Source organism: Benincasa hispida, chromosome 8 (assembly GCF_027475165.1).
Source record: "Benincasa hispida cultivar pf3 chromosome 8, pf3_genome.v1.1, whole genome shotgun sequence".
In the NCBI taxonomy this organism is placed as follows: Eukaryota; Viridiplantae; Streptophyta; class Magnoliopsida; order Cucurbitales; family Cucurbitaceae; genus Benincasa; species Benincasa hispida.
The window spans coordinates 11,899,377-12,043,555 of NC_143485.1; the positions used below are offsets into that span (position 1 = coordinate 11,899,377).

The 144,179-nt window shown below is 36.2% G+C and overlaps 1 protein-coding gene and 1 long non-coding RNA gene across 6 annotated transcripts; both read right to left on the bottom strand.

Moving 5' to 3' along the window:
* Positions 1–17,578: 17,578 nt before the first annotated feature.
* Positions 17,579–23,084, bottom strand: LOC120083878 (uncharacterized). Its single transcript, XR_005483568.2, has 2 exons — positions 22,452–23,084; positions 17,579–18,110 (listed from the first exon to the last, which is right to left on the bottom strand). It is a non-coding gene; the product is annotated as an uncharacterized LOC120083878 (long non-coding RNA).
* Positions 23,085–51,467: 28,383 nt separating this feature from the next.
* Positions 51,468–81,671, bottom strand: LOC120083175 (S-adenosyl-L-methionine-dependent methyltransferases superfamily protein). 5 transcript variants are annotated; one of them, XM_039038796.2, is made up of 11 exons: positions 81,528–81,671; positions 81,371–81,449; positions 80,296–80,448; positions 79,780–79,875; positions 76,367–76,493; positions 75,888–75,949; positions 69,155–69,313; positions 68,921–69,065; positions 63,330–63,401; positions 60,393–60,501; positions 51,468–51,865 (listed from the first exon to the last, which is right to left on the bottom strand). In XM_039038796.2, the coding sequence occupies exons 4-11, from the start codon at positions 79,871–79,873 to the stop codon at positions 51,764–51,766; spliced, it is 870 nt and encodes a 289-aa protein (XP_038894724.1). In that variant the 5' UTR covers positions 79,874–79,875; positions 80,296–80,448; positions 81,371–81,449; positions 81,528–81,671; the 3' UTR covers positions 51,468–51,763. The 5 variants fall into 5 exon arrangements, with proteins under 5 accessions (XP_038894724.1, XP_038894728.1, XP_038894730.1 ...); XM_039038800.2 differs by lacking the exon at positions 81,371–81,449 and having other exon boundaries at positions 81,528–81,666; XM_039038802.2 differs by lacking the exons at positions 80,296–80,448; positions 81,371–81,449; positions 81,528–81,671 and adding exons at positions 54,883–54,927; positions 80,048–80,242.
* Between the last annotated feature and the right edge of the window lie 62,508 nt (positions 81,672–144,179).

Consider the following 144,179-nt stretch of genomic DNA (forward strand, 5'->3'; position numbering starts at 1 on the left):
CAAGAACGACTTTGAGATCACATCGTTTGTATTAATATATAAAGCGAGCCACATCCATAGTGTCCCCAAGATAAGGTACCTAACCCTATCTTTATACTTATAAACCATTTTGGTTATATACTCAAACTTAATCCTCTTTTATGTCTTCACATAAAGTTTCAGTATTCATGTTATAGCCATGGATTCATTAGTTTATTGGATTTAGGAATCTATAAATGCAATTTACATATTCAATAACAACTTTATTGAAAAAATCTCAATATCTTTATTGTGAATAGAATATGTTTAAAGTTTACAAATTGCGAGTTTTAGGACATATAACCAACAAACTCCCACTTGAATTAAAACTCCAGTGGGTTTAAAAATATACAAATATACAATGTTGAATATGAGAGAATAAATATTAGGGCATCTATATACCCATGAATGGTCCCACTTGCCCTAGATTTATGAAGCTCGTAGTCCTAGTTCGACTAGATAACCCTCGAACTGTTTAGCCGTGAGGGCCTTCGTAAACGGATGGGCTAAATTGTCTTCTGAGGCTATCTGTGTGAGAATCACATCTCCTCAGTGTACTATCTCACGGATGAGATGGTACTTGCGCTCTATGTGCCTTCCATGTTTATGGCTTCTTGGTTCTTTTGAGTTGGAAACTACCCCATTGTTATCACGATAGAAGGTGATTGGAAGATGCATATTTGGAACCACTTCTAAATCAGTCAAGAAGTTTCTAAGCCATACTGCTTCTTTGGCCGTTTCACATGTAGCTACATATTTCGCTTCCATGGTGGAGTTAGTAATACAACTTTGCTTTATACTCCTCCAGACTATAACTCATTCATTTAGAGTGAATATTGATCCTGAAGTAGATTTCCTGGAATCTATGTCGGTTTGAAAATCAGAATTAGTGTGTCTAGTAAGGAATAAATCCTTAGAGCCATACATGAGCATATAGTCCCTCGTTCTCTGAAGATACTTGAGGATGTTCTTAACGGCAGTCCAATAACTATATCCAGGTTTGGAGTGAAATCTATTGACTATTCTGATTGTAACGCATATGTTTGGGCGTGTACACAACACCACATGTATTAAACTCCCGACTGTTAATGCACAAGGATTTATTTTCATATCTTCAACTTCTTGAGATGTTTTAGGACACTGCTTCTTAGACAGATAAATTCCATGTCTAAAAGGTAATAAACCTCTTTTCGAATTTTTCATTTTATATCTAGACAACATCTTGTCTATATAAGATGTTTGAGATAGTGCTAGCGTTCTATTCTTGCAATTTGAACTATTTGGAATCCAAGAACATACTGTGCATATCCTAAATCTTTCATTTGAAATTGCGATGCTGGCCATCTCTTGACATCAGCAAGGAATCCTATTTCATTCCCATTGAGTATGATATCACAAATATATAGAACCAGAAAAGCTACTATTTTGTTGTTAATTTTCTTGTAAACACAAGGTTCATCAACATTCTGTTCAAAGTCATAAGATTTTATCGCAGTGTTAAAATCTTATATTCCAAGATCGAGATGCTTGTTTTAACCCATAAATGGATCTTTTGAGCTTGCAAACTTTTTGCTCTTGACCCTGCTCAATGAACCCTTCTAATTGAGACATGTAGATACTCTTTTTAAGATAGCCATTCAGAAAGCTGCTTGACATCTATTTGCCATATTTCATAATCATAAAAGGCGGTAATGGATAAAAGTATTCTAATAGACTTGATCATGGCAATAGAATAGAAGGTTTCTTCATAGTCTACCCTATCTCATTGGGTAAATCTTTTTGCCATAAGTCTAGATTTGTAGGTTTGTACCTTACCATCTTGGTCTCGTTTTCTTTTGTAGATCCACTTACAACTAATAGGTTTTACCCTATCTGGTTTATCTATAAGTTCTCAGACTGAATTAAAGTACATAGACTCCATTTGAAGGTCCATGATTTTTATTCATTGGTCTCGATCTACATCCTCCATTGCCTGTTTAAAGGTCAACGTATTCTATAAGCCATCATCGAGTATGACGACCTGAGTGTTTATTAAACCCATGTACTGATCAGGGTGTTGAACACTCCTTTCACTACGTCGAGGCATTCTTAATTCTTAAGAAGGATGTGATGGACCAGTTTCACCAATAACTCTTGTTGAAGGACCAACCTGATCAACAACTTTTGTTGACCCATCTGTAGGTTCTCTGGACATCGCATTCAATACTAGTTTACTACGAGGTTGTTGATTTCTTATATTGTCTTCCTCTAAAAAAGTAGCATTTTTCGATACAAGTAATTTATCATCTTGAGGATCATAAAACAAACCATATTTTGTTTCCTTGGGGTATACTACAAATAGGCATATTTTAGAACGTCGTTCTAATTTCTTTGGATTTTACACCAACACATGTGTTGGGCATCCCTAAATCCTGAAGTGACATAAACTACCTTTATGCACCCTTCATAATTCATATGGTATTTCTAAAACACTTTTTGATGGAACCATGTTCAAAATAAATACTTAAGTTTGTACTACATATCCCTATATCATCAAACGAACTATGTCTAAAAGGGTTTTATTTCTCCTTTTTGCTACACCATTTATTTGTGGTGTACCAGGTGCAGTAAGTTGGGATTGAATTCTATGTTCTATCAAATAGTTCTAGAATTCTAAATCCATATACTCATCACCTTGGTCTTATCGAAGTGTCTTAATCTTTCTACTTAATAAGTTCTCAACCTCTGCCTTGTACTCTTTGAGCCTTTCAAGAGTTTCAGACTTATGACGCATCAAGTAAACATATTGTGAAATCCGAACCCTACTTTTCCTATTTAAATATGTTTATTGTTGAGATTAGTAAAATGAGGGGTTTAATATTTGAGTTAATGTGGAACTGTAGGGAAATGGGTAAAGGATAAGGAAATGAAGAAGGAAAATGCTTAAGTATTGGAGATTTGGCTCTCGGGTGTTTTCAAGTTAGCCTAGCAAAAAGAAAATTTTGGCTAAGTGTTGGTCATGAAAATGGTGGGTGAGCATCGAGTTTAGGCCATGCATGAGCGAGGAAAAGATCGTGCATCGAGTATGTGTAAACGAGGAAGGGATCATGCATCGAGTTTACCATCAAGTTTACCATCGAGTAAATGCCATCGTGCATCGAGCAAAATCCCATCGAGCATCGAGTAAAATGGCATCAAGCATCGAGTATGCCATCAAGCATCGAGTTTTGCATGTGCGATCAGCTTTAGGCACCGTCTAAGAAGGCCAGCTGGGTCGATTTATTGGAGCTAGCCCACGAATTGGTTGTTGTGACAGCCTATTAAGGATGAATGGCTGGCAGGAGCACATGAGGGTTGGTAACTCCTGCAGTCACATTTCCTTCTAGGTTAATAGGGTAAACTGGGAGGGGTGTGACAATACCCATATCTCGAATAGACATCAATAAAACTGATGAAATATTCAAATCCTCCTCAAACTTTAATATTCATCGAACCATAGAGATCTGAGTTCACATGCTTTAGAGGTTATTTGGCTCTTGGAACTTTTCCTATAAAAAAATCTCTCAGTCATTTTACCTATTGGGTTTTATGTCCTAAAACCCATGGTTTGTAAACATTAGAACTTATTCTGAGAATTCGATAAAGTTGTTGTTCAATATATTGTTTTTTAGAAATCCAATAAACCTAAGTCCCTTGACTATTATATGAGTACTTGAACTTTATGTGGAGACATATAAGTGGAAGGTTCGAGTAAATAGTCAAAATGATCTATAGTATATGAATAAGGTTGGGTACCTTATTCTGGTAACACTATTGGATGTGGCCTACTTTGTAGTTGTTACAAAGAGTTGTAAAGTGCTACATACGAAGTGATCCTAATTCGTGCATATTGAGACATGAAGAGTGGGGGTGTCCTGTGTAAATGGGTTTTGTGCAAGATCGGACCACGAAACCCGTCACTCTTACTTTATAATGTTGTTTATTGTTTAAGACTGACGATTTCAAAGTGATGGCCTAGGTAACTTGACCTTAATCCTGAGCTAACTATGAACTTTTGTTTGTTCGGGATTATCCTTTGATCTGCAAACAGTGAAAGTAGACCAATTGCCTCTGCTCAATAAGTTTACCATTTTGGGGATAAGACCGGATGAATAGCTGGGAACATAGGGTGCAAGAAAAAATTCACTCCTACCTGATTAAGGTTAATAGAGAGGTTGTTCCTTTCAAGTGCTGATTCTGGGTCTTGAACAAGAGGTCTCACCCTCTCATTGGCCTGAGAGGGATTCGATTTGTAGATTGGATCACAAATCAATTGTTCATTAGGGGATCAGTGGAACTTAATTAACAATAGGTAATTTTAGGGGTAAAACAGAGATTCGACCTAGCCGTTATTACGAGCAACTTGTGAAGGGTTAACTTACTAATCATGGTTATATCGAGTGGACATAATATATCTACAGTGAGGAGAGTTCTGCTATGGACTTTAGTGGAATCACCCATTAGTTAACGAATGGGGGTTAAATCGGTCTAATGAGTTTAGCCGATTAATCTCGGATCGTTGGAGCCCATGATCTGTTGATCCGCGAGGTCTCTCTACTAGCTCGTAAATGGGTACGCTTTAGGGTAGCTTGAGAATTTAATTTGAAACGTTCAAATTAAACGAAATAAGAGAATAAATATTTAAATATGATTTAAATATATAAAGATGATTATTGTGCAAAAATTAATTTAATATTTGATATTAAATTAATTATTTTTTAAAATTGATTTATGAAATTAATTTAAGAAAATCAAATTTTAAATTAAAATGATTTAAAATTCATTTTTTCTTTAAAAAGGAAAATGAAAAAATCATTTTGCATGGCATAAAGTGGAAAAAGGTTTTTCTCCATTATCATCATCTTTATGCTCACACACAAACCATGATCTTCTCTATCTTGATTCTCCAAGCATGAGCTGCAAGCCATGCACTCCATCTCTTTGCATGTTCATCTGGATATATAAAGAAGATTGGAGTGGTTGGAGAAGGTGATGAATACAGAATTTTGAGAGAAAAATTGTGGTGAAGAAGAAGCTGTCTTCTTCAACTTGCTGCTGTGAGCTTCCCTTGTTTTTCTACATCTACAAGCTGTTCTTGAGTCCCACAACTCTTCCTAAGCTCCAAGAACATAGTAGGGAAGGCTTTGAGGTGGTTCACATTGATATCAAGTGAAGACAACAACTGAACATACAGTTTTCTTGAAGAGTTCTTTAAAGGTATGTTCTGAAAATCTATTTTTATGAATAACATGTTTTAGTTTTTGCCAAAATTAGTGAATTAGAATTCTTATGGATCATTGATACTTCCGCTACATGTTGTTTAACTCTAACATTACCCTTAAGACATGATTCACATGGAGGTAGAGTATTGTCTTCTAACTGATTTAAAAGTCCATTCTTTACTAACTCTCAATCTTATTGAGATTTATGTGTCCAAGTCTTAAGTGCCAAAGATAGATGTTAGGTGAAAATTTTTGTTTCTTATTTTGAGTTTCACCTGTTTTAAACATCTCTATATTTAAAATAGTTTTTGCTTAAGTTGGTTTTAACATATACATGTTATTTTCAAGTTTAGCAGAACATATTTGAACACCTTTTGAACTAATGAACATTTCATTGATATCAAAAGTAACTTTAAACATATGTTTTAATAAACATGATTGAAATGAAATTTATTTTCATGTCTGATACATAATATACATTTTCCAACAAAGTGTAAGCATCTCCAAAAAATAACTTTAGATCTCTCACTGCACGAGCCGAAATGACTTCACTTGTTCCCACCTTGAAAGTCATCTCGTTCTTTGTCAGCTGTCTCCAAGAACTAGTTTCTTGAAAGAAAGTGCAATATGGTTAGTAGTGCTTGAATCTAGTATCCAGATCAAATAAGAACTTTCCACTAAACATGTTTCAATTACAAGTAAATCAAATTTACCTTGGTTTACCTTTTTAGCATTCTTTCCAACAAGATATTTAGGGCAATTTCTTTTCCAATGCCTATCTTCATTGCAATGAAGACATTTTCCTTTTGCAACCTTTGTATTGCTATTCTTCGTAGGATTCTTCTTTTGCTCCTTTCCTTTCTTCTTCATTTGGATACTTTTATCCTTAGAAGGCCCAGAACTCTTATCAGAAGGTTTCGTCCCAGATGACGATCCCTTCTAGAATTTTCTTTAGGTTACAATGTTTACTTCCCTTTTATGATTCTTATTTTTCATCCGGGATTGGTAAGTTTGAAACCCATTCAAAAGAGTAGTCAAATTATATTATATTTTATTCAGCACAACATTTGTGCAAAATGTCAAGAAACTGTTTGGATGAGATTCCATGATGAAGCTGACTTGACTATTTTCGTCTATAATAAAAGTCCCCTTCTTCATACGTAAATTGTAAATGTATTTAATACCTGTTAGGATTGGTGTCCTAATTCTCCCGGAGTCTCGTTATTTTGTAAAGATAAACATTGTTCAATGAATAAAATAAGTATTATTTAATTCTGGTATTTACTCATATCCAATAAAAAAATTCCTTGGTTATCTTATGTGAACTTAAGCGTGTATATGTGATATACAAGTGGATCATGCCTTAAGTGATAACCTAAATCAATCTATAGTATAAGGATAAGGTGGGATACCTGATCCTGGTGAAACTACGGATACGGCCGAATTTGTAGAGGTTTGCAAGTGTTTTAAACTACTACAGATGGTAGATCCTGACCATTCGTGTGGAGACATGGAGTGGAGGTGTCCTATAGAAAGAGTTTGTATAAGACCTGGACCACGAGATGACTAGACTCTGTATATAACGACGTTGATACTAGAGACTTGCATCTCACCTAAATGACTATAGGTGACACGATCTCAATCCTGAGTGTTTTATGAACTCCTGCCTTTGAGGGCGGTCCTTTGATTAGTATGGGTGAGAGTGAGTAGCCAGATTGCCGACTCAACATGCCTACTTCTTCTTCTCCTTCTTCTTCTTCTTCTTCTTCTTCTTCTTCTTCTTCTTCTTCTTCTTCTTCTTCTTCTTCTTCTCCTTCTTCTTCTCCTTCTTCTCCTTCTCCTTCTCCTTCTTCTCCTTCTCCTTCTTCTTATTATTATTATTCTTCTTCTTCTTCTTATTATTATTATTATTATTATTATTATTATTATTAACTAAAAAGAAAATAGTATAATTATATTTAATCATTTCCTTATTCCACTTTATACTATTTAATTCTTTTCCTTTTCAAAAGAAAATTAATTCCTACCATTAATTTTCAAATTGAATAATTTTCACGCCAATATTTAAATTCCCGTACTTATACTTTAAGTCCAAAATTCTAAAAATTCTCTCCAACTAATGACAATTACTGAAATTCCAAATAATAGAGTTACTAAAACTACATTATTACTAAAAAAAATGTGTGGGGTATTACATTCTTCCCTCCTCAAAGAACTTTCGTCCTTGAAAGTTCATTCTTGAAAAGCTCCGGGTACTGGGCCTTCATCTCATCCTCCCGCTCCCAGGTAGCTTCCCTGAACTAGTGATTCTGCCACAGGATTTTCACAAAAACAATTTCCTGGTGGTGCAACATTTTTACCTCTTCGGCGAGGATCTCTATAGGCTTCTCCTCGTAGCTCAAGTTTTCATTCAATTGTAAGGGCTCGTAGTCAACTACATGGGACGGGTCTGTCACATACTTCCTTAGCATCGAGACATGGAAGACATTATGAACTGAACACAGTGCTGGGGGTAATGCCAGACGGTAAGGCACGGGGCCGACTCGTTCTAGGACCTCGAAAGGTCCAATGAATCTCGAACTCAACTTTCCCTTTTTACCAAACTTCAGAATACCTTTCATGGGTTCCACTTTTAAGAACACCTTCAGACCAGTCTCAAATTCCAGGTCCTTACGTTTTACATCGGCATAGCTCTTCTGTCTGCTCTGAGCTATTTGCATACAAGCTATGATCTTCTGTATTGCCTCATTTGTGGTCTGCACCAATTCAGGTCCTAACAATTTTCTCTCTCTTACCTCATCCCAACACATAGGGGACCTGCAACTCTTCCCATATAGAGTCTCAAAGGGTGACATCCCAATAGTGGACTGGTAGCTATTATTATAAGTGAACTCCATTAAGTGCAAGTGAACATCCCAACCTCCTGAAAACTCTATGGTACAGGTGCGCAACATGTCTTTCAGTATCTGTTTCAATCTCTCTGTCTGCCCATCAGTCTGAGGTTGGAAAGTTATACTGAAGTCTAATCGGGTCCCCAAAGCTGCTTGGAGACTTTTCCAGAAGTTAGACGTGAAACGGGGGTCTCTGTTCGATACGATGGACACGGCCTCTCCATGCAATCTTACCACCTCTTTCATGTATATCTGTGCCGACTTATTCACTGAAAAGGTGGGCTTTCCAGGTATGAAATGTGCTAACTTCGTAAGTCTGTCTACAACGACCCATATCACAATGAAACATTTGACTGTCTGAGGCAACTCCACGATGAAGTCCATAGACACATGCTCCCACTTCCATTCTGGTACACTCAATGGTTGTAACAAGCCTGCGGGCTTCTGCCTCGGGGCTTTCACTTGCTGGCACACTAAACACTTACTGACGAACTCTACAACCTCTCTTTTCATATCATTCCACCTGTAGTAACGTTTCAGGTCTCGATACATCTTGGTGCTGCCGAGGTGAATCGAAAATAAGGAACTATGAGCCTCTAACAACAACTCATCCTTAATATCACTAATTGCTGGCACGCACAGACGCCCTTGATAAAGGAGGCCACCTTCCGCTGAAACTGAGAATTCGCCATCCTGGCCTGACTCCACCTTACGAACTCTCTCTTCCAGATAAGGGTCGTCTCGCTGTGATCAATAATCTTCCAGATAACTGTGCTAACTGTATCGTGTCCTTTCCCACCTCCACTACAATCTCTGCCCTCTCCAGTTCCCTTCACAAGTGAGTGTGTCTGGTAATGAGGGCTGTTGAATGGGCCACCTTTTTGCTTAAAGCATCTGCCACTACATTTTCTTTTCTCGGGTGGTACAAAATTTCACAGTCATAATCCTTCACCAGCTCCAACCACCTTCTTTCCTCATGTTTAACTCTTTCTGAGTGAAAAAGTACTTCAAACTCTTGTGGTCGGTGAAAATTTGTATCTTCTCTCCATATAAGTAATGTCTCTAGATCTTGAGAGCAAAAACTACTGTTGCTAACTCCAAGTCATGCGTGGGATAATTCTATTCATGCTTCTTTAGCTGGCGTGAAACGTAAGCAACTACTCTACCCTGCTGCATCAATACGCATCCCAACCCCTTCTTGGACGCATCATTGTAAATGACAAAACCACCTGATCCGTCCGGTACTGTAAGAACTAGGGCTGAAACCAGCCTCTGTTTGAGGTCCTGAAAACTGTTTTCACATGCCTCATTCCAAACAAATTTCGCTCTCTTCTGGGTCAACTGAGTTAATAGGGCAGCTATACGAGAGAAATCCTTTACAAATCGTCTATAGTAGCCTGCTAACCCCAGGAAACTGCGCACCTCACTGACTGTGGTTGGACGAGCCCAACTTGTAACTACCTCAACCTTTGTAGGGTCCATAGAGACACCTTTCTTTCGATACTACATGCCCTAGGAAGGACACCTGCTTCAACCAAAATTCACATTTAGAAAACTTAGCATATAGCTTATTGGCCCTCAACATCTCCAAAACTTTCCGCAAATGCTCCTCATACTCGGCCTCTGTCTTGGAATAAATCAAGATGTCATCAATAGAAACAATCACGAAGGTGTCGAGGAATTCCTTGAACACCCTATTCATCAGTTCCATGAACACTGCTGGTGCATTCGTTAGACTGAACAACATCACTAAAACTCATAATGTCCATACCTCGAACGAAAAGCTGTCTTCAGTATGTCACTGTCTTTTATTTTCAGCTGGTGGTATCCTGACCGGAGATCAATCTTAGAGAATAACGTAGCTCCCTGCAACTGGTCAAACAAATCATCGATCCTGGGAAGGGGATACTTGTTCTTGACGGTCACCTTGTTTAGCTCTCTGTAATCAATACACAAGCGTAACGATCCATCCTTCTTTTTCACAAACAAAACAGGTGCACCCCATGGTGACACGCTAGGGCGTATGAAACCCTTGTCCAACAACTCCTGCAATTGAACCTTCAGTTCCTTCAACTCTAACGGGGCCATCCTGTATAGAGCCTTCAAAATAAGGGTTGTGCCTGGCTCCAATTCAATGGCAAAATCTATCTCCCGCTGCGGGGGTAGTCCGGGAAGATCTTATGAAAAAACGTCTAGAAAATCCCTCACTACTGGCTCTAAAGTCAAGGTGACTTCATTTTCTCTAGTGTCCACCACACTGGCTATAAAGCCCCAGGCTCCTTGGTCGAATAGTCTACTGGCCTTTAATACGGAAATCACTTTGGGTAGGACTATGGTCCGAACCCCTTTAAACTTAAAACTGACTTCTGTAGGAGGGTTAAAGATGTCCTGCTTACGGGAGTAATCTATGCTGGCATGATTAGTAGCTAACCAATCCATGCCCAATATAACATCAAAATCGTGCATATCTAAAATTATCTGGGTTACATCTAATGCGCGATTGGCTACCTCTACCTGACATGCTTTTGTCTTTTCTATAGCTAACATGATTTCTCTTGATGGAGTGGAAATGGACAATGCATATGGCAAAAGTTCTGAGTCTAACATGGCATGCCTCACAAATACAGCAGATATAAACGAGTGCGAAGAGCCAAAGTCAAATAAACAAGAGCATGGTGTCCCAAAATGGGAAGTGTACCTGTCACCACGGTGTCTGACTTCTCGGCCTCACGCCGAGTGGTAGAAAACACCTTGTTGCTGGCGGCTCTGGCCTCCCTGGAATGAACTTACGGGCTGGCCTTTGTGCTCAGGTGCATTCCTTCTCGGGCATCTATCTGATATATGCTTCTTCTGGCCACATCGAAAACAAATCCCAGAGCAAGCTAGACAACGTCCCCAGTGTTGCTTACCACAAGCGGTACATATCGGTCTATCCTCCTTGTCAGTCATAGCCTGGGAACCCTGTTGTCCCCACTGACGTGGAGCATTCACTGTGTTCTGGCTCCTCTTTGATTTTCAGGAGTCCTGTGCTCAGCCTTCCTTTTCTGCCCTGTGGAGGTCCTAATCTCGAGCGAACTCCTTTATTCCTCTCCTACCTGGGAGTCGGCATCAATCCTCACAACGGCTCGTAGTGCCGCAGCATACGTCTTGAGATCCAAGGCATGCACTATCCCTCGCAGTCCGCTTCTATGGCCCTGGATAAATCTTTCAGTCCTCACTGCCTCGATGGCTACTAGTTCAGGAGCAAAGCGAGACAACTTATCGAATTCTTACTCGTATTCCTCGACCGACATAACCCCCTGCCTCAAGTTCAAGAATTCTGCCTGTTTATTGTATCACGTGTTTGCCGAGAAGTACTTCTCATAAAAGCATTTCTTGAACTGCTCCCAAGTTGCAAGTTCACCACCAGTATCAATCATCTTTTCTGCTGAACGCCACCAGATTTCCGTGTTACCAGTCAGCATGAAAACTGCGCATTAAAGTTTATGCTCTTTCGGGCACCTCATAAAACAGAATATTATCTCAATAGATGACAGCCACATCTCTGCATTAATGAGGTCCCCCAACGATCCATTAAAGGGGCGAGGGTCATACTTCCGGAAATCCCTCAGATGTTTAGCCTCAAGAGACAGGCCCTGCATATCTCTGTCCTATGGTCGAGTTTGTCGTAACGGCTTGGGTGGCACCGGTTCCTCCTGAGCCTGGGTCTGGGCAAGCTATCCTGCAATCGTGCTACGGATCAGTTCCTATAGCTTTCCCATTAGAGTGGTTGCAACAACTTCACTAATTCTAGCTTCCATCGCCTTTTCATCAACTTGGGTCACGGGCAGAATTGGAGCCGCTAGAGCAGCCTGGCTATTCTCAGCTCTCTCTGCTTGCATTTCTTCTCTAACTGTCTTTCTTGTTCTAGGTTTAGCTGCCATGTCCTATCATAAATTCGTACGTTAACTAACTATTTCTGGGTCTTTCTCAGACATCATGCATTTAAAACACTACATCATTGTTCTCATATATGCATTGAAACTTTCATTAGTAGAACGTACCTGGCGATGATGAGGGATCTGTTACTGTGCTACAAGGACTATCTAGACTTACGTAGTAAGTCAGTCTACAGAATCCAAAAACATGGGCTCTAATATCAACTGTAACGACCCGATCCCCTAGGATTTAAGTTAGGCCGTTACTAAAATACATGCATGCATGGCACTTAAAACGATATTTCTTTATGTTGAAATAAATGCTAAATAGATAAGAAAGTTCAAAAGTTCTTTATTAAATGCAAACGTTAAAAACAAGAATAGAGTACCATAAATCATAAAGGTTAATAAATAAATATGAAAAAAAAAAATTTACTAACAAGTTTCAAACGTCAAAACTAACATTAAGAGAAACATGAAAAGAACTCTAAATCTCATGATGCGAAAGCTTAAAAACTAGTCCCAGTGGCTCAATCACGAATTCCCTTGTCCATCGCTGGTGCATCTCTTGAATTTCAAAATTGAATAATTTTCACGCCAACATTTAAATTCCCGCATTTATACTTGAAGTCCAAAATTCCAAAAATGCACTCCAACTAATGACAATTACTGAAATTCCAAATAATAGAGTTACTGAAATTACATTATTACTAAGAAAAATGTGCGGGGTATTACAATCGATTTAATGGGATTAAATTGGTTGGAATAAAAGATTAAATTTTTTGTAAACCTATCTATAAGGGACCTTTTGTCTAATGTAGGTTCTGGCTAGGCTAGGGTTCTTAAGTTAACGGAATGTAACACCCCTACTTGGGAACCTACCTGGAAAGGTGAATTAGATAGATTTTCAACAAGCATGCAACAATTTGGTCAAAGACTCTGTTAAAGAGTTTAATGGATGATAATCAAAAGTTGTTTAACTATCCAAGGTAAAAGTTACTCTTGGGAAAATCTAAAAGTCATTTAGTTAAAATCCTTAGTTGTGTTTTTTCTAAGTAAACTAAACCCTAGGTTATAAAATACTCAGTGGGAGGAGGAGGCATATCAGATATGTCTATGATTCCATTCACGTTTCTCCCTGTATGTTCACATCGTGAGATTCATGCTTGGCCTTAAGATGCCCTAGGATGCATCCCCTTTCGGATGGTGTTTGCAGGAGTTAGGTTATAAAATACTTGATTCAAGTGCTACCCATCATGTCAGTTCCTCTTACCAAGGATTTAGTTTCTGGCAAACGTTGCCACAGGAAGAGATGACTCTTCGAGTCAGTAATGGTGAGGTTGTTTCAACTGTTGCTGTAGGCAGGCTAAAGTTATTTATTGACAAGAAATGTTATCTGTTACTGGATAATATTTTTGTAGTTCCTCATATTAAGATGAACTTAATCTCGGTTTCTTGTCTCATTAAACAAGGCTATACCGTCTCCTTTTCTGAGAATAAAGTGTTTATTTTCAAGAATGGAATGAAGATTGGTTCTGGTTCAATGGAAAATAACTTATATGTACTAAGGCCATTAGTCATAAAAGCCTTGTTTAACACTGAAATATTCAGTACGACAACAATAGCTAAAAGACTAAAGGTTTCTCCAAAAGAAAACACCCATCTTTGGCATCTAAGGTTAGGTCACATCAACCTTAATAGGAATGAGAAGTTGGTGAAAAGTGGACTTCTAAAGAGTTTAGAAGAAAACTCCTTGCCGGTATGTGAATCATGCCTTGAAGGCAAGATGACCAAACAACCTTTTACTGGAAAAGATTACAGAACCAAGGAAGCCTTAGAGCTTGTATATTCAGACCTCTGTGGTCTGATGAATGTTAGAGCTCGAGATGGGTATGAATATTTCATCTCTTTTATAGATGATTATGCAAGGTTTGTGTATCTCTTTCTAATGCAACATAAGCATGTATATGTGATATACAGGTGGATCATGCCTTAAGTGATAACCTAAATCAATCTATAGTATAAGGATTAAGGTGGGATACCTAATCCTTGTGATACTACGGATATGACCCACTTTGTAGAGGTTTGCAAGTGTTGTAAACTACTATAGATGATAGATCCTGACCATTCGTGTGTAGACGTGGAGCGGGGTGTCCTATACAAAGAGTTTGTATAAGACCTGGACTACGAGATGACTAGACTCTGTATATAGCGCAGTTGATACTAGAGATTTGCATATCACCTAAACGACCATAGGTGACACGACCTCAATCATGAGTGTTTTGTGAACTCTTGCCTTTGAGGGCAGTTCTTTGATTAGTATGGGTGAGAGTGGCCAGATTGCAAACTCAACATCTCTACCTTTTTGGGGACTTGTCTGATCTGGGAGCTGGGAACTCAATCCACAATATGGAATTCACTTCTTTCCCGAAGCAAGGATAAGTAGAGAGATTGATCCCTTAAGGGCTGATTCCATGGCTTGAACATAGTAGCCACAGCTTTTCTTTGGAAGAGAAGACTCAGTCATAGTAGAATTATGACTTATGTTCATTAGAGGGGTCAATAGTACTTAAGGAGACAGATGTAACTATAAGGGCATAATGGTTATTGGCCCAGCTGTACTTACGAGCAATTTGTGAAGGGTTGTCGTACTATTGATTAATTAAGATGGACATATAATATATCTGTAGTGAGGAGGGTTCAACTGTCGGTCTTTAGTGGAGTGTCTGGCAGTTAACGGATGGTGGATCCCATGACTAAAGAGTTTAGTCAGTTATTCATGTACCGTTGGAGCTTCAGATCTACAAGTTTATGAGGTCTCCTTGGTAGCTTGGATTCTGTTGAGGATAAGTTCTTGGTGGTGATTTGAAATGTTCAAATTGACAAGAGGTATTTTGATTATATATGATATAATCGGTATGATGTATAAGATACATCTAGTGGAGGATTGATGTAAATGAGATTTACATTAAGTACCATGGAATAGAAAAAGAATTATGGTTTATATGTTTCATGAGATGAAATATTAAAACTATAGGTTATAAATATAGTAGGATAAGTTGGTTATTATTTATGTTCATAATAATATTAATTATTAGATAATTAATACTTTTTCTTTTTAAATAACCAGAGTAGTAGGTGGTTATTGGATCATGGTAACCGTGAGTTTAAAAGGAAAGTGGTTTTCTATTTTGAAGAGAAGTTTTTTTTACAAAAGTTTGAAAAAGTTTTGAATTTTCTCTCCGGCTAAAAAGAAACTCACGATGTTGTCAAGTAAATACAGATTTACTAAACGAAGGTTGGGCGACTAAACGATCGTGCAAATGCGAGCTAAACGATCGTGCAGTGTTTACTAAATGATCGCTGGCCCAAGGTAAACGATCATGTAAAGTCTGTACGCGACAGACAGAGCTAAACGATAGGCTAAACGATCGCATAGCTTTATCTAAACGATTGGGCATCGACCTATACGATAGGTCTCAGCCATCTCCCATTTTCCCAGTCATGTACGCAATCGTTGTTTCCTTCGTTCGTCTGCCTCATACCAAGTCCGAACAGAGTCCACCCTCTGGATTCTCACATCGAGAAAATCAAGGTCGCCTTGTTGATGATGTCAGACTCAACTCAACACCGTCAAGATTTTCTGGAGGGCGTTCGTGGTGCTGCGAAGGAGTTAGTTCGTTTTGCGGAGAAGATCATGACCGAAGAGATTGTTGAGGACGAGCGCGAAGTGTTCGTGCGGTGTTGCGATCATGTAGATCGAGCACTCGTGGTTGCTGTTGTTCGATCAGAGTGCGCATCGGAGCATGGAGACGTTTTTGCCTATGTGTGTAGAGTTTTATTCTCTGTTCCTTTGTATTTTACATGCTGTAATTTCTGTATGAATTGCATAACCGTTTGTTTGAAGTCAACTGTAAATGATTTGTTGATTCATGATTGTAATTTGGAATAGTCTTGTTCCGCTGTTCATGGAAATCTCGATTTCGATTTTCTTCAATATCATCATGTCGAACGGATGAGGATGGTTGTCCAAACATCGTCTGTAACGACTCCATGATCTCCCTAGCGATAACCATGTTTTTATGCTTCTTAGTTAACACATCAGATATGCTAGCTAAGATGTAAGCTCGGGCTTTTTCATTTGTCCTGACCCACCTGTCATATGCATCCCGAACATTTCGGTTTGCAGTATAGCTGGGAACTGGAGGACGTTTCTCCGTTAAAATGAACCTTAAATCATCTACAACTAGTATCTTATTGATTTTTATTTTTTAGTTTGAATAACCCTCACTGTTAAATTTGTCAGAAGCTAATAGTTGGATAATTGAATCTGACATGCTGAAACATAAACAAATTCTATTAGGAAATTTCATCCAAATCCAAATTTAATTTTAGCAAAAGTAATAATGTACCCAGATTTCATTATTTATTTGCAACCATACTTGAGTGAGTTAGAATATATGCTACCGATGGACAGTCAAATACTCATTCACTAAACCAAGACATTCTTGGCTAAAAACTAATTCTATAATAACTCTTAGTTCCACTAGTTATTTAGTTACCGTTTTTTGTCATGAATGTACTAACATTTAGTAACTCTTGTAAATGTGACCTTCCATTTTAAGATTTTCATAGAACGGTATCAACAATCTCCCGAATTGAAAGACAATGCTGAAAACGAAAGTAAGAAACCCTATTCATTTTTTAATTTTGAGTTGTTTTGAATCCTATGTTACAACCCTCCGAAGGGATAGTCGCTAGAAAAACAACTAGTTAATGTCGCCTAAAAACAACAGCAGATCCAATATAAGATTCCACGGATCAAACTAATGGAAGAGAACATAGAATATGTTAACATATTTCTTTCACCCACTTACTATGAACAACTTCCCCTATTCACCTTGTTATTGACCCATGTAAACACATTCCGAATGGAGCGGTCGTGTTAAAGCGACACAAGTTCGAGCATGGATCTCACAGTGTGAACTCTTAAGAACGTGAGAGCTAAAAATAATATATATTATATATAATAATCTCCCATTGAAGTGTTCTAATTGTTTGGGTATATTCATTTACTTAGGTATATGTTGGTTAAAACACCCTAAGTCTAGGTGATTATCCAAGTATAACAATTATTTTTGGATTTAACCTACGATGTCTAAGTGATAAAACTATTTTGTTACCTCATACTGCTCACACATATTCATAAATCGGGTTGATAACACTTAATAATTCGGCTATAATTCCTAGGTAGCATGTATTCTGTAAACCGTCAACTTAATACCTCCAACCTTAGATAGGATTATAGACCAGTTGAGTTTGTAACCAAGGTTTTACAAGATAACGACCTATTTTAACTATTAAAACAAGTTGTTATTCGTTAACTGTAGGTGAGCATGCATCTTATCTTTATTATAGGTTTTAAATGTCTAATTCATTTTATCACTTTATAAAACCATAGACATACTATAACATACATCAAGCATTCTATAATTTAATATAACAACTCATATTAAATACATGACATCCTAAATCACGCATACTATATATTATAACATATTATAACATACTTTCAATACATGAAACAAGTTTCTTATGGTGGGATTTTAAATCTACATGGCATACTTTATGCACATACAAGATTTAATTTAATTAAACATACATTCAAAATGCATAAATAATTAAACATACACTGAAATGGACTAGTTTTTGCAATCTAAGCCAACAAAAGCCTAAAACTACTACAAAATGACAAGTCTTGAACTACTCGAACCACCCGATCCAGACCTCCAAAGAAGAAATTTGGGCTGAACTGATCTAAAACAGGTTGAATCGGACCTCCAACACCCAAACTGGCCGAACCGGTTCTGTTGAACCGCCAATTCCTTCACGCACACACCTTCTGGGCTGGGATGAAGAACGTTGCAACCCTTCATTCCAGCATTGCAATGCCACAGGATTTTCTTTATGATTTGGGCTGGCTAAAGAACAGAGTTGCAATGCTCCAAGGGCGGCATTGCAATGCTATAAGGCAGAAACTTCACCTGTTGTGAGGATGCTTTAAATCTTCTTCAGTTACAACCTAATTACAACTCTATTGATTCTAACAAATTTACATACTCTTAATCACACATTAAGGCCCATAACAAAGAGCTAATTACAACAATTACTTCATAATTGAAGAGAAATCTAATACCTATACCATAATTTATCTACTTTAGCACCCATTTCATGTAACTCATGAAAAACACCCATCAAGCTAAAATTAACGTGAATTGGGTGCTTAAACATACTCTGATACCAATATAATGGAGTTGACACTCAACCAACGGAAGCTATTTGGATCTTAAGTACTCTAACTATATCAGTTTTAGAGGATTAGCATGCATGTTCATGATTTTTCCAGAAATTAGGGTTTATAGATAATACTTTTGTAGAATCCACTTGATTACTTCAACTCTTCAAGAAATTCTTCTTCAAACCTTGAAGTAGACTACCACAAGAGCCTTCTCTACTATTCTCATGCCTTATATTGGATGAGATCCAATTTGAGAGGATTTGGGAAGATTTTGAGAGTTGAAGAGAGAGAGAAATTTTACAAAAATTTCCTCTTCAAACTTAGGGTTGCATGCTCAAATTTTCTTTAAATAAAAATGTATTTATTCATTTCAAACATGCAAATAAGATTAATTGGGAGATTGACACTCAAATTCCTACTTAATATTAGTGGTTTAGGTGTAAAAAATGGAAAAAAGTGGAAAAATTCCACTTTCCATTTTAGATTTTTTTTAATTATTTAATTTTATGTTCTAATAAAATAAAATTTAATTTAAAAGAAATTGATTTCATAATTTGAAATTTTCAAATTCAAATTTATTTAACATACTTTATTTTAAATAAACAATTAATTAAAAATATTTAATTAATTAAATAAATAATTTAATATCAAATATTAAATTAATTAAATACCTAATCCAAAACATGAATCCTTATTCATGTAATTAATTGTTAAATCTCATTTAGATATTTTTAACACTAAAAAACCGTTTAATTCATTAATCAAACATTAATTATATCGAATATAATGATCCAAAACCCTAAACCAAATCTTAATTAAAACCTTAGAATAACGTGTTGAGAGAATTTGAACATTTCAAATTCTCTCAACACGCTATTCTAAGGTTGAGTCCTTTTACGAGCTAGTAGAGGGACCTAATGTACCTATAGATCATGAGCTCCAACGATTTGAGATTAACTGGCTAAACTCTTTTAACGGAATTAATCAATATTCGTTAACTACTGAAACACTCAACTATAACTCAATAGTTGCACTCTCCTCACTGTAGATATATTTCTGTCCACTTGATTTAACCATAATCAATAAGTCGATCATTCACAAGTTGTTCTTATTGACAGCTAGGTCAAATTACCGTTTTACTCCTATAATACATCTTGCTTCTTAAGTCTCCTTTGATCCTCTAATGAATAATTGGTTTATGGTTCTACCAATAAATCGTGTCCCTCCCAGCCATAGAGAGAACGGGGCCCCTTTGTTCAAGACCAGGAGTCAGTACTTAATGCAATAACCTATCTGCTAACCCTAAAATGGGTAAGAGTGAATTCTGTCTTGCAGGACTATGTCCCCAGCTATCTATCCGGTCTTACCCCTAAAATGGGAGGCTTATTCAGCGGCGATGTTGAACTACTCTTACCCATGTAGACTAAAGGATAATCCCGAATAAACAAAAGTTCATAGTTAGCTCAGGATTGAGATTGAGTTACCTTAGGTCATCGAATAGAAATAGTCAGTTTTAACAATAAACAGTCTTTATAAAAAAAAAGTGACTATTTCGTGGTTCGGTCTTATGCAAACATTTTTTGCATAGGATGCCTCCACTAGCATGTCTCCATATGAACAACTTTGGGATCACATCGTTTGTATCAATATACAAAGCGGACCACATCCATAGTGTCCCCATGATAAGGTACTCAACCCTATCCATATACTTATAAACCATTTTAGTTATATACTCAAACTTGATCTTCTTTTATGTCTCCACATAAAATTTAAGTATTCTTGTTATAGTCATGAGTTCGTTAGTTTATTGCATTTAGGAATCTCTAAATGCAATTTACATATTCAATAACAACTTTATTGAGAAAATCTTAATAACATCTTTATTGTGAATAGAATATGTTTAAAGTTTACAAACTGCGAGTTTTAAGACATATAACCCAATACTATGGGACGCTCTACTTTATACCCATAACTGCGCTCTTAGGAACTGTAGAATATTTATGTATCTATTGATTTTTAATCATTTCCTATAAGTCGATCATTCATAGGTTGTTCGTAACTACAACTGGGTCAAATTACTGTTCTACCCTTGTAGTTACTTCTTACTCCTTTAGTACCACTGATCCTCTAATGAACAATTTGTTTATGATCCAACCATAAATAAAATTCCTCTCGAGCCAGTGAGAGGGTGAGGCCTCATTGTTCAAGTCATGGAGTCGGCACTTAAGAGAATAACCTATCTACTTACCCTAAAGGAGGGAATGAGTGAATTCCATCTTGTGATGCTATATTCCCAGCTACCTAGTTGGTATTGTCCACAAGAAGATAGACTTATTGAGTCGATAACACACATTTTTCTGTATGAAATCTGAATTTATGTTGCTCATAGGGTCGAATACAGGGGTAGCAAGCAGCACCAGAGGACCATAAACTCAGATAGTCAGGTTCCTTTTTATAAAGAACACTGAAGGGACATTTATAATCTATGACTGTAGATGGCAACTGGTTAATAAGGTAGGCTACATATGAAAAGAAGACCACCAGTCTTAACTAAGTGTCTGTGTTTTATTTTGAGGAGATATATAAGGACATGATAATTGGATTTGAATACTATGTTCTTGAGCAAATTATATAATAGGTTTAAACTCTCTTCCACCATCACATCTCACAGTTTGAATTTTGGTATTAAGTTGCAACTCAATCAAAGACTTAAACTCTTTAGAAACTTGAACGGACTCTCATTTAGTTGTTAGGGGGTAAATCCACACATATCGACTGTAGTCATCCAAAAAGGTAATATAATATCTATATCCTTGCACAGAATAAATAAGGGACGGTCCTCATAAATTAGTATGCACCAATGCTAGAGGTTGAGTTTCATGAGAAGTAGATAAAGTAAATGGGAGCTTATAAGATTTTCCAAATTTACAAGCCTCACAAAATGATTCTTTGTCAATACCTTGAATAGAAGCTTTATATTAATGAGAACTTGACTCAAAATTCTAAAAGAAGGATGGCGAATCTTTGATGCCATACATTCTTTGTATAAGAGAAAAGCATAAACAGTCAAGGGTGTCAGGTTCTTTGCAGCATGTAGGTTCTAGGTCTTCACAGAAGTGGTTGCTTCTTATGTTGACCTTCGAACTTCTTTATTTCCAATAATTTTGTTTGAGGCTCCCAAAACTCTTAGCAACTGATATTCTCAAGGCTTCCTTCTAGTGCCACTACCATGGACTTCAGTTCCTTAACAAAATAGGACAAGACAGAGAATTCAACAAATACAGAATTATCTTTTGTAAGCTAAGAAATTTTTATTAGATTTTTTTAATGCCAGGGACACAAAGCACATTCTTTAGGGTAATAATGCCAAATATGGAATGTAGAGTAATAGTTCCTATGTGAGTAACATATAACTTAGATCCATTACCAACAACCACTTGGGTCATACCGGCATATTCTCCTCGAATATTGATTGCCTAAGTCAGAGGTAATGTGATTGGTGACACCACTATCCAAATACCAAGCTGGATTTTGAAGAGTTCCAGGATAGGTAAGAAGAGTAGCTGGTTCGGGTGAGGCAAGAGAGATGGGATTTGCAGAGGCATATTACTTCCAGCAGGTTGATTGTCCTTTTTGTTATACCAGTGATAACAAATGATAGCAGTGTGGCCAAGTTTTTCACATATTTGGCACATAGGGCGATTGTTGGAGGGATAAGGAGAGTATCTTTCTTGTCCTCTGTTGTTCCTTCCTCCACGAATAGAATGATTTGAGGTGGTAGGTTGAATTGATTGGATGAAGTCTGGTTGGGCTTAGATTTCTCAGCTTGAACAAGATTCATCGAAACAGATTGCTTATGAGTTTGAAGTCGTTCATAATGGTGTTCAAAAGACAAGAAGTTGAACTGTATCTTTCTCCAAGACAGTTCTTGACTTCTTATAACACAGACTATTGGGGTATATTTATCATCAAATTCCAACAACAACATATGAAATAAAACTTCTTATATCCACAGGGTATCCAACAAGTTGAAGATTATCAAAATAAGTTTTCATTGTAGACAAGTAGTCAGGAATTCTCATCGTACCTTTGCGAGTTTCTTGAAGCATTTTTCGATTGTGATCTTCCTGGGATCTGGATTGAACTCCAAAGTACTCCTGAATTGAATCCCACAATGGTTTAGCTTCATCATGTCTCATGACCTACGCAACGACTTCGGTGTCATTGAGTTGTAGAACCAACCAATAAGTAGCTGGTCTGCGGCAATCCATATATCATACTCTGAGTTGGGCATCAATAATCCTTTCGGTTCATCCTCACAAGGAGGAATGTCAATAGAGTGCTCAGGGTGGGATGTGCTTCCAGTGAGATGACTTTCAAGTTTGTAGCTTTTTAGAATAGGGAGCACAATATTCTACCACAGAATGAAGTTACCTCTCCCAAGCTTAATCGAGGAAACTTGGTTGAGCAAGTTGGTGAAGCTGGGATTTCCGACAGAACAAGTTCCTAATCGAACTTGATAACAAACTCCTTCATCAATATTTTTTCTTAATTCGACCTTGTTGTTGATTTCGGGAAGTCTGGGTTTTCTTTTGGTGAATCAGGTGATGAAAAATCGGTTTCGGTGTAAGCCATTTATGTAGTTCTAATACCAAGAAACAATTTTAGAGTTTTTGAAATATAAGGTTTAGAGTAGTACAACAAGATAAGATTTTCTTACAAATCACACCAATTAAGGGGAGTTACGTCACAGAGTAAGAGTGTAAAAGTAAATGATTACCTACTTTAAAGTACATACATGACAATTCAAAAGACTTTAACTAAAATAACAATTAAATAGAAATAGGCTGTTTGGGGGCCCAATATGAGATGATATAACATGGGTTTGTATATCATCTCAGTGTTTAGGGCTCATTATCCTATCTCACCGATTTGAATTGTTTGTGGGCCCATTTTTCTTCCATGTTTCGTATCTCATCGTTTTATTTTCCTTCGCGTATCGCATGTCACGTTTCATTTTCCTTCCAATTCACGCGTATCGGTAGTCCTCCGTCTCTCTCAACCATCCTCTGAAACCCTAGCTGCTTCAATCTTCTCCTCAAACTTGTCCTCAACCACGTCTCTCTCTCATGCGTATGGTATGTTATCGTTTCATTTTCCTTCATAGATTTATTGTTTTCTTCACAGATCTATTGTTTTCTCCCAGATCTGGTGTTTTCCCTTTTCCCCCTTGCTGCTTCAATCTTCTCCTCAACCATGTCCTTGTTGTTTTGACGGTCCACCTTCACCCATAACTCGTTGTATGGTTTGTTTTTGGACCTCGGTGTTGCTTCGGTCATCGATTGTTGCATGCATGGCAGGGACAGGTTGAAGAAATTGCAGCTTGGTAGGGGAGAACGTTGTCCACTTCAGGTTCATTTTATAAACCCTAAATCAGCCAATGATGAGTCTTTCTCCTCAAATTTTAATTTCATGCCTTGTTTTGATTTTTCTGCTATTAGAATTGTAGAAGATGAAATCTCGAAGAAAGAATTACTTGATCATACTCGATCATGCTTGAACATACTCGATCATACTCGATCGTTCATAATCGATCATACTCGTTCATACTTGATCGTTCATACTTGATCATACTCGACCATACTCGATCATATTTGTTCATACTCGATCATAGCAGAATTGAACTCAATGCTTTTTATTCCTCGATGAAGATATATTTATACATCATATAATAATGTAAAAAGACCATAAAGGGCATAACAGAAACTTTAATAACAGAATGGTATGACTAATATCTAACTAATCAGTTTTATATCTAATACCAACCATGTTTAATTTTCTAAACATGCAACCTATTGATGAGACTGTTCTGTTTCTTGTTTCGTTTTTAATATTGTGTCTTGTTCTGTGTCTTTCTCTTCAAATTTTTAATTTCATTTTTAATCTTGCCATATTTTGATTTTCCAGCCATGTTTGATTTTCCAACCATGTTTAATTTCAAATTTTCGTTTTCAATTTCATGCATTGTTTTGATTTTCCAACCATGTTTAATTTCAAATTTTTCTAAACATACAACCTATTGTTTCATTTTTAATATTGTTCTGTGTTGTTCTAATCTTAATGCCCTGGTGAACCTTGAATTGTGTTAGTCCTGTTTATTAATTTTTTGCATGTTTTCAATATTATTCATTATTAGTTACTTCATTTATTAAACTACTCACCTACTTTAGTAATGACTCTGATTGTTTGTTGATTTTATTAATAACTATTCTGCTTGTTTGTTGATTTTATTCCATTTGCGTATTTCCACTATCCATTCAACCACTTCATTAATCACTCAACCAATTTATTAATTGGATTTGAGTTCATTTACTCACGATTTAAATTTAATATTCTGAGGTTGGTCACACTTTTTTTTTAATATTTATTGCGACTGTTATTAATGTTCAACAACCACGCCTCTCCCTTCACTTTTCCTATATAACAACATTGGTCCTTCTCTATTTACTGCGAGCCTCCATTGTCCAAAATTTATTTTGTCAATCCAGTGAGTTGTTTAGCTTCGGTTTCTCATTCTCTACTTTCTAATGCTTGGTTTTGTTATTGTCATATTATTAAACTTCTAACTTTTGGTTGTTTGGTAAGTGGTAGGGTGCCTCATTGTGTTTTGATCCGGTAACCCGTGGACTCCATCCATATCGTACTTCATAGAAGTAATATAGGTACTTCTCTATTCGAACTAGTTCTCTTCCTACATTTCAAGTATTTCTAGATTTTTTCTAGCTTCTTTTTATTGTTTTGTTATGCAGTCAAAACTAATACGGAATATTCAATTAGTTTGAGGTTGGTGTGTTACTTTTTTTTTTTTTTTTTTTGTATTCTCCTATATTCCATGTCAGTTGTATTTTTTTGTGTTATTAATTTTGGCATGTTACTTCTACAATAGATATATTACACGAATTGTTTGGCATTTTTTGGTGTTATTAATTTTGGTATTATTAAATTTTTTAAGTTTTTTTATGAGTATTTTCATTGTCTTCATTTATTTTTAACGTTTACATGCTTCTTAATATTGAAGTTACCTAAGTTACCTTGCAAAAGTGTGAGATTTTTGTTTCTAAAAGATTAAACAATAAAAATATAGCTTAATTAATTAATAAATACAAATATATTACTTAGACTTAATAAATTTCAGTAATTAATATAATCATTTTTAATTATTTTAATATAAATTATCAACATATAAATTATGGTCAATTATCAATATTTTAATTAATTAATTTAGTAATTTATTCATGTGTAGTGATTAATATAATGTAACAACTTATGAAGACCTTTGGCCAACTAATGCAACAACTTTCTAACAATTAATATAATCATGTTTAATTGAAAAAATGTATTTATTTGTTTTAGTAATTAATCTTTGAAACGAATACTAATGAAGATTTTTGAAACAATTTATTTTAGTAATTATTGAAACAAATACTAATGCAACAACTTTCACATACCTTTGACCAACCTATGAAAAGAATACTAAAAATAAAAAAAATAAAAAGACCTTTGACCAACTTATGAAAAGAATAATAAAAATAAATAAATAGATTTTATTTAAATCATAGGTTTTTAATATAAATCATAAAAAAGACCATGCTACCTGCTACTCTTTATTTTTAAAATTTCATTTAAATGATAGATTTTTAATATAATTCAAATGTAAATTCTTACCGTTTTTTATATGGATTTAAGGATGAGATGATTAATTTATCAACCTACTAGTTAAACACTTGAATAACTGATGAAGTTGTAATGTATTTCAATTCAGACCCAATCTCTCATAAAACTATTTTTCCTTTTGTATCCTAGGGATTTAGGTTTCTATCCCAAAATATGGAAAATGAAGAAGTCTTTACAATCCTTTCAATCATCACCACGTCCCAAAGAGACAACTATTCCTAATATTGGTCCTATTACTAAATAACCATCGTAGAATAGAGAACCAACCCTCCCACATTGGACATCGAATTAGACAGCTAAACTTCTTTTGGCTTATTTAGGAGAATGACATTTAGAGTCACAAGAGCATGTGGATGGATAGACGGACTTTCATCCTCTGTAACATGCTTAGGACGACTGGTCGGCTGGCACCTACTCAATGTGTTGATGTCCAAGAGACGGTGGCAATTTTCCTCCACATTTTGGCACATAACGTTAAGAACCAAGTAGTTGGATGACAGTTCGCACAGACTGGAGAAACTGTTTCGAGGCATTTTAGGTCCGTTCTAACTACAGTACTACAACTCCATGAGTTACTGCTGAAAAAACCAGAGCCTATCACAAGCGACTGCATTGATAGAAGGTGGAAGTTGTTTGAGGTGTTACAATAATTTGAATCCCACTCCTAGTTAAATATTAGGTTCTAGATTTTTATGAAACTAGAAAATGTTTATCCCTTTGTCAATATATGATCCCATACAGAACTGTCTGGGTGTATTGGATGGCACATACATCAAGGTTAATATAAGTTCAGGTGATCGTCCCCGATATTGTACCCGGACAGGTGAGATAGCCACGAATGTGCTTGTCGTCTGTTCTCCAACTGGTGAATTATTATCTGTGCTGCTAAGGTAGGAAGGGTCTGCAGCCGATATTAGAGTGCTTAAGTATGAAATTTCTCGACCATATGGATTAAAGGTTCCCAAGGGTATAGACTTCTGTGATTGCATTGTTTGGATTCAAGAGTAAATAGTTTGCCAACAACTTATGTGTATACCATACCTAGGTTATTATTACTGTTGGGCTTGAGAAGTGAAAGATGGGTTGAATACACATACTGCACTTTGATCTTTTGGGCTTAATAAAATCCAAGCCCTATTCTGAATACAAGATACTAACTTTGATAATCACACAAAACAAAACAATGTGCTAAAAGCACAATCCGTGTGATGAGAAATCTCCACCCTACACCTTGATGGCTGAGATTAGAGAAAGGCACTTTGTAGATTGTAGAACTCTAATGTCTATTCTTTTCTTTTCTTTATTGCAGAGAAAATAGAGAGAAAAGAAAAGAGAGAACTGGAGCGAGATGCTGTCGAAAATCGCATGGACGATGAGGCTGCAATCGTCTATCCGATTAGAGGTAAAGCAGGAAGTTGTCTAGACGATAAGGGAAGGGTCATCTAGATGATAGAGGCTTTACTGAGGATCGTCTAGACGATGGGGGTCAAGACGAAGATGGTCTACACAATAGAGGTGTCGAGGTAAATAATCGATGGCTAAAAGCTACACGATCGATGGCTAAATGCTACACGATCGATGGCTCAAAGGTACACGATAGAACAAGAAGATCGAAGAAGAAGATATACACGATGGTTTACGTGGTTCGACCAAGAATAGCCTACGTCTATGGAGAAGCTGACGGGAGTTTTATTAGGGTTTGTGAGACCTTAGTCGGGATGCATAAGGAAGTCAACCTACGAGCACGGAAGAGCGTGGTACCACAGCCCCTCTCCGGCAGACGCTCATAAATTCAAGAAGATAGTGGAGAAAGGCTATTGGCGTTTTATTTGCTCCTGACCAAGACCCAGAAAGAGTTTGCTTTGTTTGGGATCATTCGTCAGCGTAGGAAGGCCCACCGAGCGAAGCTCTTTCTTTTTGCCGTGCCGTGAAGTGAAATTGTATCGTATTGAAGTTTAGAGAGGTTGGCGAATTACTACGATCTATAGGCCCCCACAATCTACTTTATCTTGTGCAATATTACAAGATCGCTACAAGATAAGTCTCAATGCTTTCTTGCACACTCTGTACAATATTTTCTCTCTTACTCTTACAATTAGTTACAAAGTGTATATAAAGGTAGCTTGAATGTAACAGATTTGTAACAACCTTGAAGTTGTTTTTACCTTTCTATAATAACAATCTCCACCTTGGAATAAACTTCAAGTTTTCTTCAGCTGCTCTGATCTGACTGTCTTCTTCTTTAACCTTTGTCTCTCAGCTTAAACCCTATAATATCAAGGCATCTCAAGGCATTCTCTAAGGTATGTAGTTTCAGAACTTCAATCTGTTCTTAAATGAAATTATATTTAACATCAATATGTTTAGTTCTGTTATGGTACTAAGGATGCTTAGATAAATGTATGGTGCTCTAATTGTCACAAATTATCTTCACTGTATTCTGTTTGATTCCGAAGTCACATAAAAGACCCTTTTCCATAGGCCTTCCTTTACTGCCTCTGAAAGAGCAATAAACTTTGTGTCACTAGTAAAAAGGGCTACTATTAATTGTAAAGTAGCCTTCCAGCTTAGGACACACCTTCCATATAGGAAGAAATACCCTGATAATGATCTTCTCTTGTCTAGATCTCCGGCATAATCTGAGTCAACATACCCAATCAGCTATGGTTCACTGTCTGAAAGCTGTTGGTACATTAGTTTAACATTAGAAGTACCCTTAAGATACCTCATTATCCACTCTGTTGCCTCCCAGTGCCTCTTACCCGGATTAGTCATATATCTACTCACCAAGCTAGTAGCATAGGCAATATCAGGTCTTGTAGACACCATTAGATATATTAAGCTTCCCACAACTTAGGAATGGGGGACTGTTGACATTATCTTCTGATGTTCAATGTCTGATTCTCTGGGTGAATTATCTGTTGAGAGTTTGAAATGGTTAGCTATAGGAATGGATACTGATTTGGCCTTTGTCATTTGATACTTCTTTAACAATTTATTGCAATACTGTGACTGATCAATGCTTAGAATACTTGTTTTTCTGTCTCTGATAATGTCAATGCCTAGTATTCTTGTTGCATTTCCCATGTCTTTCATTTCGAACTCTGAGTTGAGTAAATCTTTTACTTTATTTAACTCTTTCATAGTTGCTCCTAATAAAAGCATGTCATCCACATATAGTAACAAGTAGATAGGATGAGTGTAGGAATCTATGTTTATGTAAACACAGCTGTCATAGGAGCTTTTATAAAAGTCATTCTTCTATACAAAATCACTAAATCTTCTGTTCCAGCATCTAGGGGACTGTTTGAGGCTGTAGATAGACTTTTTAAGTAGGCATACATAGTCTTCTTTCCCTCTGACCTCATACCTTCTTAGGTTGGCTCATTTAGATAACTTCCTTTAGGAAGCCATGTAGAAAAGTTGTTTTAACATCTAGTTGCTCCAGCTCTAGGTTTTTTTGAGCCACAATATACAACAACAATCTGATAAAAGTCTGCTTGACCACTGGAGAAAAAAATCTCATTGAAATCCACACCCAACCTATATGTAAAACCCTTAGCAACCAACTAGTCTTTGATCATTAGGGAAACCCTCCTTCAATTTGTGAACCCATTTGGATGCAATTGGCTTGCATTCTTTTGGCAAAGGTGTCAACTCCCAAGTGTTGCTTCTCACTAGTGAATCAATCTCTTCATTCATTACTTCTATCCACAACTTAGCTTTAGGACAACTCACTACTTCTTCAAAGGTTAAGGGTTCTAAATCATTAGATAAATCAGAAGTATTCAAAGCTAAATAGTCTTCATACCTTGAAGGTGGCACAATGTTTCTTCTCTTCCTATCTCTAGCTAGGTTGTACCCTCTCAAATCTGGTTCTTCTTGCTCGGGATCAATAATGGCATCTTCTACTTCTTCTTCTAGATGAGGTAGTTGATAAAAAAATGATTCAGAGCTTGAAGGATCAATTTTATTATTCTTCATTTGAGGTGCTGAAACATTAGGATTAGATATCTGCATATACATTTCATCTTCTCTGAAAACAACATCTCTGCAGGTGATACATCTCTTCTCAGTAGGGTGCCACATTCTAAACCCTTTAACACCTTTTGTGAAGCCTAAAAACATACACTTCACAGCTCTGGCAGCTAATTTCCCTTTATTCTGATGAACAAAGCCAGTGCAACCAAACACCCTTAGGTTATTCAGGTTAGGAGGTTTTTGGTCTACCTTTCTTCAGGGTTAGAAGGTTAAGAGATGCATGAGGGCATCTGTTCAGTGTATAGACAATCTATGAGGCTGTTTCTGCCCAAAATGTTTCAGGAAGTATAGCATCAGACAATGGGCTTCTTACTCTCTCCATTATTGTTCTGTTCAATCTCTCTACCACCCCATTTTGTTGAGGTGTATACCTAATTGTCTTGTGTCTAGTTATATCATGTTGTCTACAAAAAACATTAAACTCCTCTGCACAGTACTCAAGCCCATTATCAGTTCTTAGACACTTAATTTGACAGTTAGACAATTTTTCAACCATGATCTTCCATTCTTTGAACTTTTTAAAAAATAAATCCTTAGATTTAAGGAAATAGATCCAACTCTTTCTAGAATAGTCATCAACAAAGGTTAAGAAATACTTGGCTCCACTTAAGGACTGAAAAGTTGAAGGGCCCCATAGATTCGAATGCACATAGTCAAGGATGGAATTGGTTGTGTACTGAGCCTTCACAAAACTATGCCTAGTAGCCTTCCCTATCATACAACGTTCACAAAAGGATAGGCCCTGATGAACTCCGTTAGGTAGAATTCCTTGGTTTTCTAAAGCTTGTAGACCTTTGGCACTAATGTGTGAGAGTCTTTTGTGCCAAAGATCTCCTTCAGTAGGTTGCTTCTGAGTCACAATAAAAGTTGAGTGAACTTTATGAACTCCTTAAACAACATACACTCCATTAATTTTCACCCCTCTAGGGATAGGCTTACTGTTCTTCAAGACTTTACAGTAACCTTCCTTGCTTCTGTATTCACAGCCAATAGAATCAAGCATGCCTAGTGAAATTAGATTTCTCTTCAGCTTAGGCACATGTCTAACATTCCTCAATAGCTTAATTGTTCCATCTTCAAGTTTTAGTGAGATTGGGCCAATCCCAACCACTGGATATGAGTTATTGTTTCCCATGCAAACAGATCCTCCATCCAACTCTCTGCAGGTACTAAACCAGTCTTTATGGGGTGTCATGTGGAAAGAACACCTTGAATCTAGAACCCAATCTAGGTTCTTATTAGCTTCTTCTTCTGCCTTACAATTAGAGGTAGCCAAAGCATCTGAATAAAAGTAAGAATCCTCACAAACTGAGGCTTCACCTGACTGATTAAGTTGGACTTTCTGTTGTGGTTGTGATTGCTTGTTTTTCTGCTCATTCTTCCACTTCAAAGTTCTGCAATCCTTGATTGTCCAAGTTTTTTGCAATATTTACATCTAACCTTGGACTTTTCTTTCCCTTCTTCAGTTGAGCTCTGTTTTTCTTTTTCCTTATTGTTCTGTTTTGATTTGCCCTTGACAAATAAGCCCTCTGCGCTAGGCTTGTCTTCCTTGTTAATTATAAGCTCCATTTCTCTGATTTTGAGAGCAGAAATAATAATGTTAGTAGTTAGGGAATCTCTCCCATATTTTAGGGAATTCTTCACATCTTTATAGGAATCCGAAAATGAGTTGAGAAGCACAAAAGCTTCATTATCTACCTTAATCTCTTCTCCTTGAGTCTTGAATTCAGTAGTTATCATCTTGAAATCATCTAGATTCTCTATCAAGGATTTAGAAACACTCATCTTGAAGGTAAAGAACCTTTTCCTTAGGAAAAGTTTGTTGGATAGACTTTTAGTCTCATATAGCTCATTCAACTTGCTCCACATCTTAAAAGTTGTCTCTTAGTCGATCACTTGCCTTAAGACACCGTCAGACAAGTTTAAAACCAGTGTTTCATGAGCAATTAGCTCCATGTTTTCTTTTTCTTCTTCTATTGCAGTGCTTGGCAGCTTGGCTGGATCCTCTAGGGCCTTATGTGCCCTTTGTTGTCCCAAGATAGCCTTGATTTTGGCTTTCCACAAACCAAAATCGCCTTTCCCATCAAATTTTTCAATGTCATACCTTGCTAATGCCATATCTGTTTTAAATTCTAACTGAAAAGCTCCAAGATTTTGCTTCTTTAGAATCTTGACTAATCTTGAAGCTTTCTTACAGGCTCTGATACCACTTGTTGGGCTTGAGAAGTGAAAGATGGGCTGAATAGACACACTGCACTTTGATCTTTTGGGCTTAATAAAACCCAGGCCCTATTTTGAATACCGAATACCACCTTTGATAATCACATAAACACAAAACAATGTGCTAAAAGCACAATCTGTGTGATGAGAAATCTCCACCCTACACCTTGATGGTTGAGATTAGAGAAAGGCACTGCTATAGATTGTAGAACTCTAATGTCTATTCTTTTCTTTTCTTTGTTGCAGAGAAAATAGAGAGAAAAGAAAAGAGAGAACCGGAGGGAGATGCTGCCGAAAATCGCCTGGACGATGAGGCTGCAATCGTCTAGCCGATTGGAGGTAAAGTAGAAAGTCGTCTAGACGATGGAAGACTTATTGAGGATCATCTAGATGATGGGGGTCAAGACAAAGACGGCCTACACGATAGAGGTGCCGAGGTAAACGATCGATGGCTCAAAGGTACACGATAGAACAAGAAGATCGGAGAAGAAGATGAACACGATGGTTTACGTGGTTCGGCCAAGGATAGCCTACATCCACGGAGAAGCTGATGGGAGTTTTATTAGGAAATATTACAAGATCGCTACAAGATAAGTCTCAATGCTTTCTTGTACACTCTGTACAATATTTTCTCTCTTACTCTTACAATTAGTTACAAAGTGTATATAAAGATAGCTTAAATGTAACGGATTTGTAACAACCTTGAAGTTGTTTTCACCTTTCTGTAATAACAATTACCTATGTGATGCTAGATATCCTAATGTCGAGGAATTCTTGGCACCATATGAGGGAGAAAGATGCCATCTTTCATAATGGTATGGTGCTAGAAATGCACCGACTAATACATGTGAATTTTTCTCCATGAAACATTCATCTACTAGAAACTGCATAGAAAGAGCATTTGGCGTACTCAAAGGTCTTTTGGTGGCACTACGTTGGAAGTCCTACCACCCAGTTAAGATCCAATGTAAAACAATAACGACATGTTGCCTGCTGCACAACCTGATAACGAAGGAGATGGACCAAACTATAATGTCTGGAACAACGGATGATGAAGATTTTACATCTAACGAGCTCGACGATGAAAATATATAATTTATTGAAACATCCGACAAATGGACCAATTTTAGGGATGAGTTAGTGACTCGGATGTTCGATGAATGGGAACAAGCGTCATGAGCACAAAGTTTCTTATTCAATTAGCTTTACTATGAATAACTTCCTCCTACTTTTAGATTATGTTATCTTTCGATTCAAACAATCTACTGTATTGAATTATCTTAATTTATGTTGTGTTAATTGGTTCATGTGAATGATGAAACATGTTCTACGCTATTCATACTCAAACTTTGTTTATCTAACTGTGCCTAATTTATTTTATTAAGTTATACGTATGTATGTAGCTAAATGGCAGGACGTGAGAAAATGAAAAAATACATTTGGACAAAGGTTGAAGATGCACGATTAGTGCAGTCATTACTGCACTTAGTAGAAATAGGTTGGCAAGCTGATAATGGAACATTCAAGCCTAGCTATCTACAACAGCTACAACGTCTACTTACCAAAAAAATTCCTAGCTATTCCATGAGGCTTTCGACAATAGAGTGCAAGGTTAGATTTTTAAAGCGACAATATTGTGCAATCATTGAGATGCTGAGTAATACATGTAGTGGATTTATTTGGAACGACAAGTTCAAATGTGTGGAAGTAGAGAAAGAGGTTTTCGATGTATTGTGTTCTTATCTTACAATGGTGAACTCTTTCTAATATAATATACGTTCCTGTTTGTAGTCCCATCCCAACGCGAAGGGTTTGAGACAAAAAATCATTCCCCCACTATAATGAGTTTTTAATCGTATTTGGGAAAGATAGGGCCACTGGTGAAGGCAGTGAAACCCCGTACGATCAAGCATTTGCAACATATGAACATTTGGAGGATATTCAGTTGGGATCACAGGTTAATGAGCAACAAGAAAGTATACCTGACATGAACATACCGACCGTTGATGGGATGGATAAGGTTTTCCCAGATACACCTATCAGTAGGCGTACTGGATCAAATAACGATAAGAGAGGAACGAAACGCAAGAGGACTCCCTTCCAATCTGAAATGTTTGACATTGTATGCACAACAATGGGTGTGTAGGAAAGTAAAATGGAGAAACTTATACAATAGTAGAAAGAGAAATATGAATTAGAACTCAAGAGGCATTAGAAGGTCATAGAATAGATCTACCAAGTTGAGGGTTTAGAGGAGGACGATCAGTTGACCCTCATAGATCTGTTGGTAAATGATATTCAGCGAATAGACGGTTTTCTAGCCATTTCACCACCATTAAGAAAAAGGTATTGCATGCATTTGTTGGACAAGACTAACTAATTACGTTCTCAGTGTTTGCAAGTTGGTTTGTTATTATTTTCTATAACTTCCCTTAGTCTCTTATTCCATAGGTATCATATATTTGTTGATTTTTTGTGACATGTACAAATGGCCCGTGGCATGTGGTTCTTAGATATGAATGCAAATATTTCTAAGCAAGTTGTAAAATGGTTATGTATAAGACCATCAAAATTATGTAAAATCTTTTGAGGAGAATGAATTTAATGAATTTTATATCCGGTCTAAATTTTTTTTATTAGTGGAATGAATTTAATGAATTTCATATCCGGTCTATTTTGTAAAACCATTTGGCTTTCTTTGATAAGAATTTGGAATGAATAATATAAAATTGAACTGTATACCATATCTTGAGATTGGAAAGAATAAAACAAAATGTAATTAATGTCTTATTTCAAATAGGATGGATACAATAATTAGATTATAAGATTTTTTTTTTTTAAAAAAAACAGTGTTCATACAGGCAAATTATTATAGAGTACAAAAATTGAATCAGATAGCACAGACATATGAACTCTGCACACCCAAACACAGACATATGGACTCAGATATAACACCTCTACACACTCAAACACAGACATATTAACTCAGATATAACAACTCTACACACCCAAACACAGACATAAGAATTCCCCAGACATCAAAACTCCTGATATCCTATATCATCTCAGCACCTCAAACAGTCCCAAAGTAACTAAATAGGATAGTCAATTAGTTATGTCTTAACATCCATGACTACAATGACATCTAAGTTTGTCACGATATAAAGTCGATGAGCAATTTTAATCTAGGTAGTTTTGAAGCCATTATTCCCATTTATGGACTCCAAAGCACTCTATCAGATTCAACATCTAATGCATTAGCTGATTCATCTCAGAGCAAAGTTTCTGGCTCCTTCAAAAGAGTACTAACATAATGGTTATTCTTTGCTTTTGACCTCTTGATAATTGCCAACCTTTTTCTCCAAAAACTATATCATATCCATTTGCTAAACTACTTGTAAATTCATGTATATGAGCTTCTCTTGACACTTATAAATCTTATGTTTATGAGATTTGCTCACTCCCATAGCAAATATTATATCTAATAGAGAAGCTAAAGTAAACAGGCTCTTGTTCCACTTATCCTATTTATTTTCTCAATATTCTCAGAATGTATTCTTTTATATATCTTTTCCATCAATAAGGATATTTCCCTTTTTAGCATCATAGGATCTAAGCAGAAGTGCCAAAACAGAGGACTTTCCAGCACCACTTGGTCCAATAAGAGCCACTCTTGTTCTTGTTTGATTTGCAAATTGATGTTTTTCAGAACAATGACTTTTGTCCTTGATGGATAGTTGAAGGCTTACACTTTCATAATCAATTCTCTGTTCAATTTTGTCTGTTCTTTTTTCACCTTTTGGTGTTTTTGGTTCTATTAGTGTTCTTCTATTGAGTGTGTGGAATGCTGGAGTTCACATGGCAATTACTTTGATGACAATTGGAATTAATGTCCATAATTTAGTGATTGAAGGTACAGTGAGGGAGTGAGGGAGAAAATCTGATATGATCTTATGGCATCTTCAAAAGATGCTTGTCTATTGTAAGCTAAAATTGTCTTGTACCACAAAGCAATGGCATTAGAAATGTTCCATATGCAAAGGGATATGCCATAAATGATTTCATACTCAATACTTTCTCTCTGCTCAAGTCTCCATTGCTTGCTTCCATAGGGAATTCAATCCATTGAGTTGAAAGTTCTTAATTTCTTGTTATGTCTTTTGGGAGTATTATTGTGTTTGGTTTTATTTTACTTTGCATTTGGTTGAGTTTTCATCTTTACGTCTGAGAAATTTTGTTATGAAGCATCTCGTTTTTAGTCTTATTATCTTACTAAATAATCTTATTGTTATCAAAGCAGTGAAAATCAACTTCAAAGATTGTTGATTCAGTTATACACAGACGATCTATAAATACACTTGTAATTTTTCTCTTACTTGTATTCTTAAGAGAGAAAAATTACAATTGATGAAAAGTAGAAAGAAACTCAACTCTGTAAAACTATAATAGCTCCCATTTTAATGATCAGCTTCTCTCTGTGGATATAGGCTATTTTTTGGGCCGAACCACATAAATCTTTGGTGTTCGTGCTTCTCATCTTCATCTTCTTTATCTTCTTGCTCAATTTCTTCAGCTCCTTCGACAATCTTGCAGCATTTCGGCGGCACCTTTCTTTGTTCTTCTCTTTCTCGATGTATTTCTGCAAGAAAGAATATTTTTGTTAGTCATCGTAATTCTTCAATTTTTGTGAGTGCTAAAGATTAATTGTGGTCGTCAACATATATGGTTAAGATTCTTCTTCACGTGGATTGTGCTTTTAGCATGTAGTATCAATTTCCAGTTGAAAAGCAGTAAGTGGTATTTGTCTCTTCGAACCAGACTTGTTTGTTTGCAAAAGCCCAAATCAATTTTCTTCGTTTTTCGTTTCTAAGCCCATCAGTGCAACATTTATCATTTTAAATGTCACAAAAATCGTTTGAAAAGCATTGTGTTGATGAGGTTATTGAAATTAATGGATTGAAAAGTGAGGGACCATGACCAGACAAGAATGAGACTTTATTTGTTGATGTAATGGATGAAAGGGGTAATCAACCCACCACAACATTAACAAAGACTAGTTGGAATTATATGAGAAATCAACTAAATGCTAATCCTGGATATGCTTATAATCACGATCAACTGAAAAATAAGTTTAACAAATTAAGATAGATTTACAAAGACTTAAAAAATAAATTGAATGGTTGGGATTCATTAGTGGGCACTATCAATCTAGAAGAAGAGCAATAGAATGAACTTTTTTAAGGCATAATTAGATTGTAAGTGCTTTTCTTTTCCATTTCTTATCATCCATTGAATTATGGTTGATGTTATATTGTTGTGCTACTTCTTATGGGTGAATAAGAGAGCTAAAAAATTTTAAAAATGGTTGTCCACATTATGTAAAGATTATGAGGAATTTTGGACATACTATTGCAGCAAGTGTAAATGCTGTCCTGAGCAAAGCCTCCTTCAGATTTTGAAGGTGAAAAATATGTTGGAAGAAATACGAACTTTGTTAGTGAAGAAAATAGTAACGAAAAAAGTGAAAAATGAGTTTGAAGGAAGAGAAACAAATATACCTCTTCAAGAGAGATGAATTTGATTCAAGACAATGACTTTGAGAATTGTGATTTTGATGACGATGATGATGTCATGTACGTCCTTTTCAATTTGTTGTGCGATTCATAATTACATTAGATTGAATGATCATCAAGATGATCAATTTATTCATTAACTTTAGCAATGAACCAATGATCATTGAAGATATACAGTGTTTGTCAATCAATTTATTGAGTAGTATAATAAGATTAGATGTGAGTTGAAATCATTTAAGATAAATGGCTCAAGAGAGATAATATAGTCGATCAAATCTGGGCAACATTTGAAGGATAGATATAATTTTGTTATTATTTTTAGCTGTGCATTGAGACTTATTTGTATTAGATGAGATGAAGTTTTGATAGTTTCTTTTTTGATGTTTTAATGCATGTCATATCATTTTTATATTATATTATTAAAAAACAAAAAAAAAAAAAAAAGAGAGAGAACGAGAAATAAGAAATAATTATGAAACAATTTTTTTTTCTTTTTTAAGAAATAGGGAACATAAATAGTTATCAAACATATTCTAATTTCTTATTCTTAAAAAAATTAGGGAACAAGAAACAGAAAATGGAAATATTATCAATCGAGCCATAATAACCCAATAAATCAGCTAGCTACATGCTTGCTACTAGTATACAATTTTACCTTACAACTCAACTCAACTCAACCCAACTCCAACTCGATTTTAACATTGGAGAGTATTGAGCAGAACACAACTCCACTCCACCTTAGTTTATTTGTATGAACTATTCACATGAGACCATTGATAATTTGTGTAAACATTTGTTGAGTTCACCCATTTAAAAGAAAATAAAACTACAAGTTCCTTCATTATGATTTATAAGCCTTATATAAATACAATTCTCTGTGTTGTATAATTATATGCCAAACATTATAGTCACCCATGGGTTGACAAAATCAATGAACTTTTTTTGACAATATAAGTTTTAATTCCATCTTCATTAATTGATACCCATGTGTTTCTTTCTAAAAGGCCCTTTTAAAAAAAAAAAAAAAAAAAAAAAAAAAAAAAACGAAGAAGAAGAAGAAAACCCAAGGAAGCTAGATATAATAACCCTTAGCATCAATCAATTTCTTTGTTCATATGATTTTATCTTGATCTTTAGGCTAAAGGGATGAACTGTATATTTGGTAATTATATGTCCATTCATATTTGAATTTAGTTTCTATTTGGTTTATAACGTTTCAAAATAAAAATAAACATCTTTCGTTTTTTAAATTTACGTTTATATTTTTAAAATTATTGGTCCTTGAATTTTAAATTTGTTTTGAACTGGTTATCTTCCAAGTAGATTGCTAGTTAATATAATTGAATAGTGATGTGCGATTAAAATATAACTAGACTTTGTTAACTTTGGATGAACTGAATTGTTTTTCTTTATTTCTGTTCAATTCTCAGGTCAATTAACAACAAATTTCAAACATAGAATCAATTAGAAACCAAAAGTGAAACCTTGGAGACAAAACATACCACTTTTAAGAATTCAAAGGTTAAATAGTAACTAAATTCAAACCTCAAACACAAAAATGATTAGCTTTCAAAATTTAGGGAACAAATAGAACTTTAAAGTTGTTTTTGAGATATGATGTTTGGAGTTCATATATATATGAAGTTCATATATTTGTAGAATTCATATATCTGTGTTTGGGATGGAGAGTTATTTTGTTTGAATTCTATGTTTGTGCTTAGGATGCATAGTTAAGTACATATGTCCACAATATCTGGTGTAATTTTTTGAAATCTAAATAATTTACTTTTTGTGATTATTATTTTTGTTCTGAAACTTTTTTATTCAATACTTTTACTTATTTTTTTTAATGAAATATGGATTTCGATTTTTTCTTTTATTTTTTAAAGTTTTTCTTTCTTTTATTTATTTTTTTGTAATGAACAACAATTAACCCATTACATTTCTTGCAAAAAGATGGTTAAATATAGAAAACCATAGAGAAATCAAAACTTTTTATTCTTAATTTTTCTCGATGTATGGAAATTGTATCAAGAACTAATCCACTTGATATGTCCTCGGTGTCAAGTGCATGTCAAGTATATTATCTTTCTTGACACGAAAATTATATCAAGAAATATTTGTCTTGACGTTTTTTCATAATCAAGTTATTACATTATACTTGACAGTCGAATACTCGACGCTTTTATAAGCGTCAAATATACCATTTACTTGACATTGGAAAAACATCACGTAATCTAATTTTTGTATTAGTGATGAATATCGTCATCTTCATCTTCTTCTCTTTCTTCTTCTTTCCGTTATTGCTTTATATTTCCCCTGTCATGATTTTTTTTTAATTGAATCTCCCTCATCATCTTAGCAGTCAATGGAATGCTACCACATTTCTTCAACAATTCCATTTTCAACTCCTCCAAATTTAGTGGATCATCAAAGACAAATCTCTATTTTCATTAATTCTTACCAGAAAATATTACAGGAAAAAAGTCTTCATTTTATGGTTTTTTTTGTTTGTTATTTGATACATACTTTTCAACTACATACATATTTTTCCAAATATTCTTAACATTTATTTGATATGTGAATTCAATTAAATAAAAATATACTTTATAATTTTCTACATAAATATTGCATTTAGCGTAGACAAAATGCTATTGTTTATATAATCAATAACCCTACAACATACTTTAAGGGTTGTTTGAAAGATAGCAATGGGTTTGTAATGTAATGCAATCCAAAATCCATGTTTGGATTGAGCGTATTTAGCCCATTTTGTAATGTTAAACTCATTCCGTTCTCATGGTTTTCAACCCAACCCTCTTTCCCACCATTTTCACACTTTATGATCCCATTTTTGTCCCACCTTCTAATATTCATGCATTCCAACACCCCTTAGATTCCCAATAATCTTGATTACATTCTAACTCTCCAAGTAGCCAACTAACAGTCATCAATCTTATAATAGTTGGAGGTGGTTGCCGAAATTGATTATTGAAGATAATTTTGTTGGAGTTTATAGTCAAAAGTAGATGTTGGAGCCTAAAGTTTGTTGCATGAAGGTGGTATTGGAGTTGGTTATCTGAGTTTTTCGTCAAAGGTGGTTTTTAGATCTTGAAATTGGTCGCTGGAGTTTGTCATCAAAGATGGTTTTTGGGGCCAGAGTTGGTGTGTACCCCGAATCCTAATTTCTCTACTTGAGTATGTTCCCTATTGAGATCAGTATGGTGGGTAGGTTTATGTGGAAACTAGTGTGGAATGGTAGAGAAAAGGGTGAAAAAATAGAAGAAAAGAGGAAATTTAGAAGTTTGACTTTTGGGGAAAAATTTAGAAATTTGGCTAAGTATAACCTTATATGATGGATGCGTTGGATGCGTTGGATGATGGATGTGTTGGAAGGGACCAATGCATTGGAAGTGTGTATTGATGCGTTGGAAGGGTTGTGGGTGATGGCATGCAGCTGAAGAAGGAAAGATGGAGGTGACGCGTTAGAAGGCACAAGGGTAGGCAAGGCATGCGTTGGAAGGTAGCCCATGCGTCGAGCGGTCGATGCGCAGCGCCCTTACCTAATGCATTGAGCGGCCAACCAAGCGCCCCTACCATGCGTCGAGCGGCCATGCCTATGCAGCGAGTGCCCTGTCAAACGGACATGCCTATACGTCAAAGCACCCTGCTGAGCATCAATGCATCGAGCACGCCTATACGGTCGAGAAATGAGCGATGGCTAACCTATGTAGCACGCCCATGTGTCGAGCGGCCAGCCTATGCAGCATGCCCATGCATTGATCAACCAGCGCCTATGCCAAGCACCATGTGCCCATGCTAAGTAAGCTGTGCGATGATACCTAGTGAGCCATACATCGAGGATAAGTGGCCATCCTATGCGTTGGTGATGGTTGGCTCTTGCGATGGCTAAGTTGGATTGCGATGGTAGTGAATTGGCTTGCTATATGTTGATTATAGGCTATGCATTGAGTATAGACTATGCGTTGAACATCCAAGAGGTGGACGCATATAAAGGATGAGATCACCTAAAAAATGTCATCAAACCATGTGTCTTCTTGAGAAGAAGCCTTAAGCTTTAAGAATTTGAGGTGGTTGCATCAGATTGGAAGCTCATGTGTTGGCTACATAGGAGAAGGACACTTAGATTGTGTTGATCAAAGAATTGTGTTGTAGATGTGAAGAGGAAACACTTGGACATGCGCCAAGTAGGTGGTATCGACTTTGGAGAAGGTTTGGACGCCTATAAATAGGGTCAGAAGACTTCATTTTCATATCACAATTCAAAATATAGTAAAAAGAGTGGGAGAGTTGAGCAAACCTTGCGTTGAGGCCAAATTCCATGCATTGATCATAGAATTTCAAAGAGGATGCATGAAACAGTGAAGCCTGGAAAGCAGCATCAACTTGGGACGAGGAGTTCTCCCAATTTACTCGTGCGTTTGGAGTGATTCAAAAGCCACCTAAAAGCTCTGGAAGTCTAGTTTTTAGGGTAGGGCTTCCGGAGAAAAATCTTGAAGGGATCAGGCTGAAAACTGAGATGAAGACAGAAGGGTCAGGTTGTCGAATAAGCTTGGGCCAGTCTTGAAGATTTTGAGATTCCGGCCAAACCATGAGGAGTTCTGAGCTCATATTTTAGGGTATGTTTATAGAAGAAAGTATCTCAAAATAAGGTTTAGAATTATGAGTAATCTAAGCTGTAAGTTGAATCTGGATTCTAGGGGTGAAAAAGGGAGCCCAAGATAGAAAAGGAACTACAAGAGTGAAAAGTTCCTAAGCGATCGAGGTGAGTGACTAAAACATTTTAATTAAAATGTTTGATTTACAATGTTTTATAGAAAGCATGTTTTAAAGAATATTATTCTCATGCCAGCTAGTTTTACAAAGTGATTTCCAAGCAAACCATGAGTTATATTTTAAACGCATGCATGTGTGGGAAGTTTGTTGAAAAGTTATTTATATGTGTTAAATATACCCAACATGCATTAGTATCTTTAAAGCTATGTTTTTATATGTGTTATACTTTACATACTTTAAAAAGTCATTTATGACTAGTTTTACTTAAAACGTGATACCAAAAGACATTTGAGAAGGTATCCGCCCAACTAGATGCTGAAGGACAATTTGAGAAGGTATCTATTGGTACTAAAGGACATTTGAGACGGTATCCTAGTAGCTCAATACTGAAGAACATTTGAGAAGGTATCTGAGCAAAGTACCTAAGGTATGACAGTACTTAGTATGGCCAGATGCACGTAGGTAGTTAGAGTCAGAGATTGAGCAAAAGGGTTCTCTCTTGACTAGCAGTTGGTGTTGGGATTGTTTTTACCCACAGTGGGGTTATTCTCAACTGAGAAACAGTTTTAATATTTTATGATTAAAACAGCTTTATATGCTTTATGCTTAGAAAATGTTTATACTGCGGTACAAGGTACTGTAGAAAGTTTATATTTCAGTTAAACTCTTTATTGAAATTTTGCATGAGAATCAATTATCTTTCTTAAGTCATTCACTGGGCTAGCAAGCTCACCCCATTTTCAAATGTTTTCCTTTCCCACCCACAGGTAGCGATCAAATCCTCAGAAGATAGCTCTGCATCTGCTCTGACACTAAAGGATAAAGACATTGTAAACCTTCGGTTTAGGTGGTTACTGTAAATATTGTACACATGTTACTGTTGTTCATATAGAGACTAGGGTTTTTGGGCTTTTGGACTTATGAATCTAGTGTTGTAATGACTCTAAACATGTTATGTTTCTGAATTAATAAATTTTTGGCCTATAGACATTCTGCTGTATATGAGTTATATTTTGGTATCAGAGTTATTCCGCAAGAGTTATTAGGCAGTAAGTGTCAGCCAAAGGGTTGATAACTGCTGCAGTCACGCCCTTTCCTAGACTAAAAGAGGGTGGTCTGGGGCGAGGTGTGACAGCTTGGTTGCCAGAGTTGGTCATCGAAGTTGATCATCGAAGATGATTATCGCCAAAGTTTGTAGCTGGAGGTGTTTGCTAGAGCCCGAAGTTGGTCGTATGAAGGTGGCATTGGAGTTGGTCACTAGAGTTTTTTCGTTGAAGCTTGTAGTTCGTCGTTGAAGTTAGGTGCGCAAAGGTAGTCTCAAAGTTGATCATTGAAGGCCATTTTTTCGAACTTTATAGTCGGAAGTGGTGAAGCCTAGAGTTTGTTGCACAAAGGTGATTGTCAGAGTTGATCATTGGAGTTTTATTTTTGAAGGTAGTTGCCGGAGCCCAAAATTGGTCATTGAAGTTGTTCGCCAGCTATGAAGCACAGACGCGGATACAGATATAAGATACGGATATGATAGGATATGATGATACTTCAATTTCTAAAAACTATGATACTGATATATTGAATATACGTTTTTTTTCCTTTAAATCTAGGATATAAGTAAATTTATCATACAAGTAATGACAATAGTACAAAATACAATACAAAAAGAAACATTTGAGATGTTGAAGTACATTAGTCAATAAAATGCAATAAACAGAGGACTCAGATTGATTAGAGAAGAAAAAGGAGATTAAAAGGAGAAGTATGAATATAAACGAAGAACTTCTTCGTTGAATTGTTGAAAATATTCAAGTTTGTTATATTTAGTGAGACTTTGTGAGGACTCAAATATGAAGATGAAGATAGATGATTCTAGGGTTTGGTCTTTTATTATTATTATTTTCTTTTAGTTTTGAACTGAGGCAGGAAGCTTTTTCAATAGGCGGCTTAGTTTTGAGTTGGAAAGATTGGATGAGTTGCACACATCTTTTTTTCTTTAACAAAAGGTTTGCGTAAGAGCAGATACGTCGAATCGCATGTCAGATATGTATCTAAGAAATATCTGGAAGTATTGAAATATGATACGTATCCGGTACCGATTCTTTGTCTCACATGAAGTATATGTGCTTCATAGGTCACCAGAGCTTGAAGGTGGTTCCCCGACTTTGGCAGCAGTAGACGCTGACAATAGCCGATGGTGGAGCAATTAGAAAATTTGGAAGAAGGGAGAGTTGAGGTGAGTTGGTTGAGTTGGTTGGTATATTTTACCAACTCAACTCCATCAACATTTAAAGTTGGTGGATCAAATATTAAATTAGTATATTTTATTAATTCAACACAAATTAGTGAGTCAAACACCCCTTTAAGTTTAAATCTATGGGATGAAGGGTAAGATATCAAGGGTTGAACTTTCTCACTTCCTATATATATATATAAATGGAAAAAAGTCAGACAAAAAAGGAGTCTTAACATCTATGAAATTATTATTATTATTTTTATTAAAAAAACTCATATTTTAAAAATATGTGGGCAACGTTAATCAAAGGTTGTTGACGACCAAATCAATGACTTCATATGGATAACAATCATTCTTTGATCTTAATATCTACATAAATAGTGTTAAATTATTGTTTTTTTTTTTTTTCTTTAGATCAGAAATATAGATTTTTTGACCTTCTATTCTAACGTTGATTTTCACTACTTTGATTTATTATTATTATTATTTCGTTTCCCACATAGGAGGATCCACCGTTGTCCAATTATTTCGGAAAATTGGTTTGGATGAAACCTGTCTAGGGATCATAAATTTGGCCCCACTTTTCAATTTGCTCGATTTTTTTACATTCTTTGATGGTGAATTTATCATTTTAATCTTTCTTCCTTTTCTTTGTAGATCTTTTTCTTTTTTTTCTCGTTTTTTCTGCCTTTCTTCTTCTTTGTTTTTCTTTTTTCTTTTCCGGTGATTTCTTTTATTTATGACACCCTTTGTTTTTTTAGTGATTTTCGTTTTTTTCTTTTCCGACGATTTATGTTTATGTCGCTCTTTTTTCTTCTTTCTTTTTCTTTTTCCAACCAGATTTCCTTCCCACCCTCTTTTCTTCAATTGCCCTCCTTTTCTGATAATTTTTTTTCTGTTTATGTCGATGTTTTCTTCTTCTTTTCGAATTAAAGATGTAAGTGAGAGCATGAAACAGAATAAGAGGAAGAAACAAGAATGAGACCAAGAAACGAGAGGAAGAAGCGAGAGTTAGAATTCAAATTATGGAAAGAAAACTCAAAGGAAAAACTACAAAATTGACGAGGAATAAGCTAAAGGAAGAAATGAGAGGAAGAAGTGAGAGGGAATGAGAGGAAGAAGTTAGAGGGAGAATTCAAAAGAAGGAAAAAATAAAGAAAAAAAAAATGAAGGAGGGCAACGTGAATTGGAAAACGAGATGAAGGAGTGAGAGGAAAGAACGAGAAATCTGGGTTACGCCTGGCCTTTACACGTTTTGGGGTTGACGGTATTTTTATACAATGGACCCCTAAATAGGGACCATCCGTACAAAGTTCCCCAATTATTTTAACCTACATTTTACTTATATAATATATATATAACAAATAATAATTTACTAAATACTTTTGTATTTGTATTTTCCAAATTACTTGAAGACTATGATTGGATGCTATGTAATTTGTAAGAGTTAATTATTTTGAATATGCATTGTTTTCTAGGTGAAAATTTTATATGTATTAAATATTAGTTCAAGTTTAGAATATAGATTGGATTATGGTACTAAGTTGTAGACTCAATCGAACCAACAAAAGGCAAATATGCAGCCCACTAAAATGACCCAACATGGGAACTTGGCACTTTATAATTGGTTGATAGCATACATTGTGGTTGACTTTTAGTAACTAACGGGACATTTGACGAACGGAATTTAGTTGAATTGAGTTGATAATTATTATTTAGGAAATTAGATTATCTGAGGAGTTAGATTATTTGTGTTTGAGGTGCTGAGTTGAGTGGAGTTGGGATATATAGTACAGTTGTTCTAAACAAAATTGATTTTGTATTGGATTTTTTTATTACTTTTTAAAAACACTCAGTTACATAATATATTTTTTTCGTTCCTAAACACCAAACATATTCCATACAAATGAAAACTTTGTACATATTTCCGTTCACAACTACTTAGCCCGCAATCATAAACACTGAAGAATCTTAAAAATTGACCAACTTTTTATAACATATTTTCCGCATACAATTTGAACACTTAATTGCATAACAACTTTATTTATATCTCAAAGATATGTCATATTTCATTACGATGAACATTTTTCTCTACTCCCTAACGTTCAATTTTTAACCCTCAATTAATTTTAACTCAACTATAAATGTTAATTAAAAAAAAAAAGCAATTCTTATATCATATTTTGTCCATTAGTTGGAGGAAATGTGCAATTAGTTTGGGCCCTACAGTAAATATAACAAACTATATTTAGATTAGAATGAAAGTAAATGCAAATAAATTAAAAACTAAATATACTACGACATACCTTTGAAGGTCTGTAATGAATTAGATCAAAGCACTAAGACTTAACGGAAGCAAAGTAGAAATGTGATTTAAAAGAAGATGTATGAAACTACATCAACGCAATTTTTAATTTATTATAAAAGAAAGGAAAGGAAAGTACCTTTTTAGCACAATCTTTCAGTGGAAGACAAGAAAGTTATAGAAAATTGCACAATCTTTTTTTTAGCAACCACCCTTCTACATACAAATATTACATTTAACGTATAAAAATACTAATATTTATATAACCAATAATCCTACAATATACTTTTGAACTGTGGTAGAACAGTTGAACATGCATAAAAATAGGATTGCCATTAAGGGTCTATTTACATCTTAAAAAAAATATGGCTATCATTAAGGGTTTATTTATATGCTCATAGAAAATATGATTATCATTAAAGGTCTCGTTAGAGGTGGCCTTCCCCGGAGTTGGTTCCCTGAGTGAATATTAGTGTTGGTTGTAAGAGGTGGTTGACACTGAAGTTGATCATCCAAGGTGATCTTCACCGGAGTTGTTGTTGGAAGTAATTGTCGGAGCCTAGAGTTGGTCGTCAAAGTTAGTCACACAAAGGTGGTAGTTGGAGTATGTCACCGAAATTGCTTGTGCAAAGGTAGTCGTTGGAGTTAGTCGCTAGAGTTATAGTCAGAGGTGGTTAGCAAAGCCCAGAGTTCATCGTTGAAGTTGGTCGTGCTGAAAGTCAGAGTATGTCACCAGAGTTGCGTTGTACCAAGGTGGCTGTCGGAATTGGCCACAAGAGTTATAGTCGGAGGTGATTGTCGAAGCTCGAAGTTGGTCATCAGAGTTGGTCGTCCGAAGGTGGTCATCGGAGTATGTTGCTGGAATGTGGTAGCAAATTGCCAACGGTTGCTGACGGGCAGAATCATTAAAAACATTGGAGAGAGGAAGAATTGGGGAAAGTTGGAGTGAGTTGATAAAATAACCAACTCAACCCCACCAACATTTAAAGTTGGTGGACTAAACATTGAGTTGATAATAAATTCCAACTTAATCCATCTCCTGTTGGGTTCCCCTAAATGTTTTTATTCGGCATATGATTTTTTTAATATTTTTATGAATATCGATTCATTTTGTAGTAATTGAACCTTCGAAGAGACACAATTAGTTGTTCAAGTCTAAAGGGCTTCGATTTGTAGGCAACGAATCTTAGGCCTGGTTGGCAGGTCTTCATTGTTTGAGAGAGGGAGAAGATGAGAAGGAACAAAGAGTGAGGGGACTTGTTGTCTACAAAGAAAAAGGAGTATTAGTGATAGACTTTTATGATCAATGACAAAATCTATCTGTGATAGAACTGATAAACTTCTATTACTAATAGCAAAATCTATCAACAATAAAAGTCTATTATTGATAGACTCGTATCCACGATAGAGTATATCACCGGTACTCTAGCACAGGTATAGAGTATTATATATTAATAATTTGCATATCAATAATAGATTTACATCAATGATAAAGTTATATCAGTAATAAAAGTCTATAAATGATAGAAGCATATAACTGATAGAAGTTAAACATGTTTCTATCACTGATAGCACTAGTAGAAGTCTATCAATGATAGAAGCATATCTTTTAAAATTCTAACATTGATCAATGATAGACGCAACATTAACAAAAGCATATCACTAAAAACAAATCAATGATATGCTTCAATTATCATTGCTAGACTTCTATATATTGATTAGAAGTTAGAAGGATCCACGATCAAGAACAAAACCACGATCGACAAGAAGAAAGATCCAAAACCCAAATCAAAATGTCAAGAAGAATAATTAAAAAAACGAGAAGGATTAAATCCAATGATGAATTGCAAGGAGAAAATCAAAATAAAAAAGATTTGAAATCAAAATCAAGAATTTCAACCAAAGAGACACACATAATCCCCTATTAGGTCATCACTGAAAAATGCAAAACTAATTCTAAAATAGACCATCTTAGAAAAACATGAAAAATATAAAAGAATTTGTTAGGTTACCATTTCTTGTGATAATATAAACATACATAATAAAAATGATAAGAAATAATTAAAAAACGCCTAATTAGTAGGAATCAAAGGTTGAGTTAATAATAGTTTTAGAATTAAAAAAGTTTAGAAGCCAACGTATACAAATAAAAAAAAAAAGGTTCGTGAATTAAAATAATGTAAAATCATATATATATATATATATATATATATATATATATAGTAGGAATAAAGATAAAATAAATAAGAAGATTAGAGAAAATTTCTATATTTGTATATATTTTAAAACATGGCTACATATCTAATTATATACTTAAGGAGGTGTTTAAGGACTCCAATTTGGATTGGATTCGGTGGCTATAATAGCAAACTCAAAGTTTGAGGGGTGTGTTAAAGAAAAGGGGAATAAGGGTTATTTTAACCTTTTGTTTTGCTAAATTAAAACTATTTACAATTTTATGGTTAAAATAAACCAATTCGTCCTCCTTCCAATGTTTCTAATGATTCCACTCACCAGTGACTAACTTCGACGATCACCTTCGAAGACCAACTTTGACAATCACTCTAAACGACCATCTCTAGTGAAGACCACCTCTAACATCCCAACCAACTTTGACAATTGCCTCTAGCGACCAACTCCAATTGTCGACTCTGACAATCACTTTGAAGACAACTCTAGAGAAGACTACCTCCGACCCCAATTTTGATGACGACCATCTATGCAACCAACTCCGACAACTAATTCATAGTACTTAATAGTCTTCTTTTATAGTAATTTGATATCAATAAAAATATTTCAAGTATAGAAATACAAACATACTTGTGTATAAAAATACTATTGATAAACGTGTAACCAAATGCATGAGTATGGTTATTTTAAGTAGATTTAAGAAGTGTCCTATGAACTTTATGTAAAACATTTTTCTGCACATATATGAAAAGAAATCTTTCATAAATAAAAAAATAAGATAAGAAATCTCCCAAGAAATCTTTAACAGTGATTTATACATTTTAATTCAATTGATATAATATGATGGGTGAACATCAATCAGTAGGAGTCGATTTTTTTGACCAAATAGCCACCGAACCGATTATGGTAGGTTTAGTAAATGTTTCAAATTGACCTCGAGCATCAAGGAGTAAAAGTCAATCGATTTTAGACGGTAAGTCAATCAGTTTGGTCAATTTTATTCCTTAAAATTTTTTTGAGAACTTTTTTTATTTTGAATATTTCTAGACCGACCCCTCATCTATCACACTTGCCCCTATAGTTATTTTAATATCGCAAGCTCTTCCTCAAAAAGTACTACCAACTTTTTGTTTAGGAATCATGTATCTAAGTTGTTGTAGCGGTGACAGCCTATATTTGATAACTCACTCCCAGTTATCGATTTTTGTGCAATATCATGAAATTAGAGGTTTATATGAAATTTTCTTACGTAATCAATTAAATGAATTTTTAGTTTAATCTCACTTATTTTGTAAGTATCCAACAATATTTATGCATCTTCCAACTTATTGCTATTGACAAATATGTTTTTATTGCTATTGACAAATATGTTACTTCAAGATATTTGTATTTGAATAATACAGGGAAAAAAAATAAAAAAAACAACTTTAAACCCATAAAGAACTCGATAAACAAATCAACCCAAACACAAACCCTAACCTTATTCCAAGAGAATTTACACCTCAAACACTTATATTTTGAATTAAGATAACTAATCTACACCTCAAATACAAATTACCTAAACCCAAATTAAATAGTCTGCATTCCAAACACAAACTATTCAATTCCATATACTATTATAACCTCACATATTATAATAATCACAAACTAATATTCTTAATGAATTTTTTTTTTAAAAAAAATACACCACAAACTATTATAACTAACTACTCGTTGAGATTACAAACTTGCTCAAGATAAAATAAAATTATTTTTCTAAAATAAAAATAAAATGTTTACACAAATGATGTAAATATTTCGAATGGTGTATCCTGTTTGCCAGAGTTAATGGTCTATATTCATCAAAATGTAGATGAGTAATACAATGGATAATATGCTTAGACAAAGTATTGACCCTTTAGGTTCAATTAAAATAACTATCTGCCCTCAAATACAACTAAGATTACACTACCAACAAATTAAATTGTAATGTACTAAATCAACCCATTCGTTACTGACTTGACTTCTGTATTCCTATTTAAAAAAAAGTACTTATGACCATATTTTTATTTTTTACTTTTCTAAATACACTAACAAAACATTAGCCAACTAGTCAAAGTATTCCCTCCTTCGAAGTTAACTGTTCGATCTCTCATCCCAATAATCATTGTAACTAAAATCAATAAATAAATAAATCTTAACCAGGAAAAAGAATAAAAACAATTCGACTATATTAACATCTATTGGACATTTTATTGGATGAAAAGATCAGACACAAGTGAAGCAACCTATTGGCTATGAAGTTATAAGTGGAAGCAAAAGCTAGCTAAGTTCTAAAGCTTCAAGCCTGAATGGATAGCAACCACTCCTCCAACAAGATTTTCGTACTCGACCTTTTGGAAGCCTGCATCGACGATCATGGAAGCAAATTTCTCCTGCAATCGCACCAAATCAACATCAATAAAGAAAACAGTTGGTAAAACTAACTAAAAGAATAGCATGAACACTAGATCCTATTGCATAAGTGAGGATAACTACTCGTTACCATTTCAATGCTCAGATAACTATATAATGATAACATATCCCATCCTTTTACCTTTTGGAAAGTTTATCGAAACAAAGAATGGAGTGCTTACATTAATTCTTCATAATTTTATCATAAAATAGTCGTGGAAATTAAGCAAATTAAATGATGTATAATCAGTTGAACAATAATCACCAGAATCTAAAGTTCTAAAGAACTCATCATCACTAAATAGGTTTTCATTCTCATTCTCTCCTTCATTGAACTTCCATTTTTATCTGTTTTAGTCATCAAAATTTATTATTATTGGTGTGGATCATGGACATAAAGGTTTAGATGGAGAAAGGAGAATTGAGTAAGGAGCGAAAATGGAGAGAGAATGAGAAAGAAGAATTATGGATGAAATCAGAGAGCTAGGGAGCTTACTTATAAAAATGGAGAAGAAAAAAAGCTATGACCATACACCCCATGGTCATGGCAAATTCTAGGCAAGTCAAATATTCAAGAATACCAAAATACTATAGAATACCAAAGAAGGAAGAAGGAACCTCTCCGGCGCAAAATGGGGAAGGGAACAATGCAATGCAAATGTGGATTAAAATAATAATAACAATAACCCTAAACGCAAGGGTCTTTGTATTTATGGTATTTTGTTTAAGTTCAGAAGGGTTTGCTTCTTGCATCTGAGAAGGAAAAGCCTGAACTTCAGGTGTGCCTTCCTAACAGCGCTTGCTTCTTTGAACCAAGATACAATGCGCTGAGAAGATATGATAAACTCTGATTACAAAGGACCCACAAAATATCTAATTGCATAATTATAATCCATCAAATAAAAACTTGTATATTGAAGTATCATTGTCTTAAAACAAAATTTCCTATCTTTCATTATTTCTATTTCTACTTTTCTTTTTTCTGTTTCTACTTTTTTTTTTTTTTTTATTTGAATAGCATATTACAAAGGGGAAGTGCAGTAAAATCGATGAACGATCCCCTGCTTAATTTTCCAACCCTAAATTTTCCTCAAACATGGTGTTGGTAAATTCAAGCTTCTTAAACACTAAGCTTAACCCAGACTGACGGCCCTGGTAGGTAGGTGGTTTTTCCTTTATAATTCTCCAAAAAGCATACATACATTAATTATCCCTCTCTTCTATTCTTGTTCTTCTGTTCTCTCATTTTCAGTCTATACAACTATCTCTCATATCAGAATGCTATCTCTCTTCCACTCACCTTTGAATAGCTCACCCATCATATCCCTTGTAATTTCTTTTTAAAAAGAAATAACCTTTAATCCAGTAAGATAACACTTACCAAATAATCACAAGGGGAAAAAAAAAAGAAAGAAAAGAGTAACCAAAGTCCAAAGATAGACATGAAATCTAGTAAGAGATCATGTATCACTCGGGTCCCTTTCCAAACCCCTAAAAACTCTATTGCTTCTCTCCCTCAAAGATCTCACAATAATGCACATCCCCCGAAAAATCACAAGAAACAATCATTCTCCCTATAAGGCACGTAGAAAAGGAACCCCTCAATCATCTCAAATGAGTGTCAAGCATCCACCAAGTGATGTGTAACTGAGACATGGTTTGAGTAAAAGTACAATCGTTTAGAACTTGGAAAGTCTATATCTTAAATCACCGATTGATCCAAAAGCTTAAGCTTATAGGTGAATGTGAATATAGTTATAATATCTAATACTCCCCCTTCACTTGTAGGATTGAAATATGTAGAAGCGCAAAACAAGTGAAAATTAATATTAATTGGGGAGGAAATAACATTGCAGGGGTTTGAACACAAGACATCTTGAACCAACCTACTCTTTTACCATCTTAAATCATTGATTGATCCAAAAGCAAGCTTATGAGTGAAGGTAAATTTAATTATAATATCTAACACTATATAACTGTGCTCGTTTCTTTTGCTCTACTATAAAATACTTAACTTCTTTACCCTTGAGCTTCCCATTGAACTTAATAAGAAATGTATGCTTTAATCCATTCCATGTAAACAAGTCTTTACTCGAATGTAAAAACTAAAAAGGTAGCTAACGATATGTATGATTGGCTAGCTGGAGAAAAGTTGGTTTTTACATTTGAAACTGGAAAAAGGAAATGCTGCTAAGCACGAGAAGTTGAATGCTAATTCTTATCATGATGGAGGAATCCATTTAAGAAGCATAACTTTAATTGTGTGGAAGGAGATCATTGAAGCATTAGGAGAAAATTGGCTGCTACATCCTAGTTTTGTTCGAATATGGTTGCTACATCCTAGTTGGTGTGTTGTAGAGAAGTGATAGAACTCCAATCACAAAAGTGTACAGTGGTAAGCGTGGGAAGTGTGAGAGTGCTGTTGATGGGACCCATGGCAAAATAGTTAGTGAGAGTAAGCTTTCTGTTAGGAGAGAGATATGTGGGAGAGAGATTCTGCGGGGAGTATTCTTTTGAGTAATTTTGTTCTTATTCTCTGAGTGAGCAAGTCAGAGGCAGGTAACTGCTCCCTAGATTTGTACCTATTGATGCATAAATAAACTGGATTCTATCAAAAAAAGCTGAGGAAAGCATTAACCACAGTTTCTTCAATTTTCCCTGAAGTAGAAATTGTTGAAAATTTGTACTCCAAAAATTCTCCGATCTCATGGGTCTCATCTGCTAATAAGGGTGTTTTTTTTAGATGACAACAACTTCCATCGAGAGTAAATGAAACAATGAAAGAATACAAGGGTGATAGCACATAAAATGTACTATCTTACACAACTTAACTCAGGTTGGTTTTGCAGTTGGTTTTCCAGTTTAATGTGTTTAATCTATGATTTTGTACATATCAAACACCGGCGAGGTAGAATTGAGCATTACGGCAAAAGTCGAGCTTAAATGGAATGGTTGAAGCTCTAGAGATGAAACTATGTCAAAAGGAGGTGAAAATTACCATGGATGCCCCTCTGCTGCAGTGCTGGACGACACCATCTATTTACTGTTATCTTGCAAAACAAACAAGCAACTTGAGGAATTGAACCTTGATTAGAAGAAAACACGTAGCTCCCAGTGAATCGACTTGGTCTGCTCTAAAACTACCTAATCGTAGAAGTTCTAGATCGGTTTTACAAATTTATTTGGTTGGTTAGAACCCTCAACGAGTTCTATCCACCAAAGAGCATACAAAAAATCCTCGCCCACAAAAGAAGGGAACCCCACTAGAGAAAGGGAACCCCACTATACAAAATGGTGCATATATAATCATTACAAAATGCCTTCGAAATCGAAACCCAAAAGGAAACATGTTATCTAACAAGGGACCCCCCCCCCAAAAAAAAAAAAATCTAACAAAGGACCAAACATTAAAAGGATTCCTTTCCAACCCTTTAAACACCCTATTATTTCGCTCCCCAACCCTCACCCACAAAAGGGAACCCCAGTAGAGAAAGGGAACCCCACTGTACAAAATGGTGCTTATATAATCATTACAAAATGCCTTCGAAATCAAAACCCAAAAGGAAACATGTTATCTAACATGGGACCAAAAAGAAAATATGAAATCTAATAAAGGACCAAACATTGAAAGGATTCCTTTCCAACCCTGTAAACACCCTATTTGTTAATCATCGTGAAACCTAGATTTGGCGATCCAACCACCCATTTGAACACCCATCTGACATCCAGATCGAGAAGTTCCCTATTTTTTTTGTGCATGACATCCAAATCCGGTGCTGCCAAGATCAAATCCGGAGCCACCCTATCCTTCAAGCTCAACGTACTACACCAGTTCTGTGACGGCTGGTCGATTTGCTCACCCATCAATATTGATCGAAAGACAACTATCACGCGGGTCTCTTGCGTGATTTTTTGTTCCATGTATGCCTAGATCAACTCGGTTTGGTTCTAATTACAACAGATTTGGTTCGGTTCATATTTGGTTTGACTTGGTCATTTTATTTAAAATCTAGTTCATTTGGTTTGGTTCACTCCTGGTTTAGTTCAAACTAGTTTGGGTTGCTTCTATTGGATTTGGTCTAAAAACTCTTTCTTTTTGGGTGGATTTCTACTATTTGTTAAATCTTCTACCATGTTACAAGAGTAAATTCATCAAATCTTGCAACTGCCAACCAATTTTCCATCTAATAATTCATGTGCTTCTTTCACTCACACAAGTCCCAAGACATTCTCGTGTAGTAATTCATCTCTGTGAATTATTGATTCAGGAGCTTCAGATCACATGACTAGTTCTTCTTCTTCTTTTAATTTGTACTTTCCATTATATTGCATGATAAAATTAGTATTGCCGATGGTAGTTTTTCTTATGTTGCAGGAAAAGGAACTAACTATTAAATTGACTGAAAATATTTCTCTTCAGCCTGTCTTACATGTTCCAAAATTAGCCTGTAATCTTTTATCCATTTCTAAACTCTCCAAAGATTCTAGTTGTCGTATTACATTCTTTGAATCTCATTGCATTTTTCAGGATTAGGATTCGGGGAGGATGATTGGGAGTGCCAAGATTAGGTCTCTACTATGATGAAGATTCTTTTAGCGATGAAATAACTCAAAGTCTTAGTAGTATCAGTTCTATTTCTATTAAAGAACAAATTATACCGTGGCTTCATAGACTGGGGCATCCCAGTTTTTCTCATCTCAAATATTTATTTCCAAATTTATTTAAGGAAATTGATTGTTCATCTTTTGATTGTGAAAGTTGCGTTTTCGCAAAAATCATCGTTCCACATATTTTCCAAAACATTACAAGGCTTCAAAATCTTTTTATTTAATTCATACCAATGTTTGAGGTCGTAAAATTACGACGCATAGTGGAAAAAGATGGTATCAGAGTAGGTTGGTTCAGGAGATCCTGTGTTCAAGCCCTTACATTGTTGTTTCCTCCCCAATCAATATTCATTTCCACTTGTTGGGTCTTCTTCATATTTCAAGCCCAAGTGAGGGGGAGTGTTAGATGATATATAATTAAATTTACCTTCACCCATCAGCTTAAACTTTTGGGTCAATCGATGATTTAAGATGGTATCATAGTAGGTTGGTTTAGGAAATCCTATGTTCAAGTCCCTGCATTGTTGTTTCCTCCCCAATCAATATTCATTTCCACTTGTTGGGTTTTCTTCATATTTCAAGCCCACAAGTGAGGGAGAGTGCTAGATGGTTTGTTACTTTTATTGATGATCATACTCATTTATCTTGGGTTTATTTAATGGAAAAAAATAAGACATTTTTACAATATGATTGAAACTCAATCTCAAATCAAAATATGTATTTTACACTCTGATAATGGAACTTGTACTTAAATGAGTTTTTTGGCGAATTTTTGAAAGACAAAGGTATTATTCATCCATCTACATGTCGGGATACTCCCCAACAAAATGGGATTGCTAAAAGAAAAAATAGGCATTTACTTGAAGTGGCATGTGCTATAATGTTTTCTATGCAAGTTCCAAAATATCTATGGGGGAGAAGCAATTCTCGCAGCTACCTACCTAATAAATAGAATGCCTAATAAGATCGTGAATTTTAAGACTCCCATCGACTGCCTTAAAAAAGAATTTCTGACATCCCGCATATATTCTGAATTACCCCTCAAAGTTTTTAAGAGTACTACTTATGTTCACATACCTGATCAATTCGTCCAAACCTGATCATTGGGTTGTTAAATGCATTTTTGTGAGTTACTCTTCAAATAAAAAAGGTTATAAATGTTTCGATCCTCCGACAAAAAACTGTTCTAGAAAGTCAACCCTATTTTCCCCAAAATTCTCTTTAGGGAAAGAAACCAAATTTGAGAGAAAAATTTTGGGATGTTTGTATTCCTTTTCCCAGTCTTAATTGTTTAGATGTTACTAGTTATATGATGTCAAGTATAGAAACTTCTCAATCAGAGGGAGAAATACTACAAAATGATCATATTGATCAAGTGCCTGAGTTTAAATTTTATACTACAAGAAAATTCAATCAAGGGAACCAAGACAAGATAGTTAGTCCTTCACAAGACCAATATGAGACCCCGACGATTGAAACTAGTAATTCTTCTTCTATTCTTACTCCTTCAACTACTCAAAGTACTTTTCCAGCAGTGTCTGATCTCAATGTTCCCATTGCCCTTAGAAAAGGTATTCGAAGTTGTACCAAACATCCTATCGCAAACTTTATGTCATATAAAAAATTGTCAAATAGTCAGATCTTTCACATCCAGGATTGATGATTTTTTTGTCCCAAAGAATATACATGAGACTTTAGACGATCCAAATTGGAAATTAACAGTTATGGAGGAGATGAATGCTGTAAAACAAAATGGAACATGGGAAATAGTAGAATTACCTAAGAATAAAAACCAGTGGGGTGTAAATGGGTGTTTATCATAAAGTGTCATGCTGATGGTAGTGATGAAAGATACAAGGCCAGACTGGTAGCTAAAGGATTCACTTAGACATATAGAATTGATTATCAAGAAACATTTGCCCCTGTTGCAAAAATTAACTCTGTTAGAGTCCTTTTGTCTCTTGCAGTTAATTTAGATTGGGCCACTTTACCAACTTGATGAGAAAAATGTTTTTCTGAATGATGAGCCTGAGGAAGAGGTCCTTATGAACCACCAAGTTCTGAGAATGAGCTTGGTTGTAGTAAAATTTGCAAATTAAAAAAATCTATGGTCTTAAACAGTCCCTAAGAGCTTGGTTTGAGCGTTTTGGAAAAGTTGTGTCCAGTTATGGATTTTTTCAAAGTCAAGCAGATCATACATTATTTTATAAACGAGAGAATAACAAAATCTCAATTTTGATTGTTTATGTAGATGATATTATTCTCATAGATGATGATGAAGCAAGCTTAGCTGATCTCAAGAAAACTGGCTTGTGAATTTCAAATTAAGGACTTGGGAACGTTGAAATATTTACTAGGAATGGAATTTGCAAGATCAATGAAGGGAATCTTTGTTAACCAAAGAAAGTATGTCACGACATACTTAAAGAAACAGGCTTACTTGATTGCAAGGTTGCAAAAACTCCTATTGAACCTAATATAAAGCTTTTAGTAGCAAAAGTAGAAGAAATAAAGGATAAGGAACGATATCAGAGACTTGTTGGTAGATTAATTCATCTGTCTCATACATGGCCTAATATTGCATTTGTTGTGAGCATGGTTAGTCAGTTTATGCATGCTCCTTGACCGACTCATTTTGAAGCTGCCTACAAAATTTTGAGATATTTGAAAGGGTCTCCTAGAAAAGGTATTCTATTCAAAAGGAATAATCACTACTAAATAAAAGTCTACACTGATGCAGATTGGGTTAGAAGTACTACAGATAAAAGATCTACCTCTAGTTATTGTTCCTTCGTTGGAGGAAAGTTTAAAGCCTTGGCTCATGGAATTTGTGAGGGCATATGGATCAAAAAGATACTTGAAGAGTTGAAGATTTCTTTAACTACGCCTATACGAATTTATTGTGACAATAAAGCTGCAATTTCTGTTGCTCATAATCCAGTTCTACACGTAAGCAGGAACAATATACATTCCTTATCTTCTTACATTAGAAAAAATTGTTGATGTGTTAACTAAAGGCCTTCCAAAGAAACAATTTGACAAATTGATTGACAAGCTAGCTATGGAAGACATCTTCAAACTAGCTTGAGAGGAAGTGTTGGAATTTCTATATTTGAATATGAATATTTATTTTTCTTTTATTGTCTTTATTCTTTCCATATTTGTAAAAGATCTCTCCTATATAAGAAGAGCTAATCTGCACATATTTAAGAAGAGAAAAAGGAGAATAATATTTCAATTCCTCCAATTTCTACAAGGACAAACTCCTCAAGAATCTCTCTAGTATCCCTCCACCGAGCTAGCAAGAACCCAAATATATGGAAGAAGTAATCCCTAATGGAACTCGCAAGCTTTCATCTCTAGAGAATATGGTCCAAATCTTCCTCCGCCTCCTAACAAAGAATATAGAAGAACAACCCAACAAATGAGAGTAAACTCCTCGCAAGCAGATCCATCGTGTTAGCGTGGTTGTATAAGACTTAACAGATAAAAAAACTCAATTCCTAGGGATTCTAATCCTCTTGAGAGAAAAGAAGACCAATTCATTGACCAGAGAAGGATCAATCAAACTGCAAAAGAAAGATTTACACGAAAATTCCTCTGAAGAATTGGCAGTCCACAAGCTCCAATCCCTTCCCAGCTCTGCTGAGAAGGGCATTGTTCAGTAACTAGGTGGCCACAACCTCAAAGAAACAGCTAAAATCTAATGGCTGAATGCAATCAATCAAAACTGTTGCTTGGAGCTAATGCCATAGACAAAAAGAAATAATCAGATCGCTAATGAAAAAGAAAAACTGGACGGATGTGATTAGTTTAGCTAGGTTCCAACGCTTTTTAGGGCGTTTCCTTCTGTTACAGTAATGCTTCTGCAATTAACACTAAAGAGGAAAGTACTATAACCTGTGAGGGAAATCGACGGATGCTTTCAACTAAGTATTGATAAGATTCCCGGTCCCCAACAACTAGCTCTCCGACGGCTGGAATGATAGAAAAGGAATAATAGTCATATCTGCACCAGAAAATGGAAATTCAAGTTAAATTTCATCGCTAGAAGAAATTAATGATGATATCGAGTGTATCATAGCTTAGGAAAATATTAGTAAAAAGCAAATAAAAGTCAAGTCAATGAATCCAGGCTACCAAGGGCTTGATTACGAGGACCATTCATTAAAAAATTTGTGATATAGAGTAACACATGGTTTTCTTATATATAAGGGCCTCTTTGGTTAGAGAATTTGAAAAAGCAATTACCTCATACTCTAACTATGGTTGGAAAGAAATCAAACAGTTTCTGAACACAAGCATAATTGAAGGTTGAATCGTTTTGAGTAACTCATTTGAAGGCATCTCTTTGGTGTTCAAAGTTCTAACCTTTTAGAATCGCCTCTTCAAGATATTAATTTGAATTTGGCTGCCTTCCTTTATTTTCCCATAATTTTCTTTTGAGGATTGCTCTTTTTCTTTTTGTTTAATTTTCCTTTTCTGATTTTTCTCCATTGGGGAGCTAGTATCTTTTGAACATTAGTCTCCTTCAATTTCTTCACTGAAAAGTGTTGTTTCTAGTTGTATGGGTTCTATCATTTTTTTTTTTTTTTTTTTTTTTTTAATTAAAGCTAGTTTGAGGTGGTATTCTATCTGATCTCTCTCTCGGCAAGCCACATCTTGTCTCCTCGACCTTAGGTTGTTTCTTCTTTTTTTTTTCTTAATGTGTTTCACCTCTTAGGAAAGAAGAAATGAGATAGATGAAACAATTCTAAAAGAACCCCATCTCGAAGATGAACATTATTAAAAACAAAAAAAAATGTTGTAGTTGCAGACAACAAAACCAGGAACAAGACAAATAAAATCTGTTTTTAAGATGTCCCAATTTCTCACTTGATCTCTCCACACTATTATTTTTTTACAACCAAATTTCTCAGAGAACTCTATTAAACTAGCCAGCCACACAATTTTACCTCTCTCCCTGAAGGGAGAACTCAAAATTATCACCTCCAGCTGAGCCATGCCATCTCTAAACCAAGCCCAACATGCAAACGACCTTAGTCAGCGATTCCAAAGAGAGCACGTAAACTAGCAATCCTGAAAAATGGCCCATGTCCTCCTCATACCTCCTATAAAGAATGCACTATTATGGGAACAAAACATAGGAAGAGTGTCTTTTAACACAACCAATGGTATTAACTCTCTCACCTAAAACCTGTCACGGAAACACCTTAACCTTCTTTGGAATTTTAACCTCCAGAGAGAAAAACACAGAGACCGCAAAGGAGGAAGAAGGGGAAGACAAAATGCGATAGAAAGAATGACAGGAGAAGCCCTAGAAGGATCGGGACCAACATTTAACACCCCTTCTCCCTAGAAACACATGGCAGTCTCAAAGGAGCAAAAGAAAATCTACCACTTCCAGTGCCTCTCAATTAGACAGAGAACGCTAGAAATGTAAAGAGATGGAGGAAGAAGTGACAAGGGAAGGCCACACAAAGGCCACAAAATGCAACCTCTTGTTTGAAAGCTGACCTCAAAAATAAAGTATACAAAAGCTCACTCCCCCACCCAATAATCCTCCAAAAAATAAACCTTCGAGCCTTCTCCATCGGTGCAAGTAACTAAGAGAATATAGTTAAAATAGAAGAGATAGCTTGCCAGAGATTTTTCCTAAGGCCTCACAGTCGGTAATTTGCACCTCACTCAAAAAGATGAGGGTCATATCTACTCATAATCACCCTAGACCATAATGTGTGCGCCACAACCACTAAGCTAGAAAAGCCTCATTAAGAAGTCTTACAGTTTAACCTCTCAATGCCTGGGCCTCCAAACACCACCTCGTTTGACCAGGTGTGCTCCACCTTAATCTACCCCCTCCCACAAAAAAACAAAAGAACATAAAGAAAAACAATCCTCGTATTATCTCAATTCTCTCTCACCCGTTCAAGAATTTTGAATAGAGACAAGTAACTAGAGATACTGCTCAACACCACATGAATAAGAGTAAGCCTCCCCCTTTCTGGAAGCAGACCTTTTTCCAGGTTGACAACATTTTCAGAATCTTTTCTACCAAATAATCCAAAACTTGACACTTCACATTTTCCCCAAGGGCAATCCAAGGTAAGAAGAAGAGAGTTGACACACCTCACAACCCACCAAGGACGACCACAAGCTTAATTGGAGGGACAACAATTTAGACTAATGATAGAGATCTTACCTTTGTTAATCTTAATGTTAGAGATCGCTTCTAACAGGGAGAAAAAGTATTAAGTTAACAAAAGTGTTTTTCTGAACCAAATAAAATAAAAAAAGCGAGTGTCATCAGCAAACTTTGATGAGGTGAACAAACTCTTTGCCCACCTTAAGCCCCTCAATCTCCCATTTCTCCACTCCCGCTGACACTAATCTACTTAGGCATGGACATCCACCACAAAAAAAGATGCAGAAATACCACCACAGATCTTCTTTCCAAAGTCCCCCAGCTAAAATCTTACCCCGCGGCCTTCCACTAACAAAAATCGAGAAGTCAACTGTCCTAATACAATTCCACATCCAAGCTCTCTGTTCAACCCAAAACCTTCCTTTTCCAAAACTTAATCCAAGGAGTTCCAGTCATTTTTCAACATCAATTTTCAAGGCCAAAATTTAACTTAAAGTTTCAAAAGGGCTCCACTAAAAAGATAATAATATAATAGAAAAACTAATGAGAAATTTAGAAAAAAAATTCTAAAAAGGTTAAAGTTCATCATCACGTAGTTAGAGTTTGTAGAACACAGAAGTTTGTAGATCACTATCATAAAAATAATAAAATATTAATTTTTCCCTGATTAAGAGTGTGTGGAAGTTACATACAATTCCTTAAATACAGGAGTTTCAACATGGCTTAGCTCGAGACAAAGAAATCTTCCTCCTCGTCTTAGAACCCTATAAACAAACACATTTAGTAAGTAAAACAGTTTTTCCAACAAAAAGTAAGAGAAGAACACAAGCATTTCTTTTAGCTAGTTCAAGAAATGAAAATTATTCATTACCAAAGGGGAGAGTATGAAGACGAGTCATCTCCACATTTCAGTTCCAAAAGATATTATTACACAGCTATTAAATATACTTGAATCAGAAAAGAGCATATGAGATGTTGAGGTGGAAGCTTTTCCTCTTTTTGTTTTAGATTGTTTGAATTGAAGTGTTTTGGAATACGTGTTCATCTTGAGTTATGTGTTCTACTGGATTGTTTTTAATTTTTCTTCAGAGTTTGTCTTCATAATGTATTCGGTTCTAGCCTTGCATTGGCAAGTTTGAAGTTTTTATTTTGTTTCCTCTCATGTACTTTGAGCTTTAGACTCTTTCATTATATCAATGAAAGACGAGTAGTCTTGTTTCCATTTTCAAAAAGAAAAAAGAGAGAGAGAGCCACTTACTACATGTCCTTATTTCTAATGCCTTGCTCGGTGATTTCTGAATTGGAGAGAATTTTACGTAATTTTTTCTGGGAAGGCCATAAAGACAGCAAGCTGAATCATTTGGTAAAATGGGAGTTAACTTCCAAATCTCTAATTGACGGAGGCCTTGGGATTGGTAATCTGAAAAACAGAAATACAGCTTTGTTGTTTAAATGGTGCAAAGTTGTTAAAAGTATTCACGGAGTTGACCCACATCTTTGGCACACATCAGGAAAACGGTGTTTAAGCTTGAGAAGTCCTTGGATCAGCATCTCAAGAACATGGAGTGAATTAGGATCTCGCTAAGTTTAAACTAGGCAATGGAAGGAATATTTTCTTTTGGACAGATTCATGGTGTACAGAATTACCATTTAATGACTGTTTTCCAAAGCTGTTCTGATTAGCTTCTGCCCCAAAAGGCAGTGTCAATGATCATTGGGACCCGGTTATTGGTTCTTGGAACCTCTCACTTCGAAGGCAACTAAAGGAAGAGGAGATTATTGAAGTGTTCAACAACTGTTAAGCAAGATTGAGGGTAGCCGAATTTCACATTTACAGGATTCCAGATTGTGGGTCTTTGGATGCTTCAGGAAGGTACACGGTTAAATCTTTGTCAAAATATTTTATTGCTTCTTCTCCAATTGATAAAGCATGTTATAAAGCTCTTTGGAAATCAGAGTCCTAAAAGAATTAATATTTTGGTGTGGATTCTTCTATATGGTTCCCTCAATTGCTCATCCACATTGCAACACAAGCTACAGAACAAACTTATTTCACCCTCAATATGTCCTCTTTGCTTAGCTAAGAGGGAAGAAATGCAACATCTGTTTTTTGATTGTTCCTTCTCAAGTAATTGTTAGTGGAAATTATTTTCTTGCTTCGGTGTGCAATGGGTTTTTGGGGAATTCAGTTAAGGACAAAATTCTTCATTTGTTGGTTGGCCCTTCTCTTGCCTATAGAGCTCAGATATTATGGGCAAATGCAGTTAAAGCTTTGATTTCTGAGATTTGGTTTGAATGTAACCAAAGAGTTTTCCATGATAAATTTATAGATTGACCTGACAGATAGGGGTCAGCCCGACTACAGCTTCTACTTGGAGTTCACAATCCAAGCATTTTGAAGATTATTCTATCCAGGATATTTGTCTTAATTGGAATGCGCTTTTATTCTCTATGTAATCAAGACAAGTATTTAGTTTGTTCGTAATCTCTGAACTATTGTATCTCGTATTGGAAATGATGAGGGTGCTATGGGGGTGTCAACATAGTTGAGATGTCCGGTGCACCTGCTGATCCTCAGTTTTCAATTTTCAGTTCCTGTTTGCTTTGGTTTGTTATTTTGTCTCATTGTAATTGAGCTATTGCTCTTTTCATTATATCAATGAAAAGTTTTGTTTCCATTTAAAAAAAAACTATTAGCAAAATATCACAGTATATCTGTGATAGACAGCGATAGACTACAATCTGTGTGTATCATGTCACAGATAGACACAGATAGTAGTCTATCGCTATCTATCGTGGTCTATCACAGATAGATTATGATATTTTGCTATTATTTGTAAATATTTTGGTTCATTTTCCTAAATTTGAAAACAACCCTATTTGAATTTAACTACTCCAGATTCATAAATTAATTAATTAATTATATAATAAACTGTAAAGAACCGATACATTAATACTATTAATTCATTAATAAATGATATTCAAATTATTTCTCTTATGGTATGTTGCATCAATTTGGTATTAGAGCATTGTGATCCAAAACACGCATTCTCTTCATTGGATTGTTACCTTAATGGATGCAGAAGCTTCCTCATCAGCAAAATCCTTGGAGAATAGAATAGCCTCGGTAGAATCGGACATTGTGGACATGAAGAATGAGATGAACAACCTTTGAGTTATGTTAGCCCAAATTATGCAACGATTGGATGTTCAAAACCTAGTGGAAGTTCAAGGACAGCAAGCTCATGGCAAACGGAAAAACAAGAATGCCTTGCAAATCAATGAAAATCTTCATGGAGCACATACGGGGGAAATGGTCTAAACTTCAATAGAACTGAAGTTGGAACCCAAGAAAGAGTTCAAGAACCTTTTAAGAACCAAGGAAAAACTAATCCCGGTGGACAAATATGGGCCGACACACATAAAACAATGGGAAAAATGGCCTACTTATGAGCAGGAACTTTATTCTCAAGTTCAGTCCCTAAAACTATGGGAACACTATCTTTTGGGTAGAGAATTTGTACTACAAATTGACCATTTTTTCTTGAAGTTTTTACATTCTCAAAAAGAGGTGAGTAGAATGCATGTTCAGTGGATTCAATTCCTCCAACGTTTTGACTTTGTCATAAAACACACACCAAGTAAGGTCAATAAAGTGACAGACGCTTTAAGCAGAAAAAGTATGCTTCTAACTCTACCTCAAGGAGAAATCCTACCTTTTGACCATTTACTTGAACTTTATACATGTGACCCGGATTTTCAAAACATTTGGCAAGCATGTTTAAATCATATTCCAAGTAAAGATTTCCATATTTTTTAAGGGTTCTTATTCAGAAAACGACACTTTATGCATTCCTCAAACCTCCCTTCGTGAATCTTTACTGAAGGAAGCACATGAAGAAGGACTTGCAGGCCATTTTTGCCGAGATAAAACATGGGCGCACTTATCTTCAAAAAAACTTTGGCCCCAACTCAAAAAAGATGTAGCTAGTTTTGTCAAAAGATGTTACATTTGTCAATCATCGAAAGGATCAAGTTCTAACCAAGGACTACATACCCTATTACCTATACCCAATAATATTTGGGAAGATTTCTATGGACTTTGTCCTTTGTTTGCCAAGAACCCAATGAGGTTATGATTCGGTCTTAGTAGTAGTAGACCGCTTTAGCAAAATAGCACATTTTTGGCTTGCAATAAGACTAATGATGTGTCTAATGTTGCAAATCCTTTTTTCAGGAAAATTGTTCAACTTTATGGAATACCTAAAAGCATAGCATCTCATGAGTCATTTCTAGTGATTTCTTTGGAAAAAAATTCGGCACAAATGTCCTAGTTAGCACAAGCCATCCGCAAACTGATGGCCAAATAGTGGTTACAAATTGGACTCTTTGTATTCTTCTAAGATGCTTAAACGGAGACGAACCACGTCAATGGGAACTTTCTTTAGCCCAAGCCGAATTTGCATTCAACAACGTGGTTAACCGTTCATCAAGGAAATGCCCCTTTGAAATTGTCTATACTCATGTACCTAGGTCAACATTAGATCTTGCTAATATTCCCATTTCTATTGATCTTGGTGTTGAGGCGAGTATAATGGCTGATCGGATTAAAGCAATTCATGATGAAGTTCAACAACACCTTGAAACAAGCAACTCAACATGCAAATCCAAGGTCGATGAACACAAACGAGCTACTGAATTCTAGATTGGAGACCTAGTGATGGTTCACTTGAAGAAAAGCAGACTTCCTACAAGTTATCATTCCAAGTTAACAAACAAGAAGAATGACCCATTTCCTAGCCTAGAACGACTTGGACAAAACACCTACAAGGTTGATCTACCTCCCACTATGAAGATCAACAATACTTCCAATGTATCTGATATATTTCCTATCAAGCTCAAGACCAATTTCAATTATCTTAGAAAAACTCACGGCGAGTTTGATTTTGGGTCGAGTAGAACTGATGTAGTATATTAGGCCTCTGTTGAACATTACTGCTGGAATCTTATTTGTAAAGGTTAGTTTTAAGTTGCAACTAGCTGCCTAGGTCATTAAACAAAATTATTGGTTTAGTCGATCACTTCTTTGTGTATAAATAGGCTTCCTTATTTCTCTCAAACTTGCAGTTGTGTTGCATCAGGGTGTTTGGGGTAAGGAGTGAAATAATGAGAAGTAAGGAGGAGAAGTAAGTAGTTGTAAACTCTTGGAGCTCACAGTGTAAGGAGTTGATAAGATAGATATAGAATTGATGTTTTTTAGTAGTGGGACCCACCAACTCCTTGGGCCAAACACACCCTCTGGGCATAAATACTTACAATCAGCCCCCTTACATCTACTTGAACAACCCCAACTCGTACAAGCTAGCTTTCATGCACAAGACAACATGATCGCTCACTTTCCCCTCCGAAGCCAAGGAAACCAAAAGGTCTACCCTCCTCATTCACTCAACTCCTAATCCTATAATGAGGTTAGAACATGCCTAAACCACCTTTCTTTTTTTTAATAAGAAGCAAGTTTTTATTGAAAGAAATGATAGAATATACAAGATTGTACAAAAATACAATCCAATAGAACAAGCACAATAGACCACATAAAGGACCTCAAATCCAAAAGAATGAAACCTAGCTCATAACTGTTACAAACAAAACTTTAGTCACAGAAGCCCACACCAAGCATCAAACCTAATCAACTCTCAAAAGTCAGAACTCTTCAGATCTTTCACCCTCAGCAAAAACTCTAGAATTCCTCTCAAGCCAACCCCCCACACAAAAGCAAAATACCAAGCCTCCTAAAGGACTTTTTTGCTTTCTCCCTGAAAGGATGAAACATCAAAATATCCTCAAACATCCCCCAACAGTCCCTACCCCATGCCATCAAGATGCCAAAAAGAATCCCTTCCAGAGATTGTCATACCTAGTGGTCTCTAGCACAATCATTCAATAAGGGCAATGTTGTTTTGTATCCAAAGACATGGTTAGCATCTCACATGGTGACATACTCCCGCACCACCCTGCTAAACACTAAAGGAATCCCTTCATGAACTGACATCATGGTGGGTCCCATCATCAAAAGGTCTATCAGTTGAGAATCAGTTGCCCCCATGGAAACCCTCAAATGGCTCAAGATCATCTAGAGGAACTCTAGAGGAGGTAAATGAAATCTCAACTTAAAGGCACCCTTATACACATTCTCTATACAAAAATTGGTCTTATTCGACATAAACAATTTTTTTTTTGCACAGAATTTAATATAAGATAATTTCATGAGAAAATATGAGTTTACCTATAAGCTTCATCTAGAACTTTTTCAATGTGAGTAACATTCCTAATTCCAAATGCAATTGTGTAACCATCCATTGAATTATCTTGAAAATGTAAAGCTTCTGCATCTCCTTCCAACCATATAAGAGATCCTTCTTCTCCCAGACCTATAAGTTCCAAACATTACGATACTATTTTCCTGACAACAAATTTCATTTAGAAAATGCAGACGGTTCCATGCTTATCATATATTTACCCCTCTCAATGGCTCTCTTTTTACCAACGTTTAACATATGTGGGTTGATATCACAAACATATATTTGAGTTTGTTCCTGCAAATCATCTTCCCGAACATCTTGCATTGCTCTACGTTTCACATCATTAATACTCTCTAGAATCCTGAAAGCAACATCACCTGCAATGTGTGAGAAATTAATAAGACATCTACTAATTGTCGCATCTTTTAAGCACAAAAGAGACAGAAGTTCACATGATGAACAAGTAGTTATTGCTTTGATATTCAAGAGAGCTTACATCTAAAGGGAACTTACATCGACAGTTTCAAATAGGTTACAAATGGAAGATAACCAAATAAATATTGCACCCGCACAAGATTCTATCAACTAAAAAATTAAGATTGTTTTTCAATAGAAACACAGAAAGATAAGATTGCTCTTTTAATAGAAAACATAGGCTTTAACAATCAGAATAAACTGATGAGAAATGAAGAAGAGAAGAGATTATATGATAAGAAAAAAAAATGAAGAATTACCTCATAGCCAAACATTACCAATATTTCTTATTTGCCATCACTTAAGGTTTACTATCACTGCACTGACAAAGCAGAATGGCTTTTTCTCTCTCTCTTTAGCAATCAAGGAGATTCAGTGCATATGCCAGTATGCCACTATATAAGTAAATAACACATTAATATAATTATCTTTCTTACTAGAAACCAAACCAATTTGTTGATGGTGCCTTATTGTTTTCCACAGATTGTACATCTTTTCAACATTTCTTTGACATTGTTCATATCTTTGAACGTGTTCTGGAGCTTAAAATTAATTTCTCTATGAGTGAGCTTCTTGGGATTCACATGATTTTAATTGGTGGTTGAACTCATTTGGTTGTAAACGGGGGTTTTGGCCAACTACTAACTTAGATTTGACATTGGGTGGGAATCCAAAATCCATTAATTTTTGGCAACCGGTGATGGAGCGGTTTCAGCACAAGCTCCATAATTGGAAATATGCTTTTATTTCTAAGGGTGGTAGGCACATGCTCATTCAAGCAACTCTTTCAAGTTTGCCCACTTATTATTTATTTTTGTTCTGGGCTCCTACATCTATTATCAAGAGTTTGGATAAGCTAGTTCGTGATTTTTTCTAGAAAGGCTCCAAGCATGCATAATGCGAATTAGGAGATTGCTCAATGTCCTCAATTAATGGGTGATATTGGTACTGATAACTTCCATTATCGTAATTCAACTCTTCTGGCTAAGTGGATTTGGCGGTTTGTAACTGAACGGAATGCCTTATGGAGAAAACTTATTCATCTGATAGTCATTGGCCTACTTCCATGTCTCGAGGTTCTTTGAAAGCTCCCTGGTGGTTTATTTGTCAGATTATTCCTTTGGTTGTTGGTCGTGCTCGCCATTGTTTTGGTGACAATTCTACCATTTCTTTTTGGACTGATTCTTGGCTAAGTTGTGGTGTTATTTCTACTGTTTTTCTTAGGCTTTTCCGTCTTGCTCTTCATCTGGAGGACATTGTGGCCAATGTATGGATTTCCTCAATTAATGCTTGGGATTTACATCTTCATCGAAACTTTAATGATTTGAAGATTATTGAATGGGCATCCTTATCACATCACTTGTCTTCTGTCAGAATTTGATATCTTGATTCCTGGTTATGGCCCCTTGACCCCTCATCGATGTTCAGAGGTAAGTCTCTTATGGCTGACTTAGTGTTGGTAGGTATGGTTGATTCACTCTTGACGGCTTTTTACTCTATTATCTGAAGGATTGTTATCCAAAGAAGATCAAAGTCTTTCTTTGAGAACTTAGTTTGGGTGTCATCAATATTGTTATGACCGTACTTGAACAAGATCTGTTCTATAGGCTGTACAACTGTGTCCTTGAGTTCTAAGGTGCCATCAATATTACTAACCGCCTTCGGCATCAAATATCTTATATGTATCTCTCACCATCTTGGTGTCTATGTGTTTTCATCATTCTAAGTCTCCAATCGAATGCCTTAAATGTATTGCCTTCTCTCCCCAATCCCCCAGCTTTCCCTCCAACCAACTCGCAGGATTCCACCATGCCTTATCAGCCTAGCCCTATTTCCACTATGCTTTCTGGAGAATTTTGATTAAAGCTAAACATGGGCCCTGCCATTATGACTTAATGACTTCTGATTTGCGCCAATCCTCCTCGAAAAGCCCTTGGAATCACATCATGAAACAGAAAGATCTCATCTATGGTAATATACATTGCAACATTAGCAATGCTATGGATTTCTCGTATGTGAAATGGGGAGGGCAGCTGTCGATCTTTTTGTCATTAGCAAGTGTAATAATGGGAGACGAGTATCCATTGAGGAACATAGGGGGTTGAAGATGGACAAGATTTAGGTGGAGTTAGGGGTAGCGGCTTGGGTTAGAGATTGTTTGGTTGTGGTGGTGTCCTCAAGCAAGCCAGGAGGCTTTTGGCGAAGAAGGAAGCTGGACAATGCAATTTTCTTCTTCGAAATTCTTACTAATGCTGGTGGGAGGTTTGCTCTAGTCTCGCTAGAGCCGATTGAAGGAAAAAGACGAAGAATCTTCATACAGGAGGGACACAATAGAAAGAGGTGGAGCTGGAAAGCTAGCGAATTAACTAAGCTCCTTCCATCATCGTCAGGAGTGGTGAATGTCAGGAAACTCTTTAAACAACTGAAAGGTCCATTGAACTTTGTTTAGGTGGTTGAAAAAGGGACAAACAGAGGTAAAGATTAAACCTCGATGCCAGAGTCGAAGAACGAAGAAGTTAATGTGAAGGCATCTCGAATCCTGTCTCAGATTGGGATTGTGAGTTTGCTTTCGATTGCTTTAAAACTATCCTAGTGGCAAGGTTACAAGCTTCGTCGAGCTAGTCCAGATCATGGAATTGGTGGAAAGAAAAGTGGGAAGGCGCCTTTCAATCAAACTGTTCAGTGAAAATCTAGTCGTTTGTGTTTGTGAAGATTAGAACGAAGCTATAAGGCTTTCGAGGGTGTTTTATCACAAGATTCTAAAATATCGGAGTTGGATTTCTGATTAGTGGCTGAAAGGCATTGGCTGGAATTTGGGGGAGGATGGGTGACTACGACGGATGTGCCTCCTCTTTTAAGAACGAAACAATTTTTTTCCAAGCTGGCTGGGTGGTGTGGAGGTTTGGGAGAGGATGAGGTGAAAGTTCAGAATGAAGATTTAGACGAGGATGCTTGTTTTCGAGCTCGAGGGAACTACAATGGTTTATTTCAGCCGTGGTTTCCATCAATTATGGTAGCTTCTCCTTTCCGGTTAGATTGAGCGTTGGCTAGCGAAGTGAGAATCTAGGTTAGAACGGTTAGGTGAACAAGCCGATTTCTTCTGGCAAAGTCAATTTGTCTATGTCATTATCTCAGAAGTAGCTACAGCAGGAAGGGTAGGGGAAGGACAGTCATAGGTCTAAATCGAGATTGAAGAAGATCGACATGGGCCTAAAAAATTCGAATTCAAATTTCTTCGTTGAAAGGGGTATTAATAGGTCAATGACGGAATATACTTTTGTCTCATTCCTAAAAAGGATATCGTGACTAGGGTGAAGGCTTTTAGACCGATTAGCTTAATTACAAGCTTGTATAAGATTATTGCAGAAATGTTGGCTAATCGCCTGAGAAGGGTGCTTCCGTCGCCAATCTCTAAAACGCAAGGTGCTTTTATAGCTGGGAGACAAATTTTGGACCAAGCTCTTGTGGCTAAGCTATAGAGGAGTATAGGCAAAAGAAGAAAGAGGGAGTGTAATTTAAGATTAACTTCGAGAAGGCTTATGATCATGTGGATTGGGACTTCCAAGACAAAGTGATGGAAAAGTAGGGCTTCGATTATAGATGGAGAATGTGGATGTGGGGATGTTTGAGAAATGTGATTTTCACTTTTCTTATAAATGGCAGTCCTAGAGGTAAAGTGGTGGCCACGAGAAACCTTAGGCAAGGTGACCCTTTATCTCCTTTCCTTTTCCTTCTTGTGGTGGATATTATGAGTAGTTTGGTGAGGAAGTGTGTTTTTTTTAATATCTGTGAGTGGCCGAGTCATGTTACATGGCCATGCGAACACGATGTTTTTTTTAATTCATGTTCTTTCTCATTTGGGTTTAGTTGTAATTTGTCCGATAGAGAGTCATTGGATGCTGCTTCTCTTCTTTCTTTGCTTAAGAATCACTCTTTTAGGCAAGGGAGAAGGGATGTGAGGGTTTCTAGACCCAATCCTTTGGAGGGGGTTTCATGTAAATCCTTTTTTCAGAGTCTTGAGGACCATTCTCCCTTAGGTGTTTTGGTCTTTTCGGTCATTTGGAGAATTAAGATTCTTAGGAAAGTGAGATTCTTTACTTGGAAAATGTTACATGGCCATGCGAACACGATGGATCGTCTCTTCAGGAAGCTCTCCTCGCTTGTTGGGCCATTTTGTTGCATCCTTTGTCGAAAGGCGGAGGAAGATCTGGATCATATTCTTTGGCGTTGTGAGTTTGCTAGCACTGTTTGAGAGAGTCTCTTCTAGGAGTTAGGCTTTTTGTTTGCTCGTCAGAGGGGAGTTATTGATATGATCAAGGAGTTCCTCCTTAATCTGCCCGAGGGGGGGGGGGGAGATGCTTTTTGTGGTTTGCGGGGGTGTGGGCGATAGTGTGGCTTTTGAGGGGGGAGCAAAATAGGACTTTTAGGGGAGTGGATAAAAACCCTAGTGAGGTTTGGTCTTTGGTTTGCTTCCATGTTTCTTTGTGGGTTTGGTTTCGAAAACCTATTGTAATTATCCTATAGGTGTTATTTTGTAAAGTTGGACTCCCTTCATGTAGGGGGTTGCTTTTATGGGCAGGGTGTTTTTGTTGTCTTTATATTCTTTCATTTTTTCTCAATGAAAGTTTTTTTTCTTATCAAAAAAAAATGGTGGCCTTTTGGCATGACTTATGGATCAGTGATGGCACCCTTAAGCAGAAATATTCCAAACTTAATCATCTTGCAAGAGATAAAAGGGGCATATGTGGTTAAGGTTTGGGATTCTAATCTTTGCTCGTGGAACATTAATTAATTTCATAAGACATGAGAATAATATTATAGAGTGAGTAGATTTCACTCACTGCATTCCCAACATTGATCTTTGGGGCAGTAGTCATTCATGGTTATGGAAGCTTGACAAAATTGATTTCTTCACCAAATCCTTATATAGAAGCATCATTCCACATGGACTATCTATTGATAAAGAATTATACAAGAAGGTTTGGAGGTGCCCTTGCCCAAAAAGTGTTAATTTCCTATTGTGGGAAATTGTTAATTCATGCCTTTTTGTCAATCCAACAATGAATCCACCTTGCACTTGTTCTTCGATTGTCCCTCAACAGGGATTTGGTTGGAAATTTTACAGCTTTAGAATGGAATATGGTTTTACCAAATGACACTCTAAGTCGGTTCAAATTATTGTTCATTGATCTTCCTTTCAAAGCTTCTAAAGAGCAATTATGGAAGTGTAGTATTTCTGCGGTATTGAAGAAGATATGGGATGAAAAAATGCTCGTATCTTTCAAGAGAAATACAGGACTACAAAAGACATCTTAGACTCTGCCATCTTTAATGCTTTTTTTGGGGGGGCAAAGATATACCAGCTTTTAAATGTTATAGTTTTTCGTTCCTCATCACTAATTGGAAACACCTTTTATATACCATATGATCGGTTCCTTTGTACACTTGGATATCTTCGGATATTTAATTTATCAATGAAATCGCCTCTTATCCCAAAAAAAAAAAAAAAATCATCATGGAAACTTTTGGTTGGTCCATGGCCGTGTCCTAATACTGTTCCAGATCTTCTTGCATCATTATTGGTGGGTCATCCTTTTGGTTGTACTAAGAAGAAAATTTGGTTGGCCCTACCATGTGCTTTCTTTTGGATCTTATAGGGTGAGAGGAATGGACGCCTTTTTTGTGACTCTTTCTCCATTTTTTACCATTTTATGGATTTAGTTTTATTTACTCTATTTTCTTGGTGCAAAATTAGGCACCCTTTTAAACATTATAACTTATCTTTCTTAGTTACCAAATGGTGATCTCTTTTGTAATCACCTAAGGTGTTTGGAGTAGAGTATTCCCTTAATTTCATTTATCAATGAAATGTTTCACTTAAAAAAATAATAAATAAATAAAAAGGAAAAAATGCCCCAAGGCAATCAAACAATGTCAACCAATTTGAGAGGGCTGGTAAACTTTCTCCTTTTTCTCTTAGAACTTTCTATATACAAAAAGCATAAAAATGTAATACTGCCCCTTTCCCTTTACATTATAAAGCCCAATACTGCACCTATTCCCACAGACAAACATTCTGTGAAACCCCTAAATCCTAACTAACATGTTGACGATGAAATACCCTTCTTTCCCCTTCTTGTGTATTATATCATAATCAGGACCTACAGAAACCATTCCCTTAAGCTTTTTACTTTTTTCACTGACCCAAATGACCACTGACCACAAGGCCCGCATATGGTAATTGGCTATCTAATCTAAGCAAGCGATCTTATACTACAGAATTTTGAAATTCCAAATTAACACAAAGTTAGTCTCAAAAACAAAGAACAGAATCTTTGCAAACGAAGTTGGTAAAATCAAATGTCTCTTCTTAATCAAAGTTAGCACATCAACATTTTCAAATTATGACAATCACGAGAATCGATATCACATTATTGAAATAAAAAATAAAAAGAATAATTCAAATAGTTTACGTACCTGTACCACCAGCCACATCAAGATGCTTCATTCCAGGAAAAGGATTTAGCTCGGAAACAAGCCTGTATCAAACAAAAATAATAAGAGAGGGACTAAGAGAGAATAAAATATGCTTTAATGAGAAAACTTGACTTTCATTGTAAAAGGTGAAAGAATACACAGGTCAAAAATACCCACAAAAAGAGCCAAACTAAGAACAGGTTCTAGTCAAGAGAATTAAGACCAACCCTAGAAACTAATGCCCAGAAAGAAACTGAGAATCTAACAATGGAGAATGGACTAAACATCACTAAAAGAACTCTCAAACCCTCAGAAGATTATGTTATTCTCTCACTCCAAAGCCACCACAAAATAGCACACACAACCGCCTTTAACATGAACGGGCAGATGAAGGATAAGATCCTCAACCCTCACGCCCTCAGAGAGAAGAAAATATGTCACATGGGTGAGAGAAGAAATTCCAGTTAAAAAAGTTGCACCTGTCTTTCCACAATCTATGCAATCCACCACTCATCAAATCATTCATCAGATCATAATTTGAAGCAACATTGCTGAAGACATTACCAACTAGTCGGCTTTTTTCCTCTTCAGGCACTTCTTTGAATCCTGGAAAAAGAACCGATGGATAATTTTCCTTCATATTTACACCATATATGAAAGAGGCTTAACAACGAGAAATGCAAGTTACTTTCAAGAGTTTAAGTTCACACCAAATTTATTTGAAGTCTAAAACAAGATTTGTCTACGATCACTTCCCAAAGTTAGTCGTTATTAATTAGATGTTAGCATAATGAGTGTGAAATCATGTTTAAGCATAAAGTAAACTTCCATTCAACAAATTTATGTCAACAAATGTCTCACATTTATTACTTTATTTTATAGTATAACTTAAAGTTCGGTATTTGAATAAAAATAAGATCTTATGCAATAAACTACTTCCACTCAACATTAGATAAAATTTTGGTATTTGAGAGTCAATAATTGATAGCAAAAATTGTTCCCCGAACAACTTTCTTCTCATTGGAAAACCACCTAGCCTACTTGGTTAACAAAGATGTTTCCAGCTCCAATTGCTTCCCCTTGGAAGATTGGGAAGAAAATGATATCAAACTTGATGAGATTTTGACATAAACCTCACCAACGCTCCCTTTCCAAAAGCAATCTCTAAGGATGTTTTCCAGCTCTTAACCATCATATTTGGGCATCTAAAGATGGAAAAGAAGTATAATGATATGGTCGAGAAAATCAAAGTTACAAGAGTTGATCTACCACCTCTACAAAGGGAGACATTCTTCCAATTGGCCAACACAACCCCACCCCAGTTGTTAGCACCTTTACCTCTTCGGCTCTTCATCAGTAACATTTAGTCTACCACTTGAGATTTTGGTAGCTCCATTTTTAGGCCATAAAAAGCATCAAACAACTTCACCATCTTATAGAAATTGCTGAGATTTCTATGATTGTTGCTGCCAAAAAAGAGGAAAAGGGAAAAAGAAAAAGAAAAAGGTTTGACCTTCTAGGATCTACATTTAGAAGAAATTTGAAAGATGATGGAGTCCATAATGGACTGACCTGAGCTATACTATATTCACCGTTGAACTTGATTTAGGGTGCAGATTTTTGGATATGGACACACACACAAAAAAAAAAAAAAAAAACGGGGGATTTCTTTACACAGTCATTACTTGAAAGCATGGATTCTCCTTAAGTTGATTGCCCACAACTATTTACAAAGACTATTTGGCAGGATAACTACCCTAAGAAGATTAAATTCTTTTTACAGGACCTGCTGGACAAGCCTTATTTTGTCTTGAACAATGTGAGGCGCCTTATTTGGTGTCCTCACCTTTTTTCCAACTGAGGTGCACACCTGCACCAAGCATCTAGACGTGCGCCCGGGAGGGCATTTAAAACACTATGCCCACCAAGCTGTCAATTCCAACAAGCATCTTCAACAAGGACTTCCCTCATGGCCTTGTCTCCAAATTGTTGTATTCTCTGCAAACAAAGGCAAGAGACTCAATGTCATTTATTCATCCATTGCCCATTTGCTCAATCTGTTTGGAACAACTTGACAATGGCTTTCAATTGGTCAGTGATCCTTCAAGGATCCTTGCATTCTCCTTAAATTTTTCTTATTGGACCACCCTTACAAATTGGAGAAGGAACTTATGTGGAAGAATCTTGTCCATGCCTTTTTAGTATATATGGAAAGAAAGAAATCATCGGACCTTTGAATCTAAGGAGACATCATACAGGAGTTTTTTTTCTGACAATGTCCTTCATAATGCCTTTTCTTTGTGTAAATTCAATTCTCTCTTCTCTTCTTATTCTACTTCCTCTGCTTTGTTCAATTGGAGATGATTATCGTAACTCCATTAGATTGGGGATCTCTTTTCCCCTCTTTTTTATAATTTCATACATCAATAAAATTATTTCTTATAGAAAAAAAAAAAGTTGATAAATTCATATCACCACAATCAAGAAGAGAAAAGGAGCCTACATAAGTCACCCTAGAGACGTTAATCAAATCTCTACGTTTCCTGTTAAAGTATTGATATAATTAAATTTACCATAACCCATTAGCTTAAGCTTGGGTCCATCGATAAGCTAACATGATACCAGGATCCTTTGTTCAAACTCCTATAATGTCATTTCTTCCCCAATTAAAATTGATTTCTATTTGTTGGACCTTCTACAATTTTCAAGCCCACATGTGAGAGGGAATGTTAAAGTGTTGATATAATTAAATTTTTCATAACCCATTAGCTTAAGCTTTTAGAATCAATCAGAGACCCATTGATAAAGGTCAAGAATGACTTTCTTGCTATGTAGCCAAGAGTCCACAAGATTCATTTGGGCCCAAAGCCTTTTATGTGAAGTACCTCAAGAAGAAATCACCAAACAACCATGTTGTATGCCGTCACAAAGTTGAGCTTGAAAATCTACCCTTTTTCCCTTATCAATCCATCAAGTGGTATCCAAAATAACCTAAAATAATGATGGAAGGAGAAGAACTACAACATAATTTTAAAATTCTTTTGAAATGTTATATTTGATTAGCTTAAAAATCTAATCCCAACTCCTAGTTTCTTTCTTGAAATTCAACTACCAAACTATTACTCCCTATATTCCATAACTTTGACCCTCATTTCCAACACTTCCAAAGGATAGTTATCACAGCATTAGACCGTAGTAACTTTTCTTTCCAAATCAATTGACACCCAACAAATAAATATTTGAGATTACCGAGAGTTTAAAAACTAAAGTTGAACACGTATTGAAAACTTTAAACAGATAAAACAAGTCATTCAGATGAAAGGGCAGTAGAAAAAGAGTTGACTTGCATCTTGACCCACTTTTTACACAACAAAACACATACCAGTTAGGCATCATACACACATTCCTCCGTGTACTATGAACCCTACCTTTTCAACTGTATTTACTCCACCCAAGTACAGTATATAAATGGAAATTCTAACCATTTTAGCAGCCCTTCCAACCAAATGGCTGCCTAAATTTTCTCATTCATAAACAAGACCACCAAAACTTGGGGAAAATGAACTTAAAGAAAATTATCCAAGCACACCAACTCGACGTTTCTTCTAAGTTCTACCCTAAAGACTCTTAACCAACTCCCTACAGCAACTCCCCCTTTGGAATTCAACTAGAATTACGATGTCGGGGTTTTCCTACAACAGGACCTCCTTAACTGCCGAAAACTTGGAAAATTGTTTTCCAAAAATAGAGGCATGGAACTCGAAGATACAACAGCAATAACAACTATTGAGATATACTATTAACATTGACAATTCAAAAAAACAAGCATAGGTAAGACTCAAATCCCCCTACCATGTTCTAATACGAGAAAGAAAGGGAGAGAGGGACCAACCAAAACTTGTAGCATGTGAATGTAATAGATTGGCAGAAGAAAACATTGGAAAAAGTTTACTTCCAATCCTTCTAGTCATTGAACGCAAAGCCATGACTGCAACAAAGAAACAAAAACATTGATTATCCTCTATCCCAAGTAACAGATAAACAATGCATTCATAAATAATGGAATGTATACATAATTTCAATTTTGAACGAATGACTGAAACAGAGACTTCATTGCAAAAAGAATTGGATAAAAATAATTGCGCCAATGCCAAATTTACCTTGTAATTGAAAATCAAAAGGAAGGGATGGAAATGGGTTGTGTATAATTAGGGCTGAAACTTAAATTTCAGAGGGAAGGATCAATGGAAACTGGAAGAGAGTAGGGATAACGGAGAAGGAGATGCGCTTGAAATGGGATCACCGTAAGCCGTTTTTCCCTACGGACCGTTCGGAAACTTTTTCTTTATTCTTTTTTTATTATACTTATTTTTAAATTACAATTTTAAAGAAATACATAAAAAATTACCTTTTTGGACGTGGATCACTTGCTGAACTGTGTCTTATACACGAGATTTCGGGAACTGTCGGTAGGCGTTGATACGGCGTGGCGGCGTATGAGCATCGGCGGTTGGAGGGTTGGGCGGCAATCTGATTTTCGGCTTATAGTGTTATTCCATGCCTAATCGATATCCCTAAATCCTTAGTAAGAGAATTACTTATCTCGAATTGAAACTAAGGTCACGTTTATCAAATTATAATAAAAATTAGTATAATCATTGTGAGATTTTATTGATAGATCAATTGTAACAAATCTGGATCGTAAATATAATAAATTTAGTTTTTTACCTCTAAGGGTCAAACGATAACGCTAATAGTAAAGACGTCAAAATTCATAATTTTTTCTCTAGAACAATAACAATAATGGTAATCGTAACGGTAACGGTAATGGTAGTGATAACGATAACGATACGACGTAATTTTGATATGCAATTGGATTGAGCACGCTCTGTTCATCAATTTGTTTGCATTTTTTTATTACATATTTGGAAGTGAGGATGCAGATCACAAGTAAATAATAACAAAATTAATCAATTGGAGTCGTTTTCTATATTATCATTGATAGATTACCTTTTTACTAAAGTAAAACGTGACCTAAATGCTAATGAAACCAAAAATCGAGCATGGAACCTAACTTTGAAATCGAATAAAACCTCAAGATTAATCCCAACCTCCAACATTCATAAAACAACTTCCATGATTTAGCCCAAGTACAATATGAAAATCACTTTGAAAGTCTTTAAATACTTATTCAAAAAGTCTTTGATCCAAATCACTCAATCTCTAATGAAATAAAATTCAAACCTGTCAAATGCGAAAATTAAGGGTTTAGAACCCGAGTTACAACAAACCAATAAGAGATTTAAGGGACTATAAGGCCCTTAACACTTATCGAAACGTCACCTAAATTTTCTTAAACCGCTATAATTTCCATCAAACTTCGAATTTATGCTCGAAACAACATGGATAAATTATTTTAAGCCAAACCATACCACCGAAAACCAATTCACATCGAAAATAACCATAGATCACCATAAACTTACTCCAATTAAAAGTTGACTAACGCCTCCAGCGACAGCAGGGCGACAACATGATCGGTAGTAGTGCACAATGACAGAAAAGCTGGGGGCGTGTGTGTGAGAACGTGAGAGAAAAAAAATGAGATGTAAAAAAAGGGAGAGAGAGATTAGAGACACCCACAAATAATAGACACCACGAGCGCTCCAAACGACCAGTGGCAAATGTCGATGGGAGGCAATGGAAGCGCGATAGGGACTGCTGTGCAAAACGGTGGTGAGTAGTGACGATGAAAGTTTGTCGAAAGGGAGAAAGTTTTATAAGAGTGAAACGCACACAAAATGTGTATTGTTTGCCTTAGATTTAGGATGTTTTTTAATATGATTTGAAGTGTTTGCTAGTGATTTTTAGGTTTTATGTTTGAGAATTAAATTATACTCAAAATGAGCTAAAAAGGATCAAATTATGCCTAAAGAAGTCAAAACTGAGCAATGAATTAAAAGGAGAGAAGAAAAGAAGGAAGAAAACATGAAGATGTGAAGATTTCTATTGTCTATCATCTTTTGTTTGTCATTAAAAGGAAAGCGTAAAGACAGAGTAATTACGTTGCCTCGTTATGCTTTAAAGCAGTAGCTATGCATCTGATGTAGCATAATTATGCTCCAACCAGGATAACATTATGCTACGGTGCTGCCTTTCCTAAAATAAAAATTTCTGCAATTTTGGAAAATTTCTCTTATTTAATCTAGAGTTTTTAGCTGGCCACTACATCGAATGTTGGAGTGTTTGAATCCTAGAGAGAGGGTTTAGAGTACAATATGGAGATTTATTGATGTCGGAAAGATCAAAGATTGTTCGAAGGTCAAATTCATCATGAAGACGTGCTTGGAAGTCAGATAACTTCTTCTTTCCCTTTTATTTATTGGATTCTTTTCTGTATTTTTGCACTCTTGATTTAGTTTTGTCTATGGGAGTCATGTTAGGCTAAATTTCTCATAGTTCTAAGGGTAGATGAATTCTTAGGTTTAAATTGTCGAACATTTTGCTTCTTGAGTGCTAATTTATATTCACGCTTTCTAGCATGACCGTTCTTAATGCTTTTAAATGTTTAATCAGCATTTGAATGATTTTATAATTTAAATCTTTCTAGAAAGAGTTTGTTTTAAATTAGATTGTGCATGTTAGACTATCGTTTGAACACACTATTGTAAGGAACATTATATCATGCTTCTTAATATGGTTTCACGGTGCTAGTTATAATTTAATTGACATGAGAAAATATTATTTACAAAAGATTCAATCCGGATAAAAGACTTCTAGATGTTTTGTTAATTATTTCAAGAGGCAAAGCATGTGTGTTCGGTAATACCTTTGATGAAATCTATTCCCTAAAATGTCTCTTAGTTGATAATTCTTCATATTCGATCATTTTTATTGCTTTCTTAGTTAGTTTCTTTATCTTACATCACAAGTTAGTCCTTAAATAAAATTAGAACGATCTTTGAATAGCTAAAAAAATATCAATCTGATTCTCAGAGTACGATACAAAGCCTTTTATGTCGTTTTACTATAACATGACCGCGTTCACTTGCACATTGCATCAGAGAGACAGATGGGTCTGCATGTTTTTTTTCCTTCCTTCGTAATCATGAGAGTCAAGAAGAAGATATTTTTGTAGGGATGACCTTCACTTAGGTGCCTCAACGATTAATGACCCACTCCTAAGAAACAAGTGAAAACTAATTAACCTTATGCTGACAACGAATTGTGCTTACTGCATTTTATATAGCATCATACTAGGGACAACTCTCCCAACCGTAATTGTCGCAACCCTAATTGTCTGGGATGGGCTATTGCATGATTTTAAATTTTTATTACGATTTTTCGATTCAGCTTCATGAGTGCCCTACCACCACGATTTTCCAATGTAGTCACATCGTGATTTTTAAAAACAATGCATTCCAATTTTGAAAAGCATCAGGGTGGAGAATCTTCGATTAGGCAGGGAATGGGGAGGGTGCGAGGAGAAAAAATTCCTTATTCGGTGGAGAATGGGGAGGGTGCGAGGAGAAAAATTTCCTTATTAGTTAAATGGGGATGGGGACAAAGATTATATTCCCCACCCCCACCTTGAATATATATATAAATAATTATATGTAATATTTTATTTGACATATATACATGCATACACACATACCTACAAACTTAAAGCCCCAATTTGTACTCTTTTTATATTATGCTTTTTGCAAAAATGTCCTTCTCTCTTTTGGATCATCTTGAAAATCTCCATTACCAATCATTTGTATATCTTGGTGCTTCTAACCATCCACTCATTTTTGCTCAATTAGCTATGTTATAGTAATACACATATAATAGTACATACAAATAATAGTGAAAACTCAATCAGGTTGATCTTTTGAGTCTGCTTCAAGACAGGATAACTAGTGACCCAATCTTGGGATAAAGGTTCTCTTGTGCCTATATTTATTTATGTTTAATTCTTATACATAGAAAATGAGACTCAATAATTTGACTACTAATTTTTTTATATATATATATATACATAATTAAGTCGAGATTGGGATATACTATTGTAAAATTTTAATTTTAATTTTTAGAAATTATGAAAAATAAACATTTAATCATATCATTGTCACATATGAATGAGAAATTTAATTATTTCCGTAAAAAAAATTCAAAGAATGATTTAAGTTAATTAATTGTTTTTTTAAAATTCAAATCGAGAATCCTTGTGGGAAAAATAAACTTGTCAACCTTAACTAAAAATTTTCATAGTGATCTTCGTGAATTCTCCAAAGGGAATCCTCGTCCCAATCCACGTGAAAATTTTTTCATAGATTAAGAATAAAATGGGTAGTTAGGACGGGGACGAGAAAGCCACCCTTGACCCCACTGCTCTACGGATATTTTTAGATAGATGCTAAAAACTACATGTTCATTGTTGACTCTAAATGTTAACTTACCTTCCTCCACATCAATCTAGGTCCTTCCAGTGACCAATAATGGTCGTCCCAAGATAATGGGGACCTCATAATCCTCCTCCATCTCTAACACTACAACATTTGTAAGAAAAATAAACTTGTCAAACTTAACTAACACATTCTCAACTATATCTCATGGATACGCTAAAGATTTGCCAACTTTCTGCAACGAAATTGTAATGTGTCTCATCTCATTGAGCCCTAGTTTCGTGTAGAGCAACAGAGACATCAAGTTAATGGAAGCACCTAAATCACTGATAGATCTAAAAAAGAACTATATTTCCTTGTTTAATTTGAGCTCGTTGTTGGATTTTATGTGTTTATTGTGTTATTTTGTAGGTACTGAGCAATCAAGAGGTAGAATTAATTATTTAGAGCTGATCGGGGTTAATTTGAAGCAAATGGGAGTTGATTTGAGCATCCGGACTTCAAAGGAGTAAAAAAGCCAAAATGTGCCTGCTTCAGCGTCACAACGCTCACCTTATACAAAGCCTCGACGCTCGTCTGATGCTGCAAGGCAGTAGCCTGATGTGCAGGAGAGCATTGCAACGTTCCGAGTTGGCAGCAATGCCCGCCTGCATTGTAATGTTTCCCTGATGCTTGTGACATTTTTTGTCGAGCGTTGCAACACTGTTTCCAGCGTTGCAATGTTGTGATGATTTCTATAAATACTTCCCTTCGCCTTTAGGTCAAAATATGCTGAATTTTGGGGGTTGAACTGATGGAGGCCAAAGTTAAACGTCATTCTTCTTCGTTTCCCTTCAGAATTTAGTGTCTTTAGGTTAGTTTTTCTTTTTGTTTTGGGTTGTAATCAATAGATTGGATGTGTATCTCGGATTTGTTTATGAAAGAAAAGGTAACTTCTATCTAATTTTTTGAGCAAGAGCCGTATGTTTAATTTCTTGAAGAATTTCTAGTTAATCTAACTGAATTATTGTGAACTCTTTGGGACGATTTGATTGAATTTTAATGGAACTTTTATAAATTAATATGACAAATTAGTTTATTGAAATTCTTGTTTGCAAAATCGTCATAGTCTATGCATATATTGATTGATTTAGTTGCGCATATTAGGATCACATTGTAAAGTCTAGACTTTTTCTAACCAAATGCATGTATACCCTGATATAATCTTTTCCAAATAAATCATGCAATAAGATATAGCTTTTTTCCAACTTGTAGTATGTCTCAACAATTGAATCCTTTCATAATGCAATTCAATTTTAACTTATATGTCACTAAGAAGGAAGAGTTGTAAATCGAATTAGGGCTAATTTGGTTTAATATCGAATTTTGCTAATTGGGCTATTAGATTTTCAAATAGGTTGAAGGGTTGACAGATTCAGTGTAATTATTTGATGCCTAATGAAAGAAATTGCATAGGAAACTCTCTCTTACTCTAGAAATTAGATAGACTCCTATTCTTGATTACATTTACCTTTTTTATTTTAATTTCACGCATATATCTATTCCACACAAAAAAAACCCCTATTTACTGCTATAGTTAGAAAATTAACTTAACGAACAAATCGCGCTTCTCTGCGGATCGACGCAGACTTACCACTGTTGCTACGTTTCAGTAGTAATAGGAGTAGTTCGCTATATACAAATTTTCTTTTGATCAAGTTTGAAGCTTATTAACGATGTAAGTTTTGGGCCTCTATCAATCACAAAAGGCTTTTTAACAATAAAAGAACCTATAATGTAGGGGATAGTAAAACTCCTTGGATCCTTTAGCTTATAAGATAGCTTCTTTTGTAGAATTGCACTGCACTCTTCTGTCAAATTTACTGTTTTATTCTTCTTAAACTTTTTTTTCCTAGATAACACCTCACGGCTAAGGTGTTTGAGGGTCACCTGCCGAGTATGGTGAAGGAAAATTTAAAGGTCCTTAAGCGGAAGCATGGGATCGAATCCAAAACCAAAATTTACAGAACATAAATTTTACAGCAAAAACATACAGATTATGCATTTAAAAGATAATTGCAACATACTTTTAAACATAGATTATAGAATAGAAAATGGTTTAAGAAACCTTACCATTGAAGATTCTATCGGTCCTAGTCGATTTGAATCACTTGGAAGGGGGCGGGATGCCTTGGAGGCACCATAGATTGCACCGTTGGCAACGGCGCTTTTGAGTGCCCCTAACCTTGAGGGGGCCGTAGATCGAATTCTGGGCTAAGGTTACCGCCCTTCGAAACTCCCTTCTGGAAAAGGTGAAGTAGATCGACCAGGTTACCGGAAATGACCAGCTCTCCAACGTGTTGCGGATCCTTCGGCCGTGAGAGGGTCTTTTGGCGGCCGTGTGAAGCTTAGCTTGCTTTAGCAGCCACGTGATGATTCGACGTTCGTGGTAGGCGTAGGAGCTGGGCGAAGCGGTAGCGAAGCTCTGGTGGTGATGCAAGTGCGTGGTGAGCGTAGTAGCCCCCTCGGGTTGCGCGCGATCGTATACTGAGGTGCTCCCCGCCGGTTGTTGGAACGACGCGAGCCGGGCCTCGATTCAGAAAGATGAAGGGCCAAAAAGTCGAAATAGGGGGTTACTAATTCCCCATCTCATTGGGGGCGGAAAACGAATCGACATCTCGATGTGAGACAGCCTTTTCAATTTTGCAGAAGCATATCCAGAAGCCGATACCAACAGCAGTAGAGAAAGACCCCCGCTAATAGAAAAGCATATCTGCCGATGATAACGAAAGCAGTACCGATAGCACCAATAGCATCCCTTCCAGTTCCCTTTACTAGTAAGGGGAGCCATCACCAGGGCCGATGATCCAACCCCATACTGAGATGCCCTTATGATGATGGGCGTGATCCATAGCCGATGTTGGCTAGAAGCAGTCTCCGTTTTCGCTATATGAAGCACCCCTTCGACGTTTCAGATCGATATTGAGTTCCATATCCTCTTACAGATATTCCAGATGTAGAGACAGATCCAAAGCCATTTGATCGAGATCAACACTAATGTGAAATACACAACCTTGACTTCGACCCTTCGCCTATCGGTGAAATAAATAGGGTTTGCTTTACTATCGCAACTAGAGAGAGAGAGGCCTAATGCTCATCAGGTCTTCAACCTTGACAAGAAAGAGCTTATAGGTGTTCAATAGTCGCGAACAGGAACCTAATAAGTCCTTGTATAGGGTGGGCCTGGGCCATAATGGAAGTATAGCGGGGCTTTAGAGGTGAATCGATAGGCGAACAAGCGTGGCTGTAAAGCGAAGTGGCTGTTTAATTTCATAGTTCATCTTGACTTGAGTGAAGCGATCGAAGTCCTTAGATGATACTTGACACAGCGGGCATAAGTAAAGAATGGAGCTCCTCTTCGAAGCGTACTTGTTCACCGCACGCCATTTTGGAGAAATCGAGACTGGGGGGAAAGAGCAACCAACTCCTAGGATATGTCTCGAATGCTTTTCTTTCGCCATCTCCAAGTATACCAACAGACATAACTGAAACAAGAAGAAGATGTAAGCAACGAAGAGGACGGATTACGCTGCTATTGCTATTTCACCGATAGGCGAACAAGCAAAGAAGGCCGTAAGGGGACGAGGTGAGCTGATAAGCGAACAGTCCGCCGGGAGGTGAGCCGCGATAGCTATGGAATAGCTGTAGGGCACGAACGATATTCAATTGATTTGAGCTCTATCGTCCCACCGGTCCAAGCCATATCAACGAAAACCGTCTGTTGTCCTTTACTTGTTTAGTGGCATCTGTCTGAGGGCATCTGAAATTGTCTGTTTCGGTATTCACTCTTGTAAACGGTCGCAAACGCTCATCTGTCTACGACCCTTCTTTCTTTTATTCATATTCAATATCCCGGTTATCTTTTTAGCGAATATCTCCCGTGCTTGGTTAATCGATTGAAGTACAGGTGCTTCAGTCAGCATGCATGACTAAGTGCTAAAGAAATAGAAGCTTTTTATGCTCAAATTACATCAGCAGGATCAACTGTAGGTATTGGAAATTGGTAAAGCATGACTGACGTCCTCAATCCGTCAATCCAATCAATACCGCTTCCCCTCTTTTATTCAAGATAGCTGCTTTTATTTTATTCAAGGGGGGGCGAATACCTTGCTTGTAAGTAACATAATTTTTTTCTTAAAAGATATGCTACTTCCCGCTCTTCTGTCTGTCATCTGTCAACAGGTATCGGTCGCATCTGGTCAATCAGTACACACGATATCTGTCTGTAACTAAATCGAGATCTTTTTCGTTATGTGACTTGAGCATTCCGTCGGTTTCCTATTCAGTGCTCTAACGGCTCTGATCTCCGCCCCATATTGGCTTCGATCTTAGTACGCGGCCGGAGGATTCCGTTGGTCCTAGCCTCAGTCTTTGACTTGAGCATTCCGTCGGTTTCCAACTCAATGCTCTAACGACTCTGATCTCTGCCCTTTATTGGCTTCAATCTTAGTACGTGGCCTAAGGATTCCATCGGTCATAGCCTCAGTCTTTTACTTGAGAATTCTGTTGGTTTCCAACTCAGTACTCTAATCTCCCCCTTATTGGCTTTGACCTTAGTACGAAGCCTGATCTTGCATATAAGGGAAAGCTTGGCAGACCGGACGGGAAAAAGGCAGACCAGATTTGACTGTGAAGTTGAGGCAGAGCCAGACAACTCGAACTTGATCTCGCGTATGAGGCAGAGCCATTAAGACCTAACTTAATATTTTGAAGAGGGAGTGAAGCATCCAAACCTGACTTCCAAGAGGAAGTGGTGAAGCCTCCAAACTTAAAAATGGAAGATCATTGATGAAGCCTCTGAACTTAAAGATGGAAGAGCATCGATGGAGCCTCTGAATTTGAAAATGGAGGAGTATCGACGAAACCTCTGAACTTGAAAATGGTGGACCAGTTTTCTCATGAGGGTTCCGAAGAAACTTGTTTCGTGGAGTTGAGCTTGAGTTGGTGTTGATGTTTATGTTGATTTGACGCGACATGGTTTGATCTTTAGTACTTGATCCTTTGATTCTCTCTCGGTTGAATGTGTACACTTGATTTATAGAAGTGAAGCGTGTGGATGTTCTTGAGCTTAGAGTCTTGGAAGAATGCTTGTATCTTCAAAGGACTTCAGTCTTCAAGTGTGGTCAAAATGCTTGTATCTTCAAAGGACTTTCGGCTTCAAGTGTCGTAAGCTTCAGGAGTTTGGACATCTTCTGATTATTGGAAGAATTCTCTTTAGGTCCTCTAGAGTGTAGAATTGTTGACCTCTCACAAATGAAGAAGACTTTTCTATTTATAAAGTTCTCAGGTAGACTTCGTGGACTTGGGCTTGGTTGGTCCATGGGTCTGACCTTTAGGCCTAATTAGTTAGACTTGGGCTTGGTTGATCGTTAAGCCTCACTTTTAGGCCCAATTAATTGGTTTTGGGCTTAATTTTCCATTTGGGTTCAATTCAGCCTATTTTTAGGCTTAGTTGGACTTTTTCACAAATAATAATATCTAATTGGACTAATTAATTTTATCCAATTCAACAATCATGACGAAAACACGTGGCATCATCGGAATTTGTCTTCAACTTCAATTTGAGATGCATGTCAACTTCTAATTAGTCTCAAATTTGATGATTTGGAATTTTGTCATTAATTTAGTGAATGACATGGTAATTTGTGATTGGTTCAAAATTTCTCATTCATCAGGAAGTTCTTCCCCTCCCTTAATTTCAAAAATTAAAAATAAAATAAATTTAATTTTAATATATATATATGTGTGTGTATATGTATATAACTATATGTTATAACATATATAATATATAACCTATGGTTTAATATTGTATCACATACAATATAACTTATAGTTTTAATTCACTCAACAAAGATATTTAATATAAATTTTATTTATATTAAATTTAATTATATGAATCCAATTCACATAATTAATATTAGAATCACATTCAAATATTTATTTCCTCTCAAATAAACTTTGAAATGTATCAAATACATTATAGTAACTATATCATATACATTTAAATTAAATTAATTATAATATAATTAATTCCCTCTATTAATTTGAACAATTCAAATTAATCCAAAATTGATTCTCATCCATTGAGATATAGAGGGGACCTTATGGACCTGTAGCTTGAAACTCCAATGGTACTTGAATAATTAATTAAACTCTTTTAACTATATTATTCAATATCCATTAACTGTAGAACACTCCACTAAAGATTGACAGATGCACTTTTTGCATTATAGATATATTTCTATGTCTATTGGATAGAATCAGTCAACAGTGTGATGACCCTTCACAAATTGCTCGTAAGTACGCTAGGCCAAAATTACCCTTTTTTCCCTGTAGTTACATCTAACTTCTTAAAAACCACTAACCCCTCTAATGAACAATAAATCATAGTCCAACTATGACCAAACCCCTCTCCAGCCAGGAGAGGATGTAGTACCACATTGTTCAAGTCCTGGAATCGGCCCTTAAGGGAGCAATTTATCTACTTACCCTGACATCGGGGAAGGAGTGAATTCCATCTTGTGTAGTTGTGTTCCTAACTCCCTAATTAGATGAATCCTCAAAATGGTAGGCTTGTTCAGTCGACAATTTAGCCACTCTCACCCATACCAATCAAGGGATCATCTTCATAAGCAAGAGTTCACAACTCATTTAGGATTCAAGTCATATCACCTATGGTCATCTTGGTGAAATGTAAGTCTCTATTATGAACGGTGTTATATAATGAGACTAGTCATTTCGTGGTCTAGTCTTATACAAACTTCTTTGTATAGAATACTCCTGCTCATATATCTCCACATGATTGATCAAGATCATATCATTTGTAGCACTTTACAACAATTGTAACATCTACAAACCAGGTCGTACTCTTAGTGTCACTAGATTAAGGTATCCAGCCTTATCCATCTAGTATAGACCATTTAGGTTATCACTTAAACATGATCCACCTGTATGTCTCTACATACATGTTTAAGCTAAGGAAGATAACCTTGGATGTTAGTTTAATTATTTGTGGGTTTAACATTACTACATGTGAAATAAAACATCTCATATTTTAGTAAATAAATAAAATGTTTGTATAATATAACTACAAACTACAGGACCCTACGAGATTTAGGACATCAACCCCAATAGCTACTCCTTGCAACGTGATGCTACAATGTTTAATGATCATGTGTGCACTTGAGCACCGCAGCTGCACTACGTAGCGACACTGCACCCAAACCCGAGGACCCAATTTCCTTATTGCGTCGTGACTCCATCACATTATTTTATAAGAAACCCCAACCGTTGCACATTTTTTTTATCATGATTTTAACAAAATTCTCTCTTCTAGCTTCCCATTTTCTCGGTATTTTTAACCTTATGATTCAATGAGATTTCTACCATATATTTTTGGGTGATTTCGAGTATGATCCTAGGCTAAGGTATGATTATCTAGCTCGAGTCTCGAGGTTTATTTCTTAATTTGTAAACTCATGAGGTTTGTGAACAATTTTGATCTTGTAATTGTATAACTTAAGGATTCTTTATCTTGTGCTTATTTTTATAACTGTATTTGCTTGGGATTATCTGACAAATTAACCAAGCATATTTAATTCATCACCAATAGATTTATACTTAATATGGAATTGTTAGGTCCCTAAACCGCTAAGTGGCAAAGAGTTAAGTTAAGGTTGTAGATTGTTTTGGCATTTCCAAACAATTAGCATTTGTCTAACTAATCTAGATAAGAATCGCATCGAACACCTAATTAGAAATTTCCTAATTATTTTGTTTGTCTTAGAAATGACCCTAGAACTTAATGCTAATTGATTTGTATGTTTAGGATGATGGAGTTGATATTCAACAAACGGAAGCTATTAAGGATCTAAACACTCTAACTACATCAATTTTAAAGGATAAATATGCATATTCATTAAAAAAGAATAGAATTAGGGTTTATAGAATACAACCTTTGTAGATTCCACCAAATTGCTTGATCTTCTCTGATTTCTACTTCAATCTCAGTACTAGACCACCACCAAAGTCTTCTCTACTATTCTCAGGCCTTAGATTGAGTGGTGGAACTCAAATTGAAAGAAATTTACTATGGGACTTTTTGAGTTAAACTAGTGGAAAATTACAGATTTTTTCGTTTTGCAATATTTTGATTTTTTCTTTTGCATCCACCTCAATCTGATCTTAAACTCTCACTATATAGCACTAACACATGTAGATGATATCAAATTTGAAGATGCCACTTCAAAATTCCATTAGATTGAAGTGGCATGAGGTGTTTATCTAAATGGAAAATGTGGGAATAACCCACTTTTCATTTTATTTGAATTTTAAAATTACAATTGATTAATAAATATATCTAATTTTAAAAAAACTGATTTTCTTAAAATCAATTTTAATTAAACAAGTTTTATAATTTTTTGAATTTCAAAAAATTCAAAATTTAATAAATCGATTTCATGATTTTATAAATTCAAAATTTTAATTTTGAATAATTAATTAAACCAATTTAATTAATTTAATTTAATATCAAATATTAAATTTTTTAAAACACCTTATCAAATATTTAAATCATATTTGAATATTATCATCTCTCTAAAAATTGTAATGTTTAATTCATTAATTATAACAATATAATAATCCAAACCCTAAATTGAGTTTGAACATTTCAAATTCTCTCAACACGCTATTTTAAGGTTAATCCTTTTACAAGCTAGTAGATAGACCTAGTGGACCTATACATCATGAGCTCCAATTATTTTAGACTAATTGGCTAAACTTTTTAAACCAAATTAACCACTATTTGTTAACTACCGAGACATACCACTATAGCTCAGTAGTTGCACTCTCCTCACTATTGATATATTTTTGTCCATTTGATTTAACCATAATTAGTTAATTGATCCTTCACAAGTCGTTCACATTTAAAACTAGGTCAAAAATACCGTTTTACCCCTCTAATACATCTTGTTCCTTAAGTCTCCACCGATCCTCTATTGAACAATTGGTTTATGGTCCAACCAATACATTGAGTCCCTCTCTGCTACGAGAGGACGGGGTCCCATTGTTCAAGACCAGGAGTGATTACTTAAGAGAACAACCTATCTGCTAACCCTGAGATGAGTATGAGTGAATTCCGTCTTGCAAAACTATGTCCCCAACTATCTATCTAGTCTTACCCCTAAAATGAGAGGCTTATTGAGCAGTGAAGTCGAACCACTCTCACCTATGTAGATTAAAGGATAATCCCAAATAAATAGGAGTTCATTGTTAGCTCAGGATTAAGATCGAGTTACCTTAGGTTATCTAATTGAAATTGTTAGTTTTAATAGTAAACGGCCGTCATAAAGAAAAGTGACTATTTCATGGTCTGGTCTTATGTAAACATCTTTTGCATAAGATACTCCCACTTGCATGTCTCCACATGAACGATTTTAGGATCACATCATTTATATCAATATACAAAGAGGGTCGCATCCATAGTGTCCCTAGGACAAGGTACCAAACCCTATCCATATACTTATAGGCCTTTTTGGCTATATACTAAAACTTGATCCTCTTTTATGTCTCTACATAAAGTTTAAGTATTCATATTAAAGCCATGGGTTAGTTTATTGGATTTATAAAAGAATGCTATTCAATGACACCTTTGGGTTTTAAGATATTCCCAATATAGGGTGCTTTTCATCTAGACGCAAAAATCAATTTGATAAATAAGACATCCATTTAGTTTTTCTAAATGTGATATGCTAAGCTTAAACATGCAAGATTACAAGTTATCTAGTGAGACTAATCGATGATTGAGTGAGTAAATTAGGAAATACCTCAATACAACCCGGAAATGATACTTTGTCTCATTCATATTTCAATTCGTGTGATCTTTAATTCTATGCACTTTTTACAAACACTTTTCTTTATAATTAAAGCATTCACAATAAATCAAATCCCTCTTCGATTACCTAAGCAATAAGTGTTTTAAGTGAGAAATTGTTCGACTCTCTTTGGATCCCCGTTACTACAATACTACGAAATTAAAGTAGGAAATGGAACATTATTTGATTGGATCAAAGGTTTTGTCGTTGTTAGGGACTAGTTGAGGATTCAATTTTGATTCAATAGTGCTACTCAATGTGATTGCATTGACTCTATCTCAGGAAAAATCTAACTTTTGTTTGTTGTTTTGCAATGGATAGTTGCTACATGAGAAGAAGATATTGCCTTTTTTTAGCCTGATTCTGAGATAGAAAGAACCTTTCGTCGTAAAAGACAAGAACAAAGATGAAAAAATTGGGAGAAAAGAAAGTTGAGCACACATGAAGATTTAGAAAAAGTCGCTTTTATTCAGCAATTTCCAATGGATCCACCTGGAGTCGATCATTCTATTCCTCCCATAAATGGAGTACAATAAAATGGCGAATTTTAATTGAATTCCCTTGTTGGTTTCCCCCTTGTTAAGGTGGAATAACTCGAGGATCTTCAATAGGTGGATCCATTGCAAGCTCCTATAAAATAGTTTCTTCATGGATTTCCATGGATTTCCTATGAGATCAACTCAATCAAACCAAACTAGATTTCTCATTTGTTGCCACTCAACAATAGCAGGTCTAAGCTCTGCACATTCCTAGAAATTTGTTCTTTCTATCAACTAAAGATTGTTCTCATCTGGTATGAGAGTCTAGGTTATGCAGATATGGTAGAAGTATAATCTTCTGGATCTATAGTTGTTGATATGATTACAGCATTAACGCATACGATTGTCAAGGATTGAAAAATGGAACCTCTAAATATAGATGTTTGGAGAAGATGAGAATGTTCCAATATTTTGTTGGGGATGATGCCCTAAAGTCTTGTGTCCTGTATTTTGTAAACAATTTGTACGAACGCTTGTGATGTATAATATATGACATTTACTTCACTTCTTAACTTTACACATTAGATGTTTTATTTGTTTTACCACAAACCAATAAACTAAAATCCCTGGTTGTCATTATGTAACTTAAGCATGTATGTGGTGACATACAAGAGGATCATGTCTCAAGTGATAACCAAAATGGTCTATAGTATATGGATATAGGAGGGAAACCTTATCCTGGTAATGCTAAGGATGCGGCCCACTTTGTGGAATGGTTACAAATGTTGTGACTTTCCACAGATGGTCTGATCCTGATCATTCGTGTAAGGACATGCGAGCGGGGGCGTCCTATACAAAGAGCTTGTATAAGGCCTGACCACGAAGTGTTAACGTATCGTTATATAACGCCGTTTATGATAGAGACTTCACTTCACTAGGATGACCATAGGTAACATGATCTCAATTCTAAGTCAGTTGGGAACTCCTGCCATTGAGGGCGGTCCTTTGATTTGCATGGGTGTGAGTGGCCAGTTTGCCGACTGAAACCTACCACTTTAGGGATTTGTCTGATTTGGGGTTGGAAACTCAACTACACAAGATAGAATTCACTCCTTCCCCAAAAGTAGAGGTAAGTAGATAGGTTGCTCCCTTAAGGGCTGGTCTTGGGGCTTGAACGATGTGGTTCCATACATCTTCTTATGGCCCAAGAGGTGTTCACACATAGTAGGACTATGTTGTAAGTTTCATTAGAGGGATCGGTGATACTTAAAGAGTAAGATGTAACTATCGGGGCAAAACGATAAATTGGTCCAGCTGTACTTACGAGCATCTGTGAAGAGTTATCGTACTGATGATTGGTTATATCCAATGGACACATAAATATATCTGTGGTAAGAAGAGTTCAGCTGTCGATCTTTAATGGAATGCCTGGTAGTTAATGGATGGTGGATTTCGTGGTTAAAGAGTTTAGTCAGCTATTCACATACTGTTGGAGCTTCGAGCCATAGGTTCATAAGGTCCCCTTGGTAGCTTGGATTCAAGTTGGGAATCAGTTTTTGGGTCAGTTTAAAATGTTCAAAGTGACAAGAGGGAGTTCGATTATATATGATATGATTGAACTAGTTAATTATATATGATATAATTGACTTTATGTATGAGATACATTAGTTTGGAAGAAATTAGATATAAATAAGATTTATATCAAGTAAAGGAGAAAACACTATGGTTGATATATGATATCAAACTATAGGTTATGAATATAATATGATTATATTTATTATTTTATTAATTGGACAGTTATGGGATAATTGCCCAGCGTTTTCTCTATAAACATGCATTAGTGGGAAGTTCAATTCAATTTTTGTAACTGAAGAATAAAATGAAAATTGTTTTCATTTTGCAAAGATATTGAAAAGACACGCATAATTAGCTCACGATGTGTTTTGCAATCAATCGCTTAGTAAATTAGAGCCTATACGATAACACATTATTTTACTAAATGATCGCTCACCCGCATGCATGCTTCTCTAAACGATCACCCACAATTTACTAAACGATCACTTAGTGCTCGACCTTTACTAAACGATCATATAGACGATCGCCTAGTTTTTCCTACACGATCGAGTACCTCGCCTAAACGATCAAGCATCTTGACTATACGATAGTTGTTTCCTTCTCCCATAATTAGCCCACTCTTTGGATTCTTACTCCAAGAATACTAAGGGCTCTAAATGGTGTTGTCGTCCCCTTTTCCTACTGTTCGTGTGAAGCCGTTCGTGGTAGACAACCAGGGTGTTGCTGAACGATAGCTTGTTGTTCGAGCGAGAGCGCAAGGATTTCGTTTGTGGAGAGAGCGAGTTTTGCGGTGAAGAGAGTCTTCAATTGGTAAGTTCCTCATTCTCTTGTTTATTTATCTGAAAGCATGTCGATAATTTAGTTGTTGAATGCATATCTGTATGTGTGAACGTAAATGTGGAAATTTTATCACAATGAATTGGAAATAGGGTTGGCAATGGGGCCGGGCCGGGGCAGGGGAGGGTCCTTCGTCCCCGGTCCCATGGAGAAAATTTCCCCTCATCCCCGCCATTTGAAGGCGGGGACGGGGCGAGGATTCCCCATCGGGGAAACGGGTCCCTGCGGGGCCCCATTCTCCGTTTCCCCACGGAGATTCCCCTACTAATTCCCCACAGGGAATCTTCTATTTGATCCCTATGGGGATTTTCCTTTTTTTTCTTTTAATTTTTTAAGTTTGGGCTTGATTTTTGGGCTTAAATTTAAAATTTATATATTCAATATTGGGCTTACAATACTATAAGTCTATAGTATACATTATAAACATACATATAAATAAGTTATTTTATATATTATAAATATATATTTATAAAATATTAAAAATATAACTATATAAAATCGGGGTCGGGGTCGGGGTCGGGGCGGGGATATCATCCCCGTCCCCGCCCCATCCCCGGACGGGGCCCCGAAAAAATTTCCCGATTTGACCCCATCCCAGGTCAGACCAGATTGGGGCGGGGCCCCGTAGGGAATTTTGCCAACCCTAATTGGAAAGATCCGCTTCTGCTCCGAGGTATTCTTGTATAAGAGTTCCTTCATATTTGATCCTTAATTGATCTAGGAGTTGTTCCCAGGTATCCTAAAAAAATGGTTTTTATACATGCCAACCCCATCTCTTAGAAATAAAAACGTACTACCGAAGAAAGGAAAGAGTGAGATGGTTGTTTTTGTTGTTCCCACAAAACGAAGATCATTCGCTTGATGAATGACCCTTTTCCCTTCTTTGTAGTCTCCTATGTTGGTCGAAAGCTATCTTTATCTCAATATCTAGCTCAAGGTTGCAAGGTGCTTTAGGGATACACCAAACCTAACTAATAATGAAAATTTCAATTCAGCTTCGTTGACCTGTGACAAAGAAAATATTAATTGCAATTTGATACAAATCTTGTCACAAAAATATAATTTTTCTAAAATTGTTGTCCCTGACAATAGAGTCAAAAACTTGATGAGCAACCACAATGTTCTTTGGTCTCTAGTGCAAGTGCACATTGTAAGCAAATAATACAGAAAGTACTCCAAATATTGTAGCCATGGTAACATATGTAATAAAAATTTAAAAAGGAACAAGTCTTTAATCAAGAATGAAATTGCAAAGTAACTAGCAAAATAATTGGAAGATGGTTATGTGTGTGAAAACAAACTAAAGACAAAGAAAAAGGAGACTCAAATATGCGCATACCTTTCGGTCAAAAAATGCCACCTTTATTGCTATTGCAATTTTGATTCGAACTTTTGTATAGTAGATGGGATTCACCTCTTCGACCTTCTATGAAGTATCTTTAAGAGTCTAAGCCATTAAAATTATATGTCTATGGTTAATGAGAATTTAAATGAATAAAAACACAATCTAAAGTGTTCAAGGCTTTACCCTATGTCTAGGGTAATAAAGAAGTATTATGTCTAAGATCTTTTTCTAGATTGTTTTTATGGAAATGACACCACGCAAGCGCATGTGTCAAAGTAATAAAGTTCCAGTAGAGCAATGCATCGTCATTAGAGATTGGTAATTAGCTATCGTAACTAACTCGCCAATTTAGGCAATTGACTTGTTAATTCAATTTTCAAATTAAAGCAAAGCAATAAAAGTCAAGTAATTTAATGGGATGTGAGTTCCAAGCTGTTTGTTCAAACATTTCCTAATCAATTGTCAACGAATGGGTTGTTTATTAAAAATCGCATGTCTAGAAGTATGAATTCAAACATCCTTCTTCAAGCTCAATTTGTTCTAACTCTAGCATTCTAATTTGAATCTCTTTGCAATTATCATACGAACACAACATTAAGACCCTTTAATTACAACTCTTGTTATCTTCCTATCATTTTCATGCATCATTGGATAACAATCTAACCTATCGGATCTAGCTAAATTCCCTCTCCCATAAATAGGAAATTCAACCTATAAGCATTCAATCAATGGCCAATTGATCAAAAGAATTATAATAGATAAGCTAAAATGCCGTTGTATTAATAAAAATCTAAAACATCAACAATCAATCCCAATTAATCCATGAAATCGTCAACACCTCTAGAATCTAAGAACCTAGTGTTGTGAAAAATAATTTCTTTATGTATGCGAAAAATTTAAACTATATTTCTTATAAGTTTTCCTAAACTAAGCCCAAGTATAAACTTAAAAAGGGAATTTATTGGTGAGGACCGAGGTCGAACATGAGGATTTTCTTGATTCAACTAACTTATGTATGGCTTATAGAGTGGTTTTCAACAGCTTTAAATGATTCAAATAACATGCATCGAAGATGATTAAAATATATAAATGGTGAAATAAAAGATGATGAATGGTAAGTTACGCAGTAGTTGAAGCAAGAGTGAAAAGACGTGAGTAAAATGAAATGGAGGGTTGGGATAAATACTCATCATTCCTTTGAACTTTCACTTAGATCTTGATTCATATTCTTAACCCCACATGAAGTTACACCTCTCAATAGATGAGCCATATAAATCACATCTCTATGATGCGTACTTGAAGATTATTTAAATGTAAGGTTGTCTTTATCTCTAAAGGCACTTCTCCCTTTGTTTATTGAGATCCATAGTTACTTACTTTCTCAAGTGTTGAACTATTGCTACTTGTTTTGTTTAGCTAAATGAAAACAAGAATAAATGTCCACACACTAATCAAAATGAATCTCAACCTAAGTTATGTTCGCCGAAAAGATAATATGTTCAATCCAACTATTAAGAGGTTTATCTACTCATGGTAAAGAACAAAGTAAAAGTGGAAGTAGTGAAGATGGAAAAGTTCATGATTGAATGTATTAAAAGCAGTAATTTAAAAATACTGAAAGAGTTCAATGGAATGAAAGAGATATGAAATGCAAAAAAGAAAATGGATGCAAATGAGGATACCAAGCTTCTAGTAGCCATTTCTTGCTTTCTGTCAATTTGGATGATAAATCTTGCTTCTACTAGATGAAAGTGGATGATCGGATGACAACTTTTTTGAGCTTCCCCTTTGATGGTGATTGGAAAGGTGATGCTTGGATGGTTCCTCTCTAGAATATTTCTCCATGATTCCTTCTTTATTGAATTAATCCAATTTTTTCTTGAATACTCTCCTTTTATATCCTCAGAGAAGCTATGATATATCATATCAGTCAAAACTGACAAGGAAGTTGGTGACATGACAACATGCTGCACATAGGATCCGTACTGGCTGGCACAGATAATCTTTTCTCAACATATAATAAAGTGATCAGAAATCCTTAGGCATGTGTTAGACTTGAGTTTTGCCACATCACCGTCTTTATGCACTAATTGCCTCAGTTTGTTATCATGCTTGATGCACAAGCGATCCATTATTACATGTTTTGGCTTGAATTCCTACATTTTCAGATGATTAGCATTTAATCTTTCACAAATCCCAGTTTTGCCTATGATTAACGTAGGGTGGTATTTTTGCATGAAGTTAATTAAGGCTTAAACATTTTTTACTACTTTTCTCTCCTTATTCTAACTTAAAGACTACAATAACTTGTGTTTCAACAAGTTATCACCTAGAAACTCATGTTCACAAAGTACAACAATTCCAAATCATGAACAGTCATAAGAACAATCAATAGGGGAAAAAATAAGTGGATTGGGATAAATTGATCTCCCTTTGCCAACATCGTGTCATGATCAACCAACTTTTGACCATTGTCTTCAAGTTTTTCATCGACCCCTAGTAAACCCCAACTTGTCTGACAACTCTTTCTTGGCCTAGGTAAAAGTCCCACCGATTCTTGATGTCTTGCGAGTGAAAGAACATCGTCTAAAAAGACCCCTGAGCCGTAGTGCATGGCACAGTAAAGCAACGCCACAATATTGCATTAAAAAAATGTTGCCACAGTTCAGGGCCTCTCGAGTTTTTGCATTTCTCCTGGCACCATAGAGCATCGCCACTCCCTTTAGATTTTTGGCACCTTTTCCCCCCTTTTTGCATAATAACCCTTGAGTCCTTATATTTGGACTTTTACACCAACTTATGTCCAAATTCTTCACAACTTGCTTTTGTGACTTGATTTTCTGAAATTCACCAAATTAAGCACATTAGATCACATGAATTAGCAATAATAATTTTAGAAGCAATTAAAACACTTTTTAAGTGTTTTTCAGAAAACCAAGTTTCACCTAACCCTTTTAACAGTAGACTTAACTAATTTTGTATAGTAATCTAGGTGATAAATCTGGACTAATAATAGAATTAAACTTAAAAGAAGGCAAATCATGTTACTAAAATAGCAAATTTACTTTTTGTATATAAAAGACTCATTCCCCTTTCTTGGGTATTTACATATTTTAATCCTAAAGAAAGGTTTAGCTCATAATGAGATAGAATAAAGCAATAATTTAAGAGAGAAACAAATTAAAAGTAAGACAAGGGAAACTAAAAATATCAAGGATGAATCTTGCATTAAATTGATAAAAAAAAGGGAAGTATAAAACTTGAACTTAAAGGAAAGTTGTGACCTAGTAAAACTATAAAGAAATATGAAAGGAAGCACAAAGTGAATGAATCAAAATGTTGTTGGAATTAAAGTTGTGAAAACTAAAAAATACGAAGATACAAAAAAAAAAAAAAAAAAAAAAAAAAAAAAAAAAAAAGAGCTTAAACTTGAGAGGTTTGCTACAACTTCCATCAATCAACCCAACTTTCTTTTTTAAGGTTAGTTGGGTCTTAATGCCTTAAATCTTTCAATAAGGGTTGAAATGGAAAGTAACAAAAACTCAAGGATATTACAAGAACAAAAAAACAAGAAAACAAAAATGCTTGAAAATTGAAAAGTTGTGCTATAAGTAAAATTGATGAATGCTTTGTGTCTTCAGCCTTTGACTTCATGCCTTTTTTATAGGCTCCATGCGAAGGTTTCTCCAAGTTCTTTTTTAGGCATAAACTCATGAGAATTGAGCCATAAATCACTTGAGAATTCTTTCAAAAACTACTGCAATTCTCATAGTTTTTACTTAAAAATCATGCAGATAGAGGCTTTTAAATACTTTTACGTTCTCGACCTGAGAAATTGCATGTTTGTGTTAAATCTTTAGTAATTCATTTTATTTTTGATTTAATTAGAAAAATTAATATTATGCAACAATTCATTCATGTATTTGTATCCTTAATAGTTTTAATCTTTTGATCAAAGATTATCTGTTCTCTTGATTTAAGTTTTAGCTTGAGAGGGTGGAATTTAAACTAAAACAACAAATGCATGACTATTAGTGGAATCTTGCATGAGAGTATAGATTTTCTAATAGTAGTAACAGATGAGAATGGTCTCCTCGTAATGACAACAAAATAGTTTGGAGATACTTTTAGGAATAATTAATAGAAGAATCCTAATATCCTACTTGTCTTTAAAAATAATTCAAATATGTTAGGTTAAATTTTAGGCAAGATAATTAATTGACCTCGAGAGAGGAAGTCAATGACAATACTATCTTCTTGGCTTATATATTTTGCATGATAAAAAGTAGTCTTTTAATTAGTTGATTTTGTTGTTCCATTGCATGAATCCTAACTTAACTATCTCTAATTGTTATCTTCACTTAGTTAGAATTAGGAGTAGTGATAACTTACATAACTTATATTCAAGGTCCAATTCTTTAGATAAAATGATGTAGAAGTAGTTGTAGTATTTAATTGGATTAATGGCCCAATTTCGTTGATGTACTCGAACTCAATCATTATATTAAAACTTCACATCTTACCCTTGTGGTTTTGCATGATGTAATGTTGGGCTTTAACTCAATTCACAAGCCCAAAATGAAGTCTTCTGTGGAAGAGCTTCTTCCACATAGCTCACTTAAGATCCACACACGTGTCACAACACTTGGAAGCTAATAACTCAGATTGAGTTACACTCAATCTTCAGTCCAATGCAAATTTGAGATCTAATACAAATTCTCTTTGCCTTGCTCTCTCTCTCTCCCAGGTGTTCGAAGAAGAAGATTGATGGTAGATTAAATTGATGAAGAAGAAGATGAAGAAGATTAAGGGAAAAAGAAGAGGATCAAGGTTGAGAAAGAAGAAAGAACACATAGATTTTAAGTGGTTCGACAAAGCCTACATGTACTATGCAAAAGGGGAGTAAATTTTTTTATTGCTTTAACTCTTATAGAGATTTACAAAATGAACTCTCTCGTCTATCTCACACTCTAATTTCTTTTATATGTAGAGTATGAAAAGTAAATCAGTAGCTCTTGTGAGCTTGGAGGTTACAACAAAATCTAGTAGAGCTCATCATTAGAAGTATCATTCCTTTTGTAGATTATTTTAGAGCTGTTTAAATACTTGAGATATCTTGTTAGAAATGTGATATTGGTTAAATATAATTTTTTAAGATTTCTGGCGTCAACTCTTTGGGCTTTTAGGAGTTGTCTCTATTTTTTTCTCTGGTAGATCTTATCTCAAAAGATGTTCTTCTAGATGCCAATTCTACATAATATTTCTTTCCTTATTTAACTTATTCTACATAATATTTTATTTGGAATGTTTTCCTTGTTGGTGAAGCTGACGATTTTATGTGAGGATATTTTCCATCATTCCGTTGTGCTATTTAAGTTCTAGAAGTTCTCATGTTAGGGTTGCTGCATCAATTATTTGTGAGATCATTGTGTGAGCTTTACAAAATTCTAACAATGCTACATTGTTTTCAAGTAAAAGTTCTTACTGACATTCTACTGACAATCAACGTTTTGTTTAATGTTATAATTAATTTAAATTTGAAATTAAGTATGTGGCAGTTATTAATTGAGAAGAGATTCAAATTAGAATGCTAGAGTTCTAGTTTTCATGTAGAAGTTTTCCTTTTTGGTGAAGCTTACTGACACTCTGCTAACGATCAACGTAGTTGTTCATCTTCTTCCCCACGTTTTGCAAACTATTCTAGTGTTCTTCTTTGGAAGTTGTCTCCTCATGATGGTGAATACTCGAAAGAAAACCTATGTTCCTGAATTAAAGATGGTTCATTACAAAGAAAAAGCAAAATGGAAGAAGGTTATTGAAGATGATGTTCCAACAATACCAAAAAATGCCTATGGTGTGCGCATTAAAAGGTTCCACTCTCCTTTGAAGGACAGAGTTGTTGCCACTCAGTCTATTAAATGAAAAGAGGTCAAATGTATCCTCTTCTACCATTGCTAAGAGAAGGATTGTTTTGTTGTCCACAATAGCCCTGATCATGAACGACTTGGTGGGATCATGTAAGACTAGCTTGGCCGATTCAAATAAATCAACTTCTAGTAGTCCTTCTAAGTCTGAACAAGATTGTCGTGTTGTGAGTCATGTTTATGAGAAACATGTTATGTCTGATCATGGTGAACCCTCAAGTGAACCAAATTAGGGTTTCTAAAATGTTTGTCCCTGATCAAACTAATGTTCATTCTATTGATGAAAATAACCCTATTACTGAGAATTTGAATATCCCTAGAACTAGTTCTGACATTCGTTTGAATGTTGTTAGTCCATTGGAAATAATCGATCACATTGTGCATGACTCTAGTTTGGGTTCTAGTATTGGTGATGATTTGAATGTTAATGTTGCTTGTTCAAATGAACCTCTTATTATCGTGTCTGGAAAAAAAAGTGTTGTTGAAGCTTTTATTAAAAAAAAGTCTGCTTATGATCTAGATTGTGTTGTTGATAAAATTGATCAAGTTGTTAAAGAATTTGTTGATCAGTTTCCTAAGGCTGAGAATGTTGGAAGAGTTACTGGGGAGAATGTTGAGAAAGAGAGAATGAATGTTAGTCATGATCAAATTGAAATGGGTGGTGCTCAGCAAGACCCTTCAATGATCCTAATGTGTCTGAGGATTCTTCTCAAGATGATGTTGTTGGGATTAATGTCCTAATTCTCTCAAAGTCTCATTATTTTTAATTATACACATTGTTTTATGAATAAAATAATTGTTCTTTCATTCTGGCATTTATTCATATCCAATAAACAAAGGTCCATGGTTATCTTATGTAAACTTAAACATGTATATGTGATATATAAGTGGATCATGCTTTAAGTGATAACCTAGATAGCTCTGTAGTATAAGGATTAAGGTGGGATACTTGATCCTAGTGACACTACAGATATGGCTCGCTTTATAGAGGTTTGCAAGAATTGTAAACTACTACATATGGAGACATGCAAGTGGAGGTGTTATATATAAAAAGTTTGTATAAGACCGGACCACAAGATGACTAGACTCTGTATATAACACCGTTAATACTGGAGACTTACATCTCACCTAAATGACCATAGGTGACACGACCTCAATCTTGAGTGTTTTGGGAACTCCTGCCTTTAAGGGCAATCCTTTGATTAGTATGGGTGAGAGTGGCCAGATTACCAACTCAACATGCCTACTTTCTTGGGGACTTGTCTGATTTGGGAGCTAGGAACTCAATACACAAGATGGAATTCACTTCTTTACCGAAGCAAGGATAAGTAGAGAGATTGCTCCCTTAAGGGCTGATTCCAGGGCTTGAACATAGTGGTCACATCTTCTCTTTGGAAGAGAGGATTCAATGGTATTTAAGAAGTTAGATGTAACTACAGGAGCATAATAGTTATTGGTCGAGCTGTACTTATGAGCGATCTGTGAAAGGTTGTCGCATTGTTGATTGGTTAAGATGGACACATAATATATCTATGGTAAGGAATGTTCAGCTGTCAGTCTTTAGTGGAGTGCCTAGTAGTTAACAGATAGTGGATCTCGTGACTTAAAAGTTTAGTCAGTTATTCACGTATCGTTGGAGCTCCGAGCTATAGGTCTATAAGGTCCCCTTGGTAGCTCAATGGATTCAAGTTGAGAATCAGTTCTTGGTGTTGATTTGAAATATTCAAATTGACAAGAGGTAATTCGATTATATATGATATGAGCAATATCGTGTATGAGATACATCAAGTGGAGGATTAATGTAAATGAGATTTACATTAAGTGCCATGAAATAGAAAAAGAGTTATGGTTTGTATGTTTCATGAGATGAAATATTAAAACTATAGGTTATAAATATAGTATGATAAGTTAGTTATCATTTATATTTATAATAATGTTAACTATTGGATAATTATCTCTTTTTCTCTAATGACCAATTGAGTGGGAGGTTATTGGTGGTTTCATGGTAGCCGTGAGATAAAAGGAAAAATATTTTCCTAATTTCAGTAAGTTTTTTTGGCAGGCAAAGAATTTGAGATTTCCAATCTCGAAAAATTCTCACGGAGAGTTGTCAAGTAAATTGGATTTACTAAGCGACAGCTTGGAGTTAGCTAAATGATCGTGGGGTGTTAGTAGGCGACAGACACTTAGCTAAGTGATGAGCTAAATAATCGCATAGCTTTTGCTAGATGATTGCTTAGCTTTTTCTAAACGATTGGGTATCGACCTATACGGTAGGTTCTTCCATCTCCCACTTGTTCAATCATTTACACGATTGTGGTTTCCTCCATTTTTTTGCCTTAAACCAAGTACACACAGAGCCTACCCTCTGGATTCTCACATCGAGAATACCAAGGTAGCCTTCTTGGTGGTGTCATACTCAACTCGACACTGTCGAGGTTCTGTGAAGACCGTTCATGGTGTTCGGGGTGTTCGTCACCTTGGCGATCATTTAGTTTGAGTGCACGATGTTCGTGCAGTGTAGCGGTCATGTTGGATGAGCATTCGTGTGTTGCTGTGTAGCTGTGTTTGAGCGTTCGTGATTAAGGAGCTTGAAGATGAATCTACAAAAGTGTCTTGCTCTTGTCCTTGATCTGTTGTATAACATGCTGTAATTTCTGTATTTTATGCATAAGCGTATGTTTCTGTTTTCCATTGTAATTGTAAAGTTCATATACGATTGTACTTTGGAATGATCTTTCTGCTGCTCATGGAAATCCTCGTGTTTGATTTCCTTCAGATGTGCCTCTGAGTCAAATGTTATCTAAGATGAAAGTTGATACAGAAGATGCAAGTACAGACTCTGAAATATACTGATAGCTTGTAGAAATGCAAGCTTTTATAGCCTTTTACTTAGAATTATGAGGGCCAATAAGCAAGAATATGCATATCTTAATTCCTTCAACGCCATCTTCTTCATCTTCTTTATCTTAATTCCTTAACGCCATCTTCTTCATCCTCTTCATCTTCTTCATCTTAAGATATGCATTGATTACAAAATGTCTTAATATCTTAAGCTAAAATGCAATACAACACAGAGATCAGAGAAGAAATGAAAGACTCTGCGTCAAGGCTGCTAGTGGTGTCATGGATGGATGGAGGAGACGTCTCTTTCGAGCTCTATCTCCGGTGAAAGCTCCGGTCATCACTCGGAATGGTTTATGGAGATGAAGAATCCTCACAGAAAATCTCGCTCATGCTCTCATCTGTGATCACAAATATCTGCCTTAAGGCAGAAGCTTGGATGCCTTGAAATGAAGGTCCCAGGGGCTATTTATAGAGTTGAAACGCCGATAGCAATCATGATTGCGTTCTGTCTCGCTGCTGCCTTTGTCGCAGTATGGGCAGTGTCAACATCACCTTATCTTATTGATACTCCCAAGGTATGCGTTCTGCCAACGTATTCCATCTACCTTGCGAGCAGACTTCTATCGATCTGTGGACGCAACACCCCATGCGGCAAACTTAATCAACTCATGTGTTCAACCTTGCGGTGGTCTGGGACCGACGCATGCGATCAACTCTTGTAATATCTGCAAAAATGAACACTTTGACCCGAAATAACACATGGTATAGGGTTAGTGAGGATTTTTGGTGTTGTTTGACGCAAGCTCACTTTTCACATGAATTCTTAATATTATCAACGCATATTTTTGCTTATTGGCCCTCATAATTCTAAGTAAAAGGCTACAAAAGCTTGCATTTCTACGAGCTATCACACCCCCAAACTTAGAATCATGCATGTCCTCAAGTATGTCTTATACTTAGGAAATTCAACATTTACTCTCTGGCTTTTCCTATGCGATGACCAGTTTTTCAATATATAATTCACTCATACCTCTGACCTTGGCAGCAACACTCTCCTCAACTTTGACGACTACTTCAAAGAGATAATTTCTAAGTTTAAATCTGATAAGCCTCTGCTCAAAGACCTTTTTACCCATTTTTGGTAACTTTGTGTTTATCTTTTTACAATGTGTTCATTTAAAGCAATTCAAAGCTTGTGATACATTATTAGATTGATGCGCTGAACCTAGCTACACTCTTCATTTTAGCTTGCCCCCACAGGTGTCATGCGGGCATCCAACTTCGGTTGCGTGCCATATTCAACTCAACTCTTGTCTTAGCTTATTTGGGTTACGCTAGACAGAGGAGTTGTTACTATGCATTGATTCTGGTCACCTACGTTTTGGCTTACCTGCACGGGTGTCATATGAAATATCCAATTACGGGTAAGTGCCTTGCACAACTTTAACTCTTCAGCTTGGGTCTCCCTCTTGCGCTGACGATGGAGTTCTCTCTCTCTCTTTTTTTTTCTTTTTTGAAGGAAATAAACATCGCAATGTGTAGATTGGACACATTTTCCTGGACCACTGCCTCCCTCAAACTTAGAGAGCAGTAGAGATCCTTGCCAAAAAGCTAAAAACAAACTCATCATGAATGGTAGAAGATATTTAAGCAGAGTTTAACACATAATAAAACTTAAACTGTCAAACTTTGAAGAAGTTAATAAAGTGGGGTAAGTTGTGCAACTTTTAGTTAGTGAATATAGTGAGTTATAAGTTTCATGGATTCTGGTTTATCAACGCGTAAGAAAGCAAGTGGGCAAAGAAGAATTTTAGAAGGATAACGCATAAAAGATAACAAGAAAGGACCTATCGAGCAGAATATCAATTTCATCAATATTTAGAATTCTTGCAGGGAAATAGCCATGCGTTGAATGATGGAGACGATTCTTCTTCCAACCCACCGTACCGAGTGGAATTATTAACGCACCTACAAAGAGCTAACGCACATTCATCCAAGAAAGCAGTCGAAATCCAAAATGGCAATAATCAAATAAATAAACTAAAATTAACTAGGAAAGCAAAGTATAGATAAAGTAGAAGACGTCCCTAGAGAAATTGGAGTGAAGCCACCACAAGGATCTTCCATGTAGGAGATTGATCTCAACTGCTTAGGTCGAGACTCGTTGTCTTGACCATTGAAGCTTCTAGCAATTTTTGGATGCATGTTGCTGACATGCGTCTAAGACTGCTTCCAGCTCATGCGACAGATAGCCTTTCTGTCTCAAGGTCAACATTGACTTTCGGCGTATCGCCTTCATTCAAATATTGTTTGCAACTTGGTCGCACAAGCTACAATACACCCAAGACTAAAAAGGGTGCCTACAAAAACACAAAACTTAACAAATTATTAGCTGTCAAGTCCCCGACAACGGCGCCAAAAACTTGGTGATAAAAATTTGGAAGAATATATGATGCATGTCTTAGGCTATGCGTATGTTTTCATGCATTGGTGGTCATGCTTTGGAATAGAAAGTATGCATTAATCTCATATGCAATGACCATGCATTCCTATCACAAGTTTTCTTGCTCTCTCGCCAAGTATAACGAGATCGCAAGTTTCTCGGGTGATCCGAGGTCAAACTCAGGGACTTGTAACTTATGTGTTTGTGAAGAAATGTGTTTGAGGCGATGAATAAAAGTAAAAAGAAGAAGTTAATGGATTGCACACTACTCCTACTCCTAACTAATCAGATTGAGTAATGGAAGACTTGCGATGAGAATTGGTAGATATGCAACAATTGTTAACGCATAGTAATGTTCATTATCTTAAGTCGCTCGAGTAATCCCAGCTCGCCACATTAACGCATCGCACACCTCTTGGTAGTCAGTCGCATGCCTATATCTCTATAGTGTATGGTTGTGTCGAGCATAAGACCGTGACTATCTCTAGAAACAATGCATACTCTGATTAGTGCGTTTCATCTCTTACCTTCTCAGGCAGTTAGATGCGGCTAATTAGCTCGTAGAAAAGCATTGCAACAACCCATAGACAAGCGTTGCTACAGCCTCACACCAAGCAAGGAGGATTAACTCACTATACTCGCACAACGCACACCTCTCAGTGGGTTGCTACATGCGTCCTATCTCTAGGCTACACGATTGAGTATGTGATTGCCTTTGATAATTAAACGATGAAGGTAAATAATGATAAAGATAAAGAAGATGAAGAAGATGGCATTGAAGGAATTAAGATATGCATTCATTACAAAATGTCTTAATATCTTAAGCTAAAATGTAATACAACACAGAGATCAGAGAAGAAATGAAAGACTCTGCGACAAGGCTGCTGGTGGTGCCATGGATGGATGGTGGAGACGTCTCTCTCGAGCTCTGTCTCCGGCGAAAGCTTTGATCGTCACTCGAAATGGTTTATGGAGATGAAGAATCCTCACAGAAAATCTCGCTCATGCTCTCATCTGTGAACGCAAACATCTGTCTTAAGGCAGAAGCTTGGATGCCTTGAAATGAAGGTCCCAGGGGCTATTTATAGAGTTTAAACGGCAACAACAATCATGATTGCGTTCTGTCTCACTACTGCCTTTGTTGCGGTATGGACAATGTCAACATCACCTTATCTTATTGATACTCCCAAGGTATGCATTCGTGCTTGCTTCTCTTGAGGTGCCAATGCATTCCATCTACCTTGCGAGCAGACTTCTATCGATCTGTGGACGCAACACCCCATACGGCGAACTTAATCAACTCATGCATTCAACCTTGCGGCAGTCTGGGATCGACACATGCGATCAATTATTGTAATATCTGCAAAAATGAACACTTTGACCCAAAATAACGCATGGTATAGGGTTAGTGAGTGTTTTTGGTGCTGTTTGATGCAAACTCACTTTTCACATGAATTTTTAGTATTATCAACGCATATTCTTGCTTATTGGCCCTCATAATTCTAAGTAAAAGGCTACAAAAGCTTGCATTTCTACGAGCTATCACACAAAAACTTGGTGATAAAAGTTTGGAAGCATATATGATGCATATCTTAGGCTATGCATATGTTCTCATGCATCGGTGGTCATGCGTTGGAATGGAAAGTATGCGTTAATCTCTTATGCAATGACCATGCGTTCCTATCACAAGTTTTCTTGCTCTTTCGCCAAGTATAACGAGATCGTAAGTTTCTCGGGTGATCCGAGGTCGAAATCAGGGACTTGTAGCTTATGTGTTTGTGAAGAAATGCGTTTGAGGCGATGAATAAAAGTAAAAAGAAGAAGTTAATGGATTGCACACTACTCCTACTCCTAACTAATCAGATTGAGTAATGGAAGACTTGCGATGAGAATTGGTAGATATGCAACAATTGTTAACGCATAGTAATGTTCATTATCTTAAGTCGCTCGAGTAATCCCAGCTCGCCACATTAACGCATCGCACACCTCTTGGTAGCCAGTCGCATGCCTATATCTCTATAGTGTATGGTTGTGTCGAGCATAAGACCGTGACTATCTCTAGGAACAATGCATACTCTGATTAGTGCGTTTCATCTCTTACCTTCTCAGGCAGTTAGATGCGGCTAATTAGCTCGTAGAAAAGCATTGCAACAACCCATAGACAAGCGTTGCTACAGCCTCACACCAAGCAAGGAGGATTAACTCACTATACTCGCACAACGCACACCTCTCAGTGGGTTGCTACATGCGTCCTATCTCTAGGCTACACGATTGAGTATGTGATTGCCTTTGATAATTAAACGATGAAGGTAAATAATGATAAAGATAAAGAAGATGAAGAAGATGGCATTGAAGGAATTAAGATATGCATTCATTACAAAATGTCTTAATATCTTAAGCTAAAATGTAATACAACACAGAGATCAGAGAAGAAATGAAAGACTTTGCGTCAAGGCTGCTGGTGGTGCCATGGATGGATGGTGGAGACGTCTCTCTCGAGCTTTATCTCCGACGAAAGCTCCGGTCATCACTCGGAATGGTTTATGGAGATGAAGAATCCTCACAGAAAATCTCGCTCATGCTCTCATCTGTGATCGCAAACATCTGCCTTAAGGTAGAAGCTTGGATGCCTTGAAATAAAGGTCCCAGAGGCTATTTATAGAGTTTAAACACCGACAGCAATCATGATTGCGTTCTGTCTCACTGCTGCCTTTGCCGCGGTATGGGCAGTGTCAACATCACCTTATCTTATTGATACTTCCAAGGTATGTGTTCGTGTTTGCTTCTCTTGAGGTGCCAAGACATTCCATCTACCTTGCGAGCAGACTTCTATCGATCTGTGGACGCAACACCCCATGCGGTAAACTTAATCAACTCATTCGTTCAACCTTGCAGCAGTCTGGGACCAATGCATGCGATTAACTCTTATAATATCTGCAAAAATGAACACTTTGACCCGAAATAACACATGGTATAGGGTTAGTGAGAATTTTTGGTGTTGTTTGACGCAAGCTCACTTTTCACATGAATTCTTAGTATTATCAACGCATATTCTTGCTTATTGGCCCTCATAATTCTAAGTAAAAGCTAAAAAACTTGCATTTCTACGTGCTATCACACACGAAAAAAGTTATGATGATGATGATGTTTAGAAGTTGGCTAAGTCCTCTAGAGATTGGGCTCTGAAAAGTAGCTCTGAAGAAGACTTTGAAAATGTTTGAGGTTCAGTTACTCGTGCATTTTCTTGAGCTCCGAAGAAAAAGTCTACTTCTTCTATTGTTCCCCCTGTTCCTCTTGGCAATGTTTCATTTCATTATAAGGAAAGCGCTGTTTACTGGAAGTAAATGATTAAGAGGAAGATTTTTGCTGATAAAGAATTGTCTGATAGGGCTTAGGAATGTCTTGATATTATGAACTTTATTGTTAAAGTCGATCTGATAAAAACTGTATTGAATCTTGGTCCTTATTTTCCTAAATTCATAAGAGAATTTATGGTGAATCTCTTGCCTACTTTTGATAATTCCAATTCCCTAAACTTTTAGCAGAGTTTATGTCAGAGATCACAACTTTTTGTTCACTATAGGTATTATCAACGAGTTTCTTGATAGGAATGTTCCTTCTAATACTCATGAGTTGTGTTCTTTCTTAAGAGAACTTGTCTCGGAACTGATTGGGAGTTTAAATAATGCTTTGCCTAAGACTAGGCAGCTTGCCTCTACAGAGTTCAGTGTTAAATATGTTGTGTTGTTTTGCATTGAGATTGCAAATTGGTGTCCTTCATCTCATCACTCAAGTCTATCAGTTGCTCTGGCTACCTCGTTATTTCAAATTGAAAATGGTGCTTCTTTAGACTGTGGAGCATTTGTCATTGGACCACTACGAAGGCATATTAGACCACAAGAGATTATCTATTGCTTATCCAAGATTGATTTATGGAATTCTATTGTCTCTGAAGCCTGACTTGCTCACAGCTAATGAACCTATTGGTGCCAATCCAAGGTTGCTAAATTTCAACTACAAATTATTTCAAGGGCATTATGTTCTAGACATTACTCCACCTTCTCCTAGTATTGAATTTCAACTACAAATTATTTCGAGGGCATCATGTTCTAGACATTACATCGTCTTCTACTAATACTACTAAGGAAGCCCCAAGTGCATATTTTGTTGCCTCCTCCTTTGGTCGTCGTCTTATGCACTCCTTGTATGAGGTGATTAACATGCATAATGATGTTATTGATAGTGCTTCTAATCGAAAGCGTGAACTTACTGCGTTGATGACTTTGATGAGGGAGGTTGGGGATGATCCTGATCTTGCTGGGCCCTTTTCATGAATATTTTCTTTAAGCCATAGGGGGATGGTGTCGCTCCCAAAAGACTACTAATCAAATAAAATTTATTGACTCCAATATGTACTTACCCACATTACAATGTAGTATGAGTGGCAAGATCAGGTCGTCTTCATAGGGAATTTGAGAATTTTAAATAACAATTGAATTCGAACGGTCATAGGTGGGGTTTGGTTTGTTGTGATTGCAAGAAATTTTAAATAACATGAATTTAAATGTGTAATTTAATAGGGAACTAAATTCAATTAAAGGAACCTATTTAGGAAATTGGAATCCACTCATCTACTTGGTTGCTATTAGAACACAAATAAGCTTTTGCATGCTTAATTTTATTCTTGGCTTGTTTACCTGGAAGCTCATAGCTAAACACCTAAATACACTAATTAATCTCTTAATCATACTATATGCTCAACTAATAGGATTCAAGTGTCCATATTAACTTAACATACACATTAAGCCTAGATAATCTAGCCAAGACAATTAGCAATTTAGAAAGCCTTAACTACTAATTGATTCAATTCTTGATTTAGGTTAGTCATGCATTGTAATAAAAGAGTTGTTCTAGATAGCTTGAAATTAACTCACAACACGCATGCCACAACCTTTGCCCTAATGAGATTAACACTCAAGCATACACCTCTTTAGCAATCAAATGAAAACCAAATAAGTGATCAAACCATAAATATTTTCTAAGCATAGAAATCAAAATTATTCAAAAAAAAAATAAAATAAAATTACAATAGCAACTAGAAGTTAAATCACGTATCACAACCAAGATTTGATGACTTTCAACCCTATCGTAGGCTAGAAATCACATGCATTAGCCATTTATAATGTGGCAAGATGAAGTTCAATGATGAAAAAAAAAATGAAAGATACAACTGGAAATAAGAACTACAGAGAAAATAGGAGATGAGGCTGCTGAAATCAATGTTAGATCAACCTAAAATCGACAAAAATACATTTATAAAGGTGGTCAAGCATTGCTACGCTTAGGGAGAGTGCAGTTGCGCTCTAGACCTTATCATAGCGCCAGCCTTGAGCACACGCATCAGTTGGCTTATTCGTCAATGTTCGGAGTGTTGTTGCACTCCAAGGTAGTGTCTACTCTTGGCTTTTGAGTATTGAGAGCAACTGAGCTCGGCCTAGGGGCATCTTGGTCATTTCATTCTTCTTTTCATGGTTGATGCTCCGGAGCTCCATTTTGACCCCTTTTCGTTCCATTTAGGCTCTGATGGTCCGTATTGTCTCTTAATTGCTCAATTATCTACAAAATAACATAATAAACACACGACCTCGAATTAAGCTAAGGAAATTAGCACCTTTAGAGTGCTAACAGAAGAGTTTGTTGTCAATTTGAATTTGTTTTTGCTTAGACAGATGGTTGGATGACGACAGTTACAAATGTTTGGTTCGATGTTTAAGCTGTTATTGTTTCTATTTCGATATCTCTTGCCTTTGATGGGTCGAGATTTTTTATTCTCAGACTTCATATTTCTACATGGACCTTTATTTTACTACTATGGATTAACAGTTCTATTATTTTATGTCAACCCTTGTTAAATGTTGGTATGGGTTGAATGTGTTTAATATGTCCTATCTTAAAAAAATATATCTTAGCCAAAGGGGAGTTTGTTAAAAATGTGATATTGACAAAAATATATTTGTTTAAGATTTCTAGAGTTGACTTCTGGGCTTTTAGAAATTGTCTCTATTTTTGTCTCGAGTGGATCTTGTATCAAAATATGTTCTTCTAGATGTCAAATCTGCAAAATATATTTTTTTTCTTATTTAACTTTTTCTGTAGAATTTTTTTTATTATGATGTTTTCCTTTTCGGTGAAGTTGACGGTTTTATGTAGGGATATTTTTCATCATTTCGTTGTGCTATTTAAGTTCAAGAAGTTCTCATACTAAGGTTATCGCATCAATTGTTTGTAAGATCATTGTGTGAACTCTACATAATTCTTATAGTGCTACATTGTTTTCAAGTAGAAGTTCTTTGAGTTATTTTCTGCGGCGTGTTCTTCATTTGATTTTCCTTCTTAGCTTTCTTTTCCGCAAGATACTTAGGGCAATTGCACTTCCAACGTTCGTCAAGATTGCAATGGAACATTTCCTTTTTGAAACTTTTGTCTTGCTCTTAGTAGCAGGAGTCTATTTCTTCCCTTTTCCATTTTTCTTCATTTGGATATTCTTATCCTTTTAAGATTCAGACTTCTTTTTAGAGGGTTTTGAACTAGATAAAGCATCCTTCTGAAAATTCCTTTAGGAAACAACATTTGCTTCCCCTTCTTTATTTTTCATTAAGGATTGATAAGGTTGGAGTTCATTCAGGAGAGTTGTCAAGTTGTAATCAATCTTATTCATTACAGCATTTGTACGAAAGGTTAGAAAACTCTTCAGAAGATATTCCATTGTCATACTAACTTAAATCTTCTCGTCTATGACAACCCTATTTGCTTTCGCTATATTGAAGTGGACAATCATGTTCGAGACATGTTCTTTAATAGAGGTCTCCGCTTTCATACGCAAATTGTAAACATATTTGATAGCATCATGTCTAAACATCCCTTGCAAGGACTCCATGATCTCTCTAGCATTGATAATGATTTCATGCTTTTTGGTAAATACATCAGATGTGCTTGCCAAAATATAGACTCCAGATTTTTCATTAGCCCGGACTCATCTGTCATAGATATCCCAAACATTTCGAGTTGCATTAGGATTGGGAAAAGGAGGACGTTGTTGGGAATGGTGTCCTAAATCTCCTGGTAGTTTCATAGTTCAAAAACTCTGTAAATATATTGTTATTAATAAAATAAGTGTTGTTTTATAAGAATTTACTCAATCCATTAACTAAGATCCAAGGTTATTTTATGTAACTTAAGCATGTATGTGGAGACATACAAGTGGATCATGCCTTAAGTGATAACCTAAATTGTCTGTAGTATATGGATAAAGGAGGGATACCTTATCCTGGTGACACTACGGATACGGCTCGCTTTTTAGATATTATAAGTGTTGTAAAGTGCTACAAATGATCTAATCCTGATCATTCATGTGACACATGTGAGTGGAGGTATCCTATACAAAGAGTTTGTATAAGACCAAACCACGAAATGATTTGTCTCTTTATATAACATCGTTGATAATATAGACTTACATTTCACTAGGATGACCATAGATGACATGACCTTAATCTTGAGTGAGTTGGGAATGCTTGCCTATGAGGGCAGTCCTTTGATTTGTATGGATGAGAGTGGCTAGATTGCCAACTCAACAAGCCTACCATTTTGGGGATTCGTCTTATTGCAGAGCTAGGAACTCAGCTACACAAAATAAAATTCACTCTTTCCCTGAAGCAGGGGTAAGTAGATAAATTACTCTCTTAAGGGCTGATTCCGGGTCTTGAACATAGGGGCCACACCCTCTCTTGGGAAGAGAGAACTCAATCATAATGGGACTATGACTTATTATTCATTAGAGGAGTCAGTGATACTTAAGGAGTTATATGTAATTATAGGGGCAAAACGATAAATTGGCCTAGCTGTACTTACAAGCAATTTGTGAAGAGTCATCGTATTGTTGATTGGTTATATTCGACGGACACAAAAATGTATCTGTAGAGCGAAGAGTGCAACTATCGGTCTTTAATGGACTGGCCGACAGTTAACGGATGGAAGATATCGTGATTAAAGAGTTTAGTCAGTTATTCACGTACCATTGGAGCTTCAAGTTATAGGTCTATAAAGTCCCCTTGATAGCTCAATAGGTTCAAGTAGATAATCAAATTTTGGGTTAGTTTGAAGTGTTCAAATTAACAAGAGGAAATTTTATAATATATGATATAATGGAATTGATTCAATTATATGCGATATAATTGATATGATGTATTTGATACATTATTTGATTGGAGAAATTAATATAAATATGATTTATATTAAATTCCATAAAAGAGAAAAAGAACTATAGTTTATGTATTTCATATGATGAAATATTACAACTATAGATTATAAATATAATATGATAAGTTAGTTATTATATTTATTTATAATATATTAATTATGAGATAATTAATTTAATTTTTCTCCGATAATCGATTTGAGTGGGAGGTTATTTACGATTTATGACTAACTGTTGGATATAGATGAAAATAGTTTTCATTTTATCAGAATATACGCGCTACAAGTATCAAGTAATCAGAATACTTGTAGAGACAGTAAACAATAGGCATCGAGTATTCTATACGATAGTTACTCGTCGTTACATGATCGAGTAGTAAGTCTATACGATAGGCTTCTTCTTACTACACGATCGAGTACCAAGTCTATACAATATACTTCCTCTTTCTATCGCATACTCGATCATTCGCTTCCTCCATTCCTCTATCCAAAGTCATACAGAGCCCACAACTTCTGGATTCTCACACCGAGAATACCAAGGTAACTCTTGTGGTGGTGTCTTGTTTACTCGCTGGTGTTCGAGGTTCGAGTTTCACTTGTTGAGATCGTGGATCTTCTAGTTGTTCGTTGAGTTTGAGTTCTTCTTTGGATGCGTTGGAGATTGATCAAGGGAAATATGTGAAGAAGAAGTTCTTCAAAGGTATTATACTCAATCTCTTTGTATTTATTCTTCCAAGCATGTTGTAATTTAGTCTTTATGCATATTCGTTTCTGTTAGACTGTAAATGTATGTATCCTTTCCTAATGGAGTTTGGAACGATTTGCTTCCGCTCACTAGTTCTCTAGTTTTAGAGTTCCTTCAATTGGTATCAGAGCCAGGTTGTTCTGATATTCCAAATTCCATTACTATATTGAATTTCATTTACAATCTTGGTGGGTTTTATGAATTCTGTAATGCATTTGACTGTTAAGTGTGTTTGTGGATGTGTTGATGGATAATTTCATAATGATAGCCTCTATTTAAAGCTTTCATTTACATTTACAAGTGTTAATTTATAAGGGTCCTTGCATTTTTTGGCATAATTAACAGGCAATCAAGTCTGTATTCAAGATTTTTCTTTGTTTGAGTCGTTCATGATGAAGCTTCAAAGATGCATGAAGATGTTGTTTACTTCGAGGAAGAAGACCAAAGGTTGGTCGCATCGTGTAGTCCAGGCTAAACGATCGTTCAGATTTGGATATGCGATCGTGTAGAATAGTTCTACTCGATCATGTAGTATTTACTAAACGATCGCATGGCTGATGCTACGCGATCGAGTAAAGAGTTTACTCGATCATGTTGCATTAGTTACTTGGTTGCTTAGACGCTCGGGGTAAACGATTGCATAGAGTATATGATATTCGACGCATGGCGTGCACACTAGACGATCGAGTTGGCCAGCATGCTCTGAAGGAACTCTTAAACAAGAGTATCCATGAACGCGTTCAGATCTTTCCCATTTCATTGTGACCGAATTACCACACACACATTCTAATAAACAGACATGCATTGTAATACTGATTATATGCATGCTTTAACAAATAAAAAAACAACAGATTGACTAAACATACCAGTTGAAGACTGTCTTCACACAAACTCAATCAAGCGGAAGCACTCCTCTACAATCTAAATCGCCTAGTAATCAATCGCCTAATAGCACGATCGTCTACACGAACGGCAGCACACAAACAAGTAGCAACTAGAAGACACCACCACTTGAAGCCCTTGCTATTCTCAGAGTGAGAATCCAAAGAATGGACTTTGATGGAATTGGTAGAGGAAGGAAGAAAGAACGATCGTGTAGAACAACAAGCAAATGGGAGATAGTAGGTGACTATTGTATAGTCGGGTGCTCGTCGCTTAGAGAAAGGTACACGATCGTGTAGGGTTTACTAAGCAATTGTCTAGAAATTAGAAAGCGATCGTTTAGAAAACTCAGCGCGCTAAACGGTCGTTTAGAGAAGGTGAGCAATCGTTTATAGAACACGTGCGATCGTTTAGTGTACGAGTGTGCGATCGTTTAGGCGATGGGTGCTATCATATAGGCTCTCAACTAAAAGATCGTGAAGTTTCCACACTGTGAGTGATTTTTTCGAACTCTTTGCCAAAATGAAACAAATTTTCATTTTATTCTTCAGTTACAATAACCGAAATCAATCTTCCCACTATCGCACGATTTAGGAGAAATTCCCATTCAATTATCACATAACCGACTAATTAATTAATAAATGAATATAATCATATTATATTCTTAACCTATAGTTGGATATCATATATCTACTATAGTAATTTCTCCTGTACTTAATATAAATCATATTTATATCTAATTTCCTCCAAAATAATGTATCTCATACATTTAGTCAATTATATCATATATAATTAACCAATTCAATCATATCATATATAATCAAACTCCCTCTTATCAATTTGAACATTTCAAACTGATCCAAAAACTGATTCTCGACTTTATCCAAGCTACCTAAGGGACCTTATGGACCTATGGCTTGAAGAACCAACAGTACGTGAATAGCTGTCTAAACTCTTTAGCCACAAGATCTACCATCCGTTAACTGCCAGGCATTCCACTAAAGACCAACAGCTGAATTCATCTTACCACAGATGTATTTCTGTGTCCATCGGATATAACTAATCATGAGTACGATGACCCTTCACAGATATTCGTAAGTACAACTAGGCCAAATTACCGTTTTGCCCCTGTAGTTACATCTCACTCCTTAAGTACCACTGATTCTTCTAATGAACAATACAACATAGTCCAACTATGTGTGAAAACCTCTTAGGCCAAGAGAAGGTGTGTGACGCCACATCATTCAAGCCCTGAAATCAGCCCTTAAGGGAGCTATCTAACTACTTACCCTGCCTCGGAGAAGAAGTGAATTCCATCTTGTGTAGCTAAGTTCCCAGATCCCAAATCAGACGAATCCTCAAAATGGTAGGTTTGAATCGGTGACCTGGCCACTCGCACCCATACAAATCAAAGAACCGCCCTCAATGGCAGGAGTTCCCAACTCACTTAGGATTGAGGTCATGTTACTTATGGTCATCTTAGAGAAATGAAGTCTCTGTCATGAACGGTGTTATATAACGAGACGTTAACACTTTGTGGTTAGGTCTTATACAAACTCTTTGTATAGGACGCCCCTGCTCGTATGTCCCTAACACTAATGATCAGAATCAGACCATCTATGACAGGTCACAACACTTGTGACCATTCCACAAAGTGGGCCACATCCTTAGCATTACCATGATAAGGTTTCCCTCCTATATCCATATACTACAGACCATTTTGGTTATCACTCAAGACATGATCCACTTGATGTCACCACATAGATAATTGCGCAAATAAAACAAGTAACTGAGCAAAATACAAGATGTGAAGTAAATATTATATATTAACAACACAAGCGTTCGTACAAACTGTTTACAAACTACAAGACATGAGACTTTAGGGCATCAACCCCAACAATCTCCCATTTGTTCTAAAGCGAAGTGGGGTGTACAAAAACCTTAGTACAAAATAATAAACTAGGGCATAAAAGCCTAGTACAAGAAAATCTCCCACTTGCCCTAGTGCAGCTGCGGGCGATCCTGTAGACCCATGCTCCATAGGTGACCCTCAAACACTGTAGACATGAGAGCCTTCGTAAATGGGTCAGCAACATTAAAATGGCCTAGGTTAGACTGATCCATCTCATCTCCTCAACCTCTTGAGGTGTCTTAGGACATGTCCTTAGACAAAGTGACTTCATGCCTAAATGGCAGTAGGCCCCTCCTGGAGTCCTGCATCGAGTACTTGAGCAATATCTTGTCAATGTATGATGCCTGAGACAGTGCTAGCACTTTGTTCTTACGATCCCAAAAGATCTATATACCTAGAACAAACTGAGCCTCTCCCAAATCTTTGATTTGGAATTGGGTCGCTAGCCAGTTCTTAACTACAGTCAGTAGACCTACATCCTTCCCAATGAGTAGGATATCGTCTACATACAAAACTAAGAAGACTATTGAAGCGTTGATGATCTTCTTGTAGACACAAGGCGCATCAATATTTGGTCAAAGCGATACGACTTGATCTCAGTATCAAACCGTATGTTCCAAGATCAAGACGCTTGTTTCAGTTCATAAATGGACCGACTCAGTTGGCTGATCTACAAGATCCCATACTGAGTTGAAGTACATTGACTCCATCTCGAGATCCATGGCCTTGACCCATTCATCCTAGTCAACATTCTCCATTTCCTTCTTATAAAACAACGGATCCTCAATGTCGCCATCTGCTACCATAGCAAGGATTTCCGTGAAACCCAGATAGCGAATAGGTGGGTTTGCAACCCTCCCACTATGTCGTGGTTCACTCAACTCTTAAGGTGGAACTGACCTACTGGATGAACTTCAATCAACAACTCTTGCTGATGTAGCAGGCTCTTCAACAACTCTTGTTGAAGTTTCAGTAATTTCATTGGAAAGCTCACGCAACATGACTTTGCTTCGTGGACTGTGCTCCCTTATATGATCCTCCTCTAGAAAGTAACGTTTATTGAAACAAACATCCTATTTTCTGTGGGATCATAAAATAACACGCTCGTGTACCTTTCGAGTAGCCTACAAAGAGGCATAACCTCGACCGTGGTTCCAACTTCTTGGGATTAGGCTCAAGCACATGTGTAGGGCAAGCCCAAATACGGAAGTGATGTAAACTAGCTTTATGCCCATTCCACAACTCCAGAGGTGTTCTTGCAACACTCTTGGAGGAAACACAGTTGAGTATGTATACCGCAGTCTCCACTGCGAAACCCCAAAATGAGTCACGTAAGGAAGTGTAACTCATCATCGAGCAAACCATGTCTAACAAGGTCCTATTTCTCCTCTCCGTTACACCATTCTACTGAAGTGTACCTGACGCTGAGAGTTGAGAAATGATTCCATGTTCTATCAAATAGTCCTGGAATGTTGAGTCCAAAAACTCTCTACCTCGATTCGATCGAAGTGTTTTAATCCGTCTATCTAATGCGTTTTCAACTTCAACCTTGAACTCTTTGAATTTTTCAAAGGATTCAGACTTCCGTTGCATAAGATAAACATACTAGTATCTAGAGTAATCATCAATAAAACTGATAAAATACTCATAGTCACCTCGGGCTCGCGCATTCATAGAACCACAAAGGTCAGAATGTACTTACTCAAAAGGCTCCTTGGCTCTATAGCCTTTTCCAGTAAAAGATCATTTAGTCATCTTACCCTCAAGGCAAGATTCGCACACTGGTAAAGAATTTTTTTCTAACTCATTTAGAAGTCCATTCTTCACCAATCTCTCAATCCTATTGAGATTGATGTGCCCTAAACGAAGATGCCAAAAAGCGGCATTTTCTTTGGGAGAAATTCGTCGACGTTTTGATTGAGTTACGACAGTTTTGAACATTTCAGTATTATGGAGAGAATTAATAGCTAACGGCCTTAGCACATATAAATTCGATTCCAGATTTGCTGTGCAAATAAAAACATCATCTTTATGAATAAATACTTTATCCACATTAAATGAGATATTGTATTTACATTGCAATAAACACTTTACAGAAATAAAATTCCTCTTTAGTTCAGGAACAATATATACATCATTTAAAATAAGAAACCTATTCTGTAAAGCTAACTGGAGTCCTCCCACTGCCACAGCTGAGACGACGTGCCCGGTGCAAACTCGCATTGTCATCTCACCAGCCTCTAGCTATCGCCAAGATCTAATCCCCTGAAAAGAAGAACAAACATAGTTAGTGGTGCCTGAATCAATTATCCAGGCAAAATCATCATTCTTCACTAAACAAGTATCAAGCACAAGTAAATCACATTTAATTTTATCCACCTTGGCCTTAGCCTTGGCTGCTTTCTTCTCTTTCAGATACCAAGGAAAGTTTCTCTTCCAGTGTCCATCTTGGTTGCAGTGGAAACATTTTCTCTTAGAAACTTGTGGACGCCTTCTTGGGGCGACAGGTTGTGGGTTAGCAAGTGTCTTCCCTTTTCCCTTACCACCCTTCTTCTTCTTCCCCTTTGCAGAGTTAAAAGGAGAAGGTGCAGACTTTGTTCCTGAGGTCGAACCTCTATGGAACGTCCTGGAGGATGAAGCAACAGTTTCCTCACCCTTCTGCCTCTCCTTACTTTTCAATAAAGATTGGTATGTCTATAACTCGTTAAGGAGAGTTGTAAGGTTATATTTCACTTTGTTAAGAATCACATTGCTAACAAAGTGCAGGAAGCTCTCCGACAGAGAATGCAGGATTATGCTAACCTGGCTGCCCTCATCGATGGTAGACCCATTCAACTCCACCACATTAAAGTGGACCATCATGTTAAGCACATGTTCACAAACAGAGGTTCCTTCTTTCATTTTGGAGTTGAATACATTTTTAAGAGCCTTATGCATAAGCTGTTCAAACGGTTGTCCAAACATCCCCTGCAAGGACTCCATGACCTCACGCGCTGAGACCATAGAATCATGTTTATTGGCCAAGACTTCAGAAGGACTTGCCAAGATGTAGGCTCGGGCCTTCTCATTCACTATTGTCCATCGCCTGTATGGCTCTCGAACATTTCGAGCGGCATTAGGAGCTGGAATAGGAGGACAAGCCTCCGTGAGAGTGAACATGAGATCCTCAATTATCAGAATCGGTGTGATCATGTGTTTTCATATTGCGAAATTATCGCCAGTAAGTTTTTCGGCGCTTAGCAATGCTAACGTGGCTGTTGCCATTTTGAAAAAGTTGCTGAAAATACAAACAAAACTTTATTAGATTTTTCTAAACCATTTTTAAACCAATCAGTTTTGCAAAACAGTTTCAAGTACCCTAAGTTATAGACTTCTATTTTGCAATGATGCCCCAGTGAGGTAGGACAAACGCCACTGGTGGGGTGATAAGTTGCCCCTTCACTGGGATGAAACATTCTCAACCATTAAGCAGAACCAACTCTTGGAACTGAATCTAACAGCCACCATTTTTTTATCCAGAATCGTTAAACTTTAACTATTCCACGTATGTGTGACCCCTCGCTTTCAATGCCAGAGTCCTACCCTAATGAGCCCATCGTAGGGAAGAAGAATATTAGGACAAGAAACTAAGTTACCTTATCCTCTTACAAGAGATCAAATAAAGAAACGCACAAAACTGCCATCCTTTAGGGGGACACTCCCAGGGTGCTTCGAGGCGATGTACAGTAACTTTATTCAACCTAACGAGGGAGACCGAGGAATATGCTGTCGCACTTCCCGCTCCCACTTACTATGAACACTCTCTCCATCTACCTTGATATTGACCTACCCAAACACCATCGATTAGGGGGACACGCCAAAGGTACAGCGAGGCCGAGGGTAGATCTCACGGTATGGACTATTTAGGAGAAACATGAAAGGTTTAAGTGAAGCATCTTATGCCCCAAGTACCTCCCACTGAATGTTCTACCTAGGGATTCATTAACCTAGACAATTCGGCTATTGATTTTTGTCTAAGTCGTCTTTTTAAACTGTGCTCAACAACGTTTGTCTATGAAATATGAACAAGTTCAAGTAGTCACATTTAAACACTTTAATGGATTGTCCTTAACTTGCATACATACATCAAATCTATCTAATTCACCTTTCTAGGTGAGTTCCCAAGTAGGGGTGTTATGTTTTCGTCAACTTAAATACCCCAGCCTAGACAGAATCCGCCTTAGACAAAAGGTCCCTTATAGATAGATTTGCTACACTTTAACCTTTTATTAGCCAATTTAATCCTATTAAACTTATTAAAAGATTAAAGCCTTAGGGTTGTTAATCGTATTAGAACCGTGATCTTAGGTCTATGTGATCTAAGTTTTAAACACTTTAAAACCATGAATTAAACCTAAGTTAGCATGCATATCTTTCTTATTTCTTTTAGTTCTAATTTCTCTTTAACTTTTAAAAAGAAACAACTAAAACAATTGCGCACAACGAGGCATTTATAACATTTATAAAATAACCTATGCGTCATGTTTCATGCAATTTCCGGTCATTACTATATATAACTTCTATATAACGCGTAACAACCAAGCAAACATGCTATCATCCACCCTTATACTATAACAATTATAATATAAAGGTGATGCATGTCAATGCTTTTTATGCATGCATAAATATAACTCTTATATTATATGATGCATGAGCATGCTCTTACATAATTAAATCATGCTTCTCTAAATTATAACAATTACAATAAAGAGATGATGCATGACGATTGCGTAACCTAAGGTAGGATTACCATATGTGCATACCATTTGACATATAAAAAACATACATCACATGTAATAAACAAAGGATTAATGGACCGGGATGAGTCTTTACAAAAAAATCGGAATAAAAAAACCCTATCTATTACATTTTTCATCGAGCAAACTGGTTCACAGGCGAACCAGGTCTTGAACCGCCAGGAGGTCTTCATCGTTTAGTAAACTCCAATAGGTAGACGATCATCCAACGTGCACTAAACGATAGAAGCAAAAGTAAACGATCGCGTAGACAACGACGAGGTTGTGAAGCCTGATCGTCTATGCAATCGTGTAGCGCAACGATAGGTAAATGATTTACCTTGCATTACTAAGCGATCTTTTAGTCAGTTACTAAGCGATGAAGCTTCCTGACCTAAATGATTGTCTAGCGCACGAGCTTTAAAGGATACACGAGCATCTCACGTCTATATGATGTGTGCAACCAGGTAAACGATTTACCTTGCGATGCTAAGCGATCGTTTAGTCAGTTACTAAGCGATAAAGCTTGCTGACCTAAACGATCGTCTAGCGTGCACGCGCGTTAAGCGATCCGCGAGCATCTCATTGTCTATACGGTGCGATACTCAGCGATCGCATACCCAATCGTCAACCCGATGCGACCAACTCTTGATCGCATACTCCATCATTTAACCGATGCATTCAACAGCAATTGCATACTCGATCATCAACCCGATGCGACCAAATCTTGATCGCATACTCCATCGTTTAACCGATGCGTTCAACAACGATCGCGTACTCCTTCATCTTTACGATGCGATCAACAGCAATCGCGTACCACATCTCCTGCACGATGCGATCAACCCTTGATCGCCTCCTTCTTTGAAGAACTGCAATGCTTTCCCAGATCGCGTGCCACTCTAATACAACGCTTGCACAGATCTGCTTCTTCGAACAACTCAAAACTTCAAACAAACTTTGAATACAGACTCGATAACGATAATTATTGCCCAAAAACACAGGGACCTTTACAAACAATCGCAAATGTAAAAGCATTTAGATCAAACCGAGGCTAATCATCCCGAAAACATCCACAAATCCGCACATTCCATAGCAAATTTAACCATTAAACAGCGTAGAAATGCACCCACCATGAATGTAATTGTCATTTCGTTGCAACAGATGAAATTTGAGTATCAGAACCTAGCTCTGATACCAATTGAAGGTCTCATATCTAAGAGTTCCATGAGTGTGTTCGGATCACTCCGATCTCACAATGACCGAAATACAACAATATACATTCAAAACATATAGTTATGCAAACAAATCTTAATTAACGGAATGCTCAGAACAAGATAAATAATAAGGGAAAAAGTACGATACGAGTTGAAGACAATCTTCAATCTCCGGCACTCACAGTAGCAGAAAACCTCCACGCGATCTACCAACGTCCAGCGGAAGCATCAACTGCAGCAGCACGAACAACCGCAAATAGAACACCGTGGGGACGACACCACCACTAAAGAGCCCCGACTATTCTCAGAGTGAACCTAAAGTGTGGTCTTTGGTGAATTTTGTAGAGGAAGGAAGAAACACGAATTGTGTAAGCGATAAGCAAGTGGGAGAGAAAAAGACGCTAAAGCATAGCAGAGTGCTTATCATTTAGGAAAAGCTACACGATCGTGTAGAATTTACTGAACGGTCGTTTAGGAAAAGGTATACGATCGTTTAGTAAAATTGGCACACTATACGATCATTTAAAGAAGCTATCCGATCGTGTAGGTGACAGTGTGTGATCGTTTAGGCGCGAGGTGGACGATCATTTAGACGCGAGGCGATTATCATATAGGCTCTCGATTCTTTAAGCGATCGTTCACTTATCACTAACATGCGCTCGTGAAATCGTTTGGGCGATCTATAAAAAATGAAAAACTATTTTCATTTTAACTTATCGGTTACAATAACCGACGTTGCCCCACTAACCCACGTCCGAACGTGAATTTTGGATTAATTATCATATAATTAACCAACTAATTAATTAATAAATATATCATATTATATTTTTATCCTATAGTTTGATATCACATATCTACTTTAGTATTTTCTCCTCTACTTGATATAAATCATATTTATATCTAATTTCCTCCAAAATAATGTATCTCATACATTTAGCCAATTATATCATATATAATTAACCAGTCCAATTATATCATATATAATCGAACTTCCTCTTGTCAATTTGAACATTTCAAATTAACCCAGGGGACCTAATAGACCTGTGGCTCGAAGCTCCAATGGTCCATGAATAGCTAACTAAACTCTTTAGCTACGAGATCCACCGTCCATTAACTGTCAGGCATTCCACTAAAGATCAACAGCTGAACTCTTCTTACCACAGATATATTTCTGTGTCCATCGGATATAACCAATCATGAGTACGATGACCCTTCACAGATGTTCGTAAGTATAGCTAGGCCAAATTACCATTTTGCCCTTGTAGGTACATCTCACTCCTTAAGTACCACTGATTCTCCTAATGAACAATACAACATAGTCCAACTATGTGTGAACACCTCTCGGGCGAAAAGAAGGTGTGTGGTGACACATCGTTCAAGCCTTGGAATCAGCCTTAAGGGAGCTATCTATCTATTTCCCCGAACTCGGGGAAGAAGTGAATTCCATCTTGTGTAGCTGAGTTTCTAGCTCCCAAATCAGACGAATCCTCAAAATGGTAGGATTGAATCGGCGACCTGGCCATTCGCACCCATACAAGTCAAAGGACCGCCCTCAATGGCAGGAGTTCCCAACTCACTTAGGATTGAGGTCATGTTACCTATGGTCATTCTAGTGAAGTGAAGTCTCTGTCATGAACGGTGTTATATAACGAGACGTTAACACTTCGTGGTTAGGTCTTATACAAACTCTTTGTATTGGACGCCCCCGCTCGTATGTCTCTAACACTAATGATCAGAATCAGACCATCTGTGACAGGTCACAACACTTGTGGCCATTCCACAAAGTGAGCCACATTCGTAGCGTTACCAGGATAAGGTTTCCCTCCTATATCCATATACTATAGACCATTTTGGTTATCACTCAAGTCATGATCCACTTGTATGTCACCACATACATGCTTGAGTCACACACAGGTAACCAGGGATTTTATGTTTATTGGTTTGTTTTAAAGCAAATAAAACAAGTAACTGAGCAAAATACAAGATATGAAGTAAATATCATATATTAACAACACAAGCGTTCGCACAAACTATTTACAAACTATAGGACATGATACTTTATGGCATCAACCCCAACAAGATCAACAAGAGTTTTTTATTTCAGTACATCTAATCAACCATGTCAAGAGTTGAGCCTGCCTTAAGGTAGTGGGAGGATTGTGAACCCATTTGTATGCTACATGGGTTTAACATAAGCCCAAAATATCATATTTGATGATGGAGTTGAGGATTCGTTGTCTTATAAGCAAGCAATGGAAGATGTTGACAAAGATGAATGGATGAAAGCCATGAATCAGGAAATGGATTCTATGTACTTCAATTCTGTCTGGGAGATTGTAGATCAACCTGATGGGGTAAAGCCTATAGGTTGCAAGTGAATCTACAAGAGAAAAAGAGGTGTAGATGGAAAGGTATAGACCTTTAAGGCTAGACTTGTGGCAAAGGGTTATACCCAAGTTGAGGGAGTGGGCTATGAAGAAACTTTCTCACTTGTTGTCATGTTGAAGTCTATCAGGATTCTCATGTCCATAGCCACATTTTATGATTATGAGATATGAAAAATGAACGTCAAGACTGCCTTTTTGAATGGTGATCTTGAAAAGACTATCTACATGGCTCAACTAGAAGGATTCATTGAGCAAGATCAAGAGCAAAAAGTTTGCAAGCTTAATCGGTCCATTTATGGATTGAAACAAGCATCTAGATCTTAGAATATATGATTTGATACTGCAATAAAATCTTATGGCTTTGATCAGAATGTTGATGAGCCTTGTGTTTACAAGAAAATCATCAACAGCTCAGTAGCTTTCCTTGTGTGGTATGTGGATGATATCTTATTCATTAGGAATGATTTAGGTTTTCTGGCTGACTTTAAGAAATGACTAACCGCCCAATTCCAAATGAAAGATTTGGGAGAGCCGCAGTTTGTTCTAGGGATCCAGATCATAAGGGATCGTAAAAACAAAAGGTTGGCCTTATCTCAAGCATCGTACATTGACAAGATGTTGATCAAGTACTCAATACAGAATTCCAAGAAGGGTTTATTACCTTTCAGGCATGGAATTGTTTTGTTTATGGAATAGTGTCCTAAGACATCTCAAGAGGTTGAGGAAATGAGACGAGTTCCCTATGCATCGACGGTTGGTAGCCTTATGTATGCAATGTTATGTACTAGACCTGACATTTGCTATGCGTAAGGATTTTCAGTCGATATCAGTCCAATCCAAGATTAGATCACTGGACAGCAAACAAAATGATCCTCAAGTATCTTCGAAGAACGAAGGACTATATGCTCGTGTATGGAGATAAGAATTTGATCCTTATAGGATACATAGACTCTGACTTTCAGACTGATAGAGATTCTCGAAAATCAACATCAAGGTCAGTGTTCACTATGAATGGAGGGGCTATAGTATGGGGAAGCATCAAGCAAGGATGAATCGCGACCCAACTGTACTTATGAGTGATTTGTGAAGGGTCATCGTACTGTTCATTAGTTATATTTGATGGACACATAAATATATCTATAGTGCAAAGAGTGCAACTGTCGGTCTTTAGTGGAGTGCCTGACAGTTCACGGATGGTGGATATCATGATTAAAGAGTTTATTCAACTATTCACATAACGTTGAAGCTTCAAGCTACAAGTTTATAAGGTCCCCTTGGTAGCTCAATGGGTTCAAGTTGATAATCAAATTTTGGGTTAGTTTGAAGTGTTCAAATTAACAAGAGGAAATTTGATTATATATGATATAATTGAATTGATTAAATTATATGTGATATAATTGATATGATGTATTTGATACATTATTTGATTGGAGAAATTAATATAAATATGATTTATATTAAATTCCATAAAAGAGAAAAAGAACTATGGTTTATGTGTTTCATATGATGAAATATTAGAACTATAGGTTATAAATATAATATGATAAGTTAGTTATTGTATTTATTTATAATATATTAATTATGAGATAATTAATATAAGTTTTCTCCAATAACCGACTTGAGTGGGAGGTTATTATGGTTTATGGCTAACTGTTGAATAAAGATGAAAATAGTTTTCATTTTGTCAGAATATATACACTACAAGTATTAAGTAATCAGAATACTTGTAGAGAGAGTAAACAATAGGCGTCGAGTATTCTACACAATAGTTACTTATTGCTACACGTTCGAGTAGCAAGTCTATACGATAGGCTTCTTCTTACTACACGATCGAGTACCAAGTCTATACGATAGACTTCCTCTTTCGGTCGCATATTCAATAGTCTACTTGATCGTTCACTTCCTTCATTCCTCTATCCAAAGTCATACAGAGCCCACAACTCTTGGATTCTCACACCGAGAATACCAAGTTAACTCTTGTGGTGGTGTCCCGTTTACTCGCTGGTGTTCGATGATCGAGTTTTATTAGACGAGGATCGAGGATCGAGTTTCACTTGTTGAGATCGAGGATCTTCCACTTGTTCATTGAGTTAGAGTTCTTCTTTGGACGCGTTGGAGATTGATCGAGGGAAATACGTGAAGAATGAGTTCTTCAAAGGTATTACACTCGATCTCTTTGTATTTATTCTTCGAGGATCTTCTGCTCACTGGTTCTCTAGTTTTAGAGTTCCTTTAGATGTTCCTCTGTTAAAACAAATCTCAGATCATCAACTACTAGTATTGTGTTTATGTTTGACTTTCAATTTGAATAAGCCTCTCCGTTGAACTTATCGGAGGCTAAAAGTTGTATAATCGAGTTTGACATTCCGAAATATAAAAAATTCTATAAGTAAATTGCATCTAGATCCAATTTTAGCAAAAGTAACAAAATACCCATATTTCTTTATTTATTTGCAATGATATTTTAGTGAGTCAGAATAGATGCTACCGAGGGGCAGTCAAATACTAAAGAAAATCGGACTCGAGATTTCCATGAGTAGCAGAAATAAGATCATTCCAAATTACAATCATGAATAAACATTACAAATTACAGTCATACAGAAACATGCAGTTATACAATCAATATAGAAATTACAGCATGAACAAATAAATGAACAAGGCGAAAGCTACAAACATTTGTAGACTCATCTCCACGCTCCTTACTCACGAATGCTTGAACACAGCAACCTCGAACGCTCGAACAACACGACCGCAACACTGCACAAACACTTCGCGCTCGAACTTAACGATTGCCTCAGTTACAAACTCCTTAGCAACACGAACGGCCTTCACAGAACCTCGACGGTGTTGAGTTAAGTATGACACCAACAAGAAGGTTGCCTTGGTATTCTTGGTATGAGAATCCAAAAGGTGGGCTCTGTTCGGCCTTGGTTTGAGGCAGACGAAGATAGAAAGAACAATCGTATACACGACTGGGCAAGTGGGAGAAGATAGGAACCTATCGCATAGGTCGATGCCCAATCGTTTAGCTAAAGCTTAGCAACCGTATAGCAAAAGCTAAGCGAACGTTTAGCTCATCGTTTAGCTCAGTGTTTGTCGCCTACAAAATACTACACGATCGTTTACTAAAACATGCTGTCGCTTAGTAAATCTGTATTTACTTGACAAGCGCCCTTGAGTTTCTTTTTGTGAAAGAAAACTCAAAACAATTTTTCAACATTTTGTAAAATCTTTAAAATACTTACTAAAATTAAGAAAACAATTTTCCTTTTAACTCACGGTTACCATGAATCAACAATAACCACCGACTCAATTGGTTATTAAAGAAAAAGAACTAATTATCCAATAATTAATATTATTATAAATATAAATGGTAACCAACTTATCATAATATATTTATAACCTATAGTTTTAATATTTCATCTCATGAAACATATAAACCATAGTTCTTTTTCTATTCCATGGTACTTAATGTAAATCTCATTTACATCAATCCTCTACTAGATGTATCTCATACACCAAATTGATTATATCATATATAATCGAAATACCTCATGTCAATTTAAACATTTCAAATCAACACCAATAACTGATCCTCAACTGAATCCATTGAGTTACCAAGGGGACCTCATGAACCTGTAGCTCACAGCTCCAATGTTACGTGAATAACTGACTAAATTCTTTAGTCACGAGATCCACCATTCATTAACTACCAGACATTCCACTAAAGACCGACAGCTAAACTCTCCTTACCACAGATATATTATGTGACCATCTTAACCAATCAGCAGTGCTACAACCCTTCACAGATCGCTCGTAAGTACGGTTGAACCAATAACCGTTATGCCCCTATAGTTACATCTATCTCCTTAAGTACCACTAATCCCTCTAATGAACATAAGTCATAGTCCTACTATGACTGAGTCTTCTCTTCCAAAGAGAAGTTGTGGCCACTATGTTCAAGACCTAGAATCAACCCTTAAGGGAGCAATCTCTCTACTTATTCCTACTTCGGGAAAGGAGTGAATTCCATCTTGTGGATTGAATTCCCAGTTCCCAGATCAGACAAGTCCCCAAAAAGGTAGGCATGTTGAGTTAGCAATCTGGCCACTCTCACCCATACTAATCAAAGGATCGCCTTCAAAGACAGGAGTTCCCAAAACACTCAGGATTGAGGTTGTGTCACCTATGGTCGTTTAGGTGAGATGTAAGTCTCAAATATCAATGGCATTATATACAGAGTCTAGTCATCTCGTGGTCCAGGTCTTATACAAACTCTTTGTATAGGACACCCCCCCTCGCACGTCTCCACATGAATGGTCAAGATCTATCATCTGTAGTAGTTTACTACACTTGCAAACCTCTACAAAGCGGACTGTATCCGTAGTGTCACCAAGATCAGGTATCCCACCTTAATCCTTATACTACAGACCTATTTAGATTATCACTTAAGGCATGATCCACTTGTATATCACATATACATACTTAAGTTCACATAAGATAACCAAAGAGCTTTGTTTATTGGATATGAGTAAATGCCAGAATTAAATAACACTTATTTTATTCATTAAACAATGTGTATCTTTACAAAACAACGAGACTCCGGGAGAATTAAGACACCAATCCCAACAAATACTCCTTCACTAAAGTAAGACATTCTTCACAAAATACTATATCCAGAATAACTCTTATTCCTATAGTCATTTAGTTATCGTTTCCGGTCAAGAACTTACTAACACTTAGTAACTCTTATAAGTGTGACCTTCCATTTTCAAATTTCATAGAATGGTATGAATATTCTCCTGAATTGGAAGACAATGTTCAAATCGAAACTAAGAAACCCTATTCATTTATGAAGTTTGGGTTGTTTCGAATCCTATGTTACAACCTTTCGAGGGGGTTGCTGTAAAAACGACTAGCTAGTGCCGCCTAAAAACGATAGCAAGTGCAACATAAGAATCTCACGGTTTAAACTAATGGAAGAGACCGTAGGATATATTGACACATTTCCTGCACCCGCTTACTATGAACTACTTCCCCTATTCACCTTGATATTGACCCATGCAAACACTTTTCGAATGGAGCAGTCACATAAAAGCGACAAGAAGCCGAGTATGGATCTCACGATGTGAACTCTTAGAGATGTGAGAGCTAAAAATAATATATCGTATATATTATTAATCTCCCACTAAAGTGTTCTAATTATTTGGGTATCTCTTGTACTTATGTATATTTCGGCTAAAAAACACCTTAGGTCTATGTGGTTGATCCAAGTATAACGTTTATATTTGGATTTAAACTACGATGTATAAGTGAAAAAACCATTTTATTACCTCACACCGTTCACGTATGCTCATAAAATCGTTTAACAACGCTCAACAATTCAGCTAAAATCCCCAGGTACGAGGTGTTACATAAACTATCAACTGAAATATCTCCAGCCTTATACAGAATTATAGACCAATTGAGTTTGTAACCATGTTTTATAAGATAACGACTTATTTTAACTATTAAAACAAGCTATTATTAAACCTAAGTGAGCATGCATTTTATCTTTGTTATAGATTTTAAATGTCTAATTCATTTTATAACTCTTATAAAATTATAGACATACTATAACATTCACATAAGCATTCCAAACTTTAATATAACAATTATATTAAACCTATGAAACCCTAATCATGCATACTATATACATTATAACCAATTTATAACATATATTAATGCATGAAACATGCTTTCCTATGGTGGGATTTTAAATCTACATGACATACAATATGCACATATATTTTTAATTTAAATATAACATATATCATATGCCATTGATATGGACCAACTTTGGCATCCTAAGCAAGCAAAAACTAAATTGTTACAAAATTAATTAAAAAATAGTTTAAGGAAGCCTCTGGATCGCTTGAACCGACCTGAATCGGACCCAAACCACCTGAACCGGCCCTCCAAAGCTCCAAAGGAGGCTGAACCGGTCCAAAAAATGGTTAAACTGGACCTAAGGAAGTTGAACTGATCGAACCAGACTCCTCCCGCGAATCGATTTGCAAGCCTGCGTATTTCTGAGCTGGGATGCGCAACGTTGCAGTGCTCCATCTCATCGTTGCAATGCCTCGGCCATCAGGAAGAGCAGCGTTGCAATGCTATATATGCAACGTCGTGACGTTGCCTGGTAGTGCCTTCTTCTCTAATTTTTTCCAGTTGCGTTTGCTTGCTTCAATCTTCAGTTACGGCCTATTTTCAATTCTATTGACTCCAAAAAAATTACAGACACTTAATCATACATTAAGGCTCATCAAACAAGAGCCAATTACAAATTAAACAACATAATCAAAGAGAAATCTAATGTGAAAGTTGAATTAAAAGCATATCAGTCACCCAAACACGAATTACTAGAATTTCACCCACCAAACTCAAATTAACATTAATTGAGCGCTTAAATCATACTCTAATACCAATTGATAGAGTAAAGATGCATAAAATGGAAACTAACAGAATCATTAAACATTCTAATTACACTTAATTTGAGTCAAAAGCATGTTAAAACAAGTTTTTAAATAGAAAAGGGTTTCAACATGTATACCCTTACAGATTTCCACTTACTCCTTGCTTAATCCACGAAATTGATCTTCAATTTCTTTAGTAGACCACAAGAAAATTTTCTCTACTATTCTCAACCTTGGATTGAGTGGTGGAAACTCAAAATTGAGAAGGATTGAGCGGGTTTGAGAGAGCTTGAGAGTAAAAACTGTTTTTGCAGAAAAAAAAATCAAAATTCAGAATGCATAAACTTCAATCCTCTGAAAACTAAAGTATTTATCAAGTTTAAGCACGCAAGCACTAAACATCACATAAATTTGATACTTCAAATTGCATTTAGTTAGTAGGCTAAGTGTAAAATTATGGTTTAATCCACTAAACCATTTGAAATTTGGGGTAAACTCACTTTCAAATTTAAAAAGCATTTTTAATTTCCACCATTTTATTTAACCTAATTTTGTAATAAAATAAAATTTAAATAAAACTAAATTTCAATTCATGAAATTGAAATTTATAAATTAAAAAATGATTTATATATTTAATTAAATAAATAATAATTTAATATCAAATATTAAATTAATAAAACACCTAATTCACACATGAATCCTTATTCATGTAATCAATATTTAAATCATTATTTAAATATTTTGAACTCTCTAAATACGTTTCATTTTCAACAAAATTAAACGTTAATTATATTGAATATAATTATCCAAACCCTAAATTGAATTTGAACATTTCAAATTAACCCTAATTTCTAATTGGAACGTTTCAAATTCGCTCAATATTCTAATCCAAGGTGTAATCTTTTAAGAGTTAAAGGGACCTTATGGACCTACGGATCATGTGCTCCAACGATTTGAGATTAATTGGTTAAACTCTTTAATTCGAATTAATCAATATTCGTTAACCACGAGACATACTACTATAGCTCGATGGTTGTATTCTTCTCACTATAGATATATTTCTATCCACTTGATTTAACCATAATCAGTAAGTCGGTCCTTCACAGGTCGTTTGTATTTATAGCTAGGTCAAAATTACTGTTTTATCCCTGTAAATACATCTTGCTCTTTAAGCTCTCACTGATCATCTATCGAACAATTGGTTTATAGTCCAATTAATAAACCATATCCCTCTCGACCATAAGAGGGCGGGGCCCCTTTATTCAAGACCAGGAATCAATTCTTAAGAGAACAACCTATTTGCTAACCCTAAATGGGTAGGCATGAATTCCATCTTCCAGGATTATGTCCCCAGTTATCTATCCAATCTTATCCCAAAATGGGAGGCTTGTTGAGCAGTGTTGTTGAACTACTCTCTTCTATGCAGATCAAAGAATAATCCCAAATAAACAGGAGGTTATAGTTAGCTCAGGATTAAGATCGAGTTGCCCTAGATCATCGAATTTGAAATAGTCAATTTTAACAGTAAACAGTTTTTATAAAGAAAAGTAACTATTTCGTGGTCAAAGGATAATCCGAAATAAACAGGAGGTCATAGTTAGTTTCAGATTAAGATCAAGTTACCCTAGGTCATCAAATTTGAAATAGTCAATTTTAACAGTAAACAATTTTTATAAAGAAAAGTGACTATTCCGTGGTCCAGTCTTATGCAAACATCTTTTGCATAGGATGCCCCTACTCGCACATCTTCACATGAACGATTTCGGGATCACATCATTTTTATCGGTATACAAAGTGGGACACATCCATAGTGTCCCTAGGATGAGGTACCCAATCTCATCCATATACTAATAGATCTTTTAGGCTATATGCTATAACTTGATCCTCTTTTATGTCTCTACATAAAGTTAAAGTATTCACACTATAGCTATGGGTTTGTTTATTGGATTTTATAACTGAATACAATTTCAATAATGTTGGGATTAGTGTCCTAATTCTCCCAGAGTCTCGTTGTTTGTAATGATACACATTGTTTGATGAATAAAATAACTGTTATTTCATTCTGGCATTTACTCATATCCAATAAACAAAGCTCCTTGGTTATCTTATGTGAACATAAACATGTATATGTGATATATAAGTGGATCATGCCTTAAATGATAACCTAAATAGGTTTATAGTATAAGGATTAAGGTGGGATACCTAATCCTGGTGACATTACGGATACGACCGGCTTTGTAGAGGTTGCAAGTGTTGTAAACTACTATAGATAGTAGATCCTGACCATTCATGTGGAGACGGCGAATGGGAGTGTCCTATACAAAGAGTTTATATAAGACCGGACCACGAGATGACTAGACTCTGTATATAACGTCGTTGATACTAGAGACTTACATCTCACCTAAACGACCATAGGTGTCACGACCTCAATCCTGAATGTTTTGGGAACTCCTGCCTTTGAGAGCGGTCCTTTGATTAGTATGGGTGAGAGTGGTCAGATTGCCAATTCAACATGCCTACATTTTTGGGGACTTGTCTGATTTGGGAGTTGGGAACTCAATCCACAAGATGGAATTCACTCCTTTTCCGAAGCAGAGATAAATAGAGAGATTGCTCCCTTAAGGGTTGATTCCGGGGCTTGAACATAGTGGCCACAGCTTCTCTTTGGAAGAGAGGACTTACTCATAGTAGGATTATGACTTATGTTCATTAGAGGGATCAGTGGTACTTAAGGAGTTAGATGTAACTACAGGGGCAAAACGGTTATTGGCCGAATTGTACTTACGAGCGATCTGTGAAGGGTTATCGCACTGCTGATTGGTTAAGATGGACACATAATATATTAATGGTAAGGAGAGTTTAGTTATCGGTTTTTAGTGGAGTGTCTGGCAGTTAACGGATGGTGGATCCCATGACTAAAGAGTTTAGTTAGATATTCACGTATTGTTGGAGCTTTGAGCTACAGTTCCATAAGGTCCCATTGGTAGCTCAATGGATTCACTTGAGGATCAGTTCTTGGTGTCGATTTGAAATGTTCAAATTGACAAAAGATAATTCGATTATATATGATATAATCGGTATGATGTATGAGATACATCTAGTGGAGGATTAATGTAAATGAGATTTACATTAAGTAGGATGGAATAGAAAAAGAACTATGGTTTATATGTTTCATGAGATGAAATATTAAAACTATAGGTAATAAATATAGTATGATAAGTTGGTTATCATTTATATTTATAATAATATTAATTATTAGATAATTAAATCTTTTTCTTTAATAACCAATTGACTGGGAGGTTATTAGTGGTTTCATGGTAACTGTGAGATAAAAGGAAAATTGTTTTCCTAATTTTAGTAAGTTTTTACAAGGTTGAAAAAAATTGAATTTGAGATTCTATCTCTCGAAAAATAATCTCACGGAAGTTGTTAAGTAAATACGATTTACTAAGTGACAACTTGAAGCAAGCTAAACGATCGTGTAGTGTTTGTAGGCGATAGATATGTAGCTAAGCGATAAGCTAAACAATCGTTTATTTGCTAGACGATCGCTTAGCTTTTGCTAAACGATTGGGTATAGACCTATATGATAGGTTCAGGCTTCTTCCACTTGCTCAATCGTTCACATGATTATTATATCCTCCATCTTCTGCCTCAAACCAAGTCCACATAGAGCCCACCCTCTGGATTCTCACACCGAGAATACCAAGGTAGCCTTCTTGGTGGTGTCATACTCAACTCGAAACCGTCGAGGTTCTTGGAGGCTTTCGTGCTGTTGGGGTGTTTGTGACCGAGGCGATCGCCGAGTTCGAGTGTGCGACATTCGTGCAGTGGAGCGGTCGTGTTGGACGAGCATTCGAGCTTACTGTGTTCGAGCGTTCGTGATCAAGGACCTTGGCGATGAGTCTACAAATGTGTGTAGATTTCTCCTTGATTATTTGTTGTATCATGCTATAATTTTTGTAATGAATGCATAACCGTTGTTTCTGTTTATGACTGTAATTTGTAAAGTTCATATATGATTGTAATTTGGAATGATCTTTCCGCTGCTCATGGAAATCATCGTGCATGATTTCCTTCAAATAATACTTTTATTGATAAATAGAATATGTTTCCATAATTAAAAACGATGAGTTTTAGGACATTCCCAACGACAACCCATTCTCAGACCTGCCCACACAAACTCTGAAGTGAGATCAAAAGCAACCAACCGATTGAGAGGTCAAGGAAGTACCGGTAAAGACATAGGACTCTGGATCTTGAGTTCTAACAAACTTGATATTTTGCTTCCCTTTGAAATGAGATTGTTTCTTATGCTAACTTTCACCTTTTGAAAAACATAACTCGTAATTATAATCTGCCATCTTTCCTTTAGTCAATGTTTTCTCTAGAGACTCGGTATCAGTATTCAACCTTTTGACATTTTTGCACATTAAGTCCTTTTCTGCTCTAACTTAACAAAGTTCACACTTTAAATATGCAATAGTAGACATAAGTCTGTGATTGTCAGCCATCAAGGCCTCAATTCTTTCTTTCTACATATCAAGGACTTTCTGATCATCTTGTCATTTGATAAAAAAAGCTTGATAAGAAGGATCTGTAGACCCATGGTTGGCAGAGTCGTGAACATTTTCAGTATACACATCATACTCAGAAATCTCACATGACGAGGTGTCGGATGAAATGTTACTAACAAGTGCTTTGGTATCTTCCTCTAAGTCACTGTTGTCTTCAGACTCATCATCATACAGAGTTATAACATAACTTTTACCCTGCTTCTTAAAAGAAATAGGACATTCTATGTGTAAGTGTCTATAGTCATTACACTCTATCCAGTTGAAGGACATTTCTTTTTGAAAATCTAAGGCCCCTGTCTTGTTAACTTCCTTCCTACTACTTTGAATTTTGACTTGCTTGAGAGGAAAAAAGCCACCAGACTTATTATTTTTAGAATTAAAATTGCCAGGCTTCTTTCCAAATTGTTTGAGAACACGATTGAATTATTTAAAAGAAATGAAATCAATTCAGCAAGAGAATCCTTAGACTTTCTATCAGGATCATCATACTCATCATCAACTGAGGATTGCAAGGAAATTTCCTTACTCTTCTTCTTAAACTTTCAATCTAAGGACATCTCAAAAGTGTGCAATGAGCCAAATACTTCATCACTTTCAAGGATGTTATGTCTTGAGCCTCCTCGATGACAATAACTTTCATGTTATGTCTTACCGGGGCAGAAATGCACGTCATTATAGGTCTTTTATTTAGAATTATGAGGGATGTTAAGTAGAAGATGCGACAATTATACTAAGAATTCATGAGAAAATGAGCTTGCGTCGATCGACATTAAGAATCTCGGCTAACCCACTATTATGCATTATGCGTTCAATTGTTTATTTTTGTAGCAAACGCAGAAATCGATCGCATGCACGAAAGCCAGGCTATCGCAAAAATGACCGCATGCAGGAAATCTCGCCATCACATAAGCGTCGCATACGTGATCGCATACATTCAACGCATAGATGTTGCGGCCATTAATCGCGTGTGTCCATCGCATAGAAGTTGCAGCTACAGAGTATAACCATAATAGAAGGATGATCGCAAGAGTGGTGGAATGCGTTGATACTCCAGAAACCAAGCATGAACGCATACCTTGGGAGTATCAAAAGGTGATGTTGACATTTCACCTACCATGCCGTTAGCAGCAGAGATTTAGAGCAGGTCCATCACATCCAGCACGTCCATCACGCTGTTAGCTATAAAATTTCAGAGAAGGACCATTAATGTTGTCGGCGATCAAGCTCTATAAATAGAAGCCGCTGAGCAGAACTTCAAATCATTCAAGGTTTTCTGCCTGAGGTTCCCTGCCTTAGGGCAGATCCTTGTGATCTAGACCAAAGCGTGAGAAGATAGTCTTGAGAGTTCTTCATTCCTTCAATCATTTCGAGTGACGACCGGAGCCTTCGTCGGAGTTGGAGCTCGAGAGAGTCTACTCTACCGCCCATCCATAGCACCATCGACAGCCTTGACACACATCTGATGGAAGTAAAACATTTCTTCCATCCGCCCCTCCATATCTCTTCTATCCTTGTATTATATTGCATTTTGGCTTAAGAGATTAATACATTTTGTGATCAATGCAATTCTATATTTCCTTTGATTCCATCTCCATCTTCATTTACTTAGTATCCTTTACATTCATTGCATCACTAAGTAAGACTGTTAGAGTATCGCATACTTAATAATGCGACATAGGAATATGAAGCATGTAGCAAACCACCGGGAGGTGTGCGTTGCGTGAGTGTTGTAAGAAAACCTTATTTGTTTAGTGTGAAGTTGTAGCAATGCTTGTCTATAAGCGGATGCAATGCTTGTCTATGAGTAAAATCAGCAGCAACCAACTGCCCGGGAGGGTAAGTAATTGATCGCATTAAGCAATGTAAGAAAGTGTTAACTAGAGATAGGAATAATCTTACGTCAACCATGTCTATGTGATTAGCTTCATTCATCATTTAGGCATACTTAAGAGAGTAGTCTAAAATCCAAATCTAGACTCGAGAGAGCGGATTGGATCGCATAAGCAAGAATATGGAACTTAGGAATAAGTTCCGTTTGCTATTACACAGCGTATGCACCCTTTAAGTAGAACATGGTGGTATACGGTCATCTTGCTTTTGTGTGAGAGCACGTGAGCAAGAATAGAGACTTAAAAATAAGGTCTCGCGACACTATCACATATCCATCGCATGTGTTTTCGTCAAGTGTGTATAGAATGATCGCATAGCTTGCATTGACTGGGGTTACCTTTGTAGTCAAGCTTAGTGTTGTAGTGAAGACATCCTTGCCATTTTATCTATTTTTCCATGCATTTTACTACGCATTAATAGTTGCCTTGTCTCTACCTCTCAGTCATACTTCCACCGCTTAATTTGTTAGTTAGGAGTAGGAGTAGTGCATAGCTCATAACCCCCAATATTCTTTTATTCTTCGCCGTAAGCACATTACAACAGAACATTTAGCTATAAGTCCTTGAGTTCAACCTTGGATCATCCGAAAAACTTGCGATTTCGTTATACTTGGCGAGAGCGCAAGAAAACTTGTGATAGGAATGCATGGTCATTGCATAAGAGATTAACGCATACTTTCCATTCCAACGCATGACCACCGATGCATGAGAACAAACGCATAACCTAAGACATACATCACACATATGTGTTCCATAATTTCCATCACCAATTATTATCTTGCATTTTGAGATTCTCGAACTTTGAAGTTAACAACTGCAACCTTGACATTTTAACTTTTGAATTTCCTTCAATAGCAACAGATAGAATACTCCACACCTCTTTTGCAGAAACGCATGTATTAATCAGTCTGAATATATTGCTATCCATATTATTAAATATTTCATTTAAAGCACAAGAATTCCCTAAGGATGCCTCATTTTCTACTTCTGACCACTATAATTTAGGTTTCAAGATTTCCTTCCCATTGTCAGTTTTGATGGTTGGATGAGACCTTCCAGTAACTACAACCTTCCATGTTTTGCTATCAATCAACTTCAAAAAGATAGACAATCAAGCTTTTCAGTATGAATACTTTGTCCCATCTAAGACAGGAGGATGAGTGGTGGAGCCACCTTCCTTTATTTCATTCATGATCGAGATACCTGAGATAAAGGTGACATGCTCTGATACCAATTGAAAAAAATGTTAGGTTGACTCGTTACTCGAATTGCGGATGTTAAATAAAAAGCACAGACAACAATTGTAAAAACAAGATATCAATAACAAGTAAGCAGATAAAGACACATAGAAATTGGTAAACCAGTTCGGTGAAATCCACCTACGTCTAGGGGACAGGGTGTCCGAAAAAGATAATCCCCCCAAATTTGATAATATTAGTATTGAACACTTCGGCT

Excerpts from the sequence above, each read along its gene's own strand:
- LOC120083175 (XM_039038796.2), bottom strand. The coding sequence starts at position 79,873 with ATGGCTTTGCGTTCAATGACTAGAAGGATTGGAAGTAAACTTTTTCCA. Across the intron at positions 75,950-76,366 it reads CATAGATTGTGGAAAGACAG|GCTTGTTTCCGAGCTAAATC; the intron begins GTGCAACTTTTT and ends TGTTTGATACAG. Across the intron at positions 60,502-63,329 it reads ACTCCTGTATTTAAGGAATT|ATATGACTATTATTCCTTTT; the intron begins GTATGTAACTTC and ends TTTCTGGTGCAG.